Below are 144,179 nucleotides of genomic sequence, written 5' to 3'. Positions count from 1 at the left end.
TAAAAGCTATTTGATACTTCCTAGTTTGATATTTGTTCTGAACATAATCTATCCACTTTTTCCATTCCCATTCATAAGTCTCTTGTGAACAGTCTTTTAAATATGCTGAAATCTTCGCCATCTCTGCAAAACTGGCCATCTTCAAAGTCCATTCTTCGATAGTGGGCAAAGCTTCATTCTTCCAGTATTTACCTATCAACAATCTCGCTGCTGTTATCATATACAATATCAATTTTGTTTCACCCAATGTAAAACCCTTAACTATACCCAATAAAAACAATTGTGGAGAAAATTGAATTTTTTTCTTCAAAACATTCTGCATAACCCACCAAATTTTTATCCAAAAAGCCTTAACTTTCCTACAAGTCCACCAAACATGATAATATGTAGCATCTAAACAATCACATCTCCAACATTTTGGCTGAACATTAGGGTACATACACAATTTTTTGGGGTCTAAATGCCATCTATAAAACATTTTATAGAAATTTTCCCTCAAATTCTGCGACTGTGTGAATTTAACATTCTGAACCCAAATTTTTTCCCATATTTCCAACATCACTGGTTCCTCAAAATTTTGTGCCCACTTAATCATACAATCTTTAACCAATTCAGTTTCTGAATCCCTTTCTAACAAAACATTATAAAGCCTTTTAATATGCATTGGACCTTTCTCTTTTATGTGTCTAACCAATTCTTCCTCATGCAACATAATACCAGTTTTTTGGTCCTCTTTCCATCTCAATTGTAGTTGATTATATTGTAACCAAGTTAAGTTAATCCCTTCGTCCAACAGTGTCTGTAATGTCTTCAACTGCCATCTGCCCGCATCTGTAAAAAGAACCTCTTTGTATAAACCCCCCCCCCGAGTGACATTATATTTGTATTCCACATAATATGACCAAGATCCAGCCATAGCGGTATTTTATAATCCCATTTGAATCGGTGCTTCTTCCAAACTCTCATCAAAGAATCTCTAAGTATATGGCTTTTAAATACTTTATCCACTTTGTTGTCATAAAATAAGTAAGCATGCCATCCAAATTCAAGATCAAAACTTTCTATGTTCAGTATTCCAGTCTTTTTCCTTCCAAACCAATCATTTGCTAGAGTCAAAGTTGCTGCTTCATAATATAACTGTAGGTTTGGAAGTTTAAGGCCTCCCCTTTCTGGAACATCTTGCATAATTTTCAATTTCACTCTCGGTTTTTTCTCGTTCCAGACAAACTTATTCACTCCAGTTTGCCACACTTTCAGTTGTTTATCACTTTTAAGCACCGGAATCATTTGAAACAGAAAAAGAAATCTTGGCAAAATATTCATCTTAACTGCTGCTATTCTTCCAAGTAAAGACAGCTGCAGTTTTTTCCAAGTCTCCATATCTTTAAACAGTTTCATATTTGATTCTGCAACCTGAACTCCTAGATATTTTACCTGTGGTACAATCTCAAAACCTGCCCTCCTTTCAAGCTCGTGTTTACGATCTTGTGTCATATTTTTAACTATCATCTTAGTTTTTTTCTGGTTCAGTCTGAAACCTGAAACTTTACCATAGTCTTGTATAATGTCCTTCATCTGGATTATTGATTCCATTGGCTGTGTTAGGGTAACGACCAGATCATCTGCAAATGCCTTTATTCTGTAATCCTCTTGCCTTATCATTATACCTTTCAAGATATTAGAGTCCCGTATTGTATTTAACAAGACTTCTAGTGTTAGAATAAATAGCAGTGGGGATAACGGACATCCCTGTCTTGTTCCTTTTTCAATTTTAAACTCTGTTGTCAAACTTCCATTAATAATAATCTGTGCCTTTTGCTCTTGGTAAATTGCTGAAACCGCCTGTATAAATTGGTCCCCAAAGTCCATCTTTTTTAAAGTCTTTAATAGAAAATTCCAATCCACTCTATCAAAGGCCTTTTCCGCATCCAAAAAGACCAGCACTGCAGGTACCTGTTTATTCCTCTCAAGATATTCCAATAAGTCTATTACTTGCCTTACATTATCCTTCATATATCTACCCTCGATAAATCCCGCTTGATCATCATGAATCACCTTTTGGATTACTGGCATCAGCCTGTTGGCTAGTACTTTTGCATAAATTTTATAATCAGTATTCAGAAGAGATATTGGTCTATAATTCTCCGGTTTTTTAGGACCTGCTTGCTCTTTTGGTATCAAAGAAATATAAGCTGTTGTCCATGATGGGGGTATTTTACCCCCTTGTTCAATATTACAAAATAGATCTCTAAGTTGTTCCACCGTTTCTGCTTGCAAAGTTTTATAATACACTGCAGTCAAACCATCCGTTCCGGGAGCTTTAGCTTTTTTAATTGTTTAATTGCTACTATTATCTCCTCCTCTGTTATAGGATAATTCATTCTTTCCTTTTGTTGGTCAGTAATTTTTGTAACTCTTTTATTATCTAAATATTTTTCTATAAGTCCATTCTGCACATCATCTTTAGCATATAATTTAGTATAATAATCCACAAAAGCTTCTTTAATTAATTTTTGTTGAAAGATTTCTTTCCCTCCAATATCAATACTATCAATAGTCCGTGTACTCTGCTTTTTCCTTAATGTGTAGACCAACCATCTGCCCGGTTTATTGGCATTACAAAATGTATTATGCTTCGCATATTGTAAGTTTGTTGCAACTTGTTCCGCCATAAGCATTTGAAATTGGTCTTTCAAAAGTTTTATAACACCACGTATTCTTTCATCTGTTGGGTTTTTAATAAGTAGCTGTTCTTTGTTCTTTATTTCTATTTCCAATTCAGATCTTTTCTTTTGTCGAATCAATCTATGTTTAGAGTTCATATAAATGAGCACCCATCTCATATAAGCTTTGCTCGCATCCCACACAATTTCAGTTGGGGTACCTTTATTCAAATTTATTTCAAAAAATTCTTTCAAGTGCTTTTTAAGTTCTATTATATTTTTTTCATATCTGAACAAGTTTTCATTTATTCTCCAAGAGCGTCGCTCAGTCTTACCCATCTCGATTTCTATCCATACTGGGCTATGGTCGGTCAAAGTTCTTGGGAAAATCTTTGTTCTTTTTGTCTTAACAAGTAAATCATCTGACAACAAAATAAAGTCAATTCTAGAGAAGGATCTATGTCTGTCGGAAAAAAAAGTATAGTCCAATTCTTTTGGATTATGTATTCTCCAAATATCTTTTAATTCCAAGTCTTCTTTCATATCAAAAAAAGTTTGTGGTAAACTGATCCTGGATTTTGCCAAACTCTTTTTATCTAGTTTAGAATCAATTACTCCATTCCAATCTACTGCCTTCTTAAGAGTTTTCACATCCCCCTGTTTGTACAATTGGGTATAGGAATGACATGTTTGTTAGTCATACTATTGCTTGAATAAATACTGTATGTATGGTAAGGGCTGGTACCTTACTCTGATCCTTTCATTTCAAACATATGCCTTTAGCTTTTTTAAAGGATTCAATCGCCAGCATTACCATTGTTGAATAATCCTGACACCTCTGTCCCATCTGATAAACACATTTCTATGAAAAGTGTAGTGTCTGTCATGGATGAGCACGGATGCTTCAAGATACAATTTACTTTGTTGAAATGGCATCAGGAGAAGCAGAGAAGATCTCACAGATGTGATTGGAGTTCTCTGGCAGCTCTACGAACCACAAGACATCTGAGAATATGTTCATAACAAAAATTTCCCTCTAATGCCATGATAAATGTGAAGTTCAACAGAATGAATATTAATGCCATTATTTTTATATGAAAAACAAAAATTTGCCAAGTTGGATAAATCAGTTGACAAGATTTGGTTCAACCAGTTCACTCTGATAAAGTACAAGAAATTCTTGGTGATAAATATGTCTTGTAAATTTACATCTTCCGTGTAAATTGCTTTTGATATCTTCAGTATCAAAATTGCTTTCATATTTAACCAAGTGGAAACTTTCAGTAAATGTTACAAGCAAATGTTCTAAAAGTTGGAAATATATTAATGACAGAAAACATGGCCCTTGGAAGGAAAAATAGCAGATGAGAAAGAAAAACAGTGTAGAGCAGGGCTGTCAAACTTCTGGCCACGGGCTGGATGCCCATGGCCGGTTTAGCAAAGGGGGAAAAAGTCCTAATATGTCACCTGATGCCACCATGACAATGTGAGTTTGACACTCCTGGTGTAGAGAGACCCATATTCAAATTCCTATGGTGCTCACTAAGTGATTTTGGTTAATTACTATTTCTCAGCCATACATATCTCAGAAGGTTATGAGGGTAAATGTGGATAGGCGATCACAATGAACATGCCATAATATCTCTATAAATAAAATAAAGGAAAGCAATGGCAACAGTAAATAACATCAATTCAATATAAAATGAATTATTTTTTCCTTAATCCACAAGTTCCTTCTGAAAGCCCTTTCTTCTCTATTTCTTCTCTTAATTAGGATTAAAAATTGTGTTTCTTATATCAAATAAGAAATAGTAGTTGTCGCTGGCTGCTTGAGGATATGGCCACCAGAGAAAAACACAAGAATTCGTCCTTGTTTTCCATCATATAGTATCTCTTGTTATATGCTTAAATGAAGTTTGCTTAAAATGTAGTCCTCTCTTTTTGACAATTTTGAGTTTGGCATAGGTTCCAGTAAAAGAATTTCTATACTTGCCATGCGATGTGGATGAACATCTGTCTATTCTTACTTTATAGTACATTTCATTTAAGGCTACTTGTCTAATATTGCAATCTTTCCAAATACCCCAAGGAGAAGGTCCAATGTAACCTTCAATAGCTGGGAAAAGTTGGTGGTTCTATATGAAATTTTGGTGCTATGTTTTACCAGGCTGTACTTGGCTAAAAGGAACAATGCCTTTACACGGGACCACCCGAACAGGTGAAATAGGATCATTAAACCCACTGATGAAACCGATTGAACAATTCTGTGCACATTTGCGAGAAAATAAACCACACGCTATCTTAATTCTTGATACGAAAGCAGGCAAAAGTGCTTTACATTTTTCTGAACTGATAAAAAATAATACATCATTAGAATAGTCCAAAACTGAATTAACTTTATTTTCATTTAAAACATGCATAAATAAAGATTTCAGATTTTTTAAATGAAACAATCTACAATATTTTTTAAAAAAACATGCAGCCCTCAAATAACAATGACAAATCAAACACTTTCATGAAAGGATTTGGTTTACAATATGTACTTCAGAACTGAGTGGTACAATTTATGGCTTTTTGAATATCAAAAAACTTGCTAATTGGAATAAAACATTACTTTCTCAGTTTGGGAATGTAGCCCAAACCACTACTAGTAAGATTCTATTACTAATTTGTGAGTACTTAAAGTGAAATAATGAGCTATTCCTTGAAATTCTGAAAAGAAAAGTAAGGAATAATAGCAATTGATTAGAACAGAAAGTCTGTAATTAAAATCAAACCTAGACACAAATCCCTAAACCAAGGATATCCAAGCTTTTCAGCCATGTGGGTTGCATCTCTATATATTGCCAGCCTTTTGGGGTAGAGTAGACCAAAGAAATACCATAGGAAATATTAGAGCTTGTCTTTACTAATATAGTCTGTAAGAACAGGTACTTGAAAATATGACAGCATTTCTTCCTCCTGCCTTCTCATGTTGGGACAATCTTGAATTCCTTTCTCATGTTTCCCTAGGCTAACCTCATGTTTTACTAAAGAGTCATATTATTGTGTACTTTTTAAAAAATCATACCCAATAACTCAAGATGGTGAACATACTGTATCTAGTATCCATCTTCCTCAACAAGAGTCCTGAAAGGTTTTTTGGGCTGAGAGACAGTAACCTGCCCAAAGTCGCCCAATTAGTTTTCATGCTTAAGGCGAGACCAGAACTTATAGTTTCCTGTTTCTGCCTTAACCATTTCAAGATGTTTCTTCAAGGCAAGTTTACCTTAATGAATACAGTTAGGACGATCTGAGGAAGATGTGTCAAACATATCCTTCCCAGTCCTTATGAGGTGGAGCCTTTCATAAGCCTATCATATAGATAGTTTAGAACATGGGTGTCAAACTTGCAGCGTCATGTTGTCATCAAGTGACGTATTGCAACTTTTCCCCCCTTCATGTGATGTATCTGGCCTGCACGTGACACATATGGTCCCCAGACTGTGAGTTTGACACACCTGGTGTAGATCATGCTCTAGAAATCCATACCAATTTTCTTGATAGCCCAATGATTGACCACCAACATCTTCTGTTCCTTCACTGGATGTTGGCCTTTGATTAGAAGTACAGATGAAAATACCATCAGTGATCCTAGGGTGTTTGCCTAACTCCTTGTAGTACCTTAATTTTTTTTTCAGACTCTTTTTTTTTTTTGTATTGTCTATCCCAGTGTGAAAGAGGAGAAAGGGATAATAATCAGTGGGCTTGATTAGTTGGGTAAACCTCTCTGTCACATTTTTAATCTTTGCACCTGAGAAACAACATACTTCTCTTGATAGCTTGTTTGGTCTGCTGTTTTCTGATTCTGTTCCTCTGAGAAGTGAGTCACCAGCTCTGAAAAGTAAGTCACAATTGTTGTCCTCTGAAAAGATAGGCCATTTGTTTTTATTTTAGCATCTTGAGATGAAAATTCCAACAAGGTACACTGGCAGGAATGGCATCACAATGCAAACTCTCCATGTTCAAGTGTCAAGGCAAGCACAAAACGTATGGTGTCTATGGAAATTCTCAGTCAGCCAGGTCATGGCTGTCCCAAAGGTGCTTTTTCAAAAGGCAACTGGACTTTTTTGTTTTGTTTTGCTTAAAGACATTTCACTTCTCATCCAAGAAGCTTCAGTCAGAACTGAAGAAAGAGCCTTGGTAGTACAGGGGTTTAAGGCACCCTGTTATTAAGCTTATTAAGACCAGCTGCCTGCAATTACTGCAGGGTTCGAATCTCGCCAAGGCTCAAGGTTGACTCAGCCTTCCATCCTTTCTAAGGTAGGTGAAATGAGGACCCAGTTTGTGGGGGCATAAGCTGACTTTGTATAAATATACAAAAGGATGAAGGCTATTGCTGAGCACATTGTAAGCCGCCCTGAGTCTTCGGAGAAGGGCGGCATATAAATCAAATAAATAAAAAAAAAAAGAAGCTTCTTGGATGAGAAGTGAAACGTCTTCAAGCAAAACAAAGGAAGTTTGGTTGACCTTTTGGAAAAGCACCTGTGGGACAAAAGGTGTGCTGCTTTCATTGCTTCCTCCTTTTGCTTCATTCAGCACCATTTCAAATTACATTGGGCAAGCTTTAGGTTATTCAATAGAGTGAATAGGGTGAGACTTAGAAAATGAATGGTTGAGAGCAAGTGGTAAAGAAAGCTGATTTGCCAGCAATTGGCTTTTGTTCATGTGTCAAGGTTTCCTTTGGGGTCAGTTTTAAGCAGAACTTAGAAAAATAATGTAATTATTTTTTTCTTTCCTTAATAACAGATGATCGTATAATAGCTATGCTACCCTATTGCTCATAAAAGTAATAAAATAATTGTTTCAGTAAATATTATTTCTAGAAATAAGCACAGAAGAGAGCACAGCACAGAATAGATTTAAATTTCACTCAGGCTGCTGGCATAATAGCAGTATTGCATTTACTGATATATGCTTACGCAATAGATCTATAGGAAGAATAATCTATTATAATAAATATAATTAGAGATCCACACCGGCATTTTTCTTTATATAGATTACATTTCTGACAAGTACTTCCATTGTTCTGGGATCAGAATTCTCTTGGAACATATGAAAATGTATTCGGTTCATTGTGAAAATGGATATCATAGTAAAAATAAATATCATGGGTATCAAGCTTCAAATGAATTTTTCATGTAGAACTTCAGTGTTCCCCTAGAAACAAAACTTAGAAAAGAATCTCAAATTCCACATTATTGGAACTTGTTGGCAGAGCTGTCAAAGCTGGACTAGGATATAGCATATATCTGTAAAAGAGGGATTTGGTAAATAGATGCAGAAAAAACTGTGAGTACAGAGAAGAGCCAGAGTTGCTGCACAAAATGCCAGTCTTCATGTAAAGACAGAACTGAATGTCAAGATGCAATTCCCTCCCTTCCTTTCTTGAATAACCTTGCTAACTTTTCCTCTTTCACTTAGTTCAGTTGTCTAGAAACAAACAAAAAAGATTTATAAGGTAACCTCCCCTAGAGCATGACTCAAATACAATAAAAATTAAAACTAAAAACAGATAAAATTCCAGAAAGAGATAAAATCAATATATACCATGAAATATTTACAGTCACAACAATAATAATTGTATTATTCCTAAAAAATTCCTAAACCGATAAAGTTGGTGGCCCTGCCATCAAACTTTGCTAAGGAGATTTACAACAAATAAGTGAACTGCTAATAAAATTTGGACAAAAACAAAAAACAAATCAAAATCGTCAGGACAAGAAATTGGCAAAACCTATGCAAGACACTGCACAGCAAATAATAAAAAAAAGATTATAGTCCTCTGCAAACAATGTGACTGGGATAAATAACAATGCCTTTTTAATAAGGATTATTCTTACCCGAGGGCAGATTTGTCAGTCAGTAAATCCACTGTTATTCTCTCTCCCTTCTCTAGCCTATCTATATCTATATCTATATCTATATCTATATCTATATCTATATCTATATCTATATCTATATCTATATCTATATCTATATATCTATATATCTATATATCTATATATCTATCTATATCTATATCTATATCTATCTATCTATCTATCTATCTATCTATCTATCTATCTATATATATACATTTGTAAAATAATAAAAGTTCTTCTTCCTTCTCCCAAGCTACAAAGAAATATACAGGGATCAGCACTTAAATGAGACCCATAATGAAAATTGAATGGATACAGATCCATTTTCTCCATCCCAAAGAAAATCCATTCCATATTATGTCAAGGCTAAATATAATGTGTGATCACTATTATTCTGGTGTTACTGGTATGTTATTTAGCCCAGTTTGTATGAACTAATTGTTTTAAAATATAGTTTAACATTTAGCAATCAGGGTTGACAAAATGAGATGGGAAAGACTTGTCCAAGAACCTACAGACTCCAGGAAGTCAACATATCTAGTTCCAAATTAAAAGTGACAACTTGGTGAGCAACTGTGTATCCCCAGAGATATATTAAAAGAGTTCGTTCCTTTACCACTCAGGAACTTTGAATGGCATTTCAATAGGAAGGAAACAGTAGAAAATTGTCTGCTCTTCCCTTGCTGTCCCTATATAATTTGTGGGGCAAGCATAAATTAGCTTCCTGGGATGAGTAGAAATCAGAGCAGTAGATATGGGGAAGAAAAGGGGCAATTTAAGCCTACAGTGATCATACAGAAGAGGAAAATTGTGGCGAAAAGTTGAGGTAGCAAGCTGTCTTATCATGGAGGCAGAAATACACTGCTCAAAAAAATAAAGGGAACACAAGCAGAAGACATCTGAGATCTGAATGAATGAAATAGCCTTATTAAATACTTTGTTCGTTACATACAGTAGTTTTGTGTTCCCTTTAGTTGTTGTAGCAGGGTATAAACTACTGTATGTAAAGAACAAAGTATTTAATAAGGCTATTTCATTCATTCAGATCTCGGATGTCTTCTGCTTGTGTTCCCTTTATTTTTTTGAGCAGTATATATTACATCTTGGAAAACTCTGGTCTGCAAACCAATATGTTGTTGTTTGTTGCAAAGTCGTGTCCGACCCATGGACAACGTTCCTCCAGGCTTTCCTGTCCTATATCATCCTCTGGAGTCCATTTAAGCTCACGCCAACTGCTTCAGTGACTCCATCCAGCCACCTAGTTCTCTGTCGTCCACTTCTTCTTTTGCCCTCCGTCTTTCCCAGCATTAGGCACTTCTCCAGTGAGTCTTTCCTTCTCATTAGGTGGCCAAAATATTTGAGTTTCATCTTCAGGACCTGGCCTTCTAAAGAGCAATCAGGGTTGATCTCCTATACGACTGACCAGTTTGTCGCCTTGCAGTCCAAGGGACTCGCAGGAATCTTCTCCAGCACCATTCTCCAAACCAATATATGGTATGGTTTTCCTCAGAACAAATTCTATTCCACATCATGATGTTCTTCTGCAGAAAAGATCTACTCAGGTCCCCATTATCATCAAAATCAACATTGATACTAATCAAAGTCAACACTTATACTGATATTCATTTCTGTAATGTTTGCATATCTTTTTTTTTTTAATTTGATTTATATGCCGCCCTTCTCCGGAGACTCAGGGCGGCTTACAGTGCGTTAAGCAATAGCCTTCATTCTTTTGTATATTTATACAAAGTCAGCTTATTGCCCCCACAAACTGGGTCCTCATTTAACCTACCTTAGAAAGGATGGAAGGCTGAGTCAACCTTGAGCCTTAAGATTCGAACCTGCAGAAATTGCAGGCAGCTGTGTTAATAACAGGGTGCATTAAACCACTCTTCTACCAAGACTCAATCTTGAGGTTGATGGGATAGCCAAAATTTTATGCATGCAATGCAGCATTGTTCTTGTTAGCTTTTCTTATTCTGCTGTTCCTTTTTTGAACTCCTCTATTAAAATCATGTGAACTGCTTTAGATTTTTTTTTTCATACAAGGGGAAAAGCGAGGTACAAATAAGCATAATAAAATAATTTATACATCCACTTATTCTCTGGCTTGAGGTTTAGAACTCTGTGACTCATGTGGGACCTTGTTTGCAACCCAGAACCTATGAGTTATGTTGCAGAATAATTTCCATAATTCTCAGACAGCTGTCTAGAAGAGATTGCTGGACTGGGGTAGAATGCCGATCAGCTAAAAATGTACCGGGATGAAAGCTGCTCATGAATATGGAAGGTTTTATTGTGTTTTTCTTTGTTATTATCAATGGTCCTAGAAATATGAAGGGCGCTATTAACATATTTTAAATAAATAGAAACAAATATCTGCATAATGGAAATATTATATCAAAGCTATGTTTCATGATACCTTCAACACAAGGTAAAAATAAGCTGGTTGCCAAATGATTTTTGGAATAAGAAATGTATACTTTAAAATATTAACTGAAGTATTTAGGTTAATAATAGCCTGATTGGTTTCTTAAGTCTCTCAAAGAGTATCTCCTTCCTTTTCAATTTTATATTACTGGGGTGGACTTTTTATTACCTTTCATTTTTCTTGGTCTCGAGTAGACACAGATTATTGTGTTGAAGTTCCAGCAGCATCACCAGATGTGATTGCTACAGTGAAAAGCTTTCCAGAATGGATAGCAAAGTGTGAGCAAAAGGCAGAATCAACGTATTAAGGATGGGTGCTAGCACAATACAACAAGGTAAATTGATATTGATTCATCTTCTCTGAGCAAACTGTTTTCTGACAGTGGAAAGGGAAGCTCAGAAGAGACTGTGCTTCTAAGTACAAAAGCTAAAGTTGAACAGATTTGCATTTAAATTAAAAATATTGGTGCTTGAAATCAATAATAATACTAATCAAAAAGTTTAGTTTTCAAAATAGCATGATATTATACAATTATTCAGATTCTAAATGGCTTCCCTGAAGTTACTTGAAATATGCATAGAACAAACTTTCTGATTTTATCCTGACACCAAGCTATTGAAGAACATGTATTACTTTAAGTAGAGCCATTTGTAACTCTTGTATATGGTGTTCTCACACCACAATGGATTGCCTAAAAAAGGTCAATTTCATTAGCAGATCTTGGCATTCTGACAAAGCATCTGTCAACAAACATATAGCAATGAATCCCATCTACATACCATTTAAAAGACAACCAAAATCAAGGAAAGAAGTAAACAACTCAAAGCACATCTTTCCCTGCCACCAATATTCAGAGAAACAGGAAACACCAAAAGCACTAAGAACCCCAGAATAATTTTATATTATGTAATCTATGGCTTCCTTGGGAAACTTAAGTTCAGATACACAGGGAAGGTCAAAGGGATATTATACAGTAAAAGTATTCTTAACATCAGTTTTGTGGTAAGAAGTCAACTTACCAATTTAATTGTAAATTTTTCATTGCATCCAATCTTCTTTTAATTTTTTCATACATAATTGGGTGACATTCCTTTTTTAAAACTCCTCTTTTTCTGATGATAAACCAACAAGAAAATGTGTTCTTCACATTTTCATTTTAATTCTTTAGACTACAGAAATATATACAAATCTGCAATGGAAAATAGAAAATGAAACTTGTGAAACATGTACTCAAGTATTATACTGGATGCTTGACTATGCTCTTAATTGGCTGAGCTTTAATACCATTAGGAGTTATCCATATGCTTCAGCTAGTTTTCATGCAGAGAAGAACAAATATCAACATCCATCTGTCAAGTAAGGGAAGCCCATATGCTACCAGAAGAGCTAATTTAAGTCAGGTGTGTCTTAGACAATTTAAGTTACTGTCACCAGCATTGCTTGATATGCAGGTTGAAGGATTTGTTCAATCTGAAAAAAGAGTCTCTTCAAAATATCCAGTAGAGCCAAAATTTTGATTAACTTCTATTTCCCCAAATTTTAAAATTAAGGTTCTTTTAATATTGTGATAATAGAGAAATGTCATAGAAGGTGTAACATTCTGAGGAACCTTTATTCTTCCAGTTGTTGCTGTGTGGTATATCTTAGAATTCAACATACTAAAAGTTACAGATCCTCAATCCCCCATTTTAACCAGATCAAATGGAGAAAGGATAAATTCTACTAAATTTGATAATGAAATGATAAATATCAGTGAGTCAGAATTTTTCATTTATTAGCAAATGAAAACCCACCTGTAACTAGGAATAAAAACAAAATTATTTTCAATTTCATTCTGTTTTTTTCTAAAATACATGTGTGTTTTCTCAGTGTGTAAGAAATTATGAGCTGGGATAGCCATAACAACAAGTCAGTCAATGGGAACTGTTTGCTGACTGAGACTCATGTTAGACAGCTCGGAGCCTGGGTGTGGCTTAGTTGATTGATCTGTATATACTGTATATATAAGAGTTGGTTTGTCCTTACATTATATTGATTCTGTGTTTCTGGATTCTGAGTTCTGGTTCTGGCTTCTGCTGCATGGGTATTGTATACATGCATCATGCTTTATATTACTGTATATAAAGAAGTTTCTTTTATACATGAATCCTGCTGAATTATTTACTTGTGTGCTGGTTGGATTGCTGCAAACTCTAACATGTTTTGGCATTGTTTTTTCCCCAACAAATGATATTTCTCCTAACATATAAATTTTGTATAGCCTTTTGCAAGTTCCTTTGCACAATTTAACACTTATTTGCACATACATTATCTTCATGTATATGCTTTATGTGTACTTTCTTTAATGTTGCAGTATTGCATTGCACCACAAATTTTGGGACATGGAGATGAGGATTTGGGACAGCTTTCACTTACAAATGGGTTCAAAAATTAGATTAATTTCTATAAAATTTTGCACAGAATGAACTGCTCAACTGTCTTTAATTCCTGCTGAGTAAAGAAGAAGCAATAAACTCTCTTGGATTGTAATTTGGGAATGTAAAATACAGTTTTTATGAATGTGAACCAAAAGAATGATCGTGACTCATGGAATACCTTTTTAAAATTGATGTAAATCCAAGCAGTTTGAAGATTATTAGAGATAGGCATGATTTCATGGTTCTTCATATATACTTTGAAATTGTTGGAATTAATAGTTTTCCATTATCCAGATATTTACATATATATAGTTTGAATTATGGCATGTTTATATCACTATTTTAGAAAAGCTTTTAACAAAGAGATAAAATGCTTTCTATAAATGACACAGAATAGGTAATGGAAACCTCATTAAATTTTACTTATTTTCTTTACTTTTTATTTTCTTTATTAAATCTATTATATCTCATGATCAGCGATCTTGACAGTGGCTATTATTATAAGGCAGATATTTAGCTTGGATTTGGCATCATGCGGAATAGCAACATCAATGAACCAATTTTATTATTATTATTAGAGTTATGTAATAATATTATTAGTGTTCATTGCACAAATTTCTCTCTTTTGACCATGGGATGGCCAAGTGAATCTTCTTCTGTCCCACTGGATAGGAAGAAACTGTCTGCGGCTAATCCTATGGAGACTGAATGGCTGTGAGTCACCCAGAATACCCCATCTTTTATTTGGATGGGATTGCACTTCCTCATGCAAGGGTAGTCCACAATGTCAGAATCTATAGTCCTGCTCTCAAAGAGCAGGTAGCAGCTGTGACCTAGGAAAGCCTTTGCAGAACTTCATCTGTGTGCAAGCTGGGCCCTTCCTTTGGTCAGGGTGCCCTTCAGTCAGACTCTCATGTTTAGGTCACCTGATGGCTGGACCAGGTGTGTAATGCAACTGGTTTGGACCAGTTCGCCCAAATCAGTAGTAAAAAATGCTACTGGTTTAGGTGAACCGGTAGTAAAAAAAATGTTACTGATTCGGGCGAACCAGTATTTCTGACGATCAGCTGTGTTGCACAATTTATATTAGCTAGAAAGCAGGAAATCCTGCTTTCTAGTTAATGTAAATCACGCGGCACAGCTGTTCCCCCCCTCTGTTCTACTTACCTTTGCAGACTCAGAAAAGGCTTCTTAATCTTCCTTTTTCAGAACTGTGCGGTAGCATCTGTGGTGCGCATGCGTGCGAAGCATGCATTTTGTGAGCACTGTGCATGCGCACGCAAAGTGAACCAGTAGCAGACTTCAGAGCATTTCCCTCCTGGGCTGGACTACTGTAATGTTGTATATATAGGGTTGCCCTTAAAGACTACTCTAAAACTTGAATGGATCTAAAATGCATTGGCACAGGCATTTACAGATGTGCCTTAATACCACTGCTTTGTGAACTGCACTCAATACAAAGGTGAAATCCAGCAGGTTCTGACAGGTTTTGGAGAACTGGTAGCAGAAATTTTGAGCAGTTCGCAGCACCAGTAACGGAAATTTTGAGTAGTTTGGAGAACTGGCAAATACCACTTCTGGCTGGCCCCAGAGTGGGGTGGGAATGGAGATTTTGCAATATCCTTCCCCTGCCATACCCACCAAGCCATGCCCACCAAGCCACGCCCACAGAACCAATAGTAAAAAAGTTTGGATTTCACCACTGACTCAATACCAATTGTTTTGGGTATGATTCAAGATCCTGATTGTTACTTTAAAAGTGGAAAAAATAAATAGGATACTTGGCTCTCATGTATCCATAGGGCCTGAATACTTGAAAGAGCACTATCTACTTGGCCTATTTGATCTTGTAGGATTGATGCACTCTTGATGCCTACAGTTAAACAATGCCATCTATCAGGATGCTGGAGGTGTGTGTCCTTTGTAGCAACATCTGAGTTCTGGAAAGATGTTCCCCAAGCTTTGAATGACCTTCACCCTCTTGTTGTTTAAAAGACCTTGAAGATCTGCTCTTTGCCCAGGCAAGGAACAAAACAGTTAATTCTCTTTGCTTTGTTCCTGTCTGCTTTAATCATTCTTGTCATTTTATTTTTAACTTGTTGACTGTATTTTTCCTGTTTTAGTTGTTATGAGCTGTCCAAACTGGCTTTTTGGGAGTTGGGTGGCATGCAAATTAGCTAGCTAGCTGGATATAAAGATTCCCCAGTCAGGGACAGGTAATCTAGAGAGTAGAAGCTCCTAAATGTAATGCTATCATTTTGAAATTACTAGTGTTGATATTAGTGCTGTTGTAGCAGTGATCAAACATTCCTAATATTAAGTTTTCCAAACTTTCTTCTAATCAGAGAGGTAAATCAGCCTGTCTATTTGCATGGCAATGTATCTCATTTTAGCTACAACAGAATCTATGGCTCCTTCTGAATATGGTATTTGAATAGAAATTTGTTAATTTAATTATTTATTAATGACTGTCAGTGTATTTTAGTATAACGGTTGCCCTAACTAAAGGATAAGTAAATTAAAACTTCCATGTTACAGAAAATCTGATATACCGAGAAGCATGTATGTTTTGGAGAAAAGCAGAATAAAAAAAATTAAAGAACATTACAAATATTACAAGAGCAAAAAATCTCTTAGATTCTAGTTGATGGTTAACGTATGCCTCACAATATAACTAGCAATATGAAAATTCTGATCTCCAATGCAAAGACATTCATTTGCATTTGGCCTAGGAAAAAAACTATCTCTGGCCTTGAAAGCCCTTTTAATAGAATGGTTGAATGGTCCAAGGAAAGCCAAATCACATGACAGGGTACAGAGCATCATGTAATGAAGTCAAATGATCCTTGGGTCACCATTTATGAAGCACAGTTCTCTATTCAATTTCATGCTTAACTTCTGAGACACTCACCTCATCCTGACATTCCTGGTGTTAAGGACTAGGTCTAAGTTAATCTCATCTGTCATTTTCACTCTACATTGACCTTAGCAACGTTGGAGGACTATTACAGTGACACATGGTAAGGTCTGAATATGGAGCATCATTTTATATTTGATGCTTGTATAAAGAACACTGAAGTGAACTCAGATATACCCAATTTAAACTGTAGCTGCTGTGACATGGATGAGAAATATAATTCAGATATCCAAAACTTGTAAGACAAGAGGGTTCTAAGGAGCTATCTCTGAACCTGTGTTTTATCAACTCTTGTCTAATATCTTGATCTTTAGATCACACTGACTCATCATTCAATAGAAGTAAAAATATTTATTTATTCAACTTATTATAGCCACCTTTCTCACAATATAACTGACTTGGGCACCATGTAACAAAGATAACAATTATAATTAATACATACTATTATTAATTAGATATTATTATCTATTCACAACAATGTTCTGCTAGTTCTTTAGCTGGCATTGGCCTTCAAATGCATCAAATTCTTGCCAAGAACCTAGGTTGTCATAATGCGTCAGCATAGTATATGTGCAGATCCAAGCAGTGTTGCTTTTGAATTGACAGATGGAAATGTTGTCAATGCACAGATTTTCTATAGTTATTGTGGCCATTTGCATAGTCAGCCAGATGTCTTGATTGGATTTGGTATTTTTATCCATCTAGTGATGTCTTCCCAAGGACCTGGGACTGGGATAGACAGATATTATTATTTTTTTATTCATTAAACATGAAACTCAGTCAACTTAACATTCAAAAATGCATCAAAAATACCATTGATTGGTGCTAATGGTTGATACGGGTTGCTGCCAGTGTCCCAGGTATCAACCAAGTACCTTCTTAAGATGTACAATGTTCCAAGTAGCACAGTTTTTTGCAGTTCCACTGGTATTATTGCAGGAAGCTGCAATTTGTTGATTATCTTATAAAATTCTTGGACATGGTACCAAGTGTCCTGATGACAATGGGTATCACTATTACATGTTTCATCCATAATCACGTAGTTTCAATGGCCAGGTCGCAATATTTTTCTTCAACTCTGGCATCTCCTGGTACTGTGCTGTCAATAAATTATGCATTTCGGTTTTCGACAACTGTGATATCTTGTGTTTTGTGTTCCAAATGACAATCTGTCTGTATTCGAAAGTCTCACAAGATCTTTACCTTCTCATTTTCTATAACTTTTTCCACTTTATGTTCCCATGACTTTTTGGATACAGGTAAGTCATATTTTTTACATAATGACCAGTGGATTAATTTAGCAACTCGGTTGTGTCTAGCTTTGTAATCAGCTTGTGTGATTTTGCTGCATTCACATATTAAATGTGAAACAGTTTCGACTTTGTTGTTGCAAAGTCGGCAGTTTGGATTGTTGGTGGATTTTTGTATCTTTGATTTCATGAATTAGTTTGTAGTGTTTGTTCTTGAGCAGTGAGTGTTAAACTTTCCGTTTCTTTTGTGATGGTTCAGCTGGTGTTATTGCAGGTGCAAATTGAAGCTGCAATTTGTTGATGTGTTATAAAATTCTTGTTCATGATACCAAGTGCCCCAATGACAAATAATAATAATAATAATAATAATAATAATAATAATAATAATAATAATAATAGATTGTACAGTCAGGCAGATGTTAAGACTGGATTGGGAATTTATCTTCACCTATTGTCCTTCCCAAGGACTAGGATAGGAAGATGTTTTTTTCTATAAAATTAAAGTTAAAAGAAGAAAGAATGGCTGAAGGGATGTTAATAAAACTAGGGCCACTTCATTTGTTCATCAGTTCTCTAGGGTTCCAAGGCCTGTTGGCACATTCAGATTTTGAGGGATCTTTGGAAAGTCAAGAGCAAATGGCACCAACCACAACTGAGGGAGATATTGGTGCCAGGAAGATATTGGTGCCACTACCACAATGTTGATGTCACAGCTGAAAAGGCCTACAAATTAGGGCCCACCAACTGTACTTCGCTAAATGACTGGAGCTGGTGGGATGAACAGGTGTAATTGGGGAAACAGTCCCTCAAATAACTGGAGCTCATGCCAGATAGGACTTTTAAGTTCAAACCTAACACCTTGAATTAGACCTGGAAACAGACTGATAACCAATGCAACTTACAGAGCAGAAGTGTAACATGCTACTAGGAGTAGACATAATTGCCCAACTGAAGTTTCCAGATACTCTTCAATGGAGTCCTGTATAGATTGTATTACAATGGTCCAATCCGGAGATAAGTAGGGCATGAGTGAATATGCTTAAAAGCTTTGGGAAAGTAGATAAAAATATTATTTGATCCTAAAATGTCAATTAAATAAGTGTTAGAATTAGAATAAAGAATTCCTTTAGAATTCTACCTATCTACCATACTCCTGATCTATTTTTTAAATACTCCAAAATAACGTTACAAGTCTAATTAATAAGTGTAAAAGAGTGTAAGTGTAAAAGAGTGTAAGTGTAAAATATATATAAAATATTTGCTTTATTGTTAAAGCAGACACTAATCCCTTCTCTTGCAATCTTAGACCATATATTACCTCTTTCACACCATTATTAGCCTCTAAGAAAAAATAATCACTATAAGCAATTAAGTAGGTCCAAGTACAGAGACATATTTAATATTAAAAGCATAAATACAAAATGGCATATACCACTTTGATTAATAAAATATATTTGTGCTTTCCCATATTCATTCTTTAAACATTAAAAAAAAATCTTAAAGCAAAAAAAAAAATGAAGGAAGAAAAAGAACATGGCCACAAAACACATTTAAAATTGACCTTTCCTCAGTTTTATTTTGAATGGACTTCTCACTCTTATTTGAAATTGCATCCTTCTTGACAGATTACTCAGGGAGAAATAATTTACCTCTTACAGGCTGTGGATATATGTATCAATGGACTATTTGTGCATAATCTAAACTAGAACATCTTGAAATTGGCTGATTTCATACTGTGGGAAGCCACCCTGCCCCTCCTAGAAGAATGAAATATTTTGAGGAATATTAAAAAAGGCAGAATATTATATTTCCCAAAGGGAGAAATGGAGAAACATGTTTTTAGAGGCAGAAAAGCAACCCCCACTTTCCTTAATAGCCCACAGCAGATGTCAGCACTTAAGAGATAAAGAGCTTATTGAAAACTAGATACCTCTATTCAGAGGCAAAGCAAATACTGCAGGCAAAAATCCATTCAAGACAGGATATTTTGAAATTCCCTGCAGCAAAGTCTGAACAAAGGTAGAGTGATAGAATTAGCCCTCACCCAAGAGCCAAAACAGGACAAAAGCCATTTAGCCACAACAGGAATTGCCCAACACCTGTTCAGAAACACAAGCCTTCATTTCATCACCCTCAGAGCACTCCAAACTTCAATCAAACTTAGCTCAGACAAACACCTAGGATTTGCATTTCCTCTTTTGCCTATGGAGCCAGCTGTGACCCCTACATAATCCCTACATGACCCCATAGGAATCTGACAACAGCCAATAGAATACAGGTTCTTGCACAGGAACAGGAAGTTAAAGTGCAAAGCTCAAAGAAGGTATAACCCCCCTCCCTCATTTCTTAACTTCATTTTGTCAGCTGCACCAGAACCACAAACATGTTCATCAATAAATGGACCCTCTTTCCAATCAGCCTCCAGCCTCCATTTTGTCTCCAGTGCCTTTCTCCTGGATTGGGACTGAATCAGATTGATATTTCTTCCCACAATACATTTCTCACTGCAAGGTGACCTCTAGTTTTTCTCCTTCCATTATTAATACAAAGTAATCCTCTACTATATACTATATATACATAAAAACCCTTGTTCCGCTGCCTTTATTTTCTGGCCTTGCTTAAAAGATGTTAGTACGATTTCATCAATATGCAGGACATGTGTTTACACAGTAATAAGCCCTATTAAATTCAATGAAATATAGTATTCCAGGCTGGTGTGTGCAAGATTGTAGCCAAATACTTTTCCTGTAAAGGCTAAAAACTTTAATGGATCCACTCCTTTCTCTATGGTTTCCCTTTCTGATTTTGTTGCAGAATTTCAGAAGCATGAACTGTCAGCAACTACTGATTTATAAGAGTGATTTACGTTCTGGAGAATGTAATTATGTTCATAGTTAAGAATTAATCAGGTGAAAGAATTATGGAATAATCACACTCTTGACTTTGGAAGGACAAAGTAAATGGAAATTATTTCAGCATTGTAGGACCCTCTTGGCAAGCAGAGAGTTCCTTCTCCTTACACAGATAGAAGATCAGTTTTCTGTAGGCTGATAACTTCCATCTTCATCTTAAAAGATAAAGGATTATGGAAAAATGATTGAGAATTAATAGGAAAACAAACTCTCCTCCCCCCGTTTTCTGTCTGTTTTGAAAGTCTGAACAGAGGGGGTGGAAAAAGAAATGGTTTTAAACAACAACATAAATAAATAAATTATACTTGGATATCTATTCAATTTAGAGGATAAATAATTAGCCACAATGCTAGCCAAAAATTTACCTGTTTTAAAGAAATATTTTTTTAGTTTCCATCCATCAAAATTTCTTGAGATTGTGAAGTCATAAGCAGAAGAAACAGACTCATGTCATCCTTGCAGTGATATTGTGAAGACAAAATGTACGGACATATTGTTGTATTTAATAAAAGGTTAAGGACATTCTGCAACCATTCATATTGTGTCCTAGAAGATTACAATTAATGGACTCATTGATGTACTCATTAACTTGAGAATGGATTTTATTAATCGTTTTGGACTTAAGTGTGAAAGTGTTTCCCTGAAGCATAACTATAAGCATGAATATGAGTATGAGTACATACATACATAGACGCACAAAAGAGCAATAGACTGTGTTTCTGACTAGACTTGGAATATGGAGACATATGTATTTCTATTTCCCTTAGACATACAAATCATCTGAATAACTTGGGCCAATTGTTCTCTTTCAGCCCTAGACTAAAGAATTGAAAAACATCTACACTGGACCAGCCTGGTAGTTTATGACCTACAACCGTGATGGCGAACCTATGGCACGCGTGCCCAAAGTGGCATGCAGAGCCATGTTGCCTGGCACGCGCAGCAGCACTCATTCCGTTTCCGGGTTTCTGGCACACATGCATGTGCAACGATCAGCTAGCCTTTGTGATTGCATCAGAGCTGGTCTTCCATTTTCCAGCATGAGGATGTGCACTGGCCAGTTGATTGGCGCATGACAGTAATCTGAAGATTTGCCAGTCGGCAGACATGCACATGCCAGAAACCAGAAGTACATTTTCTGGCACACGCTCTCCAGCTGATTGGCGCATGCACATGCATGACAGTAATCTGAAGACTTGCTGGCAGTAAAGAAGAAGAAACCTGAAGAAACCGTAAGTACCATTCTCCAGTGCCCGCATGCCCCTGGACAACTCCTATTCCTGGTCTCGGCCCATACAAGCACTCCCTTTTTGGCACTCGGTGCTGAACAGGTTAAACCATCATTCACTTATAACCTTCATCTGCAGTAGATTGATGTATTTTACCTTTATTTTATTTTTTTAAATGTATTTTCTGCTCACCTCATTTCGAAGTGGCAATGCTTATAGCTTTAAAGTTTAAGGCTGATCATAATCTTCATGTGCACACACATATACACATACTTTCTATATCATGTTCCAGCATTAAAAAGAAGCATATGACTCTCCATGAAAATAGAAGTCCTTTACCTATAACTTTAATATAGAACCAGTTTCCAGCAGTTTAATGTGATTCTTCTTATACAGAGCTATAGAAAAAAACAAAACAAAACAAAACAAAAAGAGTGACGACTTTTACTCATGTGCTATTATGTGCACAACAGAAGGTTTGCAGATCACCTGTATGGGAAAGCAACTCACTACAGAAAACTGCAATGTATTCATGGAGATCAAGTTTTTCCTGGCATTACAATGCAGTGTTTCAGTGTAGTGTTTTGCAAGTTGTTGTTAAGGCTACCATGTTTTGGCTGCAATCCTCTAGGCCACCACTAGACCCAGATTATGGAAACATGCAACATTTCACTCAGTACTAGATTAAGTAGGACCAATCTGTTTCCTGAAAGCACTAACAAATAAAGTAAAACTTAAATATTCTGAACATCCAATGCAAAGGCATGAGGTATGGGAGAAAATGGGATGCAGTTGAAAAAGAGGCCAGGAAGAAACAAGAAGGCAAGATACTATGATTGATGAGACGAGCACAAGCTTGCAAGAACTCAGAAAGGGTTACTAACAGACACTCCTAGCAAATTGTTATTCATTAAGTCACAGAAAAGTTAAAAGTCACTTAACAATTGAACACCAACAGAACTGAATGGTTCTTTTAATGAAAATATTGCTACGAATAAACAGAATGAAGACAAGTGAGACAAGGAAGATAAAAACGAAACTTCAGCAACTTCAGGAAGCATCTGCTGAGATTTCAATTCAGTAACAGCTTTCTACCTTGCTTTCTGCTGGTACACACACTGGGCCAATCCTTATCATGATATTTTCTCAGATATATCTATAGGCACAAGACACAGGTGGTATTCAGCAGGTTCTGACCAGTTCTGGAGAACCGGTAGCAGAAATTTTGAGTAGTTCGGAGAACTGGTAAATAACACCTCTGACTGGCTCTGCCCCCATCTATTCTTTGCCTCCCGAGTCCCAGCTGATCAGGAGGAAATGGGGATTTTGCAATAACCTTCCCCTGGAGTGGGGTGGGAATGGAGATTTTACAGTATCCCTCCCCTGCCATGCCCACCAAGCCACGCCCACCAAGCCCACCCACAGAACCAGTAGTAAAAAAATTTGAATCCCACTACTGGCACAAGAGTGATCCTCATCCACTCTTTTTGTTTGGATGGAGATCCTAACAAATTTTGAACTAGAGTATGTGAAAGTTCAAACAAATAGTAAGGGATTTACAGTAAATTCAAACTTGTCCTTCTTGGTTCCATGATGGAATGCAAACGATAATATTATTCCTGAATAAAGTTTTGGGATGGAAACTGAGCATACTACAAATCCAGTGATGCTTAAAGGTAGAATCTCATTGCACTATGTCAGTATGTTCCTTGCAGATCTTTTATGCAGTTATAGCATAAGATATTGCTATGCGAAGCAAAAGTGGCTTCAGTAGAAATAAAAGTATCATCTATAAAGATTGAATAACATATTGCCTCTTTCTGACTGTTCTTTTAACTGATGCCCTGAACCATTTCCTAATGGGACATGCATTATGTACTAAATTCCATTTAATTTTAGATTGTGTCTAGCCTTAGCAGTTTTGCATAGTTATGAATTTTATATAACTGCAGCAGATATTTGGTTTTCATAACTTCCTGTCAGCAAATCTAATGGGTAAAGTTTCTGTGTACTACAGCTGGTTTCAAGATTGATAATAGAAACAATAAAAGAAATATGACTGGCACAAATCTTTTGTGAGCAAACTGAAAATAAGAGGGAGAAGAGGCAAAAGAGTAATTTTTTTTCTTGATGGTGCTTGAGAATTACTGTGTGATGAAGGTCAATAACTACAATTATTAATAAGCAAATTTGCTGAGTTGACACATAGAGTGTAATAACAGCAGAATCTTCTTTGCTTAATTAATTTTTATTGGAAATTCACTATTCTGCTCATATAACTAGTATTGCCTTTCTATATTTCATCAAGAACTTTGACTCAGAACTGCACAATCACAATAAGCCAAGAGCTAAGACAAATATCTTGCTTGTAAGTGGCAGAAGCATAAGGCCTTGCAACAACATGTAATACTTGAATCTAAAGTACTTCAGTAGCTGCAAGACTTGTACAATTCTTTCTACTTTTCCTTAGCTTTTCATATACTGTACTCTTAATTGTATATATGACAAAGATCTGTCAGTGAACTTATTCCACATCCTCCACACCTGTAGTGGATAATGTTAATGGGATGTCTCTATTTATAAGCATCCAGGAGTATAAGGGAACCTGATTCCATATACAGCTGATTTAAGTTATGTCAAATATCCTTGTTCGGAAGAGATTATTCCCCATCTATTCATTGAATCTTCTGATCCCTCTCTGTTTCTTCATAAAAATATAATAATACTTGATTGGTGGGTAAAAATGACCAATCCAGTCTAAACATCTGGCTGGCTGTGTGATAAACCATAATTGGTCTACAGCAAGGCATTACTTTGCTGTGGCTGTGGTTGTATGATTCAAGGAAGATGAGAGCTACACCAGAAGTTCAACCATACTCATCAGAGCATCATCAGGTCTCATCAGAGGAACCAGATGAAGAGTGTCTCTCCCAAAAGCAATACCTTCACCATCAACAGGTGAATAATAGTGAACGCTAAAGAACCAAGACACCTTATGGAAATATCATCAAAAGGCGGAATGAAGATGATCACTACAAATATTTGGGCATGCTTCACGCTGACAACACATTAAACTCATTGTAATCAAGGAGGATAGAAATGAATAAATTATGAGTAAAAAAGATCCTAAAGTCCTGAAAGATAATGAATCATGCTCTTCCTCCATGCAGCTATGTGGACAGACTCTACTTACCAAGGAAAATAGGTGGGCTGGAATACTGCAAGTACACCAGACAGTTAAAGAAGGAGAAAAGGGGCATTTGAAGAATATCTGAAGGAAAGTGAGGAAGATGATCTGAAGCTAGTACACCATGAAGGCTTGCTGAATACCAAAGATACCAAACTGACCTATGAGAAAAATCAAATGAATAGCATAAATACATTTCAATACAGTGTGTGTGTGTGTGTGTGTGAGAGAGAGAGAGAGAGAGAGAGAGAGAGAGAGAGGGAGGGAGAGAGAGAGAGAGAGAGAGTAATAGCAGACAAAGCAGATAACAGCAAAACTTGTCAATGTCTAAGAACAGGAAAGCTGAAAAAAGAGACATAGGGCCTAATCCTGTCTGCACAAGACCAAGTCTTTAGCACAAATGCACATAAAATCTAAACTGAGAAGACAGCAATAAACAGCAAATCCCATTTCTGCAAAGAAGCTGCAGAAACCATTAACTGCTGCAAAATCAAACAGACCGACTACAAACAGCAGCATGGCAAAGTAGTAACAATGGTGCATTGGAATATCTATAAGAAATTCCTGCAAGCAAGAATTGGTGGGAGCAAAAAATACACAAAATAATAGAAAATGAAGAAGCTAAAGTGCTCTGGGACTTCAGAATTCAAACAGACAAGCACCTGTCACATAACACTGCAGACTTAACAATTGTTGATAAGAAAGACAAAAAAGTCTTGACAGTGGACACTGCAATACCTGGAGACATTGGAATTGAAGAGAAAGAACTGGAGAAAATCACAACATACCAGCACCTGTAAATAAAAGTAAAATAACTATGGCAAAAGAAAGCAAAGATAGTTCCAATAATAATAGGTGCCATGGGTGCAATCCCAAGACATATGGAGCACCACTTAAGCACCATTGGCATTGACAAAATCACCATCAGTCAATTGAAAAAAAAAATGCAGCTTTATTTGGAACAGCTTACATTCTGCAACAAAGTTGCATTTTTTAACACCATCAATAACATATACCTATCTGAGGTCCTTGAGAAGAACTTAATAGGTGGATAAAAATGCTAGATCCAGGCTAAACATCTGGCTGACTGGCAGGCCATCATCATCATCAACAACAACAACCTGGAAATAGTAGTGACTACGAATATTAGATTTAAAGGAAGATATGGTAGTATGGTTCCCATGCAGGAGACCAATTATAATAAGAAAGGAACTTAAATGAAAGGGCTTCTTGACAGTTCTTCAAAACAATTTTTTAAAAATCCATTAAATCTATTGCAAACTTGATAGAAATGAGAACATATCAAATATGTTAAAGGATTAAAGACATGAACACAGAGAGAAAAGAAAACATTTCTAAAACCAATACTTTTACCTGTATCGGAAAATAGAAGTTGGGGATGGACAAAAATTCACACTGGATAGATGAGTAGCTTAGCTCAGAGAGCAGAACTGAAGAAAAGAAAAGAAGAAAAGGAAGAAAAGGAAAAGAAAGGAAAGGAAACTCTTACTTTGATTTTTTTGTGGGCCTCTGTTTTCTGTAATTTGTTACTCCATCTCTTTTTCCTTGAAGAATGGAAAGGTATAGCAGGCTTTGAAAGGTGAAGATACTGAGCCTGTTTCCTATTCTATTAATCACCATCTCTCATGCTTACACCTGTAAATCATTTGAATTCTTCTGGTGTTTGGACTTCCAGAAGACCAGATCTGTAAAAAGCTATAGCTCCCTGTACAGCTTGGTAGTATCAAGGTAGATAAGCTAATGATCTAATTTAGTGAAGAACTTACTTACTCGTTTGCTTACTTATTAGATTTAAATTCCCCCTTTCCTCTAGGAACATGACACTATGAAATTAAGGGATACAGTCATGTCACTGTAGATATACTGATACATTCTATTACAATGGCCTTGATTTGGTCCTCAAAAACCAAATATCTTGCAAGATGTTGAAAAGTTTCCCTTAGAAAAATAGTTTAAAGTAGAAGAAATGAAGAAAAGGTTCTAACTTGTGCTTGGGATAAGGGGGGAAGAGAGGGAGGGAGGGAGGGAAGGAGAGAGAGACAGAGAGAGGGAGGGAAGGAGAGAGAGAGAGAGAGAGAGAGAGAGAGAGAGAGAGAGAGAGAGATTGCATCCATAAATCCCTCAATGTAATTTTTGCAAGACAATTTCAGACAGGAAAGGTGAAATATTCACTTTTGCTAACAAACAGGATGGAGCAGGTAGACTGAGCTTCATTTGCCTCCCATGCCTTGTTAAGTTTCCTCATCCCCTCAGCAATTCTCTCTCTGTTTAACTTAGTGTTTCAAAAGTCACCTTTCAGAACAGACAAATTATCCATTCTGTTATGTCATATTCTCAAGGAGATTCAGCCGTAGCACTTCATTTGAGCATAAGAAGAAACCTTTTTGCCAAAATAAATGGTCTTTTATTTACAGACATATTTCCCTAGTGTTCCTCAAAGGGCTCATCGAAGCTGAAATTCCATCTGTCCCAGAGGTTGCAAAGGTCCAGCAGCCCATTTACAGAATGACGCAGATGAGTATTAAAGTAATAGCCTGCATATCATTATACATAATTGTTAACTATAATTATAATCCTTTATTTCGCTATCTTTCTAAATTGCCACCCTCTGTAATTTTTTATCACGTCTGGCATAATTATTTTAGAGGTGCTGATTGCATTTAGAGAATAATATATTTGACTGGGGAGGGGGAGAATGGTGCCTCAGAAAGATAAACTAATTGTTGCTTATTTTGTACTTGAACTTTGCAAAGTCATCTGCACCTGTACAGCTACTGCGGTGTGGTAGAAATGACTTTTAGATTCTTACAGTTGTGTATGTAGAAGAAGAGACTCTTTAATAGTATAAATGGGTATTTCTTTATTTCTAATATATCCATTAGATATACAACTCTGATAAAGTCTGAGCAATTTGGTCATGCTGGCTGAGGCTGAAGGGAAATAGCATTCAAGATAATTGGAGAGTCGGGTTTTAGAAATCTGCCTTAAATTGAGCCATGCACCCATTTGTTACTGGCTAACCTTTTGATTTGGTACCATGGTAATCACAATGTTTATTTATCAGTTAGTACTAGGAATGGTCAAATTCAAGAGTATCTACAGCTATTACAATCTGATCAAGAACATTGCTGTTCTCTGAGCTTGGTTGCTTGTTTGTATAAGTGGAATGGGGGTGGGGATTTGCTGCCCATTTGTATATAGTAGCTTATTCTGTATAGTAGCTTGCTCTGTATATAAAGTGGCTTGCCCTGCCAGACCAGGTACCAGCAGCACTGTGGCAACACTGGCAGGGCAAGCTACTGTAAACAAACAGGGAGCAAACCCCACACTACACCTACTTGTACTAATGATGTTACCTAATTGGGTAATGAAATATCTACAATCAAACAACCAAGCTCAGATAGCACCCAGAACTTTGCAGTTCAACCCTGAATTACAGTCAGGCACGATGACACTGTGAGCTGATCAGAGAACTTTCTTTACTGCTGTTTATCTATGTACACAAATTTTTCCAGATTGACTCCAGTTTCTTAGGAACAACCAAAAAAGGGCTCCAGGAATATTAAGTGGGGTCATGTCCCTGTTGCTTCCTCCCCTGCAGGGTTTCCAAACTAGCAGATCTCTTAACTCCACCCTCAGTTATAAATATTCTCTTTCAATCTTTCAACTGCTGAATATGTTATTCCATATATACATACATACATATATATATATATATATATATATATGTACATATATGTATGTATGTATGTATGTATGTATGTATGTATGTATGTATTTACTCATTGCAAAATGTGGAAGCATAAAAAGTAAAAGTAAAACCTTGTGTTGCCAAGACCAGCATAGAAGTATATGATTTCATGTACAAACAAAAGAACAGAGTTAGAGCTCATGACTGGTCATAACAAAGAAGTTGTCAGACCCAAAAGCAAATGAAACCCACAGCAGTATATGGTTTCGGTTACCCCAACAGGCCACAGCTGAGCAGAGATTTTAAAGAGGTGATAAAACTCATTGTTTGTTCAACATTCCCTCAGTATTCTTCATGTACAGTATGATGCCAAACCTGCAACACTTTGGTATTGTTTCTAACATATTAAAAGTGTGAGAAAACCATCAAATCTATGAAGTTCTTTGAAAAGCGATGAAATGCTTCAAAGCTACTTAGATTTGCTGATTCAAAGTGGAGTCTGTATTTGAGCCCACTTTGAGGGTTGTTTTGATTGAAGCTTTCTTGCATTCAAAGCTTTGTGCTAATTCTAATAAACAGGAGTAGAAGCCTCAGGGTTTGAGTTGCTTCAACCTTCCCAAGCCTTCCTAGATCAGTTATTTTCACCCCAATCTGAGTGAAAAGATAACCTACTCAGGAGTGGATTCTACTTACCCTTACTACCGGTTCGCATTGCGCCCACACACGTGCACTCATTTTGCTTGCGCGTGTGCACACTCTTCTGCGCATGCGCAGAAGCTTCTGCGCATGCTCAGATCACCTAAGATGACATCAGGGTCAGTGGGTGGAGCCTCCCACCAGTTTTACTACTGGTTCTTGCAAACCGGTCCAAACCGGGGGCAAACCACCACTGAACCTAGTGTACTGTTCTACTGTCTCCTTCTGGAAATTTTGCTTCAATGATCTGGGCAACCATGAACCCAGTTGACTCTGGCATTAGGAAGAAGCAATGATTAGTTCCCAACACCAATTTTTTTCTGAATTAAAGTGCCTTTCTCCACTCAATGTGTTGTGCAAAAATATAGCCCAATGAAAAGGAGTAGTTATCAAATTCTGCATACTAAATTCTTCAATAAAAAAGATAGCGGTTATGAAAAAAACTACAAGTTCTTTACTATAGAATTCACTATCCAAATCTGACATCCTTTGAGCCTGATTTCCTAACATGAATGGACCGATCAAGCTATTTTTTCATTAGGTTGTTGCTCAGTTCCTCTTCATGCTGGCATATACCACTAACAATAGCTCCAGATGAGAAAAATTTCTCAGCAGACCTTCTCATGCTTAAGTATTGAAAACAACCGCAGCCACTACTCTGTGTTCCCAAATGTAGGCAAGGCTTCAAAGATGTCCAGTGTTGGCTGTCATATTTTCTGGCATGCCAATTGTCATTGCTTGTCCTGTACAATTTTCCCTCCTTGGATGTGGTTGTCCCGCACCAATCCTCCCACCCCAGTGACTTTCCTTATGTCGTCATGAAGAAGCGCTTGCTCATGGTTAATCCCCATTTGAATTTACATGGATATGCACAGATTTGTGGTTTGTGATTTGTGGCACACCTAGTTTTCATTATCACAGTATTTTAGTTTATTTGGTTCCTTGTTTGCCTTTTTCCAACATCTTCTCTCTTCCTCCTCCCCCTTCTTCAGCCTGTAAACATCTCCATTTTTGAACAAGCTCTGGTAGCGATAGGTTAAAACAAAACACCGCAAGTGAGATCCCTCAATGGCCCTAGTCTTCCTGACAAAATACTTGAATTAGTAAAAGTGCACAAGAGGCTTGCAGAAGCCCATATTTAGTTTGCAATTAATGTGCTTGTTAGCCTAGTTTGTCATTTAGCAAGTGGACAGAATAAAAAGTGAAGATCTAACCAATCATGATCAACAGGAGTGCATTGAGCCAAGGGACATACATTTATTAAGTGACATTTCAGCAGATCCAGGCGTGCTGCAGTTTTTCAGTTAGTATTTTCACACCACGTACTATTGCTTCAGAATAGAACATTGTGTGTGTGTATGTATATGTAAGTGTATGAGGGCTGCACAGATTTCAAGGGAGTATTCAATCAAAGTGCCCCTTGGAAGTGAAATGATTCTCTACTTCTCTCTATCAAGACAAAAGGATCATCCTGCTCTGCTTTGCTCAGTAACAGTGTGGTCTTTACACGCACAGATGCAGATGTTACTGTTAATGAAGGATAGGACTGATTAAGGTAGATGAGCCATGCCTCAAAAAGGAGTTGAGACAGAGTGATATGCTTCTGCTAGACAAAACATTTTACTGAGCCAGATTGTAAGTAATTTACAACCCCCCAGTAAGAGGGTCTGCATGCATATATATGTGTTTGGGATTGTGGCTCTACTGAAATAGAATCAGCGGTAAATCAAGGATTTCCTGAAACTGCACAACTTAACTTGATTCATCTTTTGACTTGGCAAAAGGCTCACAGACTTGAATCGGCTAAAGTCAAATTTCTTTGCAGTCAAGAATACTTATATCTCTGTGGCATTAACACAAATTACAGATGCCTCATTAGATATCACTTAGACAGAGACATGAGAGGAAAGCAAATTACAACTGATTCATTTAAAATATTGTGTGTATGTAAGCATGTGTAATCTGTACATCTATCCATCCTTCCACCCATCCATCCACCCATCCATACAAGTTCCTGTCAACTCACTAGGTCTGTGATGGCGAAGCTATGGCACGTGTGCCAGAGGTGGCATGCAGTGCCCTCTCTGATGGCATGCAAGTCGTCGCCCCAGTTCAGCTCTGCTGTGCATGTACATGTGCCACCTGCCGGCCAGCTGCCGCATATGGGGGGGCACGTGCCGGGGGCTGCATGCAGATGCATGGGGGTAGGGGTGTGCAGGGGGTGGGGTGTGTGCAGAGGCATGCAGGGGGCAGGGCATGTGCCCTGCCCTGCCCACATGTGCGGGGTGCATGCACGGCTCCCCCACATGCATTGCATTTTGGGCGTTTGGGCATGTGTGTGCATGCTTTGGGCACTCAGTCCAGAAAAGATTAGCAATCACTGCAGTAGGTCACTTAAAAGTGCTATTATTTTCCAAAATATAGAGGGTACACAACTCCAACATCTCCTGTGCATTGTCTCCATTCTTATGGTGACACATCTGCCTTACATTCACTGGTGACAAGGGTTACTAAAATGTCTCTAAAGCTACATACATAAGGTGTGCATCCTAAAGGTGCTTTTTTTCAAGAGGCTACTGGACTTTCAGGTTTTTCTTTGAAGACTGTGACATCAGGACACAGTCCTGATCATCATAAACCTCCAGCTAACCTTAACAACTCACTAAAACAATGCAAATGACCAGATGTCTGCAAGGAATATAAATCCTTCCATTCCCCACCAACCAATCAGAGCTAAAGAAGCTTTTTTTTTTTTTTAATTTGATTTATATGCCATCCTTCTCCGGAGACTCAGGGCGGCTTACAATGCGCTAAGCAATAGCCTTCATTCTTTTTGTATATTTTATACAAAGTCAGTTTATTGCCCCCACAAACTGGGTCCTCAATTTACCTACCTTAGAAAGGATGGAAGGCTGAGTCAACCTTGAGCCTTGGCGAGATTCAAACTTGCAGTAATTGCAGGCAGCTGGTCTTAATAACCAGCTTAATAACAGGGTGCCTTAGACCACTGTACTACCAAGCTTCTTGGATGAGAAGTGAAACGTATTCAAAGAAAAATCTAAAAGTCCAGTTGCCTCTTGAAAAATAGCACCTTTCGGATAACCATGACCTGGATGACTGAGAATCACCATAGACATATGGTGTGTATCTAGCTTTAGTAACCTTTGTCACCTGGAACTTTTTCTCCACAATTAAAATGTTCAGAAATATTTTTAAAGATCTAGGCCTAAGACCTGTCATGTTTGTTTATCTAAAAGGGTAGAAGTAGGTGTAATGTAATTGCACTTTGACATCATCCTCAGTGACCAATGGTTCATTCCAGCTTCACTATGAGGCCCAGGCAGTGAGGCCTGCTCAGCTCCTACGGGAGCAAGATTGAGATATTCTTTACTTGTAGAGATCTGTTGTAACACATGGGTAGCCCATAGAAAGTGGATAGAACAAGCTAAAGACTTTCAGAGACATGCTGGACAAAGGACATAACAATTTCATCTAGGAGTAGAACTTCCAATTTTAGCTGCAGGAGCCATCTTATATTTCAATACCTATAAAAAGAATGACCAATACAGGACAGTCAGAACTCATTACCAAGGAACAATTACCTATGTAGTTGAAAGGGCACTTTCCTGCATTTCTATTACAGCAGAAATGTGCGCATGTGGGAAGTAGTTACAAAATCAGAATTGCATGTTAAGTCAAACTAACTCCAATTTGGTCTATTTAATTTAATATGAATTTGTATTGAAGTAGAAAACTTTAACCAATCAGGCACACCATTCCTGGACTCCTTTTAACCAGTGTTCTGTCACAGTTTTTCAATCTAATCTACTTTACTAAACAAGGAAATTGCTTGTAAATGATTTTCTCATTCTGCATCCCCCTGCCCACCCCCCCACCCCCCCACCCCCCGGGGCATGAAAGGGAACAAAGTAAAACAAAGCTACCTCTGAATCTTCTCTTTGCCTGAACTCAAACTCATTGAAATATAGATAATTTTCTCTGACAGAGTCTTCCACTGTTGCACAAAGTAAGATTAAGGATAATTTATGTTCGTTTCAGAAATAAGCTTAACTCGGTGGTAAAATTGTAGATGCCCATGAGTGTACTTCAAGGAATACGAAACGAGCAGCCCTGTAATTTTATTGCTGATATTCACTCTATGACAAACTCTCAGCTACAGTACTCAGTTCGTATAGAATGTTAGAAAATGAACCTTATGAATTTTAATCTCTTTTTACTTTGGACGTTGATGTATGCTTTGTGCAGCTGTATTCTTCTATATGGTGATATAAATAAAAGGAATCCTTAATCAAACATTTAAAGAGTGTTGTAGTTTCCAAGTTTTTTTTTTTTTTAAAAAAAAAAACCATAGAGGTTGCAATCAGCCATAAATATTTAGTGAGACTGCTTTAATCTCAATAATTTAAAATAATATTAAAGGGGGAAGCCATCAGTTTATATGTCTGTTTGACAGGTCAAAGCCAACATGAAAGCAACTTGGAAAGTTGAACATAATGAAAGCAAATTGCATCTTCTCAGCCAGGAGACTTTTCTCTTACAGTAATACTCAAACTGTTTAGGAATAATTCATACAACTGAAACAGTCTGCTGAGAATTAGAGCTGAATGCACCTATGTTTATTCCTTTCTAACTTAGCAAAATTGGTGAGCTTACAGTGTGCTGACATACAGCAATCCTCTTCAAATGACCTTTGGGAACTTTTTTTTTATCAGCATCATAGATAAGTTTTAAGCTAGATACAGCAGGAATATTATGGTTTCTCTTATATCAAATTCCACATAGTTCCATGCTCTCAACTTATTAAACCAAGTAATTGGGCTCCTTCATGGTATCAAAAGAATTGCTTAATTAAAAAAAAATTGTAGGAACATTTTAGATGGAATTCTATTCTTTTCACCTGGACAATCCAAACAAACATAGGAAAGTCTATTCTTCCAAAAGGGGAGATGAGATTGAAAGGATCAGTAGTATATATAGTGTGGTACCTAGTACCCTTTCATAAACACAGCTAATTCCAGTGGTGAAATGTAAAATTTGTTACTACTGGTTCTGTGGGCATGGCTTGGTGGGGTGGTGGTGGTGGTAATGTGACTGGGTGGGCGTGGCCAACTTTTCTTTTTTTACTTTTAAAAGCATTTTTTCTATAACCTCTTCAGCTGAAGAGGTTGTAAAAAAATGCTTTTAAAAGGCTCTGACGATCCCAGCTGAGTTGCCTGATCATCAGAAGCTTCTGTTTTCTTTTAAAAGGATTTTGTTTTTGCTTTGAAAAGAAAAAAAAAAGCTTCTGACAATCAGGCAACTCAGCTGGGATCGTCAGAGCCTTTTAAAAGCATTTTTTTTACAACCTCTTCGGCTGAAGAGGTTGTAGAAAAAATGCTTTTAAAAGTTAAAAAAAAAGCCTCTGATGATCGAGCGGCTCAGCTGGGCATGGGGTGGGGGTGGGGGTGGAGGGATTTTTGCTACCGAACCACCCATCACCATCGCTATTGGATCGGGCAATCCAGTCCGAACCGGAAGCATTTCACCCCTGGCTAATTCCCTCTTTTTCCAATCAACCCAAATAGGATTTAAGTAAAACCTCTCCTGCCAATCCCACAATATACCTACTCCAAATATCTACCAACTGTATTCAGCCTACTGTAAACCAACCACATATTAGTCAAACTCACAAAAATAAGATGGGGGTAACTCCAGCACTGGTACCTAAGAACTAAAACCCCAATCCATACTACTATTGTTGACAAGACTGTCCTCATTCCCACAAATACCCAGTTTTAAGAAGCACAAAATAGTCCACTTCCCAGGGAATGGAGGGATGAACTGAGACAGTTCCATGACAATGGACACACAGGGCTTATTCCAGTGGTGGGATTCAATTTTTTTAACAACCGGTTCTGTGGGTGTGGCTTAGTTGGGGGTGTGGCTTGGTGGTCATGTGACTGGATGGGCGTGGCTAGCTGATCATGTGACCGGGTGGGCGTGCCTATGTGCATAGGGACTACTTAGAGGACTGAAAAAAGTCATTTCTGACTGATCCTCACACTTTTGACCGGTCCTCGCACTTATGACCATCCTCACATTTATGCCCATTGTGGCATTCTTAACAACCGTGTCAGTCATTTCACCACTACTTCTCTTCACCACGGTGACAAGATAGGGCACAAAACGTGAAATGTGAGGACAGTCGTAAGTTCAAGGACTGGTCAAAAGTGTGAGGACCGGTCAAAAATAACTTTTTCAGCCCTCTGAGTAGTCCATATGCACATAGGGAGTACCCAGAGGGCTGAAAAAAGTGATTTCTGATAGGTCCTCACACTGAAGATAAATGATGGCATAAATGATCGGTCATCATTTATGCCATCATTTATCTTCTAGTCCAATGATCTCCAACCTTGGCAACTTTAAGCCTGGCAGACTTCAACTCCCAGAATTCCCCAGCCAGCTATGCTGGTTAGAGAATTCTGGGAATTGAAGTCCACAAGTCTTAAAGCTGCCAAATCTGAAGACCTCTGAGCTAGGGCTTTGGGGCCAGCCTTTTGGGGAGGGAGTCCCATTCGGAGAGACCCCCTGCCTCTCAGGAAGCATCAGGCCCAGGCAGAGAAAGTTGCCAAGGTTGGAGATATCTGGACTAGAAGACCTCCAAAGGTCCCTTCCAACTCTATATTGGCAAGCAAGCACAGTTAAGCTACTTAAATCCTCCAGAGCAGGGGTCCCCAATCTTTTGGACCTCAGGGACCACCAAGTTCATAATTTTAAATTTCACGGACCACTAATACGAATCCAGCGTGCCGCTTGCTGAAGCACCTGGACTCCTAGTGACGGGATAGGGTCCTTCAGGCACTCCCCCCCTCTTTCTCTCTCTCTCTCCCCTCTCTCTCTCCCCCTCTTTCTCTCTCTCTTTCTCTCCCCCCTCTTTCTCTCTCCCCCCTCTTTCTCTCTCTTTCTCTCTCCCCCTCTTTCTTTCTCTCTCCCACTTTCTCTCATTCTCTTTCTCTCTCCCCCTCTCTCTCATTCTTTCTCTCTCCCCCTTTCTCTCTCCCTCCCCCTCTCTCTCCCACTCTTTCCCTCTCATTCTCTCTTCCCCTCTTTCTCTCCCTCTCTCCCCCACTCTCTCTCTCATTCTCTCATTCTCTCCCCCTTTCTCTCTCCCTCTCTCCCCCACTCTCACTCTCTCATTCTCTTTCTCTCCCCCTCTTTCTCTCTCCCCCCCCACACACTCTCTCTCATTCTCTTTCTCTCCCCTTCTCTGTCTCCCCCACTCTTTCTCCCCCTTTCTCTCTCCCCCTCTTTCTTTCTCTCCCCCTTTCTCTCATTCTTTCTGTCTCTAACCCTAACCCTAACTCTAACCCTCTCTCATTCTCTTTCTCTCTCCCTTCTCTCTCTCCCCCACTCTCTCTCTCATTCTCTCTTTCTCTTCCCCTTCTCTCTCTCCCCCACTCTTTCTCCCTCTTTCTCTCTCCCCCTCTTTCTCTCTCTCTCTCCCCTCTTTCTCTCATTCTCTTTCTCTCTCCCCCCTCTTTCTCTTTCTGTCTCTCTCCCCCACTCTCCCCCACTTTCTCTCTCTCATTCTCTTGCAGGGGGCCAATCTGGTCTCTGCAATGGAGAGCAAAATCCAGCTTCTTCTCTCTGCTGTAGCATCAGGATTCCACCTTGGTATATTTGCGGCGCAAGGCAGCCCTCATTTCCTGCCGACTTGGAGTGGTAAACAGCGTCTGGTTCGGGAAGCAGCCGGATTTTGCTCTCCATTGCTCTCTCGGCCTCCTGCAAGCTCTCATCTCTCGAGAAGCCCAACCAAAGTTTCCCGCACTACTTCAGGGAGTGCTCCTCGAGAGACGAGAGCTTGCAAGGGGCCGAGAGAGCAATGGAGACCAAAATCCGGTTGCTCCCCAAATCAGACGCTGTTTACCGCTCCGAGTCCTAAGCGGCAGGAGATGAGGGCTGCTTTGTGCTGCAAATATACCAAGGTGGAATCCTGATGCCGCACTTACAGCGGAGAGAAGAAGCTGGATTTTGCTCTCCATTGCAGACACCAGATCATATTGCACCACCTGCAAAAATGCAAAAATTTCCAAATGTAGCCCTGCCCTCTATTAGCCCTCCTGATGTTCAACTGTTGTCTCTCAAGGAGGATACTTGGCCATCTTCATGCTTGAAAGGATTCTACAGTGTAACAGCAGATGTCTTCCACCTTGGCAGCTTTAAGACTTGTGGACTTCAACTCCCAGAATTTTCCACAATTTCCCAGAATGGGCTAGGCGAAAGTTGAAGTCCACAGGTTGTAAAAGAGCCACAATTGCCCAGCTCTGGGCTAGGGTAGGCTGATGCCGCGCAGGTGGGAGGCGGGGCAGGGTGAGGGGGGCAAGCCAGCAATTTAACAAACGGTTCGGTGTGCTGCGAGGCCAATAAATTGCAAAAAAACACCGAACCGTTTGTTAAATTACTGGCTCGCCCGCCCCGCGCCCCGCCGCGCCCACACTATTTATTGGCAAGGGACGGGGCGAACCAGCAATTTAACAAATGGTTTGGCCAAACCGCCTAGAACCGGCAGAATCCCACCACTGGCTTATTCTGACCTTTACCTACACTCTCGGGGCCCCAAAGCAATATGGTCTTCAGATCCCTCACCCTTACACTCTTCCACCTCTTTCCAGCTCTTATCCAAGAAAAAAAGCAACATCCACAAACGTAGTCCACTTCCCGTCTGCCAGGCCAAAGTGGCTCTCCAAAAAAGATCTCATAGCCTTTTCCCTGGACAACTATAGAACTCCACTGTCATGTTTATCCAAAACCAAGTCCTACCACCAAAAAGACCCAGTTACTATCCCTGTCATTTAGTCCCTCAAATATTAATTAATTAATTAACTCAGTCTACCCAAGACATCTATAGCCCAGTCAAAGGGTATCCAAAAAGTCCAGCAACATCACTATTGGATCCAAAAGCTCCAAGGACACACCTACCCATGTTGCTCTGCCACCAGCACCACTGTCGCTATGGTTTCAGCTAGTAGGTAGGTCATCCCATAGCCAAGTGGCCTAAACTAACCACTCAACTGGATCCTCCACTCCGGGATGGGGAAATAAAAACAGCAGCCTCCATCTCAAAGTACCCAGTCATTAGTGATCTGCATAGAAGAAATCATCTCATCTCCTCTCTTGCTTCCCATTCCTGTTTTACATCTTCAGACACTGCTTCTCTCCTTTACCTCATCCACTGCTGGTCCATGCTACAATAATTACTAGTATTAAGTAAAACACTGAGCTGCCCACTTGTTCCTATGGGATCCTTCAACCTAGAACATGGGTATCAAACTCGATCTCATCACATGATGTTTTGTGACCTATCACAACATTTTTTGCCTTCATGGAGCCAGGATGGGCATGGCCTATGTGTGACGCATCCAACCCCACAGGCTGCCAGTTTGACAACTCTGACCTAGAAAGAGGCTTTTCAACGCAACAAGAAAAATAAGGTTTTGGAATTTGCAGATAGCCTTTTAGAAATGGCAGAGTCCTCCTCCCGCCCCTCCTCCTCCTCCTCCTCTTTCTAGGAAAAACATTGAAAGACTGATGAAGTTCAATGCCAGTTCTCTATGTTCCTGGTGGTTTACTTGTTTGTATTTGTAGCAATTGGAAAAGGTGATATGTGGAAAGAATGCCATGTGGAAGAATATTAGTTAATCTTCTTCTAGAACACTTTTAATGCCTATTGTAACTAATTCCATGGGACAATATGAAAAACATGTTTTCTACTTCTACTTCTACTATGATTTTGTCAGTCCTCATATTTAATGTACAAGGGGAGAAAACACTGATAGAGGGATTTAAAATATCCTTGAGGACTCCAGTGGGTTTTGGACATCAAATGATAAACACATTCCAGCTGTCAAGAACTTATGATAATGCGGACTTCTAAAGAATCAAACTGTGAACAAAGCAGGAAGCATCATTAAGATAGCAGGAGCCAATTGGCCTGCCACAGAGGACAAAAGTGTATCTTGACACTCCAGGGATTTGTAATTAAGAGGTCAAGAGCAATGATTTATTAAGGCCAACAAGTTGACAAAAGAAGGGAGAGAAAAGCAATATAGAAAGTCAGCACAAAGATTCAGAGAGGTGACAAAAGCAATATTCTCTTACTTGTGAAAGCATTAATTCAGAGTTGTCCGGTGATTTTATTGTCTCATTATTAATGTTGTACAAGTTCAATTCTAAACCAAGCCGGTAGTGTTAAGTTATCTACAACAGACTGATGTAATAACAAATTAAAATGGATACCATAAAGGACAAAGCATTATACTGATCGTAGATTTTTTTTTTCAGCATGATACTCTCAGATTATTTTCTGAAACTAATTAGTTTCAGGTCCTATAATTTCCACTCAACATAACCAATTCTTCCTGATTAATTGGCAACAAACCACTTTACATTAGAAATCAGATTAGTAGATTGGCTTTGCTTAAGTGAAAATATTGCCAATAATGCAAAAAAAAGGGGGGGGGGGCAAAAATCATGCTGCCAATAATTTGGTGCCAAAAGTTTTGAATATCAAGAATGTGATTTCAAAGTATTTGGCTATAGATGTCTGGGTGTGAGTAAATTCAACTGACAAAATATATACATGCATTGTGTCAGAATAACAGAATAACAAAGTTGGAAGGGCCTTTGAAGTCGTCTACTGCAAGCCTCTGCTAAAGCAGGGAACCCTATACCATTTCAGATAAATGGTTGTCCAATCTCTTCTTAAAAACCTCCAGTGTTGTAGCACCCACAATGTCTGGAGTTGTGTAGTCACAATGCAACCTTTGCCCTTTCATATTTGCATCATTTTGGGCATCTGAGTCATGCGATTACAAGCAAAATCATACATGGCTTGAAGATTAATGTTAAAAATGAAAATGGATTGTCCCCAAATATTTACTCTTCCCATTCCAGACTATTAATAGTTTTCTAATAGAATAAAATCTATAAAAATACAAATAAATATTTTTGGAAATGAACACTCCAATTGTGTGCATGTATATTCTATATAACTAAGTAGCAAGCCTATCAGTCTGAATAACATTGATATTTAAAAATGCAACCCTATGTCTGTTTACTCAGTATAATTTATTTTTATGTCATAGACACCAACTTGGAAAAATTTAGTTTATTTTTAAATTAAACCTCCTTTAATTTCAAATTAGCACATAATGACAATGCCTAAATTGGAGCTGCTGCTTTGGGATATTTCTTGCTGTCCCATTCCTGCTGTATCCATTTGAGTAAAATACAAATGTGATACAATGCATATTATCTGTGGCTGCTGATTCTCTTTCAGCTTGGTACGTTGGTTTTTAGTTGTGAAGTCATGTCTGACCCATCATAACCCCATAGACAATGTTCCTCCAGGTCTTCCTGTCCTCTACCATCCTCTGGAGTCCATTTAAGCTCAAGCCTACTGCTTCAGTGACTCCATCCAGCCACTTCATTCTCTGTCGTCCCTTTCTTCTTTTGCCCTCAATCGTTCCCAGTATTAGGCTCTTCTCCAGTGAGTCCTTCCTTCTCATTAGGTGGTCAAAGTATTTGAGTTTCATCTTCAGGATCTGGCCTTCTAAAAAGCAGTCAGGGTTGGTCTCCTCTAGGACTGACAGGTTTGATCGCCTTGCAGTCCAAGGGACTTGCAGGAGTCTTCTCCAGCACCATAGTTCAAAGGCCTCAATTCTTTGGCGCTCAGCCTTTCTTAGGATCCAACTTTCACAGCCATACATTGCAACTGAGAAAACCATAGCCTTGACTATACACACTTTTGTTGGCAGGGTGGTGTCTCTGCTTTTTAGTAAGCTTTCTAGATTTGCCATAGCTTTCCTCCCCAGGAGCAAGCATCTTTTAATTTCTTGGCTGCAGTCCCCATCTGTGGTGATCTTGGAGCCCAGGAAAATAAAATATGTCACTACCTCCATTTCTTCCCCACCTATTTTCCAGGAATTGTGAGGTCCAGATGCCGTGATCTTAGTTTTCTTAATGTTGAGTTTCAAGCCAACTTTTGCACTCTCCTTCTTCACCCGTATCAAGAGGTTCACTTTCTGCCATTAGAGCGGTATCATCTGCATATCTGAGGTTGTTAATATTTCTCCCAGCAATCAGCTTGGTATAGTCTTATACAATAGTGAGTCAACACAGGAAAACAGGTCTAAGAATGTAGCCATTGGTTTAATAATATTTAAAACATGAAGCACCATCCTCTAGCAACTTTAAATAATGTTAAAGTATAGAGTTCCTAAAATCTTGCTATTGCAAGGTGGCTTTAGCTCCTTTCGGAGCCCTCCAACGGGGAGAACTCGCGCAGGGACACGGAAACCCACTCCTCACATCCAACCTCACCACGACATCAGCCGGAAGTCCTAAATTTCTTAATATGTTCATGAGAAGAGGATTTTTAAAAAGATGTCAATGTCATGTTGAGTTATAGACTGACAATGCGGCATTATCAATGTGTGAAGAACATTGGATTTATTGAGAAACGTAGCAAAAATTTTTTTTAATGTAAACAGAAAATGATACCAAGGATATAAAGTCTGAGAACAATGGGATATGTTCACTCTTTGCTTATGAATTGGCCACCATCAACATAATAGAAACTACAACCAATATTATTATATATTAGTGTGTTTCTCAAACTTGACAAGCTTACGAAGTTTGGACTCCAACTCCCACAATTGCCCAGTCAGCAGTTGAAGTCTTAAAGTTGCCAAATTTGTAAAAACACTGCTTTATAAGTTCAAAACTGAATGTTATTTTATCTAAAAATAAAAACAACCAGTAATTCCAAATTTGGATATTTTTTAAAAAATTCTTTTTTAGTTTGTATTTATCTCTTTTCTTTGTTTCCATGGATTAAAACATTTTATATCTAATATCAAATATTTTTAATAAGCAGTAATGACTGTTGAGAAGTAAAGCCTTGAGCAGTAAAGCCTGTTGAGCCTTGATAGTACAGGGGTTTAGTGCACCCTGTTATTAACACAGCTGCCTGCAATTTCTGCTGGTTCGAATCTCTCCAAGGCTCAAGGTTGACTCAGCCTTCCATCCTTTCTAAGGTAGGTGAAATGAGGACCCAGTTTGTGGGGGCAATAAGCTGACTTTGTATAAATATACAAAAGTATGAAGGCTATTGCTTAACGCATTGTAAGCCGCCCTGAGTCTCCGGAGAAGGGCGGCATATAAATCAAATTAAAAAAAAAAAAAACATGGCTGAAAACACAAAACACAAAATCACAAAATTGTAGTTATCTCTTCAATTATAGGAATTCACTGAGTAAAAATCTGAAATAAAACTTCAGAGATAGACAATTATATTCTGTTTGCAACTTCATATTGCATGTACTTGGTCTCATTCATAAAATATAACACAGAACCTTTTATGTTTTAGAACTGCATGTTAATTTCCAACCATTAACAAAAAAAAAATCAATTGGGCCTATGTATCCGAAGTGGCTTTTGATATATGTTTCTTGATCAACTTTTCCCTTTCCTGATGTAAACTGTAAATCATCTCCATTTCTGTTTGTTTCATTTTAGAAAAAATAGAAAATAGAATTCTTTATTGGCCAAGTGTGATTGGACACACAAGAAATTTGTCTTGATGCATACACTCTCAGAGTACATACATTCATCTAGAATCATAAAGTACAACACTTAATGATAGTCATAGGGAAACAGTCAATATAAATCTTAAGGATACCAGCAACAAGGTTATAATTTTATACAGTCATAAGTGGGAGGAGATGGATGATAGGAACGATGAGAAGATTAATAGTAATGCAGACTTAGTAACTAGTTTTTCAGTGTTGAGGGAATTATTTGTTTAGCAGAGTGATGGCGTTTGGGAAGAAACTGTTCTTGTGTCTAGTTGTTCTGGTGTGCAGTGCTCTATAGCATCGTATTGAGGGTAGAAGATTTTATGGCAAGAAATATATATATATATATTATAGAAATTCCAAGGTAGAAGAATCATAGTGCAACTGAAGAAGCATTAATATTCATAGTAGTTCAATTTTTTTTTATCGAAAATATGTGTGTAGGACTCTTTCTTTCTGTGTGTCTTATTCCCTTTGTTAGGTTTAACCAAATCTGCATCATTCAAATAATTGTATTGCAATTGTCTGTGGATTTTAGACCATGACATAAATATGACATTATTCCTCTAATAGATTTAATGCATTTATTTACCTTGATAGAAGCTTCAAAAATGTGGATTATTTCAAAATGTCACCCTGCTGATGTCTTCACATTACTATAATGTCCTTTGTAGCCCTAAGCTTTTCACAGAATGATTTTATGAAATGTATCACTCCCCATTTTTGGGGGGCAAGTGGCAGAAGGTTGTTTTGTTTTGTTTTGTTTTGTTGCCTAATTTTTCAAAGTACTTCATAACCAACGCAAGGTAATACACCCACTGAGTCAAGATTCATTTCCTAAAAATGAAAAGAGGGCAGACAATTTTAAAGCAGTTTATGTGCTGAAATCTTTTAAGGTTAATTCCATCTGCATTCCAACCATTGCTGGTTGTGTATCCAAAATGATTGTGTGATGAAGACTGTCAGGTTGCAGGAAAGTGATTATTTTTACTTCTCTAAAACATAATGATAAGTGAGGGGGGGGGTTGCTTCATTTTTTTGTAAGAACTCACCAAAGCTTGCAATGAATATGCAAAGCTTGCGAATTCATAAACATAAAGGTAAATGACTTGTAAAAATCCAATGTCTGAGATTTTTAATGTTTGTTGCTCAGTTTCAATTTCTGTGAACTCAGTCATATTTGTGGGACTGAATTAAGGTTGACAGATATTTTTTCCCCTGACATCTACCCCCTTTTAATAGCTTTTTTGTCCAGTTCAAATGTCTACCAAATTAATTTTGTTCTTTTGCCTGCTTGATTTTAATAATAAGTTACCAGAACAGTGCAACTCTTTTCATAAGAAGGATGTGACAGATCTCAATGGGGATGAAAGGGAGGAGGAAAAGGAGGAGGAAGAGGAGGAGGCATTAGTTAAAATCTATTTTGCTTTCAAGGATGAGGTCTAGAAGTGTGGATGGTACACAAAATTCCCTGAAAATATTTTTTGCTCCAAAAGACATATTAGGGCTTATTTTCTGGTTAGGTCTTATTTTCAGTGAAATATGGTACTAAATGTGTCTGTCCAGCTGGAACTTATTTTGGGGGTAGTGCTTATATTACAAGCATCCTGAAAAATCATGCTAGGGCTTATTTTCTGGTTGAGTCTTGTTTTCTGGGAAACACAGTAGGCCCTTGAAGGATTCAATGTTGTTTGGAACTATGAGTTGCTCATACCTTTCCTAAGATATATCTTATAGCCAATAGCACTTCTGGCAAACCAGGATGACACCAAAATGACCCAATAAAATGCAATATGTGTGTGTGTGTGTGTGTGTGTATGTGTGTATTATCATCATTTTAGTCATTGTCTATCCACTGCAGGATGAAGGTCTCTTCTGCATGTTTCCAACCTAGGCAGTCCTGAGCTTTCTTTTGCCAATTGGACCTGAAATACTTGCTGATGGCTTCAATCCATCGAGTGAATGTGACTCCTCTGAGCTAGGGCTGCAGAAAAACCTTGGTTACATAGGAAAAACCTGGCTAAAAGAAAAACATGTATATATGAATAAACACGACGATACCTCCCACCTACCGGACATCTGGAAACTAGCCCTAGTCAATAGAAGAGTCCCAGCCACGAAGATTAATACCGGACCCAAGATAACACATGACACCACCACCAATCATCCTCACCAGATTCAAAGCCAAACCCATCCCATAGACAAATACAACCACCATTCAGAAGCCAGACCACGGCGGCATCACCAGCTGCTGCACCCCCCTCCGATCCCCACACAAAGGAAACTGACACACGCCATGAACACATGGCAAGACCTCAAACTCAGAGCCAAACCAAAGCTCAGGATCACAGCCATCTGCTCAGGACATTACATCAACTACCCAGCCGAAAACTTCCGGGTTGGCTCTGTGGCACCATGGACGGTCTTTTTAGACCGCCACCCCCGCGATCCCGTTGAGCCGTTCCGACAGCGCTAATCAGCTGTCAAATGGCTTGAAAATCTCCCCTTCGGGAGCTCCCCGAAAACCCCTGGATTAATTCCAGGGGTTAGGAGGGCGAGAGCTCCCCGTTCAGCCCACTGAAGCTCCGGATCCGGGGGGACTCTGTTTTTTACAGAGCTAGGTGTCGCGTCCAATTTCTGCTGTCAAACAGAAGATCAAATGATTTCAAAAAAGCAGGCGGAACGGAAGCAGGAGGACAAGCTTTTTGCAAGTATAATGCTTAACTCCAGGGATACAATGTTTCTAATTGGATTTTCTGAGCTGGAAGTAAAGATGGCGTTTTTTTGTTGCGATTTTAAAAGTGAAAGCTAGAAAGGAAAGTGTCTGCTAATACACTCGTGCTCAGAGACTGGCTTTAAGTTGCTGGATTAGATTTTAAAGAGCTGTTTAGGAAAAGATTATCTCGTTTGGTGATTTATAAAGAAATTGCTGAAAGTTGCTCAAGAGGATGGCTGTGACTTTATGACTTTATGGTTGTGGGAAGAAAGAAAATCTTTTTAAAATAAAATGGCTTCCAAGAAAGGAGATTTTGAAAGTGCTGGAAGCTATTTGGAGGTGTCAGAAATGAAACAGTTGTCTGATTTACAGAACTACAAGGATTTTGATGCAGAATTTACAGAATTTATAAAAGAAGCCATGAATAATCATACTGCAGCTATAAGTAATCAAATAGCAATTCTTAAAGGGATAACAACAGAAATGATTGAGGAGACAAAAGCAAGTACGGAGCATGATGACAATCCAGGAGACATTTTGATTGAAGCAGAGAAGGTGGAAGAATCTTCTCAAGAATTTTCAAGCTTATTCTCTGCTCTTTTTGAAAAAAATGATAGAATCTTTCAAAATTACGACTTGGTTTGGAAGAAAGTAGTAAATGACCAGACTTCCGAAGTTTCAAAAGATGAAGGAGATTTGCCAGTGGTATTTATACATTTAATAGAAAAGAAACAACTGAACTTTTTTTCACAAACTCTTGACAATCTTTGGTTTTACAGACGAAGGAATTAACTGATTTATATAAGCAAGAAGAGGCAATATGGGGGCTCTAAATCAGAGGCAATTTTCTCAAAAAGGGGACAATCTTTGCAGTTACATCAACCTCAAATTAAAATTAAAAACCTCCTCAAAATAGAAGTAGGAGGGATGCAGAAAGACTGGAAAAAATATAAAAAGAAAGCAAGAATGGAAGATTAACCTTTCTTTTTGGTTTTGCAGTTGTTCTATTCATGGTTAAAAATGATTATGTTTTAGGTGTTATAACTACTGAGGGGGGAAAAGTATAAATTTAAATATTGATTTTTAAATATGATGCATTAATGGTTAATTAAAATGATTATGTTTTTTTTTTAAAAAATGTAGAAACTTAAATAATGATAATGGCTAAAAATGATTATGTTTTAGGAGTTAAAAGTTGGAGGGAGGAAAAAAGACTGAGGGGGTAAACGTACAGATTATGATTAATTAAGGTTTATTTTTTGTTTTAAGATTTTTAAAATATTTGAGAGTAAGAATGTAAGATTAATCTTTTTTGGTTTTCTAGTTTATGTATTAATGGTTAATTAAAACGTTGATGTTTACGTTTTAAAATTTTAAAAATTGGAGGGAGGAACAACGAAGGGGAAAAATGTAACTATTGAATATTTAAGGCTTATTTTTTGTTATAAGATTTCAAAATATCTGAATTTTGAGAAAAGTAGGAGGGGAAAAATGTTTTTGTAAATGAATTGAATACCTTATTGATATATTAAGAGAATTTTTAAGGTTTGAATGCTTAATATTTGTTAATGGTTTTGAAACTTTTAGAGTTATTGGATTATTTGCTACTTTGAGTCTATAAAAAGGGAGGTTGATGAAATTGTAAAAGGGGAGTTAAGGGGTCTTGGGAGCTATTAAATCTTGCAGTTAGCTAGTTTATTTTAGCGAATGTTTGGTGAAATCTATGCCCTGTTTTTGTTCTGGGAAGTCGGGGGTGGGGGGTGGTGAGGAGGGGTTGAAGATTGAGTTTAGAGATGGATTATGGATTAAAAAATTTTTTTCTTTTTTTTTGATGATAGTTCGAATGATTGCTTATATTGTATACTTGTTTGATCATAAAATAAAAACTTAAAAAAAAAACAAAAAAAAAAAAACTACCCAGCCCATTACCCAGGTCGTTAAAACACAAAAGACTAATGGGCACACATCAAGGACCTCACCCACACAGGATGTTACGAAATAGCTGACTAATCTGCAAACATCAACTCCATCAACTAATCAAGATGTAACAACACAGGCAACCAACCCGCTCACAGCAACAAAGCCAGCACTCCCCACCTCCCCACCAGTATTTATAGAGAGACGGCAGCTCCGATCACGCTTTGCTTGCACAGGCACGAAGCCGAAGGCACCAGCCTGAAGATGATGAGTGGGACCTCGTCGAAACGTCGCCAAGATACTCTCAATCTTGCACGGGAAAAGACCCAACAATTATTTCAACATGGACTCATTTTGGATTGGGGAAATGAGACCTAATTTCTATTTTACTGCATTTAATCTTATGTTGCCACTATCATTACATTAATCTATTTATAGTATTTATAGTATATAATATAACTTGTGTTAGTTCTGATTGTTCCTGGATGCAAGCTAGAAAAAAATGATTACAAGATTGCAGTATAGTGATGGTATAATAGCAGCTTTCTACAAGCATTTAATATCCTGGTGTGTGTGTGTGTGTGTAAGAGTGTGAGTGTGAGTATACATGCATGCCTCAATATATTTTCATTTCTATCTGATTTCTATTTACAATGTGTTATAGAATTTCTATCTGATATTTGTCTTTACATATTTCTTCTTGATTCTTTTCTGCTGTACTTAATTGAGTAAAATTCATACAATGGCAGTAATGCCAATGTGAAACCAACTTTTTTACAATTTAAGACAGAAAGAATCAAGTTAAGAGAACATAATTATGTTTACATTATGCGCCCAAGAACTATCAGACCAAACCATGAAATGTCAAGTACAAGTCTAACGTCAGATGAAAATTTACTCACTGGATTTAGGGAATATATACATCCTTAGTTCCAGCTTCTCGTTGTTTAAGCAACTTAAAGAATCATTGCAAAGATAAATAAGAAATGTATATAGTTTGACTGACCCTCCAAAGGGACATGTAGCTAATACAGACATGCATAGACAAATATATTGTATATGTTAACATCATGATTCTTGGAGGACTGTAGCTTGCCATACATACATGGGACATTAATTGTACAACAGAGCCCTCTTTCTCTTCCATACAAAGTAGAAATCTAAGAGTGTGCTTAGTATGCAGAGAAATATTGGTAATAAGAGATCAGTGCATCGTCGAACTAACCAGTGGTACCCATGGGGGCTGGATGGGGAACTCAAGAAAGTTTTGATTGTGGCTGCAACCATGTCCTTTTTAAACTGCATTTCCTGCATCAACTTGATGCCTTTGCAAGTCTCCCATTCTCTGGGTTATTGCTTCAGAGTATTTGTACACACATGCCAGAATTAAACAGTTGACAAATTTACTTGAACTGACCTCTATTAAATGCCACTCATGTGCAGATACTACACTTGTTTTGGCAGTATTAGACTAAAATTTAATAACATTGCAGGACTAGCTGATTAGCAGGGCATATGTCTTGAATAAAGAAGGTCCAAGGTTCAGACTCTGGCATCATTTGTTAAAAAGAGGCCCTCCTGAAACTATTAGAAGCTGCTGCCAATGAGAGGAGAAATACTGGTGTACATGGACAAGACTAACGAGCAAAAAAGTTCCCCATAACAGCTGCCACTACCATTCGGCCTCTTAACTTTATGGGAAAGAATCAAGGTGCAAGTACACATACATATATCACTCATTTGTCTGCTCTCCAGCCATTAAGTGCTCCTGGAACAGTTTTTCATGCAATATTCCATTAGCAGATATTTTTTGGCTTATTAAAAAGATGGCCTTGTTTTCTGTTATCAGTGAAGAAATGAAATATTTTTTTATTAAAATAAAGGAAGAAGGGAGTATTTAAATGAACTCCAATAAATTTAATGGGACAATCCATTGCACATAAATGCGCACATTCTATTCTTTGACTCATAACAATTACATCACTATTTACTTTACAAAAAACTTCAGTTGTGTCATTATTTGATTGAAGCCAGGCCTCTTGCCATGTGACTCTAGTTAATTCTTGGCTTGTGTTGTACTATTATGAATTAGCTACTTAACTACTTCCAATATTTCATTTATTTTTTTATTTATTTTTTACCAATAACTTAAGGCAGTGAATACATCCAATATACCTTCCTCCTCCTGTTTTCCCCACAACAACCTTGTGAGGTAATTTGGGCTGAGAGAGAGTGCTGGCCCAGTTACTCAGCTGGCTTTATGGCTAAATTGGGATTAAAATTAACAGTCCAGTGTTTTTTTGTAGTCCGGTGCCTTAACCACTAGACCAAACTGGCTCTCTCTGCTTAATTTGGAAGCGAAACTGTCTCAACTGAGAGGGAAAAAAGAATCTGTCTCAGTAAGTTCTCTCTTGGTATTGCTTCACTTCTTTGTAAAACTTCTTTTTAAAAACCATTAACATGCATCTTTTCAAAGAGGTTTTTCATTTATTTTAATTGTTTTAAATAGATATTGCTTTATGTTTTTCCTCTCAGTAGCTGACAGTGCAATCAGATGAACAATAAAGAAAGAAAACAGCATGCATACAGTAAGAATCTAGGAAATACAGTTTGGACGAGGTTGTTGAGAGACTTAATTATCACATACATTAAAAAAATATATGAAAAAAAAAGTTCTGGGACAAAAAAGGAGCGAGAGCTTGCTTAGAAATGCCACAAGCCGGTGTCAGTGTGAAGGTTTACACAGTGCATCCTGGAAACAGAGAATAGTCCCGACTGTAGGCGACTGTGATAAACTCCAAGCAATTCTGCAGAGTGCTGAACAGCAGTAAAAAAGCAAACCAAATTACAGGAAGCATACAGCGGTGACAAGCATTAATAGTGCCATTATCTCAAGATAATGCTGCACTGATAAAATATTTTACCATGGCCAGGGTCATTATTTCCTGGGGAGAGATGCGCCTCGATATGCAACAGTCTATCACAAAATCTCAAGGGAAGCTCCACAAGATCTCTTGATGTATGAAATGCATGAGCTTTGCCACTATAACTGAAGGGAATATAATTTAGAGGACATTATTCCACTGCCGTTTAAAAGAGGCGAGGCAGGTTGCACATTTCAAGAGTGAAGCAGCCTCAATCATTTCTCTCTAGCCATCCTGTTTGGGAAAAAATAATAATCTAACAATATATTATCTACAGATCCATATATTACAGGAGAAAAAGGCAACCAGAGGCCCTACCCATACAGCTGCACCGAAACCAGGGGGGACCATCACATTCACCACCAAGGGGGAAAATTTAGGAAAGTTTTTTGTAGGGGTGAATAGTGGGTAGATGGAAGACAGATGGCAGAATCCAGCAAACTCCCACACTACAGTTTTATGTTTTTTTGCTAAAGGGTAGAATAAAACTATTTAGAATGCATAATGTCATGGTCAGGTTTGTGAAACAAGTTAAAATGGTATTTGGGAGTTTAACATGTTGTGCGAATCAAGCCAATGTCTTAGCATTTGTATGAACCTAATCTTACATCAAGCCATAATATGATCCAGTCACCTGGTCATGGCATGCTATGTGAACACAGCAATTGAATTTTGTTAGTATGAATTTGGAATTGTGCATCTTCCATGAACTCAGACAATTTCATTCCTAACGGTATTTTGTCATGGAATATAAAATGAAATTCTACACATGCTTCATTTATCATCAGGCTGACTAGCATACAAAAGCTGTTTCAGGCGTTTGGTAGGCATTTGTTCAGGAGACTAGTCCTTTTTCCATAGTGAAATTTCCAGCATTAACTATTTGCTAGATAATCTGATCTCCCAAGCAAGACTGTTTACTTCTTTTTATATATTAAATCAGCTTTAATCGATCATGCCTTATAATAATTTGATATTTTTATTATTATTCAGACAAAGAACATCTTTGTGTTCTTGGAAAAAAATGGGGGGGGGAGAATTGGTGGTATTGTCACATTTTCAAGGTTTCTGCTGGTCCTGGTTCTGAAAACTTAAATAACCAGGAATAATCTAATCATCTGGAGGCAGAAGACAGACTATATAAGTCAAGAGAGAACTTTCTGAGACATATTTTTTCCCCTCAACTGAGACAGTTTCATTTCCAAATGAAGGGAGGAGTAACTCCATCATTAAGAAATTTTTACTTACATACGTGACACAGATGAGATGCAGTTGCACTGATTTTTCAATATGACTTAAATTCATGAACATGGCAGAACAAATCTTTCTACATAACAGCTGCTGATTTCTCAGGAAAAAAAGATCATAAAAAATCAGTACTACAAGTCCATTTTTGTCCAGGGTTAAGTTCTATTGAATTCAGTAGGACTCACTGGCAGGTCAAGAGGGAGAGGCAGATTTATTGGAGATGGTGTCATTTAAAAAAAAAAAAAACAATCTTCAAAAAAAATATTGTGTTAGGAAATGGTTATTACCTAATTGTGTAGGAAGTTAGCACCCACCCCTTTCCTGGAAGAGTGAAATATTTTAGAAAATATGAAAAAGGCAGAATATTATATTTCCCTGGATGAGAAATATGAGAAGCATATTTTACAGACAAAGCAGCTCCCACCTTCCTGCCCCCCACCCTTTGTCAATGGGCCATTAAGGCCTGGGCCAGTCTATTCTACATAACAAAGATCTGCCTCCTTCAGGCAGAGCCATAGTAGGAATTGTCAAAGATAGGATTAGCCCTCTACACAATAGCAGCAGAAACTCACCACATGTGACCTGGGAAGCACATGTGACCATCAGCCAGCAAGGCCCCCACCCCCTGGGAGTCTGACAACCAATCAGGATACTCTTTCGGGGCCCCAAGAAATGCAGAGCCAGAGAGAGCATAAAACCCCGAAGATTTACTGTATCAGCCCTTTTCTGTTCAGGAACTCAAGCTATGTGATCCTGTCCACCATTAAACCATCTTTCCAAGCAGTCTCCATGTTTCCAGTGTCTGTTTTCCCCACTTGGAGCAGAACCTAGAAGGATGTTTCTTCCAACAATTGGCGAGCCAGTGGGACTCCAAGCTAACCTAACCAATGGACCAGGCCCAGGTAAGCCTCCCTTGCTAGCAGCAGACCCATTGAGTCTGTGGGTATGTTTTCCTGGACCTTGGCCATTTGGAACTAGGTTTTAAAGGGGTTTTGAGTTTGAGCTCAAAGGCTGCTTGGAAAGAAGGTGAGTACCTCTAAATTTTAATTTTAAAGTATGGAAAAGCATGGGAAATTTGTTTATGCCTGCATGTGTGTGAGTGAAGGCCCTTCTCCCAATCACAGTTGGATCTTGCTTTCTCTGTGCATTTCCTAGCCGCAGAAAGACTAACAGTCTGGAGAGCATGGGGGTTTTGCCAGAGCACAGGGCCTTCTGTAAGGGAAGGAGGAAGTGTGTGTGTGGGATTCCACCTGGAAAACAGTCTGATTTCACCTCTTTGAGCGACCTCTAGCCGCACCTCTGCCTACTGCTAGCTCCACTGAGCCATGACCGGTAGGATAGAGAAAGCAAGGGGGGGTTGCCAAATGTGGAACTTTGTGTTTAAAAGGAATGGAAGCCGAGCGAAAGCCAAGCGTGTGAAGGGGGGAAATAAATTGTGAAAGGGAAACCCGGTTTTGTCCAGCCCAGACACGGGGCGAGCGTGTGTGTGTGAGAGGAGGTGCCAGTACCACCTGCTGGGGTCAGCAGGTCCTCCCGGATCCCCTTTTTGGATCCGAAAAACTACGGCGATTCCCTAAGAGGAAGGGGCCCATACTTCGTAAGGGAATCGAAGTCCTTCCCAGAGCTTTTTCTCTGAAAACTGACGGCGTGCCACCCGGCTAAGTCGAAGTGATCCTTCTGGAGAAAAGGAAAGGGTCATGGGTAGCGATAGTTCACGGGTGGCGGGGACCCCTGTGGAAGAAGTGCTCGCGGCCTGGGACGCCAGGCGGGTGCCCATATTGAGGGGCATGGATAAAAGGAAATTAGGAAAATTGTGTCAAAAATGGGCTTTGCTAAGAGATAACACCGGGAAGACAAATTTGGCTAAATAAAGGTACTTAAAAGAAAAGGGAAATATATAAATAGGAATGTTGGGTTTTTGTTTGTTTGTTTGTTTGTTTTGTTTGTTTGTCTCTCTGTCTTCTATGCAACCACGTGGTATGTTTAAGATTTGTGCCTTCCCTAATTTAACTGAGATTTATGTGGGAATGATCAGTGTGTGTGAAATCTCAGAGTTCTGTTTTCTTCTCTTCATCTTCTTTGTTTTATGTGTGTGTGTCTTTGGTCGCCCTCGAGGTAATTGTAACTGTAAAATGTATCTGATCTCTAGAGACAAGAATTTTAAATTGTTAGAAAAGAAAAAAAAAAGGTTGAAGCAATGAAAATGGGGGAGAGAGAGAAAAAAGAAAGAAAGAGCCTTTGCCCTGTGTTTGTCTGGCCAACAAACACAGATTAAAGAGAGCATTTCATTTCATTTCTGTTTTTTTTCTCCTTCCCTCTCTGTATCTTAAAGTAACAACTCAAGTTTATGAGGAAACGTTTTAAGTTTGTTTACAAGGAAAAAAATCAGTCTTGCATTTACTGTATGTGTTTAAATGGGTTTTACCTGTTCATCTCTTTCCTGAGGCATGTGAATCCAGTTTTCTTATCTGTTGTGTCTCCATTTTGTTGAAACTGCATTATCTGTTTAGTAACTGCAATACTGTTGTGTTGTTTCTTTTCAAACTCTGCCTGCAAGCTATCTAACCCCCCCCATCTCTAATCCTGTTACAATGCCTTTCCTGTGAAGATTACCCACAAAAAAGGGGGAGGGGACCCTGTTCTCATGTCTTTCAGCCCTGCACAAAGGACTCTGCAAACTGTGGAAGCAGAGCACATGGATCCAGATGCTGCCTCCAAAGGAGACCTTCCATCTGATTGAACCAGGAATTGGGTTTGAATCCAGTCTCCACTGAAAGTCAGCACAGCAACCAGAGTGGAGCAGACCTTTCCAAGCCTGACTGACCAGCCCTACCACCAAGCATGCTATCCAGCAGACATGAAAGAAAAGACCCTGAGATGTACAAGTAAAGACCAAAAGACTCTTTTCAATTCCCAGAAGACAGCTGGAAAGACTATGGGGAGGGTGGAAATTCATTGTAAGGTTTTCTTTCTTCTCTCATGTATATTGTAATCAGTTTATTGTAAGAATTGTATTTGGGAGTGGTTTCCACAGCAAGTTATGTACACTCTAGATTTCTGTCTGGTGGAGAGGAGAAATATGTCCAAAATGTTTGTATTGCCTGTATTGTAAAAGTAGCTGCATACACATGCACACACAGAGAGACACACCATTCAGAATTAGATTGAAACTATTTCCTTCACTTACCTCCACACAAAGCTTCTCCTAGATTGATTTTTGCTCTGTAGCACTAAAAGCCCAAGAAGTCATACCTCCCTGCTAATTCCATGGGGAAGGAAGCAATACCCCTCAGGCAATTCCCTCACTTGAAGAGATAGCAGAAAAGTGATCTCCAAAACCCAAGCCCTGACTGTGACTCACAAATGATGCTGCCCAGTTGCCCAGTAAAGGAAGATATATTGCACTGGTGGTCTCATGAGTAGAAATCCCAGGGCTCATTATGTGTAACACCCCAAAAAAAAAAAAAAAAAAAGAATGGATATTGTACACTGGCTAACCTCAATTTGGACTCACAAATCCTGGATGCACTAAACTAAGAGCTAGGACAGGTTCAGTAACCAACCCTTGGAAATGGGCAGCCTGCAATTTAAAGGAAAACTATGGCTGTGAAAAAATTTTGGGACATGTGCTTGCTTGAAACCTGACTGGAAGCTCACAGAAAGTAATATCTGAAGTCTGAAATTAATTGGCATGGAAAATTGGATACTGTAAAATTCTTACCAGAAATTTTTTTTTCCTGGCTGCTAGACCTTCACGGTTGAAAGCTTTTGGAAGCCACTGAAGGAATCCTTTTCTGTTGCCTCTATCAATGCCTCCCCTTTGCATTAGAAAATTAAAAGCACCCATTAAGGCTCCCTGATCTGATCAATTTTAATCTTTTGACAAGAACTTGTTTCAAAACTCACGTTTTGAAAAAAAAGAGTAGGGATTGTAGGAAGTTAGCACCCACCCCTTTCCTGGAAGAGTGAAATATTTTAGAAAATATGAAAAAGGCAGAATATTATATTTCCCTGGATGAGAAATATGAGAAGCATATTTTACAGACAAAGCAGCTCCCACCTTCCTGCCCCCCACCCTTTGTCAATGGGCCATTAAGGCCTGGGCCAGTCTATTCTACATAACAAAGATCTGCCTCCTTCAGGCAGAGCCATAGTAGGAATTGTCAAAGATAGGATTAGCCCTCTACACAATAGCAGCAGAAACTCACCACATGTGACCTGGGAAGCACATGTGACCATCAGCCAGCAAGGCCCCCACCCCCTGGGAGTCTGACAACCAATCAGGATACTCTTTCGGGGCCCCAAGAAATGCAGAGCCAGAGAGAGCATAAAACCCCGAAGATTTACTGTATCAGCCCTTTTCTGTTCAGGAACTCAAGCTATGTGATCCTGTCCACCATTAAACCATCTTTCCAAGCAGTCTCCATGTTTCCAGTGTCTGTTTTCCCCACTTGGAGCAGAACCTAGAAGGATGTTTCTTCCAACAATTGGTTGGCCAGGAAATATATAAGCCAACATTGTATGTTTGTATTATGTGAATGTATTATGTAGCTTTAAGAACTGTGCTGAGTCATTTTGCATCCTGATTGGCTGAGCTCTGTAGCCAATGTATTTAAGGAGAGCTAAATTATGGTTAGTGTGGACACTACACCATTTTTACCTGCTGCTACGCTGTAACTCTTTTTGACCTTTCTATGGTCAATTGTTTGATCATGATTATTTATTTACTGTTTTCTGATATTTATTGAACTGTTTTTATATTGTTCCTGATTGTTACTTGTATTTTTCTACAAACTGATAAGAAGATTTTATATCCCTGGATTGATTTTATATTGCACTTTATATGGCTAAGACTGGATTGTTAAAGGACTATGATTTTGTTTTCCCTAAAAGTAAAATACTATAAAACACAGTTTGTCTGTATGTTATTCACAATTACTCTCAAAAACGTTTCCGTGGGTAAAACTCTAACGGTATTCTGCTTTATAAACCACAACTTCGGGTGTAACACAACAATATCCTTACCATATTGTTAAATACTTCATTTTTTTAAAAAAAAAACCATATCTTCATAGCTCTCTTCATTGCTTTACCCCCAAACTTAAACTCTTAAGACATGCTGCTGGTTCAACACATTTTCAAAGATCTGAACTGAAAAATTGAAATCTGACCATTGATTTCTGCCATTGGTGATCCAAACAGCTGAGTAAATTAATGTCCAGAAAACCACCATTACTGCTAATCTTAGCAACTATTCAGCAATTAAGCTATGATTTATTGATGGCTCATGTGAGTGTTTACTATTTTTTTTTTAAAAAAATTCCTTTTTACTTTCACCAATTGACATTTTCAAGGCATGTAATCTAAAGGTCAATTCAAAACCCATAACATGAACCCACAGGAATCTATGGAAGATTTACATAGAAATCAAGTGTAAGAAATTAATGATTTTCTATGTATTGAAGGAGAAGAATCAGACAACTGAAGAAAGGAAACCTGATGGAAGCTAAATATTTGAGAAACACAACTTAAGTGATTTATGTAGCATTGATATGTAGGATTGATGACAGGTTTACCAGTTTTTCTAATATCAAAACACAACTCGTGATGGAGTTTATTCCCCCTCATGCCAATACTACACTCTTCTCTGATCAAATTATTGTGGATATGTGCCAAATATCTACAAGGACAAATTCAACTGAGACAGAGAGTTACAGAACCCTTGTGCTTTTCAGATATGATGTCACTACAGCTCCCAGTATTCCTTGTCAGCATGAAGTTTGACAGTGCTTGCTTGAAATTTTGAGACTTTAAGAGTTCCTAGCAGGATCATTGGAAAGGTTAAGTCCTAACTGTCGTTGTCAGCACTATTTGGTGATAGCTTCAAGGAGCTCAATTTCATCGGGCTTAAATACTCCAGTCCTCACTGATTAGGTATGCCATGGTATTCATTGTTAGATGTTAATAAAAGTACATTTCTGAAACCGGTTGCTACCAGAAACACAGTTCTGAAAATTTAATATTGGAAAAATAGTCTTTCCATTAAATGTTACTGCAGAAGTCTTCCTTACTAGATACTATACATTCTGCTTTTGCATGGTTCTCATATTTTTGTGTTAATCCCCTCCATGGGGTCTATCAGATCAGCTTTCCCCAAATGCTGAACTGATTGAGTTCCAGAAAGAACTTGGGGCTGTTATGGAAAGTCTACTACACAGTTCTTAATTATGGTATCCTTCTGGACTGGTTTGAGGGGTTTGGGATGGAAAGTACAGTGTTGTACTGTTTCTCCTCCTTCTTCCAGGGTTAGTTCCAGTCAATGTTAATGGGGGACAAAGATCCAACTCATGACCCCTATTTTATGGGGAGCTGCAGAGTTCTCTTCCCCTTTTATTTAATATTTACATGAGGCCATTTGGTGAGGTGATGCAATGGTTTGGGATGAGGTATCATCAGTATGCTGAAGTCAGGCTCTAAAAACCAAGAAAGATACACTGAGATTCTTCTAAGCAGTTTCCTTTATTATCCCTCGCTTATAAACAGAAATCTTGCCAAGCTAAAGCTAACGTATTAAAAAATACTCTGAGAACTCCTAGGGAGAAGCTGTTTTAACTCTCTTCCTCCCACACAAACTATCTAAACTTTGCCCCTTGGGAATGCACTGATTTCTTCTTGGGAATCCAGATTACCTTCCACCACATTTGATGATAACCAGTTTTATATCCGCATCCCAGATAAAAGAATGAATCTCTGTAAACTGAGCAATGCCATGGATGTCCTGTCTCAGTGCTTAGAGGCTGTAGGAGCCTGGATTGTAATGCAATGGGCTTTGACTCAATCCAAGCAAGACTTTAGGTCTTTGGGCCTTTCAGTATCAAAGTTTTTCTACCTTTCAACCTGGACAGAGTGGCAGTGTCTTAGAGAAAATCGATGTCCAATCTGGGGCCCATCTGGACATAGCTTGTCCTGGAAGAGCAGGTGATAGCTGTGGCTAAGAGGGCCTTTTCCCTGTTTGTGCTGGACCAGGAGGCTCTGTTCACTGTCATTTATGCTGTTGTGACCCACCGTTGAATTATTGTAGTTGGGATGCCCTTGAAAATCATTCAGAACCTTCACCTAGTGCAGAATACAGCTGCATGGATAGTTAATAATATTAGTTATTTGGCACATGTAACACCACACCTTCTTGATCTGCATTGGTTGTCAGTGTGTTTCCTAGTACAATTCAAGTTTCTGGTTGTTACCTTTAAAGCCCTTTAGTGCTTGGAACTGGGTTATCGGAGGGACCATTCTCCATTTGCCCAGGTATTTCTAGGTATCCAATCCAGTCTGGCAGGATGGACATACTCGGGGTCCCATCAGCCAAGGAACATTGCTTGGTGAGGATCAGGAGGCATGCACCTGGTCTCTGGAATTTCCCCCCTCTAGACAGAGATGGGTTTCAGCAGGTTCTGACTAGTTCTGGATAACCGATAGTAGAAATTTTGAGTAGTTCGGAGAACCGGTAGTAAAAATTCTGACTGGCCCTGCCCCCATCTATTCTCTGCCTCCCAAGTCCCAGCTGATCAGGAGGATATGGGGATTTTACAGTATCCTTCCCCTGCCATGCCCACCAAGCCACACTCACAGAACCGGTAGTAAAAAAATTTGAAACCCACGACTGCCTCCAGAGATTAAGATAACTCTGACCCTGTGGGTCTTTTGTAGGGCCTTGAAGACCTAGTTATGTGCTTCAGTCTGAAATATAAATTGTGTGAAATGCCCTGTTTCCTGATTAAGTTAACACCCATGAATTATTATGGTTTCTTGACTGCTGTCTGCATTTAATTTTTTTTGTACACTGTAATTGTAATTTGTTTTTTACTTGACTTCATGATCGTGTGCCACCCTGAGTTGCTTGTTTGTGATGGGCAACCACATAAATTGAATAAATAAAAAAATATTGAGAAATTGCCACTTTCATACATTACATCCACTAAAATCAATCAAATTATGAATTCTTCAGTACTGGAAACTGAGCACTATTTGTCAATACTTACTGTGCAAGGGGATTAAAACATCAAGCTGAATTTTTTACTAAATGCTGATCATAATATATTAATAGGTACAAGAGATTGGAAAAGAACCTTTTTATGGAGCCTATGTAGAAAATGAATCCTTTTTTTGTTTGCACAAAGACTCCTAGTAGTTTGATAGATGGTTTTCGTTAAAAGAAAAACAAAACAGAACAAAAAAAAATCCTGTAATTGTTATCAGCCAATCTGCAATGAACCATAGCTGAGAATAACGTGTTTTTGAAAGGAAGGAGAAAGTAAGAAAAATATGGACAGAAAACAAGAAACAGGTAATAGGTGTATACATCCTGTCCCAAAGACTATTAGATCTGAAAGTTCTTGTTCTGAAAATATAGCTCAGAAGACAAGCTGTTAGATGAAACAGGAAGAAGCAGAATAACTGAACAGGTCAATTTCTTTTAAATAAAAACATCCCAAGGTTGTGGTTTTTCCGAAGTTTCATAAACTCATTCAGAACTTTTCCAAGCAATGAGCAAAAGAAATGAGATAACATTTCTTCACTGCTGCCAAATATCTCAGTTCATTTCTCTGTGAACAGCCAATACTTATATCCCCATTGAGCTGGTTACTGAATACTGAAATCATGGAAAATTGATTTAAGTGCAGTGTACTGGAAAGAATTATATTTTTATTTCATTAATTATTCCTGTTGACACGTTCAGAATTCACTGAAAGCACGATGGGTAGCAATTACAGGCACAGCTATTAATACCTATTGTTATTCTCACATTAGTTGGAAAAGTATTCCTCCATATGGAAGGCAGGGAGTGATATTAATTCACATGGGTGATTTAATTTTTAGAACATCACAATGTCCTAGGATTGTGCAGAACCTGTCACAGGCCCATTAGTCAACCATTAATTAGCCAACTCTTTTAAAAAGTGTTAGTAGCTACTCTGACAACATCAATGGAATACCCTTTAATGCTCAGAGTTACAAAGACACCAATGCCTTTTATCTATATTCTCAGTCTGTTTAAACTACACTGATGGGAGGTAGCAATGAGTTTGGGAAGGTGGCAAAGGGCATGGGAGATCATGCCAAGCCTTAGCACCCTACTTGGTGCTTCTAGGACCCAGAAAATGTGGCACATATTTAGATAATTATATCATTGTATGATAGACAGTGGTGGTATTGGTGGCATGCAAGATGCCATTAACTCCATATCATTGAATTTCAGGCAACAGTTGTATAGAATTATACAAATCATACAAATATAGGGCTGGAAGGGATTTTGAAGATCCTTTATTCCAATTCCATACCTAGTTCAAAATATATTACTGTACTATGGCAACCATCCAAAATGGCTATCTAGCCTCTGTTTTAAATAGTTCCATGGGAGATGAGGCAAAGGCAGTCTGGGCTATTGCTGAAACAGTCTTACATTAGGAAATGATTCCTGGTGTACCATAAGCATTTATTTCTTCGAACTGTAAATCCATTGCGTCTTTCTTGATTCCAAAAAAGGAAATTGAACAAGTCTACTTTGCCTTCTACATACAGCTCTCCAAGCAGTTGAAAGAAGCTCTCTTATGTCACTGCAGGGTTTCCTTCCCCCAAACTAGTCATAACTGATGTCTCCTCATTTATTTAATTCTAGTCCCCTTAGAATTTTGGTCAGTCTTCTCGGGACACGCTACATTTTGCAAATTGTTCTTCCTAAAATGGCATCACCTAGTCACAAGAACAAGCAAATTTGAATACTGGAAATTGTATTCTGCCAGAAGTACAAAATAGGTTCCAAGAAAAATAAGTACAAGGAAGGAATTTAAACCAGCCAGTAAGAACTGGGCCCCAGTGTATGTGAAATATGACTGAAGATTGAAGATAAAGCTATACAGAACACTGTCAAGGAATAAATAATGGAATGAAAGGTCCCTGAACTGAGACCTGAACAGAAGCATTCATATTGCAATAGGTCCCACATACTTTATTTTTACAATAATAACTGTTTCAAATCATTTTAGTAAGGTACTCCTCAAAATCTTCAGCTAATTCCTTTGCTTTACGCTTGTATCATTAAAAGTTTGTGACTATTTTTATACTAGTCTTTTTACTTTCCTCATTTGGACTAGCTTGTACATTTAATGAACACCATCTTACCTTTTATAGTTTTCTGATTCCCTTCATTAACTACACTGACATCCTCTTGGGCTTGTTTATGCTTTCCCTAATCTGTCACTGTCATATACATTTTTATTTCAGTTTCTATTTTAACATGGTTTTAAATAACTTCTAAGTGTGCCAAAAAGATTCCATCGTTTTTATTTTCCTTTTCAGATTCCTCTCAGATAAATCATTATCTTTCTTTTAAGATTAAAAAGGAGAATTATTGAACTTTCTGAGATTTTTCTCACATGTGTGTTGAATGTGGTTTCACTCATAAAGATCCATGAAGATTTATCTATCTTAAAAATAGATCCTCGATTTACAACTACAAATTTTATTATATTACAACCTGAATGTGTATAGTACTAATAAGTTTCTATGAATAATAAACAGTTTGTTAAGTAGTTGGTCTACATTCAGGGAGACCACCATTCAAGACTGTTCTTAGCCATTTATTGGGTTTGGGGTTCATTCTTTCTCAGCCCAACATATTGTATATCAATGTGTGGCTATCACAGAGACAACAATAAAGAGATCCCATGCAAGCTTTCTTGGTTTTCTGAAGGAAAAGAACAAATAAATCAACCAAGAGACTGAACACTGATATGAACTGCTTCAGAGAATTAGGTTGATTCTATTCACTGAACTGAATATGTCAGAACTGACTCAGAACTTTCTGAATCTTTTCTGCGAATGTTCAAATGTTTTAGTGGTCTGATTCATTCTGAACTTAACTGAATCCAGTTGAGAAATTCAGTATGAATAATTTCAGATATCTGAACTAAACAGAATCCATTTTCCAACCTATTTGAAACCTTTGAATAGATTCAGATCTGATTTACATGCCCCTAAAGTTAAGTCAATTATCATGGGTTCATAATCATGTGTTTCCTGACTTAATTGCATTTTCTTTTTCTTCTAAATATCCCTTCATCTACTTTGTATATGCCTGCATTGATATTGCAATACTATCATTCAAAAAATTAAGATTTTTGTAGTTAGCTTGTGAATTGAGTGGTTGGCTATCAAGGGGTTTCAATCGTAATGTAGCCTACATGGACATAAGATTCACACTAGTCTTATTTCTTAATCACTTTCAGATATAACTAATTTACACTTAAAGAGAGATTTTTGAGTGGCAGGATAAGAAAATTCCACTTGATGAGTCAACATTCTTTCTGAATTAGAAAGAGAAAATATTTTTTTTTAAACAAATTTAAAATTTTTGGCAAAAAGCTTTTGAACAAATTGGAATTAAAGAAATGAACTGGCCCTTTATTGAATTTTTTTTTAATTAAAGACTTCAGTCAATTTATGGATTTTACAAAACAAAAGATAAAGATAATATGATCCAGCCTATATTGCTGACTATGCAGTGTCATTTAACATGAAAATATTAAGGGCATAGGAAGTCAAAATAGGGAAAAAGTGGGAAACTTACCTTTTCTCTTTCCCATGTTTGAATCACATTCATTTTTGGAATATATTATCATAAAGTCAACCACCCGAAAAGCAGCAGAAATAATAGAGGGAACGGGAGGATCACTAGAACAACCTGCAGAGAGATTAATTACATCAGATTTGCTTCAGTTGTTTGAGCAACTGGGCAATAATTTAGCTAAATCACTTGATACTAAATTGACAGTTTTTGAAAACAGAATAGATAAAGGACTTGTAAAGATGAAATAAGAGATAAAAGAAAATTAAGTATATGGAAAGCTTTATGTAGCAAGTGTCTGAAGATGTAAAACAAATTAATGACAAGTGGAAATTCTGGAGAGTAAGACAGATGTTATAAACAAAAAGCTGGAAAAAGAACTACATAATCTGGCTCTATTGGAATTGGGACAGAAGGCATTTTCTTTGAGATTCAAAGTCAGAAGATTCTGATGAAGATATTAGAGAAAAGATTTTTAAAGCTTTAACAAAGTTTTTGGATTGGGATGAGAAGGTTACAGGGACAGAAACTGGTAACATATGTAGACTGAAAACACAATTTGAAAGAATATGAAATGTTCCAAGGGATATTTTGGTGCAGGCAAGGGATCTAGCTTTACAACAGCATTTTAATAGAAGGCTGAAGGCTGATAATAAAGACATAATTGTTCTTAAACAAATTCCTTGGAATCTTGTGAAAGATTTTTTACTAAGAGATTAAAAAAGAAAAAGATTCCATGTTGGTAGCACAGATTAGAAGGCTGTGACTTTTACTTTTAAGCAGCAGACATTTTAACAGAATTCTATGCAGAAGGCGAGGGAATTTCTAGCAAATATTAAAGAGGAATTGAAGGAGATTCAAATGGACATATCAAACGAGACTACACAAATACTTCAATAGGTACAACAGAAAATTAAAAGGAATATTGGAGTAGGCATTTCAAGTATTAACTTTTGCAAATTTTTGGATTGATTATGGATGACAAATGCTTAACATGGAACATAAATGCAACAGATGCTCCTCAAAAGAGAAAAATATTATTATTTGAAAAGTTAAAACAAGACATAATTTGCCTACAAGAGACACATATTATAAAAATATAAATCTCCAAGTAAAACCAGAATTTGTACTGACTAATGACTAATGAACAGATTTGTTGGAGTGGAAGTTAATTTGCATGGGACTAAGTCTTTGATAGTGAGAATTTATGTCCTAAATAAGGACAAACTATTGTTTTATGAATGACTTAGGAGAGATTAATCAATTTCTCTTGGTGTTTGATATAGATTGGAATAGAGTGATCTTTCCACATTTGAATCTTCCCAAAACATCTTGAGAAAAATATTTAAATCACTCATACATAAATTTTATGTCTTAATCTTAATCTTAATTAAATACTTAAATCGCTTTGTATGCACAAAGATGGAAAGAATCACCACTATTCACAATGAAGGAATGATTAGTTAAGAATGATATGTAATGGTATGTAGGAAAGGCCTTGTGAGATGGGACAAAGAGATGCTGCATAGGGAACGGTTAGATAAGAGCGGAATGGAACTTTTTGTCTCTGACTGTTCATTCTCCTCAGGCATTTCTCCTTGGGTGATTCTCCCCCAACTTATCTCCTCAGCTGGCACACCTCCAGTCATTTGCCCTGGGCAATGGGCCCTGCCTGGCCCCTGTGTCCCACACCCTTCAACATGGCCCATTCACAGAAAGAGGATTTGTCCTGGAAGTTCCACCCTCTGTGACAGTTAGCCCCCAACCAATCGGCTAGAGGGGGTGTAATAGAAATCCAGCAAAAGGAGAGAGGTGTAAAAGAATTTGTCAAAATACCTTCCTCCCTCTCTCTCTCTTCCCCCCCACTGGCCTCCTCTAAAGCCCCCCACCAATACAGAGAGGAACAGTTGGTTTACTCGGAAGTAAGTCTCACTAAATTCAATGCTAGGATTGCACTGTGAAATATTTGCCTAGTATTTCAAATGGAACAGTTGGTTTACTTGGAAGTAAGAATTCTTTAGAGGACAATTAATAGAAATTCAGCGAAAGGAGAGAGGTGTAAAAGAATTCAGACAGTGATGCTGTTATTGAGTGGGCTAAAAGCCTTCCTCCCTCCCTCCCTCCCTTCCTTCAACCAGTTAGTTAACCAAGTCTGGAAGGGTCAAATAGAAGAGAATTTTTCCTTCCTTCCTTCCTTCCTTCCTTCCTTCCTTCCTTCCTTCCTTCCTTCCTTCCTTCCACCCACCCACCCACCCACTCACCCACCCACCATAACAGCATAACATGGCAACTAGCCAGGTTTGAGGCTCTTCTAGAGGGGTGGAGCTTAGCGAAGGTTGTGTGTGTGTGTCTGTGAAAAAGGAAAGGAAGGCAGGATACAGAGATAAAAGGCCATTTCACTTGATCACACGCCAGAGAGCAGTTGGTTCCTCTTCTGAATTGGAGACCAGGCTATGGGGGGGGGGAAATAAAATTAAGGAAGATGGACGTTGCTTTGGGGAACTGAATTCAACATAAAACGAGGATTGTTGGAGTGTGAGCAATATGCTGGTGTTGTAAACCACTCAGGGAATGTGTCTCCTCTCTTCCATCACCCACCCCCAACCCCACCCAGAAGTGATATCCTAGCGATCCCACTGAAAGACACATTTTCTCCACTTTGCTTAACCCAGGTTGCAAAAAAATAATCCCTCCCACTCTTCTCCATCTCCATTCATCTCCTCCCCCACCCTCTCTAGAGAGAAAAGGGAGAGGCTGCACAGCATTTTCACATGTGGGTTGGGAGGAATGGAAGCACCCCATGCAGTTGCCCATCTAGCGGAGCCACCGCTCGCCTGCTCCCTCCCCACAATTATCAGCAAGGCATCGCTGGAATTCACACATAGACATACACACACAAAGACACACACACACACACACAAAACCTTCGCTAAACTTCACCCCTCTAGAAGAGCCTCAAACCTGGCTAGTTGCCATGTTATGCTGTTATAGTGGGTGGGTGGGTGGGTGGGTGGGTGGGTGGAAGGAAGGAAGGAAGGAAGGAAGGAAGGAAGGAAGGAAGGAAGGAAAAATTCTCTTCTAGTTGACCCTTCCAAACTTGGTTAACTAACTGGTTAAAGGGAGGGAGGGAGGGAGGCTTTTAGCCACTCAGTAACAGTGTCACTATCTGCACTCTTTTTCACCTCTCTCCTTTCACTGAATTTCTATTAATTGTCCTCTAAAGAATTCTTACTTCCGAGTAAACCAACTGTTCCTTCCTGTATTGGTGGGGTTGGGGAGTAGAGAGGAGGTTGGTGGAGGGAAGAGAGAGAGAGGGAGGAAGGTATTTTGGCAAATTCTTTTACACCTCTCTCCTTTCACTGAATTTCTATTACACCCCCTCTAGCTGATTGGTTGGGGGCTAACTGTCATGGGGGGTGAAACACCCAGGATGAACCTTCTTTCTGCTAATGGTCCATGTCGAAGGCAGGGGACATAGGGGCCAATGGTCCATTGCCCAGGGCAAATGACTGGAGGCGTGTCATCTGAGGAGATAAGTCAGGGGAGAATCACCCAAGGAGAAACGGCCAAGGAGAATGAACAGTCAGAGATGAAAAGTCCTAGACCCAATAAGTGACAGCATATACCACAAAAAGGACCCTTCCTAGTTTCTCAGGCTCTTAGGGAGATGGCAGGAGTGTTACACTTTCAAACTTGCAAGATTCTGTAATTTTTCAATAAAGTAGAATTAATTTAACTGATCATGTTTTCCATATGGTCTACCTTGTAAGGCTGACACAGTGGAACTTGTTGAGATGACTAAATTGATTTATTTGATCAAAGAAAAGAGAATATGTTTATAGTTGACTGGAAACTCCTTGTGGACCTTTGGCATAAATCACGAAAAATGAACTTATGACTTATGGTTTTGATGATTAGTCAGGATTAGAAGAAGAGAGTTTTGATGCAAGTAAGAGGTAAGTTTATTACACATACAGGTATAACTTCTGTAAAGTGATCTGTACACTTGTTTGTAGCTTTTTTCTTTCTTTTCTATTTTCCTTTTCCTTTCCCCCCCTTTCTTAAACTCTTAGCTATATTTTTATTTATTTTATTTATTTTCTTTCTCCTATTGTATATTAGTTTCAAAAACCTTTAATAAAAGTGTGTGTGTGTGTGTGTGTGTGAGGGGTGGTGATGTATTCAGATAGAGAATAGATTTAAAACTCTGGAAGCATAGTAATTTTGGCTGGAGGATGGCAACTCATCTTGACTAGAATTCTGGGAGCCACATTTTTTTTAAAAAAAATATTAGGATATAGAAAAGGTGTAAATGCTGTAGTGTTGGGGAAAAATTAATTTTAATTTAATTAACTTTTAAATAGAATTTTAATAATATTTAATGTCATGTTTCTTATTTAGCACTTTCCCCCCCTTTTCTGTCACATAAAGCATTATAATTCTTTGGTGTAATTTGCAAAGCATCTTTCAGATTAAGTCAAGGCTTTTGAAAGATCGATGCAGCTATGACTTTAAATAGTTTCATATTGATTAAAAATGCATAAACAGACATTAAGGATTTTCAAATCTTTGCCAATGTTGTTTTAAGCAATTACACTAGAGGTTCTCATATGCGTGGGTGCAGAGGTTGGATCAGTTAAATTTTACAAGGTGGTGATCAGGATATCATAATCAAAGCCCTGCCTCCTTAATTTGCACATTCAAGAAGGTGGGCTCTGTTTGTGATACCAGGCCTGCCACACTAAAGATTTTGACACTCCCCTCCATATACCTTTGCTTCTCCAGGTCTATGGATGGCTGCTAAGTATTAAATTTATAATATTTAGTTCACAACCTGAAGCTAAAACCATGCCAAGTTGTTGAAATCTATCTTATGTCTTTTGAGATGAGAACAACAACACACAAAAAAATGCAATTTTAGCAAAACATTGCAACATGAAGTCTTAATTCACATGCTTCAGGATGAAATCTAACCAACACTAGGGTAGATTTTTTTGTTTTTTACAATGATGCCACTTCAGAAGACAGAAATGAACTCATTAAGGGTCTAAAACAAAAAGCAGAGCAAAAAAAAAAAGATGGATTCTTTCAAGAGGCAAGCCATTTGAAACCAGAATGCTTGTCTAACTTGGTGAATACAACTATATACAATCAATGTTTGAAACCTATTTCATTTCTATGCTGTAACAATCAAATATTGTATTTGAACTATTTCTGTTCCATGCCAATAGGTTCATCATCAGTTGTGCTTTTGATTAAAATGTGCTTTTAAATGTTAAATATTGATTCCCATCACTTACGTCTCCTTTAAGAATTAGCATTTAAAATATATAGAGAGAATCATTTCATTCTTTATCTTCCCACCTTTTTTTTTTACTTTGATACTTTTTTTGTGGATTTTTTTTTTTTTTTTTGGCTTATGGCAACAAGTAAATTTCCTCACTCAGTCACGAAGCCCGTCAAAAAGGCAAATCTCCAAGGTTTAGCTTTTGTGTGTAAGATTTTTCACACAGCTCCACATCTAATTATCTGTATATACTATTGGCTGAGGCTCACAAGGTATTGCTTATTGGAATTGACCTGCTAGACATCTCAGGCCTTGAGGACGAATGAATAAATAACTTTGCTGAATGCTGCTGAATATGTAATAATGTAATTAGTATTCTTGCCAACTGAATTGAAAATATTGGGCCGGGCTTTGCTCATTTTTAAAAATATATGTTTCCTTGAAAATATGAAACACATACGAGCTTTGAAAAAGCAATGGAAAACATTTAGAGTAAATTAGAGGCTGCCATCTGATTTGAGTTGGAAAAGTACCATTTTATTTCACAGTCCCAACAAAACTGGTGTGAAAGTAAAAACAGTATGAGGATTGGTTATTGATTATTGCTCTGCAAAAGATTTTTCTAGTTTCACATTTTTTTTAATGCTCATCCAGTCTGATGGAAAAGAAATTGTTTTTATGTAGAATCCTTATTAATGGATTGTGAAATCTTTTTAAAACTTATCTTTGAGTATGAGATGGTCAAGGGGACATTGTAAGGGTCAAATCTTATCATTTTTCCAGCTTGCTATAAGATCTAGATGTTTGCATTTGGATTAAATCGCAAGGAAAAAACACCTAAAGGGAATTAACTTCTTATGATTTTTCAAATTAGCAAATGGGAGCAGCAAGGGAGACTAAGGGAGGGAAAATACACAACAGCACCTTCTGCCCTCTTAGCTCAGAAAGCTAACTTAAACTAAGGCCTGTAAAACAGGAAACTAAAACATTCCACTTAGGTTTCAGAACCACATTAGGGTTCAGGGATAATACATTTAGAATGAAACATTGTCAAATGACAAATGTGAGCGAAGCAAAGAGGTAGAGACTATCCAGTATCTTAAACTGCTATACAAGGGGCCATTGCTATAGAGTTAGCTGTCCATCCTGGAAGACTTCAGCCTGTTGAGTAACAGAATAACAGAGTTGGAAGGGACCTTGGAGGTCTTCTAGTCCAAGCCCTGCTCAAGCAGGAAACCCTGTATCATTTCAGGCAAATGGTTGTCCAATCTCATTTTAAAAACTTCCAGTGTTGGAGCACCCACAATTTCTGGAGGCAAACCATTCCATTGATTAATTGTTCTAACTGATAGGAAATGTCTCCTTAGTTATAGGTTGGTTCTGTCCTTGATTAATTTCCATTCATTGCTTCTTGTCTTGCCTTCAGGTACTTTGTCCAGCACTCATCACATTTCTTAAAGTTTTGCAGTCTGAAAGCATTTTGTTCAGCACTGTGGAAGAAATTCTCAGATTTCTGAGAAACTCCTGAGAGGAAGATACCTCTCAACTTTCTTCCAAACTCTGCAGGGGAATGTTGACAAGAGCACAATGAAGATAAAAGCAAAGGAACATGGTCATTCTGATTCCTTCTTGGAGATAAGAAGACCACTCTGCTTTGCAAAGTTCTAAAGGGGAAGCTTTGATAAAGGGAAGGATTGATTTGAAGCAGAAAATGTATCATGAATCCGATGTAGAACAACAAATAACTATTGTGCAAAGTTGGGAAAAAAGAGATTGAGGATTTATCTCCCCCCTTCTAATATTTGAACATTTAAAATAATGTTAGTTGTTATGGTTAAGTAAATCTCAAACACAGAGATTCAATTTGAAAGCTTTTCAACCCAAATGAGTTATTGAATGAGCTGCATTGGAAAATCATATTGAACTGCTTTCTCTCAAATGAATTTGGTGATTTAAAAGAGAGTTTGTATATTCACAAGATTCCCCCACCTTTTTTTAACCGCTTCAGAAAATCATACTAAATTTATCTGATTTTCTGAATCATTTTTAATGATTGATGAAATGGGATTGGATTGATGAGGTGGATCAAACTGGAGTCAATCCAAACAAATTTTAGTTATTCAACATCAAACCTGAGAGTCCATTCTCTTCCGCAACCATAATGCAAAATCAATCTAAGCCTAAAGAAGGACTATCAGATAGCCAGGCTTATGAGGCAAAAGAGAGAGATTATTCTGAAATCAAGTTCATTTCTAGTAACGCTGCTCACCATTATCTGCATATGATGCAAATGATTCTCTCCCATAGTTTTGTTGACAGAAACACAAGGTGAGTTGATGCTAAGAATGAAAAGGCAAAATAAAACAGCCAAGACCCAGCATGGCCCTGCATGGAAGCATACATAGAAGGGGAAATGTCATGTTAGTCTAACAGCCCAGGAGTACACCTGACAGCTGCAGAGACTGTTAATGTTGATTTAGGTTACTGCCTAATGCTATCGCTCGGGTAGGCACAGAGATAGTGTTTACTTCAGAAGCTGAAATTATATGGACAAAACACAACATTATGCAACCCGTCTTGTGGAAACGCTTTAACAGCAGCAGCAGCAGCTCTCTTGAAGCTCAAGGGCCTGCTGAAGATGCCAATCCCAGCAATCTTTTTAGCTGTGCTCCACTTGCAAATCAAATAGCCTGGATCCCTTTTGATTCCTTCAATTTCAGAGATAATCCTGCTTCTATAATGGGATGACTCTGAAAATCTATGTCCCATGCAAGTCTGACTCCCTTATTTGGGATCAGGCTATCTGGAGGTCAGGATTCTATACCATACACATTTTCAGTGGGAGTAGAGAGAAAATAGATTAAAAATTTCTCAAACAGAAACATTTCTACTGTATTAGGTAGTTATTCACTGGAAATTCAGTAATGGATTTCACTAATAAGATACAAGCCAGTGTCAGTAGTAAAGTTCATTTTTCATATTCCAGATACCAAACTTAAAATTCAGAATGCTGAACTAGCAAACCTTAAATCAAAAGATATGCAGCGTGAGTATTCTGAGCAACGAAATAATACCTGATCCATGATACCTGCCTGACCAAAGAACAATCAGGCCAAAAGAAAAGCCAGGAACCGAAGCTAAATATTTTACTGCTGAACAAAAAAATGAAAGTGGGGAAACAGAAACCCTTAAGCCATTCAGAGTGTGTGGAAAAATACAGTACAAATGATGGGTCTTGGTCATTCTTTAGGCAATCTTTTTTTAAGCATTACTTTCAGTGGCTGAGACCTCAGGGGCAGAGAGTGGTGACTCATAATTACCTAGAATTTAGAATTTCAGGAGTTTAAGGAAATGTTTCCTAGGAGCATAGTGAAATAAACTATACTGAAATAAATACTTTTATTTCAAATCAAGCTGTTGACTTTGATGCTTTGTCACTGTAAATATTTTGGGGAACCTCCGTGAGACACAGGCAAGGTTCTGAGGCTACACATAGGCTAAGATTGATAACTCACCTTTGATGTAGGTCAACAATATAGTTCCTAGCAGTCCCTTTTTTTACTTTTCTGGCAATTCACAGGTTCCTTTCACACCTCAGTCCCTGCACAGCAAGGATGCATCCAGCTCACTTCTTCCATACTCAGTACATTTCAAAGCTATGGACAGCTTCTTATATTCCAAAATAAATTCCTTGCTGGTTCTTGGAAACTATTTCTCACAGAGTAGGTTATTCCTAAATACACATAAACAAGGAGGAGGAAGAAAAATAGATCTATAGGTAGAATATGTGTTAGGCCTGTGCAAGCCTTCAAAGGGTGATTCACTTCAATGAAAGCTGGTCATCCTTCAAAGATATTTCACAAAGCAACATAGTGAGATGGCTCCCTAGCTTTGCTTCACAGAGCTTTGCTTCTGTGGCCCTTCAGTGACTGGAAGCTACAGGAAACTGTTTCTGGCTTGGGGAGCTATAGTTAAAAGTTGTTTTCTCTAACACATGCAACAGCTACTCACTTGGGATTCTGCTCCTCAAATTTGAATTTCTAAAGGGCTGGCCCTGTGTGAAAAACATCATCCATAAATATTCCAGCTCAGTAGGGAACAGGATTCATTTTTTTAGTGGAAAGTCTGTGTTTTGATTGCTTTATGAGAAAAAAATTGTTTTATTTTATTCTTACCTGCACAGTTGGCTTTGGCTTTTTCAGTGCTTTATAGACCCTTGTCTTTTTATTAGTTCAGTGTTCCCTGTTGAGTTTATGTTTTATATACCTGCTGCCATGACCAGCGTCTCACTGTAAACAAGAATGGTGTATCTCAGTAGGTTATTTTCTGTTAATGACCTGTGATACTGTGTGTGTGTGTGTGTGTGTGTGTGTGTGTGTGTGTGTGTACGTACCCAGAAGAGCTACATAGGTACTGTTTCTTAACAACATATTGTAATCTTACTGTTGCAATGTTAATAAATTCTATAAAATTGTGCTATACTATGGTTAAAAAAAGATAGGTAGTCTGCATTATGTGATGAACAGTTGTTACAAAATAAATCCATTTTGATGTTAATTGTAAAGTAATCCTAGATAGCTTATGTGGAAATGCAGAAGATGAAGAATGGATAGAGACAATGCAATCGCAGTAGGTGAACAGACAGTTTAGCAGCTCCTGAGTCTCTATTAAGAACATTGAAGAAAGAATTTTGTCAGGAGCAATTGTCCATCTTATAGTGCTATAGAGCATCACCTAAACATCTACCAACCTTATCTCTGCCATAAAATGAAGAAATGGGGAGGAGCAATATCTATCTGGAGAAGAAAATGCTTTGCAGTCATGTTATTCTTCAAAAAATTGCTACTCACTTTGCAACATCTGAAAGGAATGTTTAGAATTTGATTAAATGTAAGTGTTCATCTTCATTGGCATACATACACACAAACACCAATGTATTCCACTTTGAGCTTACAACAGTTCTATTGAAAAATAACAGCTAGAGAGGGGTAATGGTGATGATACATCTCTGTTCATCTTCATTTTTATCACTGCATAGCCAAATATGATTTGCTATGCATACTGATGACACCTTCACATTCATGACATGGTTCTTGAGTGACTAGTATTATCTGAGGTTAAAAAAATGTGCCAGGATTCTGGAGAACAATAGATTTGTACAGATACAAAGTATGTAAAACAAGGTGTAAGGTCATTTTTTTTTCTATTTGCAATTTCCATACGGACAACAGTTGCATCGAAAATCAAGTACCATGAATTTTTGTGCATAAATGCCCAGTGCAGAAGTACTTGCTGTGTAAGATAAATAACAATTAAATTTCCAAGCATCAGGGGAAGGGGAACTGAGAGGATTGGACTTTATTTCTACCAGACATTCTTCATGCTATACATATTATTAAGTGAGCGGCTAAACTGTGAAGACTCACCTTCTTTGTGATACACAGCTTTGTGTTGTTTCAACAGTCATCACGCTTTGTTGGGATAGTAGTCATGATTTGCTGCATAATAAATTTGGCTAAGCATCATGGAATAGTAACATTAATTAATGGTTTTGTGAATGTGAATTTCATTATTGCTGCTACTTAACTATAGTTGTGTGCAGTAGGGGAGTTTTAGCAAAAGTGATATCAGTTTCCATGAGTTTCAGGTTTTCCAGCAATATTCTTTAGGAGCTAGTTGCAACAGTTTGGCTCAGCTAAATCATAGTGAATTATATTGCCCTTGTTAATCCATGTTATGAACTCAACTGAATTATTATCTGAGGCCATGCAGTTCTTTGTGACCTTGGAAACAGGCAGAGGAAGGACAGTGGACTGTCTTTCTCCAGCAAGGACAGTGAAGATGGCCACACAGAATATGAAGCATCTTTTACTCATTTTGGATCTGATTCTGCACATGTAGGAACTGAAAAGTCAATATATATGGAGTGCTAACAGGGTACAGATAGTCCTACTGAACAATCACAATTGGGATTAGTATTGCTAAATAATGTAGTCATTAAGTGATCCATCACCTCATCATGCCAAAACTTATGAATCCAGTTCTGCTGACCACATTAAGCAAATCACCCATGGTCACTAAGAGTGACATCACGTCGTTGCAGCTTGTGACTCATTGCTGGCTTCTCCATTGACTTTGCTTGTTGGAACTGGCTGTGAAACCTACAAATGGCAATCATACGACTGCAGGATGCTATGATGGACATAAATGCATGCCAATTGTGAAGTGCCCAAATGGTGATCACATGACTGTAGGTAGATATGCTGCAACAATCAAGTTTGAGGACAGTTATAAGGCTACTTTTTCAGTGCTATCGTAAATTTGAACTAATGGTCATTAACTACTAACTACCTGTATTCTTTGGAATTCTAATCAGTAAAACCTCCTATCCTCAGCAAGGACAGAATCACTAAGGTGCTAGCAGGAACCAAAATTATACCGGGTCATAATTAGAGAACCTGTTCCCCACTGTGGCCAAAGATAGACCTATGAGAAGCCCACAATCAGAGCATTGTTTCCGTTCTCCCTTGAACTGGAATAGAAATGCCAACTATTTGTGACATTGGAGGAAGTACATATAATTGCCAACATTAGTACTCACATACATTAACCTTCACAAGTACATCCCAACATCATTTAAAGTTGTTGTATGTTCTGATTAATATTTCATTTTGCAATTCGCAATGTGCAGCAGTATTTTCTTTCATCTGCTTTGGCTTGCTCACCAATCAGCCTCATTATTTGATCTCAAATTCTAGTGTTATGGAAAAAGAAATTTCTCCACACCATGCATAAAGTCATACTGTATACCTATAGAATTCCTCACCCCTCAGCTTTCCCCCCCTTAAAACTAAAGCAATAATGCTGCCATATTTCCTCAGTCCAATGTGCATTGGGCTGTCCATTTCCAGAAATATTATAACAACAATTACCATCTGTAATTCAAGCTGCCACTGTATGCCATTCTGAACCTAGCTTTTAGTTTATCACTTGAAAACATAAAACATGATATTATATGAATGTCAAAATGACTGTGCAGTGCTGTGCTGACCACCTATGTAGCCTTGTACACTGTTATCCACCTGGCAGCAGTTATTCCTACTATGCTTCAGCCACGTTGATCACCTGTGCAACCTGGCAGCCGCCATTTACCTATTCACTGCCCTCCTTGCAAGCCATTTGGGATTTGTACAGTGGTGAAATCCAAATTTATTTACTACCAGTTCTGTGGGCATTGCTTGGTGGGCATGGCAGGGGAAGGATATTGCAAAATCTCCATTCCTACCCCGCTCTGGGGCCAGCCAGAGGTGGTATTTGCCAGTTCTCCAAACAACTCAAAATTCCCACTACCAGGTTCAGAACCTGCTGGATTTCATCTCTGGATTTGTAACTTCTTGCTGGCTTTCTCACTGACTTGGGTTGTTGGAATTTGGCAGAAAGTTATGATGAGGTTCTTGCTTAATGACATGCAATCTTCCTTAATCACCAGGAACTGGCAGGATTGCTGTTGCTAATCAATGTAGTTACATGCCATTATACTTTACAACTGCATTGCTTAGTTGTGGAAATTCCAGTCCCAATTACAATTGTTAACCAAGGATTACAGTACCCATGTGTCTTCTACATGACCTACTGATCCACAAAATATCATGGCCTACTCATAGTCTCATACATATCAGATTTTAAAATGTCTCAAAACAGCATGTCTTGACACATTATATACTTACCTAAACAAACAAAACTGAAAAAAGGAAGTTATGAAATACCTTGCTACCTTAGAGAACAACATCTTAAAAGTTAATGAACCATGATAAACTTATCATTTCTCATTTCTGTTTGCCCATCAATCAAAACATTTCTTCTTTGTTTTGGGGCAAAAAAAAGGCATGAAATTAATCTTGACTCTTTTTTAAAGTAATGTCCTACTGTTTCAATACAAATTAAATGTCATCAGGATACCTCTAAAATGTCATCAGGTTAGCCATACTAATGGTAGCAGAAATAGCAAACCAGGTGGCACTTCCACAAAGACTTTTCAACAAAAAAAAATGTCATTTTAAGTACTATTTTGGAACAGTTAGGAGTAACATGATTAACCTCAATCGTGTTTTATATGTTGTGTCGAGTACCTGTTTAGAAAGGCGATTAATATTTTTCAGTGCTCGGGCCTTTAAACTGTATATACAATGGAGCTTTCTGACCCTTCCTGGTGGAAAGTCACTAGGCATCTAATTAGATTTAGGAGGCTCAGGGATGAGATTCTACTAAGTTAGGATCCCAGCATGATGAGTCAGATGAAGAGAATGTCACGGATTTGATCTCTGGTATAAAAGAAGGCAGGAACAGAACTGTGATGAATAAATAGAGGCACGTTATCTGCCATATGTTTATTTTTAAAACCATTTTCCATTGTTTGATATCAGAGTGCTTCTTTTCCCTTTTGCTTCAGTATAATTTCATAGGCCTGTGGGAAGTTTTGCTTTGTAGAGTTGTCTTGTGTCAGCTCATAGGAATTATTTGATTGAAGGTTAGGCCAGGTATCTAGAAAGAACTGAAATGATGACATACATGCATGTCATCATCATTTTGACACAAACCCCACCTTTACGAATTGCACCCTGATATCTGATTTGTTCTTCTTGGCTCCTTGCAGATACCCTATTGTTGTCAAATCAATTCTAAAACAACTGTTCTACCTTATACCCCCAACCTATGTTGCAGTAGATTGGCTAATTGCTTCACTTCAGTAGAAGTATCAGCAACATATCTCTTGCAAAGGTATGAACATCCCTGGAAAGCACTTCTACCAGCCTTCGGTGAGGACCACACATTTCTTTGCTTTGTGTTGCTTTGTGTTTAGTGGAATGCTTTGATTGAAGTCAAATCCCTTTTGAAGATTCACAGAGACCCACTGTTTCATTCATTGCTATTTATTGACTGTACATTGCACAAACAATTTTAAAAAGAACAGCCATATAATCATACTAAAGAGTTTGCCATTGTTCATTTGTGTGAGCCATTCTCACTACAGTGGAAATTCAGGAATATATGAATAATGGCCCTTTTTAAGGGAACCAGTGTAGTTATCCTAAAATATAACTTTTAATTTTCCTGCTGCAAATTAACAATTATGGGTTCATCATATACATACCTCTTGACCAGTGGTGAAATCTAAAATTTGTTACTACCAATTCTGTGGGTGTGGCTTGGGGGGTGGGTGGGTGTGGTTTAGGGGGTGGGTGGGCATGGCCATTTTCTTTTTTACTTTTAAAACCATTTTTTCTACAACCTCTTTCAAAAAATGCTTTCAAAAGGCTCTGACGATCTCAGTTGAGTTGCCTGATCAGCAGAGGCTTTTTTCCTTTTAAAAGCCTCTGCCAATCAGGCAACTCAGCTTGGATCATCAGAGGCATTTAAAAGAAAAAAAGCCTCTGCTTTTTCTACAACCTGAAGAGGTTGTAGAAAAAATGCTTTTAAAAGCCTTTGACTATCCCAGCTGAGCCGCGTGATCATCAGAGGCTTTTTTTATTTTTAAAAGCATTTTTTCGGCTGAAGAGGTTGTAGAAAAAATGGTCTTAAAAACTAAAAAAAAAGCCTCTGATGATTGCGCGGCTCAGCTGGGCATGGGGGAGGGCGCAGGGATTTTTGCTACCGGTTCTCCGAACCACCCGCCTCCATTGCTACCGGATTGGGCAATCCGGTCCGAACCACGAGCATTTCACCCCTGCTATATATATTATTTTTAGTGAAAGAGCTATTAAGAAGTTATAGGAAAAATGCACCAGGATTCTTTTTGTCTCTCTCTCTTTCTCTTTGAAAAGTAGAGAATGTAGCATTCAACCAAAGGAACAAACATGTGTCTATATGCTTTATAGTATCGATGTCCTCTAAATCAGGCCATAGCTCATTGGAAATCTTGGAAATGCTATATGCAAGATGCCTATGATTAGTCAAGAGGAACTCAGATATAAGATTTGATCGCGATTGGGAGATATTAAGTTCACGTTCGTCAGAAGGATGACAAATGAGAATGTCAAAAAGGTACTCAAGATCATGCAATTGGAAGAGGCTTTTTTCTAGAAACACTTTGCTATGCAAAATTGAACTCCCACATATGCTATGTTAATTAAAATCCTACAATCCTACAACTTGGGGGGGAAGTAATTTGGAAGGGAAGGGAAGAGATATTTCCAATGTTCCTTACCAGATTCCCACAATGAAACTCAATGGGTAAATTGGCAAGAAGTTGGAAGTCATTCTTCTCCTGCTGCTTTTGCTGCCCACTCTTGATCATTCGGTTTCTCTGCAAGGAACTGTCTTTGAAACTTTCAATGGGATCTAGTACATACAGATCTGTATATGCATGTAAACTACCACTGACCCCAAAGACTTTGAAGATTGTCAGAGGTTCTGCTTCTTTGATGTGATAGCTGATTGTGACAATCAATATTGTTAAAGAAGATGTAGAAAAAAGTTAACGTATACTAATATAAATGCATTCGTGCATTTCAGAAGTAGTTATTGTAGATATATACAGTATATGGATTACATTTTGTCACTTGGGGAAGGCTATGAAGACTATTTGTGTTGGCTGGAGTCAGTTTTCAAGCACCATATTTCAAAGGTCCTATTTTTCTTTCTCGTGGTTCTTTAATCCAGACTTGCATTGGTTGGGCCTTCAAATAGAGGACACCTTGGCACAGAGGATTGTTCTGTCAGTCCTTGAAGTAAACAGCTGTTTCTTAAAATAGGATGACTGGATCCAGAGTCAAGCTAATCCATGATACACTCAGAATAATTTAGACAACATCATTATTAAATAACAGATTCTATCCTTAACCCTTAAATTCTATCCTTAACCCTATCCTAAACCCTTCAAACATCGTTTGAAGAAAACACAAGCTTAGTTAAAAACATCAAAATATTTTAGTTAAATATTAGGATTATATTTAATCCTTAGATTAAATTATATTTAATAATTAGTATCTTTTTACAAAAATTGAGATATTATTTCACCAATATGCAGCATAGCAATCCACTAATTCTGTACTTTAACACTGCTATAATTTTAGAGTAAAAATAGGTCTCTACCAGAATTCATTGTAAACCTGTAGCAGGCAATGGAGCTTTCTTTGTGATAAATAGACACTAAAGCTAAGCCTTGGCAATCTCTTATATTATTTAAGGAAGCAATGATCAAAGGGAAGAGGGTACAAAGAACTTGCAGCCTCGTATATTCTGCACTGATGCAGAGATATTGTCATCCATGGTGAATACAATTACTACCAAGGAATGCTGGACAGATGCTGTTAAAGCTGACATTTATAAATCTCCACTGAAGGTTAGAAACAGAAGCCAAACAACAGCCAGGCTCCTGTGACTATTTATGGGGATATATAATTATATCACTTTTTTTCTTCTAGCTTACTGATTCTTTCCACTATACTTTATACTTGATGTAACCACTGAACATGAAGTCAATTCCCCTGTAATTACACTGCCATTTTACAACATTAGGTGATGATTTTTGATGCAGTGTGTTCACTCTCCTGTTATACAGAAAATACCTTATCTGTTCACGGCATAATTTTCCAGTTTGTTTTTCCTTTATGTGGGCAGAAAACCTCAGCTGCCCACTACTGCTACTGTGTGTTAATGGTTGTTTGGTGGTAGGTTGTTAGGGTGGTGTTTGTCTTTCATTTTTACAGAACTGTATCTATGAGCTCGTAAGTAAGTAAGAACTCGGTATGATATTATTCAAGAGGATAGAAACATTATAAATGTAATACAATTTCTTAGTATAGAAATGGAGAATTATCTTTGGCATTAAGGTGAATGGGATTAAAACAAGCAATGGTGGGACCTGAACCAAAAGATTCACTTTCTGAATGTGCCCTCTGTGCATTAACCCCTGGAACCAAATCAGAAAGATACCAAGATCTTTCCACTGAGTCACTGAGAGATCAAGGAGACAGAGGATGGACGCACTATCCCCATATAACAATTCCACAAGTCACTTACAGGTGTGACCAAGGCTGTATGGCTATTAAATCCCAGCTTGAAACCCAATTGAAATGTGTCTAGATAAACCATTTTCTCCACTGTCCTCATCATCTACCGGCCAACCTTCTTCTAAAAAAGGAAAGATTGGAGGTGAAACAATGATTTTCAAAAAACATTGAGTCCAAAGATGACTTCTTGAGGAGGGAGTACATTTGGTCTCTCATTCCACTCTCCCCTGACCTGGATGACACCACAGTATAGACTCAACTTCTGATAATCTCTCAGACTGTTTTTGTGATCAAGGAGGGGCTGGGTCCAATAACAGATTGCTGAAAAGCACAGAGAACCCTATCCACTTCCTCAGCAGTGGATCTAAGTGAGCTCATATACCATATAGCCTGATATTCCTCACAATGGTCTTGTAGATGATCCTGGGGGCATTCCCTGCCCCAGTAGGGATTGCATTATCTTAAACAGAACTGATGGATGGTTATTGGTGAAATGTCCATATTTCTCCATTCTTTCTGTAATAAAGTAATTCCAAACCTGGGCTTGAGCTAATAGCTGTGTGAAAAGAACTCAGTAGAAACTTCTCACCCTAAGAATGCCAACTGCAGATTCCTGGCCTAACAGGCATGCTGTTTGATTTGCAATACTAAGTTACATTTTACACTACATTGTTATTTGTCTTAATTTCAAGCATGTGTGTGTTTCTGTAGCAGCCCCATCCATGTGCTCCTCTGCTCGCAACAGAATACCTTATGCCACCAGGCTTGAAATTTTGGGCTTAGACATTTTAGAACTATGCCGCCTTCGGTATGACCTAAGCATAGTACCCAAAATTATCTGCTACAACATCCTACCTGTCAATGACTACTTCAGCTTCAACCACAACAATACACAAGCACACAATAGATACAGACTTAAGTTAAACCGCTCCAAACTCAATTGCAGAAAATACGACTTCAGCAACAGAGTGGTCAATGCCTGGAATGCACTACCTGACTCTGTGGTTTCTTCTCCAAACCCCCATAACTTTAACCTTTGACTGTCTATTGTTGACCTCATCTCGTTCCTAAGAAATCTGTAAGGGGCGTGCATAAGCGCACCAATGTGCTTACCATCCCTTTCCTACTGTCCCCATTTATTCGTATTTATTTCATGTATTCATAATCATGTTTATACTTATATCTGTTATCTTATACATGCTTGACAAAATAAATAAATAAAATAAATAAATAAATAAAATAAATGTGCTATCTTTTCAATATGGGACACTAAAGCTTATGTACCATCTTATCTGTGTAAAAAAGAGGAGGAAGACACCTTCTTTACTTCTACATAAGTAACCTAGTTAACAATAGAGGAAGGAGAACAGTAATTTACGGCCTACATAATCTGAAAATAATCCCTGCACTTCCAACAATCATCAAGTGAAGTTACTTTTGCTCTTTTTTTTTTTTTTACATATGGAACACATTTTTATCACCCAACAGATGTGAACAAGCTATTAAGGCAGGGAGTCTCACATCATCTTGAAACTCATTAGGCAAGCTTTGACAAGCCACAATTCTCTCATCTTTCAGCTCTCTCTGTTCTGCTGAACAATGCTAGCTTATTTATAATAATGAAATCTATGCATATTTGCATAAACAATCATATAACTGGACTCTTAGATTTTGAGCTCTTTGAAGCTAATGGGAAAAAGACTATAGAGTTATAAAAGCTGTAGCACCCATACTATGTAGATCCATACATTGGGAATGGGCACATTGTTTGCATTTTACTTTAATGAACTCTGTGATTTTTAACTGATAAAGGAGATAAATGATTCAGTAAGTAATTTGTGAATTGAGGATTCTGGCATCCTCAGGGAAAATTGGCTGCAGGACTAATTTTGGTCTAATTGAGCACTAATTCTTCTTCTTATAATAGAACCGAAAGTAAGAAATGTATCTGACTGATGTTCCCTGCATATGATGTGTGTCTGCATTTGATAAGCATAAATTACATAGCCTACCATAAAATTATTTACTTTTATCAAATCCTACTTACCTCCCCAGGCAAGATGAATTCTTACTTAATCTGCAAATCCAGAAACCTTTAAATGCAGTTTTTAGATTATTTATGCGGAAATATTCCTATCACAATTACAATCAAAAGCTGGGTTTTCTGGATGTAATTGGGTTGTGATGGATTATAACTGATTATGTATTTTTAACTATTAGCTTCGTTGAAATGCCTGTTAGTGGTCATTGACTCGGTTGAAGCATAAACTGGACATATTAAGGCCCCTTGGATAGAAATTAGAAGGTCAGTTTCCATTTACAGCTTTAAAATATATTAATTTGGGAGATGTAGACTAGCAGAAGTGTGATCCCATCAGAATTAATCATTTCTAAGATCTATTGCATTCAGTGGAAGAATTGAGATATGGCCTTACAGGAATTTTACTGAAATAAATACATTTTTAAAAGGTTTAGCTTTGGCTCACTCGTGTCACATACTGATAATCTTTGCTGAAGATTACCTTGAGATATTTAAGATAACTTAAATGTCATTGACATTTTCAATAGAAGTAATGTGCAAAGCTGCACCTTCTTCCATTCCTAATTGAGATAAGATAATTCTTTACCATTGCCGCCAGGTACTGTGTGATGTTTTTTATTTACAGTAAAAAATTCACCTACATACAATCAAAGGTGTTCACAGAGAAAGCAAGGACAAAAAAATGACATTACAGGTAGTTCTTGTTTAATGACCAGTAACTTTGCTGTTAAGTGAAGTGATTGCTAAGTGAAACTGTGACTATGCTTATGCTTTGACTTCAGCTCTCCTTTCTATATAAATCTGTGAAGATTATAAATGCAAAGATTAATCACAAATGTCTATGGAGATTCTCAGTCATTCAGGTTGTCCCAAAGTTGCTTTTTTTCAAGGGGCAACTGGACTTCCTGGTTTTCCTTTGAAGACGTTTCGCTTCTCTTGGATGAGAAACGAAATGTCTTCAAAGAAAAACCAGAAAGTCCAGTTGCCTCTTGTAAAAAAAAAAACAAAAAAAAAACCTTTAGGACATTGGTCACAAAGTTACTTTTTCATCTTTGTCATAACTTCAGCCACTAAACAAGACAGCTGCTATATGAGGACTACTTTTATTAACAAGCTGCACCTTGAGTGACAGACTGAGATGCATGGACATAAATGTAGATCATAACATCACCATGCACATTTTGTAAAATGTGGTGGAATTTTTTCCCCTTTACTATGGACTCCTACTTCTGCCATGAAACGACTTTTATTTAACAAGTAATTAAACAGTATCCTTTTTTGTGAAAACGTGTTTATTATTGTCACCCTATTCTTTTATTAGCATTTGTTTTCTTTCTCCAAAAACTATCACTGAAAGAACTCTGGAATCTATGATTTCAGAATGACAGCTTTCCTGACCTTTATTCAGTCTTTCTCATCCTGCCAGGTAAGAATGATGGATCCCATCATTCAGTGACGCCTGGGCATTGTCTCATTAATATACTGCATGTAATACCTATTTTTAAAATTCACATTACTGGCTTAAATTATAAGCAGGTATAGGTACAACATTGAAATAATCCATCCATCTTCCATTCCATTCCTTTTCTTTTTCTTTTATTTCACTCTACTCTTCTGGCTTTCTACAAATTCAGTTCTACTGCATGCCACTATCCCAATGTTTGTCTTTCTCTTCCCTACCCCAGGATAAATCAAAGTTATGTATCATTTTAGTTTTATAAGTAAAAGTTTCTTCTCCTAAAAAAAATGTTCTGGATTATCTCTTTACTATTATCCAGGAATCTCAAGCTTCTAAAGTAAGCATTATTTGTTGCTTACTTTGATTTGATTTGCATGGCTGTCTATCTTAGAACACAGCTCTGGGTGGCTCACAACAACTGTCATTCTATATATTGTATTTTGATAAATGAAAGAGTTATTCTTTGACTATGAAGAATTCAGTCTCAAGCAAATCAATTCCCAATTGAGTATTAGATAAATGATCAGCTAACTGCCATCTGACTGTAAGATCAGAATCTTAACATTATTTCCATATGATCAAAATTTGGGGAGTCTACTTAATGGTTTGGTTTTCAGGAACACTCACCAAAGATAACATAAACACAGTCCATTCCTATATATATTTACATCTCTATTTTAACATATTTTCTACTCTTCTCTAATCTCCTTTTATTTCCAACTTCCATTATTATTCTCTAACCATCAATAAAATAATTCAGTCCATTCCTATGAGCTGGTTTTGCATTAGGTAGTTTTTGGCTTAATGTATCACATGGTCATGGCCACTGTTTACAGTTCTTTAATACAGTAATTTAGCATAAAAAAAATCAAGTACTAAAAACTCATATAGAATCAGCTGTTCAATCTTAACACATTATTAAGAAGGAATCAGTTTTTGGTTCCAAGTTCATAGGCTAGAAGTCTCATGATGCAATCATCTGCATATTTGCTCAGAGCAAATGAGTTTTAAGGAGATTTATTCCCAAACAAAACAGAAGAGCAGATTGATGCTTTTTATAACTATTTGAATTTGACTTTAAGAAAACCTTATGAGACTTGTTTGACTTCAAGAAAACCTTATGGGGCTTTATTTAAATATACCATATTTAAAGCAGAACACTATTGCTTATCTTAGCTGTGATGGTTTCTGTCATTTAGGATGCTTCTCTTAGTGACAATTTCAAACTGTAGCAAAAGGAAAAATGGCTGTCAGATATACCAGGATTGACATGCTATTTCATGAGATGTAGAAAAATATTATCCATGAAGCCCCAAGGTAGGAAAGCCTGTACCTGTTAAATTTAAATCTATCCAACTATTGTTACAGCTATTTAGCATTTGGAAAAAGAAAATAGGTTGTTTTAACAGAAATTGTGTGCTTAAATAAATACCATAGCCAACCTTGGTTAAATTCCAGATCATGTTTGGTAAGAATTAAATAAAGGGTACCAGAATTGCTTAGTGAAGCCAGAAAAACTACCTTCAAGCTATACTTTCTCCCTAAAGATTAGCATTTTGATTTGAAATTAACTTCGAAATACAGGTGAATCACTCTGCAGGTACTGCCTTCCACTTTACAGTTTTCTTTAAAAATGTAACAGGGAAACATGTACAAGGAACGTGCAGAAATGAAACTACTTAAGCATTATTGGTACATCAGATTACAAAATTTGTACATGTTTGATTTGGAGAAAAAGACAAAGTGAGTGGGAAAAAAGTAAGGCATTAAAGTAGATGTTACATATTAGCTGCGTTGTTTCCTAACCAAAAGTTGGACACATATTCCTCAAATGAAGCCATTAACGTTGATGCTTTAAACATGGGTTTCATAGAAGATGAAAGGACATTTCCTTTATAATATCGGACAAATTCAGATTAGCATGCTTGGTATTATGAATCTTATGCAAAATAGGCATTAAAGTTTCTGTCTTTGGATAATATTATTGATTATCAGTTGAGCTATGCAAACATTCACTAGCCACAAATCATAATGGGGCACTTTTATATGAGTATGAATTGGAGGTTATAATTGCACTCTGCAAACTGCTTAAACCAGCATATCTTTACCAAAATTGAAATCTTGGGCACAATGGCTGGAATGCTGAGACAATTTCACAGTGAAACAATTATGCAATGTACTGTGTGATAGAAATTATAAAATGATAGCAATTATTCTGTATTACAAAGCTTGCAAATTCTGTAGTGTCTTGGAATTGTGTGTATATGTATATACATACATACATACATACATACATACATACATACATACATACATATACACACGCACACATTCTAGCTTATGTAAGTATGTATGTGTGCAATTTATACAACAATATTCAGGTTATATGGCTGCCCATTTCAATATCCTTCCTCCTCCTCCTCCTCCTTTTAAAAAACTTTTGGTTGGGAACAGGGGCGGGTTTCAAAACCCATTGCTACCGGTTCGCTCATGGGTACACGTGCTCGCATGCATGTGCGACACTTCTGCGCAGGCACAGAAGCGTCTGGGCGGGTAGGTGCAACCTCCCTCCACCGCCACTACCGGTTTACCCGATCTGGGGTGAACCGGTAGCAGCCCACCACTGGTTGGGAATCTCTTCTATTGTCATCCTTAACAAGCTCTTTTATTTCATCCCATAGTTCCTTTAACACACATAGGAGTAATTTGTGATCTCATTCATATTCAGATTCAGATTTTTGCTATAATAACTGATTCTTCTACCTCCTTGTACCAATAATGCAATCACTTTTATTTCTGTGTACTCTGTATACTTTGTACACCTGGAAACACCCATGTATATAGGAGTCATTTTGTTCGTTTGAAGTCAAGCAGTGAAGAAATTGATGTTATTATCTTGTATGAGTTTGTTTTCCTAGGCCTTACATTTCATCTTCATTTTCATCCTTACTATATCCAGTTTGGTGCTCTAAGCCCCAAACCACATGTAACAGAATTTACTTGCATATTTTGTCAGTTTCAAATTTAACATAAAACTTATCAACCTCCTCTTCTATATCAGAGTTGGAGCATAAACTTGGATTGTTGTCATATTAAATGGTTGTCTATGAAGTCTGATTGGCAATATTTGGTTCTTGATTCCATTGTACCTATTGTACTGTTCTTGCTGTACGTTCCAAACTATGAAGCAACTTTGTTCCTTCCTCTCTGTCTTCTTTATAGCTTGCTGCAAACAAGATAAGAAACACAACATCAAAAAAGTGAAAATAGCAGGAGAAAGGTGGGAGGGAATGAGTTATCCTCACCCACATTTAGTTTTATTCCTTTTCATGATTTTCTTCAAGTCATGAGGCCCGAATAGATTAATTTGAAGGAATATAGTTTTTAATATGCCTATTTTAAGTAATGAGGGAATACTGACACTGGAGAAAACATAGTCTTCTGATTTGAATTTCCCCTTCCTCATCTAAGGATCATTTTCTTTGGCTTTTTATGTAAAGAAGACAAAATCATAAGAAGAGCCAGGTTAAATTACTCCATTGACTCACATAGTCCAGCATTCTGAATCACACAGTAGCTGGACAGAGACACTTGGAAAACCCATGACTTTGGACTTTCAAACTCAATGCTGCTTTCCACTATCAGATTCCAACCTACCATTTATAATTCAGGACACAGTACACAACCATCAATAAATATCCATTGGTAGACTGAACCTCCATAAACTAACCTCCTTTAAAAACATCTATATTGGTTGCCATTATCACATCTGCTAACTGCAAATTTCACCATCTTTGGGTTGTTGTTTTTTTACATGTTCAGAAGAGTCCATTGAGACATATGACTTGGGATATGGTCTAATGTAATTCACACCTCAATATACATATTTTAAAATAAACGTATTGCACTATGCAAAAAGAATTCTGTGTTTTTTTCCCTTTCTCAAATATTTTTCTTTATGCAGATAGTTCCGTTTAGTATCTCTACCTTTTCATCAGTTTTAGTGTAGTGTTCAAATACTTATGCCTGTTTTTTAAGTTGTGAGCTGTCTTGATTTTTTAAAAAAAATGGATTTAGGCATGCCAGTGCATTCTGGTTTGTTCATGGGTTCAATAGATATACTTTGGAATTTATATTCAGATTTCTAATAATATAAAATTTATCTTTTGTAGCAAGATTAAACACAATATTTATAAGCGTTTCTCACATTAAAGAGGAGCTTTGAAACCATTAATCGTGATCTATTTCCTTTTTTTAATTAATATTATTCCTTATCTCCAAAGATAAAATACAAAACAGAGAAAAGAAAAAGAAAACAACCATGATCTATGATTTATAGCTAACATTTCCATTTTCTTGTTTCCATGTTCAAGAAACATGAGATATAAGTCTGATCAAATTGAGTTACAATTCTATACATACTCACCAGGGAGCAAGCCCAGTATACATATTTTCCTTTGAAGAAACATATATAGGGTTTTGGTGCAGATAACCAATGCAATATTCATTATGGCCACATTTCTTTCCCATTTATTATGTAACAATGAAGTGGTATTCTATATGTGAATACTAAAACTGATTGATTGAAGGCATATTCACATAGAAAAATATGCCAACTCCTCTATCATATCACACATTAAATAACACACATGCTAAAGAAAAGCATATGTGTTTCATTCTCTCTAATGCATATTACGATTGCAAGACTGATGATAAATGTGTCAGCTGATGTATTATCCAGCAGCTGTCAGGAATCCTCAGAATCTCCAATAGTTTTGTGAAAGTTGCCCATTTATAATATTTAAATTAAATTTAGATGTTTCCCTTGTTTGCTTTTCTTAAGTCGAGTTGAATAAATCAAGGTTGTCTTGGTGCCCTCCAGATATTTTCAATTATTATACCCACAATTTCTTGCAATTGTTATTGTTGAAGGGGTCTGACAAAAAATGAAGTCCAGAATACTAGGAGAGCAACAGATTGCTTACTCTTCCTCTAGATATAATCACATAGTAACTCATTCTGTGTGATGAAACATGAAGGAGGCTGATTAAATGCGTACTTGGTTGATAAATCCAGCCAATTCTTGTTACCCAAACTTTGCTAAATATTAGTCCTGTGCATGATTGAGGGAAACAGAACAGAACAACAACTGCTGTTGTGTCTAAACACTACATGAAGAAAAGTAAAATCCATCCTCCTGGATAAATTGAATGGTAATGCTTCATTTTCTTTATGTGGGCACTGTGCATATGTAGCAGCTGTGACAAGAAAGATTATTTTTTATTTGAAGAATTAAGACACAGCTTGTTTCACTGAGGCTCTGTCAATATCCAGAGATGCCATCTTTTGATGTGCCCTGTGTGATTCACCATATATTTTCAGACATTGGTACTGTCATTATTCACAAGGTATAAACCTCAAGTTCACTTTTGAAGTCTCAACCAAATTCCTCTTAGGAGTTGGGCAAGAGAACCTTTCCACTCTTAAGTCGTTTCAAACTTCCTATACCATTTCTACAAAACCTACCAACTTAGATTTTTTATTTTTTATTTTGCCATTTCCCCCCCTCATCCCTCCTCTCCATCAGCTGGGCAGTCACATCTCTTCTACCAAGTTGAAAAGCTACAAATGTAACACCAGCAGCCTCTGCTGGTAGAATAGTTGTTTGTCCCACACTACTTAATAAGGACAGTTGCAAGGAAGAACCAAATATGGATGAAAACAGTATTTAAATCTTTGAACATGACTATGTATATTAGAAGGGTGACATGCTGTTTTTCCCCAAACTCATGTTGGAATCCCTGTGGAAGATCTGTGTTTTGGAATGCCTTTAAAATGTTTTCTAAAGTTATTAATTCAGAATTCATTGCAAATTTTAATTTCTATCTTATTACTTTCCTGACAGGAAGTTTGGGAAAATATCAACTCCTCCCCAAAGGAGGACTAGATAATAATATAAAAAGCCTTGGATCCACGTACATACTACACCGATACATTACAAATGTTATGTCCTTGGGAAGAACTTGATGCATATGAAAGCCAACACCAGCTAAAAAAATGGCAGCTTTGACTTCACATGCTTATGTATGTAATAATAATTGCAGACAAAAGTCATGCTCAGTGTCTTCCTTGGTCAATCTAAGGTTGTTTACTTAACTTGAAATCAATCCTGGAGCTTCTGCCTTCCCCAGTGTGTCTAAGTGTTGCACATCTTTGCATGTATGGTGCTTATATGTCTGCCAAAACCACACTGTAAACAACAGCCAATTTTAGACAAGGAAAAACTGAATTAACAACTACAGAGTAAAATTAATTTGCTGTAAAATAAAGTACCCCATTTATACAGATTGTGATCTATATATTTCAAACTTCCTTCTTGTTGCATTTGAAAGGAATTGTAAAGGAGGAGAAAACCAGACCTCCTAGAACAAGGGTGTCAAACGCGCCTTGTCGTCAAGGCAGCATTACGTGACATATCCGGACTTTCCTTTAGCTAAATTGGGCATGGGCGTGGCCAGCGCGAGACACATCCAGCCTGCGGGCCACAAGTTTTACAGCCCTGTTTCGGAGTAACAAAAAGATTTAAAATTAAGTATGTCAGGCATAAGGATTTGCCTTTTTGCATTTTTTTACTGTACATAAACAAAAGTTGTTCAAGTTGTGTGTGCTTTTCTTAAATGCATACGTACATACAGAACATTATCTCCTCCCCATCCTTTTAAAGATAGAAAAGCTGCTAAAAATGGATGTGAAATCTGTATGATGTATGAGGATACTGATTTATCTCAGAAGATAGAATCAACCCCTAGCTAGGATCTATGGTATTCCTCAATTTCTAGCAGCTTTTCTCTGAAATGGTGAGAGGGCAAAAAGAGTGCTCTTTATCCTCACTAAATAATTGCATTCCCCATGACAAGACAAGACAAGACATTCCCCACGTCTTCATTAATTTCTTCATTCATTCATTTAATACTATGGAAAATGGATTTAAACGTCAAACAGTAGAGTTTTCTTGCCACCCAATGAATTTAAATAGTTCTTTAACATAATCTGAACCATGTTTCAATAATATATTCCATTTTATAACAAAAGAGTCTCAAGATGAGATATAAGCAATGAAAATTTATTTTAATTGATGCTGGCTTGACCAAGAAAGATAGGGTATTCTATGACTGGGCTACCAGGGCTGAGAAGGCTATATTGCAATACATTATGTAATGTTTATCTTGCAATCTATGGTGTTGTATATATTCTTCAATATGCTAAAGCTATGATAAAAAGAGGTCACCAGATTTTGCATAAATACAGTTGTCAGCAACTGATAGGTCTTTGGCAGTTTCTTTTCCCAAAGCACAATTTTACAAAATGTTCTTGTATCATGAGTGATTAGGGTGAATGAATGGTCCTACAAAAATTCCAGCAAGGGAACCAATTTTTAATTTAGAACCAACGTCCTTTATCTCAGAATACAGTAGGTGACTCTCTGAAAGATTTTCTTACAGTGTCATGGTACATTCATGTTCAAAAGTATGCAAATGAAAGTAGATAAATAGGTACCACTATGGTGGGAAAGTAACAGTGCTCAGTGACATCATGGTGGCCACATGACCACAGAAATATCTTCAGGCAGTGCTGGCTCCATGGCCTTGTTGAAATGACTTCATATAGTATTCCTCATATAGTTGGCAACAACTAGTCGAGTAAAAACCACAGGGGACTCCATGGTACACCAAAGAGCAGGTGGTTCTTTTTCCAATAGTTAAATAGTCTGCAACTGGTTGTTTACATAACAGTCACTTTACCAGTCTGAGAACCAATTCTTAAAACCCCTGTCATTGCTACTTAGGGGCTCAGAAAGAAACAGTGCAAAAGACAAGTTGGGGTTGTTTTATTTTTTACATATTATTTGGTCAATCTACTGTATATTACTAAAATCTTTCCCTTTTGTAACTTTCACTTAGCCCAAATGATGCATAACAGACCAACAAGTTTTGAATCAAGTTATCTCAAAATCTGCAAACTTAAATAATGTGTACAAAATCTGGGACTTTGTGCTCCCATGGAATTGAAATTTCAAGGATCTTTAGCCCAGTTGTCTTCACAAAGTTGTGGCTACTACAGTGCTGCCGCAGTCAGCCACAGTGACATGGTTATGATTTTTGACACTCCCTGCCAGCTTCCCACAAAGTCAATGGGGAAGCTGGCAAGAAGTCAGAAGTCGCTTCAGCTCTGACAGGATAAGCCAATGATCATGGGTTGTTTAGTACAACATAAATGAGTGAGAAGTATACTGTGTCAAAATATTATGAATAGCTTAAACTTCACTTTCTTTTTATGGTTGCTACTACTGCCTTGTACAAGATGCACACTGAGCATATGCTCAAACAGGAAATCATTAACCAATCACAGCAATGTGTTTGATTGACCCATGGCCCCATCTGCCTGTAGAAATACACAGAGCCTGGTTTTGCACGAGTGAGTTCACTTCTCATTGCAAGTTATGAATTTAAGGGGGCATCATTGAAGAATAGCAAGTTATTGGTTGAATATTTTGATAGGGTTTTTTTCCCCCCACTGGACCAGAGAACTTTTTTGGAATGTTCTGTCTCAAGCAATAAAATAAAATAGTTTGGCCCATCTTGACTTCTAATAATGCTTTATCCACAGCCAGCTTCTATTAGGCAGCCCTCTGTATCGCTCCAATATATTTTCACTGGAGTCAGTCAGGGTTAGTGTTACTTTGACATTGTAGGTGAGTCTTTGTAATAAATTCCAGAGGCTGTTTCTGAAACATGATTTTGCAATCTGCCATTATTTCATTCCCTTCATTTTGCTTCAAAGATCAAAGAACTTGCAAGGAACAATGAGATGCTTTGGTCTGTCTGGGGCAGGAAATGTCAAGCGCCTTGCCCAAGTTGTTGTGATGGTGAAGATGATTCACCTTGCATTACCTGGTTGACAGCTGACCTTGCACCAATCAATAGGCTTTCCTGACTATCTTGTGGCTTTCCCCAACACAGAAAATGTAACTGTGCCACAGCAACCTTAATAACTGAACTAACTCCCCAAATGCTGAACCCTTCAATGCTGATTACATCAGCCACTAAGTAAGTATCTAATAATACCTATGAAGAAACATCTACTGAGAAAAAGCCAAGACATTTTATTATATGGAGAATATTAGAACCTCTAAAAAGAAATGCTCTATCAGTTTGGACACCAAGGGACATTTATATAGATATAATTAATTTACAACCTAAATTACTTTAGAAATGAGTTTCTGCACATGCCAATGGGTTGGATGATTTAACTCCCATGTATCTGCTTATGTTTTTAATTATTTCCCATGCAGGCATGAAAATGGACATTCCTGGCACTTAACAGATTTCTGCTTTTAATAAAACGCTACCATCTAGATTTCATCAGCCAGACTGTAATATATTCTTAATATATGGACTAATTCAGGTGCATAGTTAGAATTGCTATAGCTGTCAAGTTATTACTGAAATTACCCTATAGGGTTTTTGCCTTTCCAAAAATTATGAGGCAACCCCCATTCCCCCACCCTATGTTTACTACTGCAGCTGTACTCAAGATAATTAATGTTCCATATTGAGTGTTCATCTGTACTATATGCATTTATCTAGTCCACAGGTATAAGTGGGGCCATTTCTAAAGTCTAAAACTGTGCTACAAGTCTAAGAAATGAATTCAAAAAATGAATTTAATTCATTTGTTTGTGTTTGTTTGATTTCTATGTCACCCCACCCATCTCACTCATACAGTGACTCTTAGCAGCTTACAATATAATAAAAGTTAAAACATGCAATGAAGAAGTGCATTTAAAACAGAATAAAAAGTTAAATTTAAAAACTAAGATGATGAGCAGCCTGGGGAAGACAATCTTCTCTATCCTGTCAGTGACCCCCAGGGTAGTGGGCCAGGATTGGCCAAGTGGCAGAGCCATATTTTACTGGAAGGCCAGGAATGTGGGGGTGGATCTCACTTCTGTAGGCTATTCTCCTGGACCCCGCCAGCCAATTTATTTTGGCTGATATGATTTGAAGTAGGCCCCTTCCTCTGAAACTAGTGGAGTGGGATAATACCAATGAAGTAAGATGGTTCCTTAGATACCCTGAACCCATGCCATGAACATCTGAAGCTACAATTTTATTAGTCTTAGTCATTGCCATGCTACATGCAACATTCTTGGGACAATAGTGGTCAGTAGTGTGCATATTTTACCAGTCATATTCATGTTTTTCTCCGTAAACTAGATCTCTAATCTAAAAGCTACCTTTCAATTAACCAGATTATTACTCACATGAACATGTGGAAGAACATATAGTATATTGACATGTGCATTGAATATTTCCCTATTCTCTTATCTCATGCCTTAATTATTTGTTTGTTTATTTGTTCACTATTTCTTATTTCCTTTCTGGGCTTTTCTGAGTGATGCTTAATTTAAAAAGACATAGTGTGATGGGTATGTATGAATGAATGAAACATCCCATTTCCCTTTCTGAAGTCAAGAGAATTCACTCTTCCTTTTTTGACACCTCTGGAAGGTCGTTATATGTGATTGAACACCCCAATCACCTTTTTTATCACCCCAACACAAAAAAATATATTGATATTTTGGAGAGAGTTCTGGAAAGAGTTCAGAGAAGAGCAACAAAAATGATTAGGGGCATAGAAGCTATAATATACAAAGAACTATTGCAGGAACTGGATATACCTAGTCTAGTGAAAAGAAGGACTAGGGAGACTTGATAGCAGTCTTCCATTATTTGAAGGGCTGCCACAAGAAAGAGGGAAAGGCAACTTATTTACCAAAACACTGGAAGGCAAGACAAGAAACAATGGATGGAAAATAATCAAGGACAGAAGCAATCTAGAACTAAGGAGAAAATTAGTGAGAACAGTCAACCAGTGGAATGAATTGCCTTCAGAAGTTGTGGGTGCCCCATGACTGGAGCTTTTAAGAAGAGGCTGGACCAGTGGTGGGTTCCTCCTGGTTCGGCCGAGCCGGTAGTGGTGACGATATGATGTCATTGAACCGGTTCTGCCCTCCCGCCCTCCCTCACCCCCCCCGCATTATTCTTACCTTTTATTTAGCGCCACCCCCAATCTATTGCTGCCTCCTGAGTCCCAGCTGATGGCTAGAGGGAAAAAAACTGTTTAAACTCTTGCTGCGGGGCTTCAAAGGGCCGCCCTACAGCTGATCAGTGTTAAAAGAAAACAAATGAGTAGACCGGTGCCTGCAAAAATACATGAGTAGATCAGTGCCTGAAAAAATAAATGGGTAGAGCAGTGCCTGCAAAAATACATAAGTAGATCAGTACCTGCAAAAATAAATGGGTAGATCGGTACAGCTCTGCAAGCAGTTAAAAGCTGGTAGACCAGTACCTCTGCTAAAGCCTAAATAATTGTCACATGACCATCAAGCCACACCCACAAAATAAGCCACACCCACAGAACCGGTAGTAAAAAAATTTAGAACTCACCCCTGGACTGAACAGCCATTTGTCAGAAATAGTATAGATCTCCTAGGTGAGCAGGGGGTTGGACTAGATGACTTCAGAGGTCACTTCCAACCCTGTTACTGTTACTGTTTGACTTTCTGCTCTGCTCAGTTGTGACCAAACTGCTCAATGAAGGAAACTTAGCATTTGTTGTTAGCAAATCATAATTGAAAGAGCATAACTGAGGACAGAAAAAAACCTACCACCTACACTAATTTGGATGCTTATCAAAAAAAAAAAAAGAAGGGAAAAAAATCTATTTGGCTCAGGCCTGACTAGAAGCAGCTGTTTTTGCAACCAGGCAATGTGGATAGCAGAATCATAGAACTTTATTAGTATAGTAAAAGATTCATAGGAAAGCCTTATTGTGTTCCATGTTATTTTAAAGCCTGTTTGTATGTGCATCTGTTTGAATGGAGAAGTGGCAGGAACAGGGAAATATTTAATCCTTTTTCGATTCTTTTGAGAGTTCTGTTCAAATTGCAGCCACTTCCTTTACTATCTAAATACGAATCTGGAACCCCACATGGACAAAAGGCTTTGCATGAAGGGAAGAATTAATGGGACTTTCAGAAATACAACCTCTTGTTTCTCATTTTAATTAAAAGAAAAGAAAAAGAAACCTAATCCAGAGCATCATTTCACACATTTGCATGTAATTATAGTTTGCCCCTAATTTTCCAGCTGATGCAGAAAGCAGCATACAAGTCTGCCTTCACTATAAGGTTATGTTGAGCAGTGCAGGGCAAGGAAGGTAGGGGTGAGGGGAGATTGTATAAATGTTGTGAAGGCAAAATAAAATAAATTATCTTGGGCACAGATATAAGCTTGGGAATCTTCAGGCTACAGAGACTCAGTTTAGATGCCAAGGACTGGATTAATTTGTAATTAAGTAGCTTATATAGTACCTGTATTGATGCTGGGGGGTGGGTGGGAGGCAGGGAGAAGCAAAATAAGATAAAACCTGAATATTTCAAGCTGGTTTGCAAGAAATCCGGCATCTTCTGCCTTTTCTTCCAAGGTGACTACCCAGTATAAATTGCCACTCTAAATTGTTGTGAAAGGCTTGATAATGAAATTGAAACTATGCAACTAAAAACTGATTTATATTGCCAGAGCCCGATAATCAAAATTAATGCCATGGAAAGTAACGTTTACAGAAAAATAGCGCTAGGAAAGTGCATTGCCCCATTTTCCTTATTAACTGTCACTGCTTTTTGCTTTTAGGACAGGTGTTAGAAAACGCAGACACAGAATTATTATCCATATTTTGTTATAATCATATCTTTGTGAGCATACATTTATAAAGCTCCTGGCCTGGCTCAATAAATTCATTTTAAAGACATAACCCTACCACTGCACCTTCAAACTAATGCAAAGAATAGTTAGAGATTTATACGGAAACCTCATCAGAATGCTTACACAATAGCCAGAAGGACATTGGGCAGAGGAGCACATTTTCAGATGAATTTTGAATTTGTGATATATTGTTTTATCCATATCTTTATTTGAGTGGGTGAAAGACGGAAAGCTTCAGGGAAAGAAAAATACATTTTCCTTTTAAAACGGTACACATAAAATAGTGTTGAGAAAGCTGTAAGGCTTTCAGCAAAGGGACCAGAGCAATAGAACATAGAATAATAGAGTTGGAAGGGAACTTGGAGGTTTTCTAGTCCAACCCCCTGATTCAATAGGAGATTCTATACCAGGGGTGTCAAACTCACGTCATCATGGCGGCATCATGTGATGTGTTGGGACTTTCCCCCCTTTCTCTAGATGGGCGTGGCCAGCGCGTGACACATCCAACCCACGGGACAGGAATTTGACAATCCTGCCCTATACCATTTCAAATGAATGGTTGTCAAGTCTCTTTTTGAAAGACCCCAATGTTGGGGTCTTCTGAAGGCAAGCTATTCCATTCATTGATTGCTCTCACCATTAGGAAATTTTTCCTTAGTTCTAGGATGCAATACAAATGGGTAGGATGCCTTTTTTTTTCTTCCAACCTAATTAAACAAATCCTTTGTGTACTTTATATTTTTGTGAGAGAGATGATGTCAGAGTTCTAAAGGTAGAGCTCATGACTCAAAAGTTGGGCTCTGGCTTCTGTATGCATTCAGGAAATTCCCAATTAAAGTGCCATGCAGGAAGACTTTCTCCAATGAGAGGGAGGGAGGGAGGGAGGGAGGGAGGGAGGAGAGAGAGAGAGAGAGAGAGAGGGAGAGAGGGAGAGAGGGAGAGAGATTCTGAATGCATTCATATAAAATACATTTTGTCTCATTTTCTCTAGAAAATACATAAATTATATATTAGCAAAATTTAAAGAAAGATGACAATAAAAACAAAAAATACATGATCTGAGCATGTGTTTGTTAGGTGTGAATTTTGGGTTTAGTTCTAAATAAGGACCTAATGGAATTTTTAGGTATCTCTATTTGCACAATAAAGGTAGAAGAGGTAGGTAGGTAGGTAGGTAGGTAGGTCGGTCGGTAAGTAGATAGATAGATAGATAGATAGATAGATAGATAGATAGATAGATAGATAGATAGATAGATACTGATGTATATACATCTAACATCAGGAATCAGCTATATTAGGCATCTGCCACTGTGAATGTTCAGTTTATGATGATTCACAAATTTATGTATTCTTCCTGCTCTTTATTGAGGTTGCTGGTTCATCTGCTCATTCTGGATAATTAGTATCACGAGACCAACATTAACCGTTAGTGTTGCTGGCAGATAACGCTTGGCTAGATAGGCAATTGGGTATGAACTGCACATAAATATTGTAATATTTGAATATAAATATTAAAATATTAACAGTTTATTCTCATCAACAAGTCCTGGTAAAACATAGTTCTCTGCTTGCTTTTTTTGTCAGAAGCAAATATCCACTATGCTAACCAGTTTACCTTCAGTACCAACTCATGTTGCTTCATTCATCTATTTGACCACCCTTTTCTCCAAGTAAGAACCATACAGACTGCAACTCAAACAGCTGTTCTGAAATATACTATATGATTATATATTGTATTTCAGTACACTTGGGCATCTTTGCATCCTATGAGATGTTTGTCCTTTGTTCAATGTTTATTGAATTCAGAGGCTAAAAAAAATTTCTGGAACAGCTGCTTTAAATTAAAGTGTTTTGCCCTTTCAGCCCTGTGTAATCTTTGTGATTTTGGTCTTGATAGACTTGTATAAGACTTGTTGCTAATATCTAATTGGTTTCCACATGCAGGAAGGTGTTCATCAAATTGGAAAATTGGAAGGACTATATAGTGGATTGTTCCAATAACTATGTTTTCTACCTTTCTATGTGCTTAGAATAACTAGTTGCTATACTAAAATAATAGTAGTTTTTGTCTGCATGATCACAGCCCAAGTGGTTATTTTTTCCCCACAATGCAATTTTATAATAAGAAATGTTAATATTTTAACAGAATAATTAATTAATTTAACAGAACAAAAATGTTAATATTTTAATGGAACAATAATTATTTTAAATATTGTAAGTGGTCCAACCACCACTAATATTATTATTTTTTTTACTATTATTTACTATTTGAGTTCCACATGATGGAAACGAACCAATCACACAAAAGATTTAAAATCCATGGCTACAGGGTTTTATTAGAGTAGGAAAATTGTCTTAGAAATTGAGTCAGCAAAAGGGTAGGGCAAGCAAGACATTGGATCTCTTAGGAGCAAACCGAAGTGAATAACTGAGCCATTACAATAAATTTGGAAAGTGTAGCAAAGTATTTGGGAAAAACTAAGAAAAATGGCTGAAAAGTTAGAGAGTAGAAGATGGATTTTAGCAACAGTGCTATGACAACATAGCAGAAAATCTCAGCGTATATATGAATGTAGGGAGTTAAACAATAGTATTTCAAAATAAAGTACAGCATTGAAGAAAATTATTACATTCTGCTCTGCCCAGGATATGGAATAATTTGGAATAGGGTGCAGCATGGGATATGAATAACAGAGTAACCCAGGCTAAGCATGCATCAAGTTGCTTCAATCAGCCAAATCTCTCTGAACAAGCTTCTAGATATTCCATAATATAAGAACATTGTCCACATCGTTGATCATGGGAGAAGTTTAATGTCTTGATAAAAATTACTTGGGAAATTTTTTTATTTCAATTCACCTGCCCCCCATCCTTTTTTTTTAAAAAAAAAAAATACTTCCTTATGTCATCATTATTGCTGTTGCATTAAAATCTTTGTAATTTTATTTTATGTTGCATACCAGACTAAATAGGAAGTGATAACCATAATGGAAGATGAAGGGTTCTTAGAAGACTTTTGTAGCAAGATTAAAGCTACAGTATGCGATTTAGAGAACGGAAAAAGTTGTAGGTCATATGAAGGGAGCCTGAAGTGATGTTCCTTCCTACGTCACAGTTTTACCTGTTTTCAGAATACAGGGTAGAAACAAGAGATAAATATTCACAAAATATTTTGCTTTAAAACAACATAGAAATGTGTCAGAAATATTCATCTAGTATCCACCTTAGCATCATTCTCTGAACACTATATTTCATTTTGAATTTGATGGTTGGCATCAGCAATCTTAGCCAATGTCAGCAAAAACTTGAGCATGATATACAAGCAGCATCCCATTATCTGTTTGTTTGTTAAATTTATTTGTTGCCTATCTTGCCATGGGACTACTCCAGGTGGCTTGCAATAATAAAAAGGAAGAAAATGAAAGAAGTGCAAACAGAAGTAAAATAATAGAACCATAAAATAAACAATGAAAAAGGAATACAACAAGAATACATCAATATGATAATAAAAAAAGATGGATGGGTAGAGAGCAGAGCACAAGGGAGAGGGAAGTGGAGAGATCCATCAATCTAGCAGCCACCTCCAGTGTGGAACTGCCCCATTTGGTCCTCATGCCAACTGGCAGAGCCAAGACCTCGGGCTGTTCTGAAGAAATCATCTCTGAAAAAGAAATTTTCACAGAACTAAGTCAGATTGAGAGTAATACAGTGGCTACCATGCATATTTAGAGAATCATCATCGTCATCATCATCATTTTAGCCATTGTGCATCCAGTGCAGGATGAAGCCCTCTTTCGCATGTTTCCAAACTATAGTGTCCTGAGCTTTCTTTTGCCAAGTGGGCCCACAATGTTTACTGATGTTGTTGACCCATCTTGTTTTAGGTCTCTATTGTGGATACTTTTTATCAAATGGGATCCATTCTATGACTGCCTTGGTCCACCTGCCATCAGTTCTTCTTGCTATATGGCCAGCCCATTTCCATTTCAAATTTTTTACTCTCCTGATGATATCATATACTTTCATTTGTTCTCTAATCCATTTGCAGGTCTTTCTATCTTGTCTTGTAATGCCAGACATGTATCTTTCCATGGCTCTTTGCTTCACTCATAGCTTTTGTATTGATTGTGAGGTTAATATCCATGTTTCACTGGCATATGTTTGAGTAGGTAGCACACACTGATAGAAAACTTTACTCTCCAGGCATAGGGGGAGGTTGTTCTTATGGTTAGTTTGCTGAATATAAATGTAGATACATTTATAAATTACTATCTCCAATACATTTCCATTACTCCCATTAGTGGTGGTCCAACATATAAGACAAAGGTATGGTATGGTATGGTATGGTATGGTATGGTATGGTATGGTATGGTATGGTATGGTATGGTATGGTATGGTATGGTATGATATATGAGGTGGGATGGGATGGGATAGGATGGGATGGGATAGTAGTCAAAATGAAGACTCTTTGCAATCCTGGAATATTCTGTTTAGCAAAATAATCCAGGTGCCTTAAAATATTTCTATGTTTTAGAAGGGATTAGATGGAAAATAAGTTGCTTATCTCTCTCATGTCTCGCTCTTAATACTGTGTGGTCATTCCAAATTCCAAATATATATTTGCACTTCAAATTGTGTTGGCGTATAACCTCCATTATTTTTCAAAAATGGATGATGGAGACTCGGATTTCATCAACATCTAAAAATACCCCATATTGCTCATTCCATTTGTAGCGGGTGATGAATTTGGAGAAAGTTTGGGAGGGTAAAAATGATGGTGGAGAGCGAATTCTGAAACACCTTCTTGGTCAAGGCAAAATTCAGTTAGTGAGTAGTAAAATCTAATATGTATTAATACTGTCCCAGAATATGACACGCTGGAAAAATCTTCTACCTAAAACTTTCATAATAACTGTGCTCTTCTCTTTAGTTTTCTTTTGAAAATCTTCAAAACTTTAATAATAACACATTGTGGAACTAACACTAGGCAAAGTAACCCAATTTCAAAACATTTTTTAAATTCCCCAATAGGTCTTTTGGGATTTGCCTATCCTAGATCTTTAGCTCCTTTCTGTTTTGCTAGCTAAGCTTGCTTATGATGTTAAAAGCTTATACGACCTTGCAAGCATAATAAATTATTCAACAGAATAATGTGAGAATAGAGCAAGATCAAAATGCACATATTTGTCAATTGTTTCTCAACTGGAGACCTTCACTGAGGAAAGCTTTAAAACAAAAGCCTTCTTCATATCTCCTTCCAAACCTGTACATGGTAGAAAATCTCCCACAGAACAACCTTGCCTATCTTGGCCCTTTAAGCAAATAATCAAAGTGCTTTTTTATTTTTTGGAATCCCTAATACATGTGGCTACCCAGTGCTCATTTAGTGATAATGAAACATATGGCAAAACAGAAACATTTTACATTCAGAGTGGCATCTTGCTCAGCATCGTGTCACGAGTGTTCCTTATTGTAAAACTCATATGCTCATTTTAACCTTGCTGTTATTGTTTTGTTATATAAATTATTCAGCTGGCAATGTCACATAGTTTAAACTTTCCATCAGCAAATAAAAAGGAGATGGGAAAAATAACATCTTTTATAAAAGTTTTCAAATGTCAAGCAAATGTTGCACTCCTTTCCAAAAGTTTCATGAGAAGAAAATTGATGAAATATCTCAGTGGTGGGTTGCTTCCGGTTCGGGCCAGTTCGGGTGAGCCGATAGTGGTGATGATGTGACGTCACCGAACCGGTTCTCTTTGACTGGGAGCTGGGCCCTCCCGCCCACCCCCGCATTAAACTTACCTTTATTTCTCATTTTCTAGCCCAGCTGATAGGCACGGCAGAGTGGATTGTCGCACCTCAGCTGGACAGAAACCTAATGTGCTTGCGCAAAGTTCAGCATGCGTGCGAGCGAAGTGCGGCACAAGTGAGCACAAGTGCAGCAATCGCACACAAAGTGCGTGCAAGAAGAGAACTGGTGGTAACACCGATTGGAACCCACTACTGAAATATCTGTATAGCAAAATTACAGATAGTCCTCAATTTACAACAGTTCTTTTAGTGACTGTTCAACATTACAACAGCACTGAAAAAAGGGATTTAGGACCATTTTTCACACTTACAACCATTGCAGCATCCCTGTGGTCACATGGTAAAGATTTGAACCCTTGGACACTGATTCATATTTATGATGGTTGCAGTGTCCTGGAGTCATATGATCAGCTTTTGCAATCTTTGACAAGTCAATGAGGAAGCCAGATTCACTTAAAAACCATGCTACTAACTCAACAGCTGCAGTAATTCACTTAACAACTGTGCAAGAAAGGTCATAAAATGGGGCAAAATTCACTTAACAACTGCCTTGCTTAGCAACAGAAGTTTTGGGATCAGTTGTGGTCATAAATCGAGGACTATCTGTATTTGTTTTGGAGTGTATTGGTGGTAAAATCTACGGGAGAGTAAATACTGTTCAAACTGGAAATGAACATAAACTCAGTGGCATTCATACTTCAGCATCTGATCCCAAGGGGACAGTGGGAAGGAGTGAGATAAAAGATTTACTTTATGTCCCTTCTTTGTCATTCTTTGTCTAAGAATGTCTAAGCCTTTGTAATCTCAAGTCATTTCCTCCTGCCTTGATTCCCAGGCACATAGGTACAAGACACAAACTGAGACTCTCCTTGTGGTAGGATGCTATTAAATAGGTGCTACACTATGCTTTGCATCTATGCTACAAGATGTTAAATAAAGGTCTTTATTTAATTTGTTTCACTAATCTTTATTCAGATAAGATTCCCACTCTCAATAATTCTTACAAGCACTCATACAGATGCCTTCCTTCAACTGCCAACAATATAAGTGTATATGGGGATGGGGAAGCATGAAGCAGGAGAGATTTTTTAAAAATACATATTTTTCAGCTGCTTAAAAAAAAGTTACCAAAATGTATATTTGTCCTGATTTAGTACAGGTACTAAAGTTCTAATTTCAGATTTGGCATTAGTATTTCCTATTCTAATGTAATGAAATCAATGAGCACATTATATACAAAGGCCTAAATACTTTAGTCTTGCTCCCAAACTTTGCAAAGAGTTTGATGCACGCTGGTCTCAGGAATAATCCATTAGTGGATTTTCCAAAGTTTATATGTTCTTGCCCTTCTTCTTGGAGAAGGACGAGAAAGGAGAAAAAACTAGCTGTTTGTTTCCCATATGATTTCCTCTGTATAACAAATTGTGGCATGCACTAAATATTAGCTTTAAAATGATCACCTTGGTATTGAAGTTATGACTCATAATTTCAGTAATTTATTTCAAAAACCAAACAAACAAGCAAAACAAAAAGCCATTTTGCCTGTTTAAAATGGGTGGATAGGGATTAAATTTGTTGTGTATTTGTAATCAGAATCTCTTGCTTGGCATCTTGAAGTCATTCTTCATTTTCTTATCATTAATGGCCTAGTTATCACAAGGAAAGCCATGGTTTGTTAAATAGTGCTGGTTTAATTGCTAAACTATTCCTGTTCTATATGTACTTCAAAAAGAAAAGTATAAAACTGAAACTGATAAAGAATATGGAGAGGGAGAGAGAGACAGAGAGAGAGAGGCAGGGAGGGAGAGAGAGAGGCAAGGAGGGAGGGAGGGAGAGGGAGAGGGAGGGAGTTACATATGGGCTTTGGATTTCTAAAGCTCAGCATTAGGAAAACTTAAACAAATTCCTGCTGTGTTTATTGCTTCTCTTATAATTGCTATTATTTCAGTACTTGATTTTTTAAAAGGGTTTTTTTCTAGTAAAGATATAGTCTTCGTGTCTCTTTTACTTACCAAGGTAGCATTAACTTTTCCTATCTCAATTTGGGCCATACAGTTAGGTTTATTTTATTTTTTCTATTCATTTATCTTCTCACAATAATACTGTGGTGAAAATCAATTCAAGTCCATGAACGCACCAAGATGTATGACTATACCATATACTACAAGTAAAACTAAAACACACAAAAAGCAATTAACTCAAGGAAGTGATTAAAAGATAGTATCTGGTTACATATCATGGCTCTGGAACTAATACTTAAAATATATTTTCTAGAACATTCTGAGACTGAGAGTAGACTCACTGAAAATTAGATTGCTTCAAAATTTACAAGGAAAGCAGCTGACATACTATCAGTTATCAAAGAAAGTGAGCCAAACCACAGATTACAGGCCAAGCGATACACCAGCAATATATGACAATGAATTTGCCTGTACATATTCTAAAAATCCAAAGATTTTTCCAAAGACAAATCAATCCCTGCAGAACGTGAGGTAAAATATAAACTGAATTTCTTTTATTTCCCTTTTGTATGGGAGTTTCCTGTGAAAGGTTCATAAATAAGCCCAGAAACTCATGAGTTAAACCAATCATATAATTCTTATGCTGACAAAATCACAAAGGGGCATACACTTCATGATACATATACCCAATGTATATACACTGTTCATAATAAATATTGAGGCTACAAAATATTGGGTTTATATTCCATATTATCTGTGGTTGAGTCCCTCTAATTTCCACTAACCTGTTCACTGTCTAATGAAAACCACACTCAGTGACAATATCCCTTCTATGATAGGGGATTATAGTCTAGAAGTCAACTGGGCAATATGATCCAGACTGAGTAATTGATAGAAGAATACAAGAAGAATAGAAGAAGGCTTTATTTGGTCAAGTGTGATTAGACACACAAGGAATTCATCTCCCATGCAGAAATTCTCATGTACATGCAAAGCAATAGAACAGTAATCATCATCGTCATCATCATCATCATACCAAGAAGAGGAGGAGTAAAGGAGATAATAAAAAAGATACACATTTGTTACGCATAAATAAGGAATGGATGACCACCCAATTCAAGAAAGGATACGGCATGTTAGATGAATTGGCACAGGACATTGTGCTGTATGACCATGTTGCTTAGCAGTAGAGTTCCTAGTGCCAATTACTGTTATTAACCAAGAACTACCTGTACATTAAATGCATGCCATCTGTTCTTTGAGCAAGAGCTTTAAGCCCAGGAGAAATGCCAAACTACACATCAGCAAATGTTATGGTTTTGCATATGTGGACTAGCCACTATGATTCGAATAACTTACCTCATAACTAATCAAGCAATTATTTGGGGGTTAGTTTACAAGCATAGCAAAGAAGGCTCAAGGAAACATTTCAGCAAAAAATAAGCTTCTTCAATGCTGAAATCTCTGCTGCAGTATATAAAGCTGCTGGAAACTATATGCATTATGTTACATAATTTACATTTGTCCCTCATTATATTTAACTCTGGGTTTTCAGACCAATGCTGACTGGGAAATATCTAAAGAGGTTTTCCTAAAACTACATGATAGCATATTCTATCTTTCTTCTCTGCTTGTGAAATTCTTTTAAGTGAACATCATATAAAAGCGCTTGTGAATGACAGACTTGACATGTTATTGACAAGCACTCAGGAATGGAAGATTTAATTTAATCACCAAGAAGACCATAACTTCAGATTCACTTAAATATGACAGACGTATGACATCAATGACCTCCTATTGATTTTTTGAGTTGGTTATTTTTTTCCCCAACTGTGAATTGGAGTTGTTTTCATAATTTTACCTAGGCTAACATTCCTGAAACTGTAACTTAGCAGTGCAGTTCATTAAAGAATGCTACATGATCATTTCACAGATGAAGATAGCATAGTACTGAAATTATTTTACTTTCCAGCGTTGTATATTGATCTTTTCTTAAAGTAATTGATTTATTCCATTAACAGCATTGTGTTTTACCTTCTGGCACCCATGTCTGGACAGTTGTTGTGATGAGTGTGGAAATCTTTAGCAATGGGAATCTCTTCCTTGGAAATCAGAATCTAATTTTCCTTTTTCCTGTTTAAAAGGCCTGACCATTCATCCCACCACAGCACAACCAACATGAGCTATGAAAAGGATAAAATGTTATACATAAAAAAAAATCTTGGGAAAAAACAACAGACTCTTACAACCAAATGGCATCACCATAACACACAAGTCAATTAAAGCCTCCAAAGCATCTTAAATAAGCCAAAAGATCCAATAGCCCCAAAAGAAAAATAAAAGTGAAGAACATATAGTGAAGAACTATAACACCCACTATATATCACAGACAGAAAACTATCAGAGTACATAAGCACCAATCAGCAGTCAGACGAGACAAACTTCTTAATCTCACAACATATGGACAGACTCAAGCACAGTTTCAACTAAGAAACTTTAAATATTCTGGCCAAGCTAAATCCAAAAGTCTAGGGATCTCCTTATAATTTGGCATTCAGATAAATCAGCCACCAAGAGAAATCAATGTAGACATAGAAATAATAGACATAGAAATAAACCAAATTTCATACCATTCAACAGAGATAATAAGAAAGCTAAAAAGGAAATAAGAATACTAGAATACATCTTCTTCAGTAACCAACAAATAAGCAGGGATTAACACCACACAAACAATCAAGCAGAAAACAATGACCTAATCAAGGAACTACCAGAGAGAAAAACCATAAGTCTGCTAATATTGTTAGGGGAAGCTACTATATATAAAACTAAGGAGCAAACCCTAGACTCATTGGCATTGAAGATGTTACTTAGGTCTGCAAACTAACAGTCATACGGAGCATCAATGATTCCACAGTTCAAGCCTGAGCTACAATTATTCTCTCTTATTAGGATAGTCAATTTTCTGTTTTCTTGCAAAAGAGTCTGCTTTCTAAACAGTATTATGTGTGTCATTTGTAGTTCCAGGCTCATGTTCAGATTCTGCTAAAATGTTTTTATTTAATAGGTTCATTAAAGATTCTCAAAAGTTAACTTTCCGATTCATCTGAAATAGCATTCAAAAGCACAATAACATGTTGTTCCTTGAATTGGACATATAGTACTATTGTTCCAATGTATCAAGTTAGCTTTGCCTCAACATTGTTTTAAAAAAATCTTTCTGGCATGAATCTTGACACCTAACATGGAAGTGTCTATTTCAGTGACAGCATAGATTTATAGTTATTCACATTTTAGATTACTGGGAATTGTGCCTTTCATTATATCTCCTTCTTGCAACTCCTCTATTTCACTTTCTTGAAAATGTGTCTTCTAAATAGTTCCACTCCCTGTTTCTAGTAAAATCAAAAGACTGTAGCTATACTATTCATTCTGACTACATTTTTTTCTATACTCATTATTCAAGCATTGCCTATATCAGTATAAACTTACCCATTCTATGAAAACATTTTCAAATATAACCAATGACATAAAATGCTTGATGACTTCATTCAGTTTCTATTTTTAAGTAAATCCACCATTCTCAAATTAATATATGGACTAAAAGAAAATTTTAGGTTTTATGATTTCTTAAATTCTATTTTTATGACATTTGATTTGCTTTCTCTACCCCTCATATTCTATTGGCTTTTCTGAAATTTTCATGTCTTTTGGTGAACTTCAAAACCCCTACACAGACTGTGAATGCACCTGCAGTTTTCTTGGCAAGGTTTTGGAGGTGGTTTGCCATTGCCTCTTCCAGAAGATGAGACTGAATGTTTGGTTCAAGGTCACTTAGCTGGTTTCATACCAAGGTGGGAGTAGAACTCATTGTCTCCTGATTTCTAGCCTGCTGTCTTAACCACAGCACCAAACTTGACCTCTTCTCTCTCCCCCTTAAAACCTGGAGTTATTTCTTGTAAAAAAAAGTGTGAGTGATGAGAGCATTCCTTACAGAAAGAAAGCTGACAACCCTACTCCTGGGAGTAAGGGCAACTCTTCCTCACTAGCCCTTACTCCATCTCCTGTTCTTCCCTGTAATTCAACCCTCGCTTTTCATAAATGTGATGAATGGGTGGAAAATAAGCTGTTTATTACAGCTCCAGTTGCAGCATAGTTTCAAATCCTGGAAAACCATATACGTTTTATGATGCCTTATGTGGGCTATTAAGAAACAAAAGAGTGTGGGAGGTTTTTGGGAGTGAAAACTCAGCAAATATAATTCCTATTGTTCCCAGTATTCCTGATGCTATCATAAACATGCAAGTGTTGCAGTTTATTTCTGGGCATTGCCCACATTTCTTCATACTATCAACTTGGGATATTGCTGCATTTTAAGACTAGACTAGAAAATCAGTTAATTGTTTTGCCAATGGTAGGTCATAAAACTGGACTCTGCCCCAGGTACCAATTTCCTGTGATCAACTGTACATCGCTCATACTCTCAGTGACTTTTCCAAAGCGCATCTTATAAACCTTTGAAAGGCTATTGTGCCCAAATCCCACTGATTTTATTTACACTTTATTTATAACATTTACAGATTTAACTGCACACTGGCTAAGGCTCATGCAACCCTGGGTCAGGGGCACAATTATGAAACATGAAAATGCAGCCAGCCTAGGGCTGGAGAGCATCAGTTTGAAATCAAAGCACTCACACATTCATTTCAAGTTAAAAGAAGCATTCTTGATCAACTGCCATGTGAGCATGTTAGCATAGGGACAATGTTGGCAGCTTTGCCTGTATGGAAACAAGAATGTATCACTGGTCTTCAGAATAAGGCTTTTCTAAGGCCATCACTATTTTTGTTGCCCCCCCTTTTTTTATCCCCTTCCCAACAAGTGTACCCAAGCTGGATTTCAAAGATCAGTTGCACAACTCAAGTTTGGGCTGTCCAACTTTCAAATGTCATCTCTCAGTTCTCCACCCAATTCCCAATCCAATCAGATCTAAAGGCCAAGGAAGCTTTCAAACAAAGAGCCATTGATGAGGCTGCCCAAGTTGATATGGCAGCACTTAAATATGTTAAGTCTTTGAAGTGGCTGGCTCAGCAGAAATCTTCTTCCCAATTAAAAAAATATCTAACAACTTACATGCCTCAATATCTCCACATCTTCTTGAGCTCATTTCAAACAACTGGATTCCATGGTAACACATGGGAGGTTTCATGGAGTCCCATTTGGAAAAAGACTAGATATTTGTGAAGCAGCAACTACTGAAGACATTCTTTTTGACTGCAAACTGTACTCTGCAGAAAGGGATACTTATTTAGACTCTTATTTAAAAACTAAAAAAATATTGGGACACATCTTTTTACAGGGAATGAACCTGCATATCACTAGTAAGATTGCACTCATTATTTAGCAATATCACTTAGACTTATATACTGCTTCATAGTGCTTTTTACAGCCCTCTCTAAGTGGTTTACAGAGTCAGCATATTGCTGCCATCAATCTGGGTCCTCATTTTACCCACCTCGGAAGGATGGAAGGCTGAGTCAACCTTGATCCGGTGAGATTTGAACTGCCAAACTGCAGCTAGCACTCAGCTGAAGTAGCTTGCAGTACTGCATTTTAACCACTGTGCCACCTTGGCTCTCAAAGGCCATCTCTTTCAAAGGCCATTTTGAAGTGGACAGAATTTTTATTTATTAGTTTGTCAAACATGCACGAGATAGCAGGTATAAATATGAACATGAACATGAATTACAAATAAATGGGGACAGTAAGACAGGGATGGTAGGTGCACTGGTGCACTTATGCACGCCTCCTTTATGGGCCTCTTAGGAATGGGGTGAGGTCCACGGTACACAGTTTAAGATTGAAGACAGTTTAAGGTTGAAGATTTTAGACCAGATTGGGATTAATTGCAGGGGTGATGACTTACTATAAACATGTCATAATGTTTTCTTTGTGTCTATTTCTATTTTTCTATCAGTTTTATATATTTGGTATGGTCAAATGACTTAATCAATAAAATTTCTATTCTATTCACAAGTATGTGGAGAAGAAAACTTCAGAAAGGTTTAAGGAAGATCCCTCCTATCTACCCCTGGTTGCAATATTCTGACCATCATTGACCCACTTTAGAAGGGTTTTTCCCCCTTCTTTTTAAAGAGATAGTTTAGCCTGCTTCTGCCAGGGAAAAGACAATATGTTAAAAATTCTCTTAAAAAATGTTCCTGATGTAACAGGGGCAGCTTCTCATTGCACGGATCATCTGCCATCCCTTTATCCACTAAGTCATTTCCCTGGAGGTAGCAGCAGACAGAGACAGCCATGTTGTGCAAATGCAGCCAGCAAGATATGAAATTTGGTTTCATTAGTCCAGATGGTGTAGGCACAACAAACTGTCGCACACAGCTAGAGCTGCATAATATATTCATTAAATTGTACGTAGTGGATACAAGTGCATTTTTTTCCCAGGAAAAAAAAGGGAAGGTGCATTTTCATTAATAATTTAGAAAATAGGATCACCCTGTATGGTTGTATGTCCCAGTTTTGACAGTGGTGTAGATCTGATTCACCCTTGGGAGCTACATTTGAAATCCTGGCTGCTTGCAAAGTTACACCTGTCGCATCTCATCTAATCACAATGTTCATGTACTGGGAACTCTTCTTATGCCATTTCTTACATTCCAATCACAACTGCTTTCTAGTGCGATTCAAAATGTACAGTAAATTAGTCATGCCGAGACGTGTATATAAAAATGCCTTCATTAGAATTCTACCAACCAAGGGCCAAAGACAACGTGCTTGCCGATTCTTTCTCTCCTCCTCCTCCTCCTCCTCCTCCTCCTCCTCCTCCTCCTCCTCCTCCTCCTCCTCCTCCTCCTCCCCGAAGTAAATGTGCTTTAGTTTGTATTGTGTAGCTGGATGCTGTGTGTTTATTTTCTTTTTCTTTGTCCTTTCTGATTTTGTAGGCATTGATTTCCCTCTCCCTCTCAGCTTCCTCTTGCGGAGTGTCAGCCTTGGAAACGGAACATTTCCTGCCTTGTTTTGTAAGAGCATTATCAGGTATGTCAGCAGCGGTATTCATGAAGCTTGGAAAGCTTGGCTGATTAAAAGACTGAAGCTCCTTTTCCAGCAAAGTCAAAGCCTACCTTTTCTATTCTCCCTGGATCAACATTCATTGCCTTCTCCCATTGTTTACTTTGCAGAAGTGTATAGTATAGAAAATATTACATCTGTAATAATAGGCTTACACACATACACAAGCGCACACATTTCACAGAAACACATACACAAACACAAAGTGTCAGTCATTTCACTCCTCTTCATCCATCTATCTCCTTTTCTCTTGTGATGCAACGCCCGAATACATGACATGAATTTTATGAGCTGCAAATGTACCTCAACTTTGCACGTCCGTTCACCAAATAAGAAATGTGAAAATCCTTGTGCATCAAATGTTTTCAAGGTCCAGGCTCTTTAAAAGATTGCCATCTTGAACTGGTGGATACAGTGGTTCTTCCTTAGATTGGAAAGTAGAAAGGCATATCGATAAAGCAAGTTTAAGAGAAAGGATGGGGAGATGGATTGCAGAATTTTGTTTATGATAATGGGAATGGTAAGAAAAAGACATGCAGAGAAGGGGTTACTTAGTTTCTGGATCAATTACAAGGGGAAAGAGACAAAAAGTTATTGTCTGCTAGCTTGAATGCAGTGGAAGTTGGCTTAGTTTATTTTGCATTAAATAATAAATAAAACCAGCAATACCACAAAAATACATAAAAATAAAATTCTTAACATCACACTCCCAATGTTGTTTTCAGTTAAAAGACTTTTTTTTTACTCTTCTTCTAAATAATAATAATTGGAAGCCAATCTGACATAGGGCAGGCTGTTCTACAGTAATTCTACGGACTTCTCAGTAGATTGGCACCTGGAGCTTTCCTCCAAGCAGGGCATATTCCATGAAACATAGACAATTATGAAGATAAGAAGGTGCTGTCAGCCCTTCAAAGAAGCCAGACTTGGAAAACTAAACTCATGTAGGCCAATATTATTTTTATTATAAGGTTATGGTAATCTTGCAAGTCTGAATGAGCTTCTTTTTTCCTTGTGGAAGACTGGTTTTGCCAAGATGTTTTCTTGGGTTACAGACTCAGGTTACTTTTATTGATCGTAGTTTTCACAGCAGTTCCTCAAGGTTATTCCTTCTGCCAATTATATGTCATATATATAAGGCATTATAGGTTAAGAACAATCACTGTTCATTTTTACTTGGTGATAATCTGAATTTCCATTATTCCCACCCAGAAGTGTCCCCAAAAACTCAATTCCAAATTTTAAAGTCAATAGTTCTGTCATAACATCTATCCCATCAGTAAAGGCTGCCATGTGTAGCCGGATGCTTCTGCAAGTCTAGTTTTTACTCACAGAGAAATTTACACAAGCAGCCGTGTCATTCTTTTCCTCCAGCTTTACAAGAATGTAGAGTAGGAATTGACAGAATGAAGGAGAGAAAAGAAGTGAAATATTAGTTTATATCACCAATAAAGTCAAACACAGAGTTATCTAAATCTGTAGTCAAAAAAATAGTCAGCAATTTGCAACCTTTTCCTTTATGTACCATATTTTTTGAAGTATAAGATGCACTCCTCCCCTCCAAAAAAAGTGGGTGGAAATGTCTGTGCATCTTATACAGCGAATATTGTGGTGGGGGAAGCCGGGTTGGTGCGGCGCCGATCAGCTGTTATAGAACAAGCCGTAGCGAGTGGGCAGTGGCGGTGAATAGACTGTGGCAAATGGCCTGCGGTAGTGATGGCAAATGGGCAGTGGCAAATGGGCTGCGGCAGCAGTGGTGAACGGGCCATGGCGGTGGCGAACGGGCCACAGTGATGGTGAATAGGCTACAGCAGTGGCGAACGAGCCACGGTGGTGGCAAATAGGCTGTGGTGACGAATGGGTCATGATGGCAAACAGGCCGCAATGAATGGGTGGCGGCAAACCGGCAGAGGCAGTGGCAGAGAACAGGCCATGGTGAATGCGACAGATGAATACCAGATGGATGCTGGGAGGCAGAGGCAGATTTTTTTTCCCCGTTGTTTTTCTCCCCAAAAGCTAGATGTGTCTTATCGTCCAGAACATCTTATAGTATGAAAAATATGGTATTTCACCACATATGTAAACATTTAGAAGTGGCTAAAATCTCATGGGTTCACCATTTATCCATGAAATGTTCGTTTTTCTCTGTGTGCATCATGAATAAAATGAAATAAACATGTATATTATTGCAAGGCCACAAACACCCCACACATTCTAACTATCCAATTTTACACAAACAAAATTGCATCATAACACTATATGGCAGGGTGAGAACCCATTGCAGTACCCAGCAAACTAAACAACTGGGGAGCAGGTACCTACATGAATAATTTGGGCAGAATGGGTACCCACAAGTATTTATTAGAAGATGTCTGTGCAACGTGGTTAAGACAGAAAGGAAGAAACAAGGTACAAGACCCATTACAAAGCACACCCTGTCATACAAAAACATTTCAGAAGCATTAGAATGCAGCTCCTGAGATCTGCAAGTGGGCATTGCACACCACCCAGAGGCTAGTACTTGCTCCTGCACTGAAACACCTGATAGACCTGTGCACGCTCTGACAGGCTACCAGATATATTCATTGTAAGGAACACTTGGAGGTGGGAGATACTTCCAATATAATCTATTGGATCCCCTACATGGATTGCCCCTGTGACTATGTAGGGCAGATGGGGAGGAAGCTAGCCACCAGACTGCAACAACTCAAGCAAGTAGTCAGATGAGGAGACCTGAACTCATTGGTAGCCTCACATTGCAATGAATAAGGAAATATATTAAATTTTGCAGCTACTAAGATTGTTGGATGAGCAGGCACAAAAATAGCCAGAGAAGTGATTGAAGCCTGGGAAATGGGTCCCTTGTCAATCAGTAGGAGTGCTGATTTATCAGCCTATCAAGAACTTAGGGGAGGAGGGCTTGGCAACACAAGGAAACAACAACTAATGACTTAATAGCTGGCCATCAACATCCCAATCAACAACTAAGAAGCCACACAACTAAGAAGCCACATACAACAAGGCACCATATAAATACCATACACAGAATAGCCCAAAGCATACACACTCTTGAGAGAAGATCCCTGAAGATAGGCTCCAGCATGAGACCGAAAGCTCAGAAGATTTAAACCTCTCATCCCAGTGACTGACAGAAGGAAATTGGATTCTCTCTCTCCCCCCCCCCCCTCCCTCCCCCCTCCCTCCCCTCTCCCTCTCTCTTACAACAGACCACTTCTGGTATCCTTTTAGACTGCCAGTGGAATCTAGTAGTGCAGTAAATCCAATTAGAGATCCAGTTGCTGGAAATAAATGATTCCCTGCAGTTGCAGATTCTTGCTATAGAGATGTTACCATGAGGTAGTCTTCTCCTGTTTCCAGAATCAGGAAGAGGTTCTAGCATCTAATAGAACATGGGTAATTTTTCTTATGCTGGAAGAGTTTTTGATTTACTTGGTATTATTTAGAAAGAGATTTAGGACCAACTTATTGAACAATCTCTCTAGTCACTGTTTATACTTGAAACAAAGTTCAAGTGTGTTGAGAAAATTGAAAGCAGTTTAAGCAAATCTCAGCAAATGTGTGATTTTAAAAAAACGTTCTCAGTTTAGTTAACTGCAGCAGGAACATGTTAGTTCTACATATGCTAAATGAAGCATGCTGTTAATGTGTTAGTATAAATATGGCACATAAAAATAACACCAACATCAATAGCAAGCTGTTAGACAGCTACTTAATTAAAAATAAAATATAAAATGGCTACAGAGAAGATTAGCAATATTGATCCATCATAGTCAGGTTTACCATGGCTATCTCAATTCAAAATTATTGAGGCTGGGCTATTTCAATCAGTTTTGGACTCTGTATCTAAAGAATGTAGGTTCTGCATTCTGTCCAACAGAAGTTCCATCGCCTGAGATGGCTTCACATACAGGATGCAAGAATTCTATTTGATTTTGCTGGAAGAAATGCCCATCTGGGTTCAGTTCCAAATGGGGAGAAAGGCACTAGAAGCTGCTTGGAAAGATGATTTAATGGTGAAAAGGACCACATGGTTTGAGGTCCTGGGCAATCGAGCACATGGGTGAGAGAGAGGGAGAGATTTATACTCTCTCTTGGGCCCCGCCTTGGAGCTTCCTGTTCCTGTAAGAAATGTATTCTGATTGGTTGTCAGACTCCCATGGGGCCATACAGGGGTAACTTTGCAGGTTGTCTTGAGTCCCAGACTTGGTTGAATCTTGCTGGGTTATGTAATGAAGCTAATCGTATTATGTCCTGAGGGTGAAGGTCTTAATTCCATTACCCTGGAGCAGAAGTGGGAGGTGGGGGCAAGGAGCTGCAGGGAGCTGCTTTGTCTTTAAAAACATGTTTCTCCTTTTCTCATCCAGGGACATATAATATTCTGCCTTTTTAATATTTCCTATAATATTTCATTCTTCTAAGAGATGGGTGGGTGCTAACTTTCTACAATTTTCAGATAATTAATGCCTTAGTAAACGGAATGTCCCTATTTTGAATTCATGAGGTTGAGGTTTTCTGAGTTCTCTCAAGAAACCGTTGCTTTGTTGTGGGAAAGTCAATAGCTTCAATGGTACTTAAAATGGTGCTGGTAGGTCTAGAGTGCCTCCCAGTGGTGGGATGCTGCCAGTTTAACAACCAGTTCGGTGAGCACATGCACTGCACAGTTTTACAAATACTAACCTTCTATGTTATCACTTGGGAGTAACACAGCTGAGGCACGGCAATCTGCTTTGCCACACCAATCAGCTGAAAAGATAAAGGTAAGTAAAGCTCTTATCCTGGGCGGACCAACCTGATTGTTGGAGCTACCGGTTCACCTGAACTGGTCCGAACTGATAGAATCCCACCTCTGGTTCCTCCTATTTATTTATTTATAAAATGTATTTGCTGCCCATTTCATATCCAATGACTCAGGGCAGCTGGTTGACAAAACTGAAAAGGGAATAAACACAATAATGACAGTTGACAGTTGGAGTGAGCAGCAAAGCTCTGTAGGAGGAAGGGACGCTTCCTTCCCTAAAAGAAGGAAGTCCGTAGCCAAACCTGAATAAGATAATACAAACTACTTCTAAATATAAGCCTGTGTAGACATGTCAGACTCATTTCAGTTAGTTTTGATGCTTGAAGAAGGTACTCTTCCCAGTCAGAAGGGAATCCTCATTTTTCTGAGGAAGAATATAGAAATCTATCAGCAGATCTGGAGGTAATGACTTGACCAGATCAAAGCTAGAAGGGAGTCTGGTTAATGAAGACACCAGGATTAAAAAAATAAATTTCTCATTTTATAAGAACACATATAATTGGAAATGAAATCAGAGAAGCATGAAACAAAGCAGACATGAATAGTGCCAAACTGGGGGTTTTAAGAATAAATGAATTTTCAATGAACTGGATTGGGCTACTTTAACCTTGGATTATTGTATGAGTTCATAAGAAATGGAATGTCAATATTACTCAAAAGGAACATTCCAAAGTAATATTTCGGATATAATCCAATAAAGAGCAAGTTCATCTCTGTTAGAGCTATTGGATATCCAGAGAACTTCAATGGTATACAGCAATATACATCTATTACAGTTGCAACAGTGAAAGACTTAAAAAAATTATATGATAGAGATGTTAAATTCAATATTATTAAATATATTAATAAATGATTGGAAAGCAAATTCTGAAGAAATGGACAAATTTGTAATGACTGGAAATTTGGATTTGGTAAACAGCATAATGGAAGTGGGATAACAGAATTGCTAGCATCAAACCTGCTTTAAGCAATATTAATACAGATTCTTGTCATGGACTTTCCTGGATGAAACTCATCTAAATCCAAAAGTTTTCTAATAGAAACAGAAGAAAGAGAATGGCAATCTAATCAGCAAGGTCACTTCTAGATGTAAACTATGGAACATATTTTTCTATGTATGTGTTTGTAGGGCTGCCCAGAATTATTTTTAAATGGGCAACTATAGAAATATTTTTAAATAAATTAATTTGTGCTGCCAAACATATAGGTAAAACATTAAAAGTTAAAAACCCACCATGAACCAATAAGATCCCTGGAGGTCAAAACATAAGATTAATACAAAGAAAGAGACTCAGTCCACCTAACTTATGTAAAAGAGAATCCAGGGAACTAAAAGAAGAGAGAAAAAATATAGCAAAAACTGGAGCAGAAAATCACATTCCCAAAATTTTAAAAGGAAAGATCTAGGTGGTTTTCAGAACAAGCTATATAATCAAATTAAAAAGGAAGATGAAAGGTTTTGGCAACAAAAAAATTATGACTGACTTTGAACAACTTTGAACATACAACTTTGAACATCAAGCAAGAAAGGATAAGGAAAAGTATCTCACTAAAATGCCAATAACGTGTCAAATATTAGAAAAAGGAGAGATTTTCTTAAAGAAAGCTAGAGGATTCACAGGAAAAATTACCCAAGAGTAATTATAGAAGAGATCTAATAGAAGAAAAACATTGAAAGACTATCCTGAAACCCTTTGCAAATAGAATTATAGAATGACAAACATTTGAAGAGAAAGAATATATTCAGGAATCTATTTCACTCAAAAAGAGAAGTATGACAGGCAGTAAACCAGCTGTCAAATACCCAGGCACAGATGTGATACCTACTGAACTATTTAAAACTGCAGCAGAAAAACAAATATATTGATATCAATAAATATGGAATAAGAGTGCACAGTCTAGAAGTTGAACAAAATAAACAATGATGAGGAAATTCAAGAAGGATATGTACCTTCACTTGGCTGTGGGGAAGCACAGTGGTTCAGAGATTTAGACCCTGGGTTTGTTGGCTGGAAAATTGGTAGCCCACGTTTGATACCTAAGCGCCCGTCCTTGCCCCAGCTCCTCCCAACCTAGCAGTTTGGAAGTATGTAAATGTGAGCAGATAAATAGGTGCCACTTTGGTGGGAAGGTAACACTGTGTGACACTGTTGTGCAGAAATCTATTAAGACAGTGCTGGCTCAATGGCCTTGAAATGGAGATGAGCATCACTCCCTATAGTCGGCAATGACTTGCAGAGTAAAATCCACTGGGACTCATTTATCTTTTATTGGCTATAGCAATACCTTTCATCATGTAGATCAGGGCTGTTAAACTCACGGCCCCCGGACCAGGTGCATCATGCACTGGCCACATCCATGCCTGGTTTAGTGAAGGGGAAAAAGGTCCCAATATGTCACATGATGCCACCATAACAGCACGAGTTTGACACCCCTGATGTAGATGATGTCAGACTGTTGAGTCGATTAAACCAAATGCAAACCAGAAAACCTGTTGGTTCCTCTAAGGCAGATCTATCAAATTGGCAGCCTGGATACTGGATGAATCACATGCAGGCCATGCTAACCCCAGCTCTGCAAAGGCAAAAAAACATCATGATACGACATGATACGTCACGTGAAGCGATAAGTTTGTCACCTGTTGCTCTAAGGAGTTTGTAAAACGAACTTCCTGTAATAACTGAATCTGGAGATTCTGAATCAAAGGATTCAGAATAGGGAACAGCAGTACATGAAAATTCACATTCTACCCTGTGTCAGGGTTCCAAGTAATACATCCCAGTTCAATAAGAACTCCAAGGCAAGCAAGTTCCTCAAAGAACATTTTATTAGGACATATAAATTAGCATATTCCTGGTGGAAAACCGGATTTAAATTGGTGCAGGTTTTCCCTCCAATTAAAAGTAAAACTTTATCACTTCTGCCAAGAGTCTCAGTCACATGGTCCAATCAGCATACAGCCCAGTTGCTAGATGACCTCAGTCTCCAACCTGCGAACACCTGCGCGAACATTCTTGATTCCAGGGGTGGGTTCTACTTACCTTTACTATCATTCACAATGGGATCGCGCGTGCCTTGCTTCTGTGAATGCGCAGAAGCTTCTGTGCATGCACAGATCACCGATGACAATATCCGGGGCAGTGGGTGGGGCCTCCCACCGGTTTTACTACTGGTCCTTGCGAACCGGTCTGAACCAGGGGCAACCCACCAATGCTTGATTCCCAGGGGAAAGAATTTTAGTTTGGCTCAACATCCCAGCTAATCTCTACAACCCCCTCCCTGGCCCCTTCACTCCAGGCTTTGTCAACCCTGAAGCAGGGAGAAAAAAACCTCCCTAGAAACTACAAAAAAGAAAATGGCCACAGTTGAGCCAACTTCAGGCTTGACAATCTGTTCAGTATATTTTACAGTGAATGGATTATGTATTATTAGAAAATTTGTCAGAATCAAAAGATAAGGTTGAAATACTAACAATCTGAGATATTTGGAAATATATTTGGCCAAAAGATAGGTTGAAAGGTAGATAGATAATATCATTTATCATTTGTATCTGGCAGTGGGAGGGGTGGGTGGAAGAAAAGGAATACAAATGTTGATAAATACTGTATATCATCACATCATCAGGCCAATTATGCAATTTACATAGTTCCATCCAGGCATCAAGACATGTTTACATAATCACACGATTTGCATCATAATGCCAGGAACCACATCACCAGTAAAAAAAAGAAAAGAAGTTTGCCTTTAATTAAATAGAATAGAAAAAGGGAAAAGCAAACAACAAACTGAAAGGAAACCAAAACAAAATGTCATTGTTTTGAACATAGTGGTTTGTTAAGGATACCTTTGTGTGTGCATGTGCCTTGCCTTTCAATAAGTTTTGCTGACTGCCTGGACTAGTACCTGCAGTTATCATGGCACTATTTTTCACAAGTAGTTTGCCATTTCCTTTTTCCTAGGACAGCTCAGTGACACCACGCTGGCTTTCTACATAAAGCAGGACTAGAACTTATCACTCTCGGTTTCTAGTCTGATGCCTTTAACCAATACACCAAACTGGCTCTTGACTGTCTTAGCCTGGGATTAAAGAAGTTTTTGGAATTACTGTTATAAAAATTGTCTGTTGTTTCTGGGCAATTGTTCAGGATTTCAAACATTTATCCATGTAATGCCGAGAAGTCTAAATAGAATATTTTCCATTTTCCATGGAAGGCTATATATTGGATGTGTGTACATTGACACACGACCGTGATATAATGAGGGTGTTTTCCTTTATTATTTATTTATCACATTTGCAAACTGCCCCAGTCGAGTACTGTACAGTACACTCTGGGCAGTGTAAAACAAAAAAGTAAATAAGAACAAAACTAAATATATAACAAAATACAGGTAGTCCTCTACTTACAACAGTTCATTTAGTGACTATTCAAAGTTACAACGGCACTGAAAAAAGGGATTTAGGACCATTTTTCACAGTTACGACCTTTGCAACATCCCCATGTTCATGTGATCAAAATTCAGGTGCTTTGCAAAAATTCATATTTATAACCGTTCTTGTGTGCCAAGGTCATGTGATCACTTTTTGCAACTTTCTGACAAGCAAGTCAATGGGGAAGCCAGATTCACTTAACAACCGGGTTACTAACTTATCATCTGCAGTGATTCACTTAACAACTGAGGCAAGAATCTGGATGGGGAGAAACAGACTCAGGCTCAACCCATCCAAGACTGAGTGGCTGTGGTTTCCGGCATCCTGATATAGTCAGTTGGTGCCATCACTGACTATTGGGGGTGAGTCATTGGCCCCCACGGAGAGGGCTTGCAACTTGGGCGTCGTCCTAGATTCACGGCTTTCTTTAGAAGAGCACTTGACGGCTGTGGCCAGGAGGACTTTCTATCAGGTCCGCCTGATATGCCAGTTGCATCCCTTTCTGGATCGGGACTCCTTACACACAGTCACTCATGCCCTTGTCACTTCCTGCCTGGACTACTGTAATGCTCTCTACATGGGGCTCCCCTTGAGGAGCACCCGGAGGCTCCAGCTGGTTCAGAGTGCAGCTGCACGGGTGGTTATGGGAGCGACGTGACGTTCCCATGTGACACCTCTCCTGCGCGAGCTGCACTGGCTCCCGGTGGTCTTCCGGGTGTGCTTCAAGGCTTTGGTCACCACCTTTAGAGCGCTCCATGGCTTAGGACCTGGATACTTACGCGACCGCCTTCTGCCACCAGTAGCCTCTCATCGGCCAGTACGCTCATATAGAGAGGGGCTCCTCAGGGTGCTGTTGGCCAAACAGTCACGACTGATGGCCCTCAGGGGGAGAGCCTTCTCCGTGGGGGCACCTGCTATCTGGAATGAGCTCCCCCCGGAGATACGGAGGATCCTGGATTTACGCACCTTCCGCCGTGCCCTCAAGACCTATTTATTTCAACAGGCTGGCCTGGCCTGGCCTAACTTCCCTTTTAATTGTAACTTTTAAAATTGGTTTTAAAACATTAGGGGTGTTTTAAATTGTTTTGGGCCAAATTATTTAATGGATTTTTATATTGTCTTTTAAATTTTGTAGTCTGTGTGTTTTATCTTTCTGGCTGTTCACCGCCCTGAGTAGGGCGGTATATAAATCTAATAAAATGAAAATGAAATGAAAATGAAAGAAAGGTTGTAAAATGGAGCAAAACTCACTTAAAAAATATCTCCCTTAATAACAGATGGGGCAAAACTCACTTAACAAATGTCACCCTTAATAACAGAAATTTTGGGCTCAGTTGTGGTCGTAAGTCGAAGGCTACCTGTAATGCAGTACAATAATTATTTTAACTGAGAATAATGGTTACTCATAATACTTCAAGATCAAAGGCATCCTGGAAAATGATGCCTTGATAAATGTTAAGAGTGAATGGGCTAAATATATCTCTGATGATAAGCATGTTTCATTGTGTGGCCACAACCACTGAAAAAGTCCTGCCATATGGCTTATATCTATCTTTCAAGGTTGTGGAACCCACATTAGCCCTTCCCATGCTGTTCAGGTCAGACAGAGTCATATTTGGCAGGATGGCTCTTGATAGATCCTGCTATGGTGCTTTATATAGCTTTGAAAATAACCACCCAAATTTTGAACTGGGTTCAGAGGGCTTCTGGAAACCATTGCAGCAACTTTCACATTAGTGTTATTCTACAATAGTGAATTTAGGCTTCTAGAAGTTTGGATAGCCCATCCTTCCGCTTCCATTTTGTCTCCAAAAGCAGGATCATGTTGTGATGAAATTCTTAACAGACCTTCAAAACAAGGGCACAAAGGAAGCAGCAAAATACATGGCCATCACAGAGACTCAAAGTGGCTTGACCTTAATTACACTGGATAAAATTGAACAAACAGCTACTTTGGTAAGATTTCAAGATTCTGATATATTATCTACTGACAATAAAGATCTTTCTAGAAATCCAAGTGGATCTTACTTCCTGAACTTGTTGACCTTGCAAGGCTTGACATGCAAAGAATGAATTTTAATATTCAGGTTCAGGATGATAGATTCATTTTCATTTGTAATTATGTTATTTTAATTGACTGCTCAAGGTGACAAAACCTCCAGGATTACAGGTGAATAATAATGGTATTGAAGGCATGAGTTGTGGAAATACCTGATAGGAATAAAAATACTTAGAATATATATATATATATACACACACACATACACATACATACATACATACATATATAATACAATAATATGTATATATTATTAAAAGTTTAAAAGCAATAATAAGAACTTACAAACTAAATTAGAACAGAAAAAAAGAAAAATAGCAGAAAAATCTAAAACTGCAAGAAAAGAAAATATAAAAGTATCAAAAGATATAATGAAAAACATAAAAGTATAAAGAAGTAGCTTCCGATATAAATACAATTACTTTTTAATATCTCTCTAAAAGTTATAAATACACTTATACATACAATTACATTTTAATAAAGTTCTAATTTTACAACATATATAACTCTCCTCTGCCTATTTATCCAGTTTAATCATCACAACATAAATCATAAGTTCAATTTTCTTTCATTTTAGTCAAAAAGACCACAATGAGTTTCCAGTCCCCAATTAATGTACATACTGTTTTTCTCTAATCAAAGGAGTCAATTATATACCTCACAAGATCTGCCAGTTTCACCGAGCATTACTCCATGGTGGATAGTGCCAGATCTTTCCATCTTTGTGCATATAGCATACTAAAAAGAAAAGGTCTGGTTTGAATTGAATTGAATATTTAAAATCCTCTATATCAATGTACATATCTGAATCCAAAATTTTAAAACTTTTCTACATGTCCACCAAGCATGATAAAATGTCCCTTCATGTTGTTCACATTTCTAACATACATTTGAAATTTCTTTACACACTATAGATGATTTCTAATGGAGCCAACAATACATCAGTTTATTTTTTAAAAAAATCAAGATCAAAACACAATGCTCAACCCTTTTAACTGCATATTTTCCCATTGATCCATCTGTATATTACATCCTTAGCCCAATCTCTTATTTTGAAGCTTCAAACACTGCAAAATACTATTGGCTGAGGTGTGTCTGTAAGAGAGAGGGAGGGAGGGAGGGAGGGGGAGAGAGAGAGAGAGAGAGAGAGAGAGAGAGAGAGAGAGAGAGAGAGAGAGAGAGAGAGAGAGAGAGAGAGAGCGCTTCCTGAGGGAGGAGCTGAGCCAGAACTCACCACCAGTGTATATCACCGAAAGGGATTTCTTTCATGTACATTTCCACGGTCAATAAGAATTCTAGAATCATGGCAGTCAACAAAAACAACCAGATGGGAAATGGCAAAAGATGCTTCAATCTGATCCTTTATGTTTTACAGATCCAGCTGAACAGAATTTTTAGCTGGGGTCTCTCTCTCCCTTTATCTCCTTGGACAGCTCCCCCAAGTCATTTAACTATCCAATGCTTAAGTTCTGCCCCATTACTTTAAAAAATGTTGAGGGGGGAAGATATTTTATGTTTCTGTCAACATTAACTTCCCTTCTCTGACACTCCTTAGGAATGAGCTCTACATCCCAGCTAGGAATCTAGTATTCAGGTAGCCAATTGTTTAGGCTTTTAACAATTGTATCACACTGACTGTTAATATTGGTGGACTTTTTTTCCTTTCCATTCACATTGTGATTCTCTGTCATATCACCAAAATGATGGACAGCAAGACTAAAGAACAACAGGAGATGTGCAGAAGACAACTAGCTCTTTCATCACAATAGGGTGAAAAAAAGCCACAGAACAATTGAGAGCATCTTCCTTTTGAACAAGAAAAGAATTGATTAGAAAGAAAGCAAACACTGAAAAAGAATTGCAGTCATAGTGGGAGGGAATTTAGAAAAAAAAATGCTACTAGTCAAACAGAAGAAACAAAGAAATCTACAGCTGGACACCTGTGGGATTTGAGAGAATATAAGCAGCAGGAGAAGAGAAAAGGGAAACAGAGAGAAGGAAAAAGACAAAAACTTGAAAAGGAATATTAAAAATGATTTTTTAAAAAACCAATTAAAAGTGTCAGAATATTTAATAGTAAGGGCCACAATCTGAAAAACTTCTGAAAGGTTAGATTGAACTGCTGTATAGAGCTAGGCATTTTTTTACAGTGAGATACTCACTAAGAGCTTTAAGCGCTCCAGAAAATATGAGGCATTAAAGATAGATGGGGAGAAAATATAACTTTGCATATATTTAAGCTACTGTTCTGGAGTTAAAATGAACATGATCAAAAGATTTAAACTGAGGAGAGGACCTTTCTCCTCCCCCGACAAAGTCAGCAATTCATTAAATGAGAAAGAATAGAGTGAATTAACGGGGGAAAAAATCCTTTTTTTAATTTTATGTAGCAATGGATTCACACCCCAGCATCCTTAAAACTTACTGTGTGATGTTATTACTCCCTGACTGTACTATGAATTATATTTCACATATAATTCCAGAATTTCTATTTTACCAAAGATAGCAGAAGGCTAGCAAAACAGGTCTTGATGACAATTTAAGAAAATTATTTTCCTGAACCAGGTGTCTTTCAGCCTAATGTTGGAATAACAATATTCTAAATTCTCAACCAGGGCAATAACAACCCCAACTGTAGGGAACCCCAATTCCCTACAGTTAAATGAATCAGCAGATTTGTGCACCTCCTTAGGTTTAGACAAGACTGTACTATTAGATGGAGGTTATTCTGAGCAAGACACAATCATTTGTATTTGGTTGCTTTACTTAATATGCACAAACATATTAAGTAAAGCAACCAGAGACAGATACCCACACATGTACACAGCTTCTTTTCTTTCACAACACACATATAAATGACATACAATGTACATACTTGCGCTCAAGATAATAACAAATTTGGGTGCTTTTGCTGGCAGGAATACTTTTTGTCAGATAGATGGTTCAATTTCATTTCCTTTTTAATTATTTATTAAATTATAATTTATTATGTTAAGCATCATTAGTAGTTGTTATATAAAAAGGTAAAGGTTCCTCTCGCACATATAGAGTCCCCTCGACTCTAAGAGGCGGTGCTCATCTCCGTTTCAAAGCCGAAGAGCCAGCACTGTCTGAAGATGTCTCCGTGGTCATGTGGCCAGCATGACTAAATGCCAAAGGCTCACAGAACGCTGTTACCTTCCCACCAAAGGTGGTCCCTATTTTTCTACTTGCATTTTTTACATGCTTTCGAACTATTAGATTGGCAGAAGCTGGGACAAGTAACGGGAGCTCACCCCATTACTTAGCACTTGGGATTTGAACCGCTGATTGACAAGCTCAGCATCTTAGCCACTGAGCCACCACGTCCCTTTTTAGTTGTTGTATACACAATATTTATTGGCAGGGCTCCATTAGAGCCTTGGTGGCGCAGCAGACTAAAGCATTGTTAAGTAACACCAGCTGCCTGCAATTACTGCAAGTTCAAATCTCACCAGGCTCAAGATTGACTCAGCCTTCCATCCTTTCAAGGTAAGTAATATGAGGACCCAGTTTGTGGGGGCAATAAACTGACTTTCTATAAAAAAGAACACCACTTGGGGAGGGGGGTGAAAGCCCTACTAAGCAGGTATATACAAAAGTATGAAGGCTATTGCTTAACGCATTGAGTCTCCAGAAAAGGATGGCATATAAATTGAACCAATAAATAAATAAATAAATAAATAAATAAATAAATAAATAAATAAATAAATAAATTAGATACATGATTAAAAGACATGAGCTTTATCTTCATTTTATTTTTACTGCCTATTTGAACAGCAAAATAACAGTTATTTTGATAATAGTAGACTCATATTAGAAATATGAAATTAGAAATACAGTTGATATTGTTAGCCATAACTGAGTTGAATACAAAGGCAAAATATAAATAAATAATTGAAGTTTTTGGTACGTCATTTAAGATTTCTACTATTTTTAATGGGAAGTCATAGAGAAATGCTTTATCATTAAATACAGATAATCTCTATATAATCCAATGCCCTTTTGATACACTGGACCAATTTCCATCATTTCAAAGACTATATTAATTGGCAAATAAATGGCAAGCCTTTTGACATTTCGCTTTCATTTTGAGTCCACCAAAAGTGAATCTATTTCAAATATTCAAATACATATATACGCCAGTCTATCTGTCTCTTGACATTTGTCATTCATTTTTACTCTACAAATTTCCACTATGTGACTTCATTTCCCAATTTTATATTTTGCTTGGAAAGAATCCAAGCATTCAAACATTTTAATTAAAAACAATTCCCTACAGTTAAATGAATCAGCAGATTTGTGCACCTCCTTAATTTTAGCCTAAATGTTGCAACAGATGCTGATCTTCCAGTCTCAATAGGGAGTAGATTCTACAATTGGGAAAGCATAATTACAGCAAGCACCAGCTCCTGCTGTCTCAAAGTTATACTTAGGGCACGCTAAATAGTCTGCCAGTTTCAGTCTTCAGTGGATGGCTAGGGCCTTTGGTGATAAAAGATCAGTGAAGAGTGCCTTATGACACTATGCAGAATCCTAACAGCATTGTAAAATTCATAATCCAAGCAGACATATGCCATCTTCATACACTGAAGAACAATTAAAGCCAAGGCAATAAGAAGAGTAAGCAAGTATAACACAACTAATGTGAGGTAGACATATGATTGCTCTTCCAAAATGCTTCTAGGAAGGATACGGCATTACCTTTTTTCTTCATCTTTTTATTTTTTCTCTCTTTCATTCGTTTTCATAATTGAGGATGAATTAAAGAATTCTAGAGATATAATATTATTTTTTTAAAAAACAACAACAACAAACATGACTGGCTTTCTTCTTTAGTTACTTAAAAAAATAAATGTATTGATGGCTTTTTCTTTGGTGTTCAGGAAAGATTCAGAGCAGAATAATAACATTTGACAATCATTGCAGCAGCTGAGAAAGGTAGTAAACTTGACCAAAATTACCACTAACTGGGATTAATAATAATAATAACTCCGTAATACTACTTCTTGGCCCTTGAAACTCTGAGACACATTTAACATTGGAGTGTAAGACAAGGACTCTCAGATCCTGAGATGGTTACTTTTTAGGTCCTGGGGAGGAAGAAGATGAGCAAGAAAACATGTATTCTATAATATAAACTGCTCTTGCAGTTTGAAGCATATAACCCAACCACACCCTAACACCACCACTTCCAAAAAAGAGGACTTTTTTTTTTTGAGGAATTGAAACAAATGGTTAATCTGTGGTTTTAAAATTAGTTTGATTAAAAATACCCAAAAGGAAAAGGAAAGGTTCCTTTTAATTTGTGGTACTTATGTGCAAGATCAAATATGAGTATATGGACTACGGAAGGCATGCTGATAAAGGGACAAGATCCTGATCATCAATCCTCTGTAGAATGCTACCAGAGAGGGAGCACCAATACAAGGAATATGTGGCTCAGAAGGCTTAAGGTGGATCAAAAATGAAAGGCCTCCTGACAAAATCCAATAAATTTCAGTTGCAAAAGTAATTAAACATAGTTTCTAAAAACAATCAATCAGACACTGGGGGAAAAAAAGCAGAAATCTGTAAATAAGAAGGGGGAGGGAATCTTGCAGTTCTTTTAGTGGATCATGGTCCCTGACCACAGTGCTTCAAAATAATGAATATCTAAATGAGTCCCAATGAAATTTTAGGATTCAGTTGACTCAGTGAGGATTTAATAGGGCTGTGCTAAGCTTTGAAAGTGAGCTTCACTTCAAGGAAGGTTCACGTGAAGTGTCTCTTCAAAGTGGTGGAATATCCCCTCCCTTTAAATGCAGAACAACTCGGTTGCTTTACCTCATATCATTTTGATATATTGTAGTGCAGCTTCAGATGCTAAAACAGAAGCCTTTCCAGATCTTCCAATCTCTCCTAGCTCTTGGAAGGACTGCTTGAGTACTTAGATAGTTGTAAACAATATATCAATGCAGGCTTCCACAGTGAGCATTAATGATGATGAGCTTCTGGGCATGGTCTAATTATTTGGTCACTGACATTTCTGTAGTGCAGAGCAGACCACTAATCCTAAATATCTGAAACAAAGAAGTTTGATAAAGACTTGTTTTCAGCTTTATGCCATAGCAGAATAAAACAGCCCTTAATTAATTAACACCCTATAGAATATACAGAATTTTCTAGGTCCCTACAGAATATACAACAACCTTACCTGAAAATAATAAGCAGCAATGTTTAGTGGCAAAACATACCCATAAAAAAAAATCCTTTGGAATGGCTTCAAATTACACCAACTACATTTATACTCAACTGAAATGGCTGGTTATGGCTCCAAGTATAGCAAAATACATAAACTGAGTAAGGGGTGAAATGCTCCTGGTTCAGATTGGATCGCCCAATCTGGTAGCAATGGTGGTGGGTGGCTCAGAGAACCGGGAGTAAAAATCCCTGCCCCCCCCATGCCCAGCTGAGCCACGCGATCATCAGAGGCTTTTTTTTTTACTTTTAAAAGCATTTTTTCTACAACCTCTTTGGTCAAAGAAGAGGTTGTAAAAAAAATGCTTTTAAAAGGCTCTGACGATTCCAGCTGAGCCGCACGATCATCAGAGCCTTTTAAAAGCATTTTTTTTACAACCTCTTTGGCCGAAGAGGTTGTAGAAAAAATGCTTTTAAAAGGTAAAAAAAAAGCCTCTGTTGATCCTAGCTGAGCAGTGCGATCGTCAGAGGCTTTTTTTTTTACTTTTAAAAGCAATGCATTTAAAATTTTAAAAAAAGATTGTGTGCCACATCTGATCACCTTCCGTCTTTCGCGCTGTTCTACTTAAAGCATGCCTCCCTTTGGCGTGCACTGTGCATGCGCACCTCACATTTAGTGCGAGATGCACACTGCACATGCACAGCCAGCGAACTGGTAGTAAACCGGTTCAGATTTCACCACTGAACTGAGTTCACATAATGCTAACCCAAGTTTTTTTAAAAAATAATTTGCTGAAACATTTATTGAATAAGTCATATAAGATAGTGGTGAAATCCAGCCGGTTCTATCTGGCTCAGGTGAACCAGTAGCGGCGGTGGTGGGAGGCTCCACCCACCCACCTGAATGTCATCACATCCCATTTTGACCCTCTGCGCATGCTCAGAAGGCTCTGCGCATGTGTGGAGGAGGTGCGCGTGCTCACACTTCCGAACCGGTAGAGAAGGTAAGTAAATTTCACCCCGATATAAGGTGAAATCTAAGGCATAGTAATTGGTTTGCATATCATTCTAAACCAAAAGCAAACAAATCTCATTATGCCTTAGTAACCCAAACTAGTGTAATTATAACATGCTTTACATTACACAAATCAATATGGGGATAAAGCTTCAATGATGAGAACCTATTCCTCTACACCCTGTAAGGGAAACTTTTATGGCATATATTCCCACTTTGAGTATTAATGTTATACTTGGATCAGACAACAGTGCTTTTTATTATGACTTCATACATATTTGAATGGTGCTACATGTATAAACTATTTTTTCATGAAATTACAGTATATTGAACTTAACATTTTTTTAAAACAATGTTTTACAAGATTCTAACAGAGGACTGAAAATAAAAAAAAATCCCCAAAATGTAGCTCTCATACATAAAAACTATCTTATTGGGGACATTTAGAAGTCAGAAAATATAGATATTGATAGTCTGGAGTTTTAAGAATTACATTTTCGTTTCTAAGTCCAGCAAAGTTAGTAGTGAAAATAGTGGCCTATATAAATATGATCATGTGACAAAAACTAATTTTTTTCAGAGGATAATATTCTCAATTACTTGGTTACTAGTAGATGCCAAATTATTATCTATTAACTATTTTCCTCTTTCTAGACACTGTTTTTACTTGGCAGAAGTGAAATACCTCAGAGGGGTGAGAAGATCTAATTGAGTATTAAATTTCTGTGTATTTGAGGACATGTTAAAAATGAGTTTTTAGTAGAACTGGCTCAAATATAATGATTGTTTAGACGCTATTGCACTTATTTAGAAATAGTTTATTTCAGTTTGTTCATTTTGGAAAAAGTGTTAAAATAAATTTGAAAAAAATTGCTAATACTCCAGTACTATTTAAAAGATACAGATAAGTTCAGGAAATGTCTTTTCATTGTTTCAGATCGTTTGCTTATTTATATCAGATATTTGATGGTGAATCAGATATTTACAATTCTATCCTTGTCTGATCAATGAATTCATTGGCATTTAGTCTGAAGGAAAGAAGAATAAGCAAAATGAGTCAGTTCAACACTGAAAAAAGGAACTTTGTTCAAATGGCTATTTTGCATTATCTGCTGTACATCCATTGGCTGCGCTCAAAAAGATGGAGTCTTAAGCTTTTCCTCTTGTTCATTTAAAATGTTTTACAATAACCCCAGCAAAAAGAAAATTATATCTGTATAACATTTGTCACCTTATTAACATGTGCAGAATTTAGGACTGCTTTATTTACTATTTTCTGGGATATTAAAGAAAATGACCAGTAGATTATTTTTTCTTTATTTCCACCCACCACCCATATCTAATAGCAATAGCACTAAAAGTTATATACCACTCCACAGTGCTTTACTGTACTCTTTCTTTACAATGTCATCATATTGCCCCTAACAATCTGTGCCTTCATTTTACTGAAGTCAGAAAGATGTAAGGCTGAGTCAACCTTGAGTTCATCAGGATCAAACTCCTGATTGCGGGCAGAGTTAGCCTCAATACTGCATTCTAACCTCTGTGCCACCACAGTTAATATCTCTACTAATCATTGCTAAATGTAGAAGGAAAAGAAGGAAAGTTTCTAGGTATGGCTTGATAAGCAGGTTCAGCCATTTGTCAACACTCTCTCTAGCTTTTCTTAAGTTAATAGAAGATGAAGAGAGTTGTACATAAAAGTAGAAGGACCTCTTCCATTGCCTTACATAATGCCTCCTCCAGACTGAGGAAGTATAAGAAGAGAAATCTTGTCCTAATTGCATTAGATATGAGTTAATGGGGATAATTTTTGACAGGCTTTCAAGAATCTATTACATTGCCCTACTTGTTGAATATGCTGTGGTGAAATGAAAGCAATAAAAGGTTTATTACTACAGCAGGGAATGTTCACTGATTCATATATAATTTGTTTGTAACTTAAACAGCAAAATGCAGAAGAGGCAGTATATTATATATAATATAGTCTGTCTTATACAATGCCTTCTATGTTTGTTTCTAATTCCAGGCTTCACAATTAAAAAAGGAGAGTGATAAATCATGTTCAGAGAAGAACTACCAAGATGGTGAAGATCTGAAAACCAACACCATGACAAGCAGGTTGAAAAGAGATGTCTACATTTAGCCTACAGAAAAGATGACCAATGGCAAGCTTTCAAATATCTGAAGAGTTATCTCATAGAAGAGGCAGTGAACTTAGTTTCTATTGTCCCAGAAGGCAGAACTACAAATAAGAGGTTAAATTACAAGAAAGCAACATCAGGCTGGCTTCTGAGAGATTTCCTGACTGCGTGAACTGTCACCCAATGAAACAGACTGTCACACGAAAAGTAAAGACTTCTTCTTCACTAAAGGTCTCCAGAGGCGGCTGAATAGTCATCTGTTAGAGATGTTCTAGTGGATCCTACATGAGGGATAGGAAGTAGGGAATTAGACTCTCTAAACTCAATAATCCTCTTTCAACTTTATGATTCTATATGCTCTTCAAAAATATCCCACCTACATATTTTAGCTGTTTGACACAATAAACATTAAGTTCTTTTTACAAATGCAATCCAATTTATAGCCAATGGAAACTAAAAGAAAGAAAGAATAGATGTGAGCAATGTAAGGAGCACAAAAGAGCCACACCATTCAGAAATCATTGACTTTTCAAAGTGACAGAAACTGTATAATGGAAATCTTCCTTTCTTAGATAAATTACACTTAGCTGATCTATTGTCTGTGAACATAAAATGAAATAGGGAAGCAGAGTAGAAGGAACTAAAAGAAATTGTAACAAAACAGGACAATCTACACATATTTAAATCTTCCACCACAAGAAGATCTCATAAGGAAATCACTGGGAAAAATAGCTTTTGAGAGGTATAATTGATAGGAAAAGTTTTATGGGAAGCTATTATGTCCAACACAAGATAATCCAGTCTCTCTGTAAGATATGATATGCTGAGAAATTGACTGATTAAGAGGCATCCCATGAGTTTTGTGACTGTAGTAATGAAGCATACTGCCTTTTTTATGAATGCAGAATAAAGATGGACATAAATATTGGTGAATGTAAGCCACAGTTTTATTTGACAATTTATAGCAAAGCTCAAGAGTTATATGGGAATCAGTCAAGATGAGGGTAGTCTTGTCTCTTTCTTTTCAATGTGCCCTGAAGTATCATTCCACTGCATCAATCTCTAGTCTGCAAACATGCTCTAATTTCTGTCCAACCCACCAATCTGTAGGAGGGAAATTTTCCACCTCGCTATTTCCAGGATCTTATGTGAAACCTTCTAAGAAATCCTTTATCCTTTCATAAATTTTTAAGAAGTTTTTAGAAAGATAGATTAAAAACTAACATGAACTATTATCTAAAATATAGAAGAAAGAAAGAAAGAAAGAAAGAAAGAAAGAAAGAAAGAAAGAAAGAAAGAAAGAAAGAAAGAAAGAAAGAAAGAAAGAAAGAAAGGGTTTTTTTTGTAATCATCAAAATCATATATCATAATTTCATTTTTTTCTGTACTATACAAAATCTCTGTAAGGGTATCTTAAAGAATATATTTTGTTTAATCAATCCTATCAGTTTGGCCATCTCCACAAGTTCCACATTTTCCATTTGAATTGCTCAAAGTAATCTTTCATAGAAATCTTTTCCATTCTCTAGATTCCAAAACCCTAAATTACAAATCCAGACGAACTTCATGAAATTCAGTTATCTTCCCACTGTTAATTTCCTTCTCAACTGAGATATATTTAAAGTGGTTCCAATTTTGAGACTTCGGGGCTAATCTAGAGTAAGTGAAGAAATCTGTACTTGAAGCCCAGTACTGAATGTTTTAGAGGAGAAAAACAGACATTGTCAGAACTAAGATCTGGCTTAAACAGGCCAGATAGTTCTTTGTGTGTTAATTTTAAAAAGTCAGAACTTTTTCTGTGGGGTCTTTCTCATTCAAAAACAGCTGCCATGCTTTTCTCTCCACTACACACGTTTTGGAGCTGGGAATGGGGAAATAGTATTGCTTTTTTTATTTTTAATGGCTTAAAATCATGGCTTTTGTCTTATTTTGTGTGACTTAGCATTTAGCAGGTGAAATCTTCAAGCATTATTCTGTCTTAATAGAGACATTGTAAAGAAACTACAATGTTTTGAATGATTTTGTTTCAAAGAAGACATTAAATATTTTTCTGTATAATTCAGTGTTTTAATTATTAAGAACACTTAACTATCAGCTCTGTTCATGGAAAAATATATTAAAAAAATGAAATACCTTGTCTATATACTACTAAAACTCTGTTTGTTGTTTGTAACCTTTAATTAGCTGCATCATAGGGCAATGATTTTTGAATCAAAAATCAACCTCAATTGGTACCTCAAATGCATAAATTTAAAGAATGTGTACAAAATCCTACTCCTGAAGAATTGAAATTTCAAGGCTCATCAGACCAGTTGTATTCACAAACGTATAGGCCACCATGAACATGCGACCATAATCCCTACCAATTTCCCACAAAATCATTAGGGAAGCTGGCAGCCAATCAGAAGTTTATTTATTTATTTTATTTTATTTTGAATTTGTATACCGCCCTTCTCCCTGAGGACTCAGGGCGGTGAACAGCCAAGTAAAAACATCAAGTACAAATATTAAAATACAGTTAAAATATACATATATAAATTTGGCCCCATTAATTAAAAGCAATAAACAAAACACTTAAAAACACTTAAAAACACTTAAAAAATTAGGCCAGCCCGGCTTGCTGGAAAAGGAAGGTTTTAAGGGCACGGCGGAAGGCACTGAGGTCTTGGATTCTCCTTATCTCTGGAGGCAATTGATTCCAGAGGGTAGGTGCCCCCACAGAGAAGGCCCTCCCCCTGGGGGTCACCAGCCTGCACTGTTTGGCTGATGGCACCCCGAGGAGGCCCTCTCTGTGGGAGCGCACGGGTCGATGGGAGATCGTCGGTGGCAGCAGGCGGTCTCAAAGATAGCTAGGCCCTATGCCATGGAGCGCTTTAAAGGTGATAACCAACACCTTGAAGCGCACCCGGAAGACCACTGGGAGCCAGTGCAGTTCGCGCAGGAGCGGTGTTACATGGGAGCGCCAGGCTGCTCCCGTCACTACCCACGCTGCTGCATTCTGGACCAGTTGGAGCCTCCGGGTGCTCCTCAAGGGGAGCCCCATGTAGAGAGCGTTGCAGTAGTCAAGGCGAGAGGTGACGAGGGCATGAATGACTGTGCACAGAGAATCCCGATCAAGAAAGGGCCGCAACTGGCGGATCAGGCGAACCTGACAAAAGGTCCCCCTGGTTACAGCCGTCAGATGTTCCTCCAAGGACAGCTGCCTATCCAGGAGGACTCCCAGATTGCGAGCCCTCTCTGTGGGGGCCAACGACTCGCCCCCAATAGTCAGTGATGGAGTCAACTGACTATATCGGGATGCCGGGAGCCACAGCCACTCAGTCTTGGAAGGGTTGAGCCTGAGCCTGTTCCTCCCCATCCAGATCCGCACAGCCTCCAGGTACTGGGACATCACTTCAAGGGCATCGTTGGGGTGGCCTGGGGTGGAGATGTACAGCTGGGTGTCATCAGCGTACTGGTGGTATCTCACCCCAAAGCCACGGATGATCTCGCCCAGCGGCTTCACATAAATGTTGAACAGGAGGGGCGAGAGGACCGACCCCTGAGGCACTCCACATATAAGAGGCCTTGAGGTCGACCTCTGCCCCCCTGCCAACACGAACTGCGACCGGTCGGAGAGAAAGGAGGAGAACCACCGTAATACAGTGCCCCCCATCCCCAACTCTTCCAACCGGTGCAGCATGATACCATGGTTGATGGTATCAAAAGCCGCTGAGAGGTCTAACAGGACCAGAACAGAGGAACAACCCCTGTCCCGAGCCCTCCAGAGATCATCAACCAACGCGACCAATGCCGTTTCCGTGCTGTGTCCAGGCCTGAAACCCGACTGGAACGGATCTAGATAGGATGTTTCCTCCAAGAATTGTGGAAACTGTCGCGCGACCACACTCTCAACAACCTTCGCCAGGAAGCGAAGGTTGGAGACAGGACGATAGTTGGCCAATATTGCCGGATCCAGGGATGGCTTCTTGAGGAGAGGCCTCACCACCGCTTCTTTCAAGGCGGCGGAGAAGTGACCAACACTCAACGAAGCGTTGATAACACCCTGGAGCCAGCCTCGTGTAACCTCCCGGGAGGCCAGTACCAACCAGGAGGGACACGGGTCCAGTAAACATGTGGCCGCACTAAGTCTCCCCAAAATCCTGTCCACATCATCCGGAGTCACAGCATCAAACTCCTCCCAGGTAACATTCTCAAGACTATTCCTCGTCACCCTGCCCCGATCTACCCGGTCAGAGTCCAAATCCCCCCGGATCTGAGCGATTTTGTCATACAGGTATTGTCCGAAATCCTCCGCCCTGCCTTCCAAGGGATCCTCCCACGCTCCCGGATGGAGCAGGGAGCGGGTTACCCTGAACAGGGCGGCCAGACGATTCCCTGATGACGCAATAGAGGCGGAAAAGTAGTTAAACTTTGCCGTCTTTATCGCCACTAGGTAGGTCTTAATATGCGACCTTACCAGTGTTCAGTCAGATTCAGCGAGACTGGCCCTCCAACCGCTCTCTAGGCGTCTTTTCCGGCGTTTCATCTCCCTCAGCTCCTCGGTGAACCAAGGAGCCGCGAGGGATCGACACCGGGTCAGAGGCCGCAAAGGCACGACTCGATCCAAGGCCCCACTAGCCGCCCGATCCCAGGCAGCTACCAGGTCCTCGGCCGAGTCGTGTGCCAGATCTTCAGGAATTGGCCCAAGCTCCGTCTGGAACCTATCAGGATCCATCAGGCGCCTGGGGCGGATCCATCTAATTGGGTCCACCTCCCTGCGGCGGGGTGTAGCGGTTCGAAGGTCCAGACGAAGGAGTGAGTGATCTGACCATGACAAGGGTTTCATGTCTATATCCCCTATAATAAGACCACTCAACCACTGGCCAGAGACAAAAATCAGGTCCAGCGTGTGTCCCCCCCTGTGAGTGGGGCCATGAACTAACTGGGTCAGGTCCATGGCCGTCATGGAAGCCATGAACTCCCGAGCCATCTCTGACATTTCACCAACGGACGGCAGATTGAAATCACCCATGACCATAAGCCTGGGTGTATCAACTGCCACCGTGGCTATCACGTCGAGTAGCTCGGGCAGGGCCGTTGCCACGCGGCAGGGAGCCAGGTACGTAAGCAGCAAGCCCATCTGAACCCCATGACCCCATCTCACAAAGAGGGACTCACATCCGGCAATCTGTGGCACAGTGGTCTCCCTCGGACCTAGACCTTCGTTAATAATAACCGCCACCCCTCCGCCCCTCCCCTGGGCCCTCGGCTGATGGAATGCTCTGAAGCCTGGTGGACACATCTCAACCAGAGGGACCCCTCCCTCCGGGCCCAACCAGGTCTCCGTAATACCCGCCAGGTCCGCTTCCCCCTCTTGAATAAGAACGTAAATGAGGGGGGCCTTATTTACCACGGACCTGGCGTTGCACAGCATCAGCCGGAGGCCCAGGTCCTGAGTATCTGAGCCACCTAGTATCCGAGGGGAGCCTTGAGGACCGGAGCGTGCAATCACTCTCAAGTAGCGAGTGCGCACCCCCGGCACAAGATAAGGTCCTCTGCTCCCGCCATATCTGCCCCTCCCATCCACTGTGCTGATGACATCCCCAATCCCTCGTCCTGCGCCCTCCAAACCGTTACCCTGTGCCAGGCTGGGCCCTGACCTAGGTGGATTACCCCCCCCCATCCCCTTTGGTCGCCCTCCCAGTTCCCCTTAAAAGATTATTAAAAACCCTAATTAAAAAACCCCTCAATCCCCGCTTTAAAATATGCCACCTCTCGGGGCTCCAAAGCCCGTCCTTAAGGTAGGCCTTCGATAGAGTGGAAGGCCATCGCCGCGAGAGGGGGACATCTCGCAGCGCAAGCAAATCTGCCGAGGTATAAGCCATACAAGTATGATGAGATGGAAAAGGGGAACCTTGGATGTCAGCGAAATTTAAAGATAGTCATTGAGGTGAGAGATGGCAAAAGAGGCTGGCCAGGATGAAGCTGGGGCCCCTTCACTCTCTCACAGTGATGGGGCGACCAGATCAGATGGTTGCAGTGCAGGCGGATGGCCACAGCCGTTCTCTCACCGCGGCTGGATGTAAAAGGCCAACAATAGTCACTCTCTCCCTGCAGATGGAGCAGCAGTCCTTGACCTGGACTCTCAGCTCCTCCCTCCAGCCTGCAATCTCTCCTCCCCCGAGCCAAGGCCTAAAGGTGGAAATTGGGTGGCAGGAATAAACTAGCCAGCAGCAGAAGGAGATAGAGAACAAACATAAAAATCCAGGAGGGTGATAATAAAGTCCCAGAGTCAGTAGTGATGGAAAAATGGGCCGACCTAATAGAGAGTCCAGGTAGCAACAGGGGGAGGCCATTTTCATAGGGGGGGCGAATCCAAGGGGGAAACCAGATGGTAATTGGAAATCCCCCTCTATCACTCCCCAACTCCCTTCGATGTTCCGGGCCAAATCACCCCCAATAGTCCTGCCCGTTTCCTCCGAGCAAATTCTGCCACGATCTTCCCAGGTCTTGGTCCATGTAGTTGCTCCTGCTCCCAGTGCTTTTTGGCCAACTTGTGGTCATTCTTTTTAAGTGACTAAATATTAAGAAAGAATAAGCCAATTGGTCATAGGTTATCTAATTAATTAATAAAGCCATTGAATATCCCTTAGTAAATTATTCTCAAGCATATTTTAATAATGTTTGCTTAGCTTTGACTTCTGAAATGACTGAGTGAATGAAACAAATAATATAAGTAACTTTCCTTCTTCACAAAACAAATAATTCCATAAAGTTAGTGTAAAGTTTTCCCCACTATCATTTCTATTTTACCTAGATAATTATTTCATGCTACTTTAAGACAGTACTTGTCATATACTTCTAGTTGCCTCAATGATAAAATTTTTCAGTATGAGTCTGCAGGCTGTATTTCTTTCAACTCTTTATAGAAGTACAGTTATAGCTGTAGATCATTATGAAGAGACAACATAAAATAGACAAAGCCTCCAAAGATCAACCAACCTACTGCAAAACTGCTGTATCGTTCAATTAATATTATTTTTATGGCCACCAAAAGGCAGGCACAGTTTCTTTCATGACTCTCTTGTTAGCACGATACTCCCACATAGTACCCAATTATTAAGAATCCCTATCCACATTTACATTGCTCTCCAAGTTAGAAAACAGAATAATTAGGAAGCTTCTAGAGTGATTAAATAAGAATGCAAGATCAAGCCTAGATTATGCAAACAATGACATAAAGACAATTTGCCATTCTCACTTTTGTTTCCCTCTCATCTGCATTTGAGAACTAACACCAGATACTATGCAGAGCTCAAAAAGCATTTTACCAAATCCACCTAATTTTTTATTATTTATTATTTATTATTATTATTTCAATTTATATGGCCACCCATCTCATCTAAGTGACACTGGGCAGCTCAAAACAGATAACAATTTTATTATGATGATTATTATTGGGTTGTTGTTGTTTTTTTTGTAAGCCATCCTGTGTCACATTTGCAAAACAGGCAGCTATATAAAGTTGATAAATAAGATCAATTAAAACAAGTTTAAAAATAAATATGGAGATAGTCCTCATTTGGCACTTTTCTGTTATGATCATTTGCAATTATGACAGTGTTGAAAAATTAAGTTTGCAACCAATTTTTGCATTTACAACTTTTGCAGGTCTGTAAAGCAAAGGAAAGCTGAATTACAGTAAGATCATAAAGACAGTTGTGGTTTCATTTAGTGACTATTTTGCTTAATAACTGAGTTGACTGTCCTAATTGTGATCACTAAATGAGGACTATCTGCATCGTATATTTAGCAACCTTAAGACAGTCTATAGCCGTGATGGCAAACCTATGGCATGCGTGCCACCTGTGGCACGCGGAGCCATATTAGTGGGCACATGAGCTCAGCACCAGCACACATGTGTGTGCTGGCCAGCTTATTTTGGGCCTTCTGGGACTACCCAGAAGTAGGGAAACAGGCTGTTTCCTGCCCCGGAGGGCCTGGGGGGGTTGGGAAGGCTGTTTTCACCCTCCCCAGGCTCCTAGAAAGGCTCCGGAGCCTGGAGAGAGCAAAAAATGGGCCTACTGGGCCCACCGTGCCATCATGTGACAAAAGCGGGGGTCGCGCGGGGGGGTCACATGCATATGCACAGGGGGCAGAGCGCATGGAATTATGGGTGTGGGCATGCGTGACACCCCCCCCCCTCCCGCGCGACCCTTGCTTTTGGCACACGATGGCAAAAAGGTTAGCCATCACTGGTCTATAGCAATATACAATAGTATTAGGGCTTATGTTTTTTTTCTTTATCTGTTACATATTCATGTTTGATGTTTAGTATGTGGTAAATGTAAAAGAAATTGCAAATATGAAAATGTGGGCTGTTGTTTTTGTTATTGTGAGGGAAATATATAGCTAGGAACTAACTTTAAAAGCAACTCATTAATGCTCTGATACATTTCCTTCAGAAACACATGACATTTTAAAACTTTTAAAATATTTTATTGTATTATTTGTAGGCAGTGTAAATCAACATGAGAAACATATTATAGTTGCCAGGCATTAAATGTTTAGCTAAAAGTGATCATGTCTGTAATATGTACATACTAACCTGGAGTAGATCTCACTTGATTAAAAGTTGTTTAGTCCTGAGTATGCATTATTTATTTATTTATTATTTATTTATTTATTTATTATTTGGACTTATATGCCGCCCTATCTCCAAAAGGACTCAGGGTGGCTCACAACAATAAAACACATACAGTCCAATCCTTCCTTTAAAAATACCCAATAAAACTATAAAACTATAAAAACCATTAAAATCCCCTCTAAAACCCCTTCAGTCCAAGCCGGCCAGGCGAAATAGCCATGTTTTAAGGCCACGGCAGAAAGAGCGAAGGTCAGGGGCCACCCGGAGTCCCAGGGGGAGCTGATTCCACAGGATAGGTGCACCCACAGAGATGGCCCACTCCCTAGGGGTTGCCAGCTGACCTTGTCTGGCCAACGGCACCCCAAGGAGGCCCTCCCTGTGGGAACGCACAGGGCGATGGGGAGCTGTCGCTGGCTGCAGATGGTCTGCCAAATACCCTGGGCCTAAGCCATGTAGGGCTTTATAGGTGATTACCAGCACCTTGAATTGTATGCATGCATACAATTATCTATAAAACCTGCTGACCTATCAGGTAAGGTATACAATAGCTATAGCTCTGAGAATAAAAGGTCCATAAACCCTATATAGAAGTAAATTAAACTCATGTGGCAAGACAGATGCATTTCTCATTCTTGAATATTCCCAAATTGGTTATGCAATTGTTTCATTAACTGAGTACCTATGGCTAGTAATCAGTTCTCACTGTTTACTCAAAAGTACAGACCATTCTGTCTATGCCTATATTTGTATCTACACATAGATTTTTTTCTTTCTTAAAGTGAATATGGAAGATCGTAAGAACGGCAATGCTTCAAAAAAAAGGACTTAAAAAAAAAAAAAAAGGCCTGGCGGACATAGGTACCTTTTTAGGATATTCAGAGGTATCCAAAGGGTGCGGGTTTTTTAAAAAAATCAAAATGGCAGCTGTTATGGTGTGATTAGTCAGTTGTTTATGTGCTCTGAAAATAGCTGGAGCTTCACATTGCCACAGTGGCCTTATGTTTAAAACCAAACCCTATATTATCCCTGCAATTGTCTATGGAGATTCTCAGGTATCCAAGTCATGGTTGCCTCAAAGATGCTTTTTCAAGAAGCAACAGGACTTTCTTTGTTTTTTCTTGAAGACATTTTGCTTTTCATCCAAGAAGCTTTCTCAGTTCTGACTGAATGGTGGAGAATGGAAGGGTCACCTGAATAGCGCAAATGGATGTGAAACCTTTTGGTACTTTTCAGCAGTTCCATAAAGGTTCCATACCCACTTGCACTATTCAAGTGAGCCGGAGGGAAAAAATAAACTGCCAAATGACCACAGTGACTCTCAGAAAGAGTGCTAATGACTGGATGACTGAAAGAAATATAAATCCTTCCATTCCCCACCATTGTCAGAAGTGAAGGAGCTTCTTGGATGAGAAGCAAAATGTATTCAAGGAAAAACAAAGAAAGTCCAGGTGCCTCTTAAAAAATCACCTTTGGGTACCTCTGCAATTGTGCATTCATATAGAAAAAACGCAATGCCCCCTGAGCCGAAGAAAAGTGCTCTGTTTATATCTCTACCCTACTTTTAGAATTAAAAGTATTGCACAATGCTGCAAATTATGTCCTTTGTCACACTTTTAATCTTGCTATGATCTAGATAGTCAGCTACAAAAGCCAGCGGGGATTCTCTCTCAGTTATTTTAATTCATTGATGTTTAGCTCATTAATTACCATCAATCATTGAAAATAATTATCAAAGATGAAATGCAAGGTAAAAAGGAACAGCAATTGTTTGAAAACATCCTGGAAATCAAATGCAACTCTGTGTTAAGGATTCTCTGTCCTGAGCTATGTTGTCTCCCTCTTTACAGTTTCATTTTATTTCCATTTATATTATTTGAATTTTAAGAGTAATTGCTTGACATAATTAACTTGATCTCCTAAGAGAAACAAATTGCTTCATATTGCAACCATGTACACACGTTGCTACAGTAACTTAATGGGTTTTTATTCTGAACAGATATTTAAAGGTTTGCCACGCTGTATATTTTCCCTGGAAGCTGAACTTATATTCATTGGGGATGAATAAGTGCTTTATATTCATTGGGGATTATGTCCTTTTAGGGCTCGGGTGTCAAACTCGCGGTGTCATGTTGCCGTCACATGACATAGCATGATGTTTTTCCCCTTCACAGAGCTGGGATGGGTGTGGCCTGTGTGTGATGCATCTGGCCCGCAGGCTGCTAGTTTGACACCCCTGTTTTAAGGGATGTAGATTATACTAAAACTCAAGGGAAGTCACAATATTTACTCTGCAACTCTTTTGTTTATTTTGCAGAATCATTTAGCATGCATTTAAATTGCAAAAACACAAGTTAAAAATAATGTGGGGATACTCTTATAACCTTTACTTCCCATGTCCTCAAGCATATAGAGGCTTTTAAACATTTTAATGCATTGAGTCTTAAGGTTAACCAGAAGCTGCTACATATGTTAATCTGAAAGTTCATAAAAACCTCCCCAGAACAGGAAAACACCCAGTTCATGATTTTAAAGCATGATTGGATTTCCATGATGTCCCCTAATGCCACATTTTAAATTTCTGTTTTTGCAGGTTGACAGAAGAAGAAGGCACAAGACAGGAAACCTAAGGTGCATGCTTGAAAAAGAGAGACAGGCACATGGGAAACAAATTAAAAGGGAATTTGTGTTGCTGGCTGAATTCAAAGGTTCTGTATCTGAAAAGGTTGAAGATATTGCTCTTGTAAATTCTTCAGCATGTCTTAGTAATATTCTTGGGACTATATTCTATCAGGAAAAGCAGGACCTTGAAAAATATCAAAATGCAATATTAAGGAAAGGGTAAAATGGATTTTCTTCATTCCCCCCCCCTATTTTTGCCGCACAAAGGCAGACCTGATGAGGTTGTAGAAAAACAATTTCAGTATATTACTAAAAGCTAGTATGTAGGCTCTGGCAGATTTCTTATTCTTATGCAGTAGGAGTTCCTTACCAATCTTCTCTTGCCCAAATGCAAATCAT

This window comes from Pituophis catenifer, unplaced genomic scaffold (assembly GCF_029215685.1).
Source record: "Pituophis catenifer annectens isolate HBS135680 unplaced genomic scaffold, rPitCat1.0.hap2 SCAF_1, whole genome shotgun sequence".
Taxonomy (NCBI): domain Eukaryota; kingdom Metazoa; phylum Chordata; class Lepidosauria; order Squamata; family Colubridae; genus Pituophis; species Pituophis catenifer.
This window is presented reverse-complemented; position numbering follows the sequence as displayed.